The 121,905-nt window shown below is 41.2% G+C and overlaps 3 protein-coding genes across 4 annotated transcripts; 1 reads left to right on the top strand and 2 right to left on the bottom strand.

Moving 5' to 3' along the window:
- Nucleotides 1–44,068: 44,068 nt before the first annotated feature.
- aar2 (AAR2 splicing factor) lies at nt 44,069–46,409 on the bottom strand. The gene is made up of 4 exons (XM_029506868.1): nt 46,364–46,409; nt 45,358–46,264; nt 45,043–45,272; nt 44,069–44,842 (listed from the first exon to the last, which is right to left on the bottom strand). Exons 2-4 carry the CDS (start codon nt 46,121–46,123, stop codon nt 44,675–44,677), a joined length of 1,164 nt encoding a protein of 387 aa, XP_029362728.1. The 5' UTR covers nt 46,124–46,264; nt 46,364–46,409; the 3' UTR covers nt 44,069–44,674.
- A 4,442-nt stretch (nt 46,410–50,851) lies between these two features.
- On the bottom strand, nt 50,852–60,733 carry prpf6 (PRP6 pre-mRNA processing factor 6 homolog (S. cerevisiae)). 2 transcript variants are annotated; one of them, XM_029506089.1, is made up of 21 exons: nt 60,526–60,733; nt 59,848–60,010; nt 59,607–59,725; nt 59,387–59,465; nt 59,079–59,267; nt 58,649–58,777; nt 58,434–58,528; nt 58,190–58,346; nt 57,708–57,870; nt 56,764–56,882; nt 56,385–56,603; nt 55,074–55,196; nt 54,866–54,987; nt 54,128–54,266; nt 53,911–54,030; nt 52,883–53,059; nt 52,590–52,723; nt 52,235–52,326; nt 51,953–52,067; nt 51,704–51,830; nt 50,852–51,287 (listed from the first exon to the last, which is right to left on the bottom strand). In XM_029506089.1, exons 1-21 carry the CDS (start codon nt 60,711–60,713, stop codon nt 51,135–51,137), a joined length of 2,922 nt encoding a protein of 973 aa, XP_029361949.1. In that variant the 5' UTR covers nt 60,714–60,733; the 3' UTR covers nt 50,852–51,134. The 2 variants fall into 2 exon arrangements, with proteins under 2 accessions (XP_029361949.1, XP_029361947.1); XM_029506087.1 differs by having other exon boundaries at nt 59,091–59,267.
- A 7,904-nt stretch (nt 60,734–68,637) lies between these two features.
- LOC115045680 (sterile alpha motif domain-containing protein 10-like) lies at nt 68,638–118,405 on the top strand. Its single transcript, XM_029505467.1, has 6 exons — nt 68,638–68,644; nt 69,022–69,189; nt 87,744–87,928; nt 97,837–98,005; nt 111,123–111,263; nt 118,307–118,405. The coding sequence occupies exons 1-6, from the start codon at nt 68,638–68,640 to the stop codon at nt 118,327–118,329; spliced, it is 693 nt and encodes a 230-aa protein (XP_029361327.1). The 3' UTR covers nt 118,330–118,405.
- Nucleotides 118,406–121,905: the final 3,500 nt, after the last annotated feature.

The following is a 121,905-nucleotide window of genomic DNA, read 5'->3' as shown; positions in this document are numbered from 1 at the left end:
TTTACATCTAGTGTTGTTTAGGAGTCCCTGTTGAATTCATTATATTTGACTGATGGCCTGTTCTTAAAGATATGATTATGTCTACATTTCCCATGTTGCCGCTCCATAGATTGCGTCCCTAGTTTAACCCACGCTCATTTCCAGCCTGAATTCTACATATAATGGTTATATGCTGACATGAATATGCACAAGACAAGATTATTTGCCTACAAATGCAGCCGAATAAGTCAATAATGAGCTGCTGTAGAGCTGCTATGACTTATTCAGTTTTAGCGTGCTATCTGATTGTTGCTCACAGTTACAGTCTCCTAGTTCATCCACAGCATCCTAAGTCTTGTTTTCTCCTAAGCTGAAAGCATTTGACCGCTTGAATGAGTTCTTTCTCTTCCAATAGTTGAAGGGATTGGTGACAGCAGTTGTGCTCGTGAACACATGTGGCTTTGTGCTACTGCTAGTGGAGTAGTTCAACAGCTGAACACAGTGCAGTCTGTGAAGGGTTAGATATTGATTCGATTTTCCTGATTCAGAAGTCTGGCGAAGCTTTTTCGTTTCGTTTCGTTTCAGCCTTGTTCTGAAATTTTATTTAGCGTGGCCTTTCTGAGAAAAGCAGCTTCAAAATAGATCTCATGATCATTCCTCTATCGCCTGAATTGTATTACATGAAGGTTGGAAGTCTATTGGTTAAATATTGATATCAGCTGTACTGAGTCTGAATTGAACAAGGCCTTTAAATGGCCGTAATAATCTCAGTACACCCTGAGCGACTGAGCTGTGTGATGGCAGTGGCTGCTTGTAGTATGTATGATTTATGGGTCAGTCACATGAAGCATGAGCTCATTCCAGCGAATACCGAATCCATGCTCTGCCAAATGTGGTTGGTGCAACTTAAAATTACATTGGATTTGTAATCAATGCTGGCGCTCTGCATGCATCCACACACACACACACACACACACACACGGGCCTCATACTCCCTGCAGTGGGTACGATAGTCTGCATCCAGTCCACATCTGGTTTACATCACAGAGCAAACCACCACCACCACCCCACGTAGATCCATCATGAGACGCACAAACATATACACACACTTTTCAATTGCGCCCATTTTTAAGACCTCATTGTGCAGAGCTATTAAAGAGTGAAAGACAGAAGCTCAAGGTTGTGCTTCATCGTCCAGCCGCCGCACTGACTTCACATCAGAGTATTGCAGACACACATGTTAAGAATATCTGCATGTGAGCGTGCATGCAAACACTTTACTTTAATTGCTGGCTTGGTGTTTTATTGTAAATGCTGCAGAGCTGGTGGGGGTCAGTGGTCTGCAGAAAATATGAGGTGTGTTGAGATGAACACGCACTCACAATGAGCCCCTTGTTTCCTCGGCAATGCGTTCTCAGTTGCAAAGCAATTAAAGACTAGTTTACTGGCCTGGGCTGCTTTTTTCTGCGACTGTGATGCAATCCCCCAGGTTTACCCAGCTGAAGGCTGAATGATGGGCAAGCACACACACCAGGAAACACAAACACAGGCACATGTGCACATGCATGCCCAGGGAGACATAAACAGGGGCATGTGAACTCGTGCGTGTGTGCACACATGCACGAACATATACACATCAGCCAGAGCTGGCAGAAGGAAAACACACTACGTTATTGCAGCACAACGAATGTCCTGTATCTAGCTATTACTTTACCAACCTTACAATAACTATATATTTAGATGAGTGACAGATGCTTTACAGTGTAGTCACAGTCATTAACAGTAGACTCCATATTGATTCAATGAACACAGGGCCCTGTGTTAACCTTATATTTATGCAGCAAAATATAGAAATTGAGCAGTAGTTCACATTGGTGGTGTCAGCTTCCACCTGTTGAACTTTGTATGTATGTAGATAAAGAAAAAAGAAGAGGTCTGTTCTTCCCAAGTCAAAAAAATCTCCTTCACTTCCCTTACAACATTTCCTGAATGAATTCACTGTTCATGTTTTCTTCACTTTCCCTGGTGAGAAACTTTTCCTCATCTTCCCTTCCTTTAATTGGTTAATATGGAACTCAGTTCCAGCAAAATCAGTTAAATTATCCCAAACCTTACACTCATTCACTACCACTTATCCGTTCCTGGATCGCGGGGGTTGCTGGAGCCAATCCCAGCTCACACTGGGTGAGGGCGGGGTACACCCTGGACAGGTCACCAGTCCATCACAGGGCCAACACACAGAGACAGACAGAGACCAACAACCACTCACAGTTGCACTCTGACCTACGGACAATTTAGAGTTACCAGTTAACCCAAACATGATGTCTTTGGACGGTGGTAGGAAACTGGAGTACCTGGAGGAAACCCACACAGACACGGGCAGAACAGGAAAATTCAGAAAGATCCAAGGCTCTGGGAATCGAACCTGCAATTTTCTTGTATGTCGCTGTGCAGCCCCGAAACCTTAAAAAACTAAAGTTGAAATAGCCCTCTCTAATACGACAAAAGCAAATCTTTGAGTGTGAGTATATTGTGTGGCTAGATATTATTGGATCTCAGTCAGATGGTTTCTGGAACTCGGAGTGGTGTGTGGGGTACAGGTTGTATGTTTTCACAGATACACTGCCACTCTGGGCTGATTTGTCTTATGATAGCACTGCAGAGTATGTGAAAGGGCATAATTTTCTCCATGTGTGTGAGACGTGGTCTTTACCATTTTTTCGCTCTCTCTGAAACCTCTCCAATAACAAAATAGACACACATGATGTGGAAGGATTATTGTTATTTGGAAAGACTTGAAACAGGGTTCTACAGTATTTTGCTTTCTCAGGGTCACAGGGTTCAGGATTTTTGCTGTGGCTTAAGTGGGTGATGGGGTGGAAGAACTGTTAGCCATAATGTTTTTTTTTTTTTCTTCTATCCATTTTCACAGTGCAGTATGAAAAAACCTCACAACTACTGTTGAAGCCCCTCATATCACTTTGAATGAGGCTACCCCCCCAGAAAGGAAATAAACCAATCAAATAAATGGGTTTAAGTTGTGCTCCACTGATAAGTGCTTATGTTATCTTTTCCTTATCTGTAGTAAAAGCTGGACCACACAATAACCGCCTTGTTTTCTTCTTTTTGTTCTCTTTCCTGTGGCTCGTGGTGAAAATAACAGGAATGAGCCAATCACTCTCGCAACTGTGTCCAGTGGGCGAAGATATATGTGTTTGTGTTTGCCCTCATTTAAACAAGTTGATGTGTGTGTCCACATGTGTGTGTTTTTCCCACACACACTGGGGGGTTGTTAACAGTTCACGTGAGATCAACACTTAAAAGGGTCATAAACTCGCATAACTAAACCCACCGTTGCCTTTCCCTTCCCATATCCATGAATATAACTCAGCTGTCTGAAGGACTTTTCGGCTCTCATTCTTCGTCTTCTTCATCATCATTCATCTGCCGCTCAGACTCCGTACGTGGTGCACATTGATGGTAAACGTTTTTATTCCTCTCTTCAAATACCCACCTACTTTCCCAACCCCTTCCCCTTTTCATCCCACCATTATAACGAAGGAATTTAATGCTTGAGGCTGACAAGTGTAACCCTCTTCTCACAGCTTGGCTCCTTTTCTCAGCTGATTTTGCTAAGTGTTAACTGTGATCAGTGCCACTCTTTACAACGACAGCAGTCACAATAAGCTTTCACTCTTCCACAGCATCAGTGACTGGTGCCAGCTGGTTTCTCCTGACCCGCCTTTAAATGAAGGAGCCCTTTGGAGTGTCAGTCCAAAACAATAAAACTCCCCAACAGTCAATCACTAAAATAGACCGCGAATTTCAGTCCAAAGTTTCATAGTTAATCCAACAGCTATTAGTTCTTATAGTTTCAATATTACAGTCTGGTTTCTGACCAAGGGCTTGAAAGCCTACAAATCCCTTGAACCACATCAATAAATTACCAAAAAACAAACAAACAAACAAAAAATGTTTCCTATCAAATATATACCACGTCAAACTCTCACAAGACATCACCTGATGTAAAAGGAATTTTTTTTTTCTTAAAGCAAAGTCCTTGACCAATGATTTAAGCCATGTCATTTTAAATTTATTTTGTCAGCAACTTATCAAAGTTGCGCTCAAAGAGCTTCAAAACAGCCATATTATGAAGCAATAAATAAAACCCAAATCCCCATAAATTCTGAGCTAAAATGAGAACAGAAGAAGAAAAGCTTGAGGAATCCTGCTGAAGAAAAAAGGAATCATCTCCTGAGATTAAATCTGTTATATTACTGTCTGGTCTAACTCCAGCTAGGAAAATCTAATGTGGGAGTTTAATGCTGGTTTAAGTTTTTGCCACTAAATATCATTGGCATTAAAACTCAGAACAGGGTTTGATTAACAATAAAGAGAAACACGTTTGATTGAAAACAAAAACTCTCCATTGTTTGAGTGAAAACTGGTTGTTGTTCGTAGGTAAAAAAAAACAAAAAAACAAAACATGCCATTCTCACTACCCTGGTTCATACTCCAGGCAAAAAAAAGGATTCATTCTGCTTCACTTGGGGACTTTTCGGGAGATTAGATGAAGGCACACAGGGAACCCAAAGGGTATGTGTCCAGAGAGCGTTGTGTGTTGACTTTATGATTTATAAACACCACTAACACAGTAGGGGAAAAGAAGAGTGTTTGGCAGCAGCTGCCGGCCAAGAAGGATGAGAGCTTTTATCACTCTGATGGAATTAACATCGCTGCTTGTAATCGGTTTCTCTTTCTGACCCTCCCCACCCACAAATAACTCCAAGAAAACACACATAGAAACCCTTGCTTGAATTGTTTAACTGAAAATACGGCAGCTGTCAGCAACATTTATGAGTTTCATAAATGATTGTCTGAGTCTGCGAGGGGTTGCTGAGTATGTTTATTTTACTGTTCTGCCAGTCATCATATCAGTAGACCTCTCATGCGTGCAGCCCATGCATGTAACTGCAACACCTCAAGAGCTTTTTCTTATTCTGACTAAGAACTCTGTCAATCATAGACAGTAAACCTAAAATTAAAGTGGTCAAATTGCATTTTGGGTTTAATCCCTCTGTTGCCCTCCCAAATTTCCTGTGAGCAGAGAAGAGCAGACATGTAGCAAGGCCAGACTCATCTGGGCTGCAGTCTCACAACGCAGATGGCAAGAACCCCCGGCCTGCATACCTGAGGAGGCCGAGACAGGACAGAGGAGGAGGAGGAGGCGGAGGAGAGGCATCAAAACGCACAGCCACTGTGATGTGTCACTTTTAAATCTTTCTGTATAATAACAAATATTTCTTTAGGTGATACTTACAGTACACAAATATATCACAAATATCAGGAACACAAAGGGAATAATAATAAACACATGGCGCAATAAAGCTGCCCACTTGTTGGCCCTGATAGTCAAACCTCTGCAGTACATTTCATAAGATTTGGGAGCACATGCTGTATAAGCATATGTGGGTTATGTGTGGGCTTGTTTTGCTTTGCTTGTGAAGCCAGATTTTGGATTTAAACTGTTAAATCGTTGTGAGAGCATTATTGCAACATTTTGGCCTGCCCCCATTATGTCTGAGGACCTAAGGTTAAGACTTAGCTTTAAGGTTCCATGTAACTTATCAGTCCATAAACATTAATTATGTATATGAATGCACAAGGGGTGTGCCAAAAGAACTGATTCATATCAGAATTGCAATTCTCATTTACTACGATTCAGAATCGATTTAAAGTGTCCCAAAATCGATTAAAAAAAATTATAAAACAAATCCACAGGCTGTCCACCTCCATTTTGTATGTGGGACGTCCTGACGTTCCCAGAGCCGGCATGCGCAGTAAGCACTAAAACAAAAAGGAAACTACAATAACGGAGGAAAGAGAGATTCAACCGGGCCCGTCCTTGCTGAAGGCAAAGATTTGGACTAATTTTGGTTTTTATCTAGGGCCCTATAAAATCAGTTTTATTTCTTCCCATAGTCGTTTTTTGTTTTTTTTTGTTTTTTTCCAGTTTTTAATTTTTGAGAATTCAGTCTCTGGCCTGGTCTATTTCTGGGGAGGTCCCGTCTCTGATCTAGTCTCTGGTCTAGTCTCTGGAGGGGTCCATCCTTGTCTGTAGGGGGGCTCCAGTGTCTCGTCTTGTCTGGTCTGATCTGGTCTAGTCTCTACTCTCTGCAGGGGTCCGGTCTCTGGAGGGGTGCCATCACCAATTAGCTTGTTCAGGTGCCCCTACCAGGAGCCAAGCCACACCCTTCTTGTTACGGGGCAGCAGCACAAACCACTACGCCACCATGCTGCTCCCAGATACATTTCCATCAATTAAGACAAGTTCAAGTGCCCCCATTGGGAATTGAACCGCACCCACTACGCTCAAGTCACCACACTCATTCATTCTTTCATTCATTCATTCATTGATTTATTTATTTATTCATTCATTCATGGGTAGGGGGGCATGCATTTAGCCTTTTATGTGTCAAAATGTAATGCCTTTTCTGCCTGGAAAAGCAGATCTGTATGAATGTCTGATGGTAAAATTCTTATAGCAGGCCATCAGGCCAGCACTTGAAAATGGGGTTATAAATCGTAATGTCTTAAAGAGGTGCAGAACCAAATAGCTGTTTAAGCTTAGCGTAAGTGAGTAGACTTTCAGACAGCCTTTCCTTGAAACACTGCCTGAAGACAAATGAGCTTGCAAGAGAAGTTCAAATCATTATTTCTCACCTCTGCACAACCAACCAATTATTGCAGGAAATGTATGTAAAAGTCTGAAAGTTACTGAAGCAACTAATAGGTTTGTTTATCCTTTCTTTTTCCACCCCAATCCACTGTGACTCGCAAATCCAAAGCCGCGTACTGCAGGACAAACCTGCTGCTCCACGCACCTGACTGAGTTATCGTGCTATATTTAATGGATCACACGTGCCATGGTCTGTATTGGCACTTGGTCCACTCGCTCTCTTCCCGGGCGCCAGGTCTAGTAAAAAAGTTTCTATAAATAAGGCAGAGTGTTTCACTGGAGCTCATAAATCTCAGGGCTACATTTCTCTCCATTGTGGCATCTGGCGTCATTCGTCACATATGTGGTTAGCAATTAGGTATAAAAGAAAACCAGGAAACCCAGAAGAGGCCACACTAGGGTGTGCCAACAGCCATTGCTATGTTAAACTTCACCGCTAAGAGACCACGATCCACAGACTCCAGTAGGGTGTGAGAGAAAGTGAAAAATTACTAAAAAATCAACATATTGGGTCTGGGAAATGAGATCATTGTTTTGTAGCGATTGATGTGGCTGAAGTTACTTAAGCGTTGTTTATGTCCACCACAGCCTAACAACCAATTCAGGATGCGCAGAGATTGCAATCAAAGGCCTTAGTGCGCTTGATCTGGGCATGTAAACCAGTGAGCTGCGCCCTCAAACAAACACAGTGATATGTTGTAATTACAGGCAGATAAACACAAGTATGAAGCCATGTTAACAAAACGGGCAAAACATGCCACTGCTTCCATACAGACACAAACTTTTTTCAGCTTCTTTTCATACAATAAACACGGCTGGTTTAGGGTAGAAATGGCCAATCTCCAGTGTCATCATAAAAGATTTCCTGATTCTGGTCCTTGAAAGTTCATTTATTTGCATCCTTTTATTCAAAAGGACCATTAACTAAAATAGGGTTTCCTGTGTCACACCCAGTTACTTCCTGGTGCCAGTCACCGCTCTGCAACAGACCTTCCCAAGTTGAGAGGTTTCAGGCGGCATTTCAAGATTTGTGAAGAACGGCGTCTGTGCCCTATAAATACTGACCGACTGGAAGGAAAACTCAACCATAAAGCGTGTTATGCTATTTTGATTACAGCCCTGCTAACTTGCAACATATTTTGATGGGACTCTGCCCGAGCTACTGTCAGCTCCTAAACCTCTCCTATACCTAAACCAGATAGAAGTCTAATTACAGCACATTTCCCTTCACAATTTAAGCAAAATTAGGATGTTTCGCAGTGTGAGGGGGTTAAACAGGTAGAACAAAACACAAGTTTGGCCTGTTCAGCAGACATCTATAAAGGAATGTTCAGAGAAATATCCAGTTTTTCTGTTTTTAAAATGATTACTCTTCAGGCTAATGTAAGACTCCTAATTGGTCCAACCATCTGGTGTAACTCAAACATTCACCTCATTTCTGTGCTCTTCAGCTTGCCTTTGATTAGAACCCCTCCTTTCTCTCCCGATTTCCTGATCTGGTATCTTCAAAGTCGTGGGCTGTGCAGCAGCAGCCACCTGTGCCAATAAACATGAAAGCACAACATCAGGATGTATGTGTGGGCACCCCAGCACATATCCAAGCACACTCATACACAAATACACAGGCAAGGTTTGTGACTGGCACCTGTCACCTGTCAGTAGGTGGAATATGTTGTCAAAAAGTGAAGTTGATGTGAGAAAGTGTAATGATGCTAATGACTTTGACAACGGACAGATTTTGATGGCTGGACGACAGAGTCAGAGAAGCTCTAAAACTGCGGCTCTTTTTGGATGTTCCCGGTCTGCAGTGGTCAGTATCTACCAAAAGGGGACCATGGAAGGAGAACTGGTGAGCCAGAAACAGGGTTACTGATCTATGTGGGGACCAGAGGCTGGCACCTGCACCACCTCTTTGCCACCAAAAGTACATGTGCATGTGATGATAAGAACTGGCCCACAGAGCAACGGAAGAAGGTGGTCGGGTCTAATGAATAATGCTTTCTTTTACATTATTGGGATGGCTGAGGGAATGTGTTTTGCAGACTTGGGGAAGACATTTCTTGGGTCTCTTTAACAACTCCATAAACAGTTTGGTCTAGACCTGCTCTATATGTAAAGTGCCTTGATGTAACTCTTACGATTTGGAGCTATATAAATAAATTTGATTTGATTTGACATGGCAGCAGGTTGTACTACAGCAAAAAAACCAAGCTGGTGGTAGCAAGATGATGCTTTGAGCAATGCTCTGCTGAAAGTTTGGGGTCTTGCCATTCATGTGGATGCGAGATGAATGGCTCGGCAGAGGCCTCTTTGAGATCTAATTAGCTCTATCACACAATGGTTCAGGGAACAGCCACCAATTCACTGCACTGACTTGGTAACTGATTACATCAGAGCTCAAACAATCAAACATCTGGGACAAAGATGTCCAATCTTATAGGACTTTAAATCTCAGCTGCTCATGTCTTGGTGCCATATACCATCACACAACTCGGTTTGGTTTGGTGGAGTCCATTGGCATGTGGTCATAATATTCCAATTGATCAGTGAATATGCTTACACTCTGACGTGAAGAATTGTACCAAAAAAAAAAAAAAAAAAATCCTTTCACATTTTTAATCAAATATTATCATGTGATACAAAAATAACATCAACTTTTTTATTTTTTGATCTTAAAGTTTTTTTTTTTTTAATGGATACTCAGACTGCCTCTGTGGAAACACGTAGCAAAGCCTGAATGTGTGGGAGCAGTGACTAACTAATTGGGAATTATTGGAGTCTGAATTGGTAGAGAGAGGGGCTGCAGAAGTAAATTCCTTGTATTAGCAGGCTGCCCTTTCCACTGGCTAGCCCCACAACAAACACAAAATAGTCACAAAATGCTGTGTTAATGGGGCTTTGACCTTCCCAGTGGGAAAGTGCTTCTGAATGCCAAAGTTAGAATAGGGGAATGAGTGTGTATGGACTGTGAGAGGACTGGGGTCAGTGATGCAGATCAAGCTAACAGACCCAAACCCGTCAACCCGTCAACTGTTCAGTCCCATCGGTCGCCAAAGTCTCCCATCCCCTCCCGCCTCTCTCCCTTGTCTGTGACATTCTTTCATTTACTAGCCTCACTCTCATTCTATACTTCTTTCATTCATGCTCTCTCCTCCTCTCAGGGACATGCAGTAAAGAGAGAGAGAGAGAGAGGTAGATTTCAGTTCATTGATGATGGAATGCCATTCACAACCTCCTCGTCTAGTTTCAGGCTTGAATATGGTGTCTTTGTCATTCTAAAGCCCAGCCTGTATGCAGCTTTTACTCAGATCTATGCAGATCCTTCTGCAGGGGTCAAACCTCTTTACAAGTCAAAAATGTTCCATGCCTGCTGCAGACTGCGGTTAATCCTAACTAAACGCTAAAGTTCAAATGTCATAACTCGGTATCAAGGGACTTCACCAATGCCCTTTGACTCTTTCCTTTTGGACAGAAGATGTGACAGCAAGTTCAGAGTGTCACAGGACATACCTGAGACATTTCTGGCATTACTGTTATATGAGGGATTTCTTTGTGTGTGTGTTTGTCTGCGTGTATGAAAGCACATTTATGCACCCATGCTCCCTACCTTGCATAACAATACCAGTTTACCAGCATTTTGTTGTGAGCGATAGTAACCATTCGATATGTTCCAGGAGCCAACACATTGAGCTCCTGGGTTACAAAAAAGAACATAATGCACCTAAATTAGACAAAGCACAATGCTGCTTCTGTTGTTACAGTGAAACTCGCCCCACTCTGTCCCCAACACACATCTGCAAAATCATTAACAGATGTCTAAAGAGCCTCCTTCAGCCAGCGTATCACAAGCACACACTTTCTACCTTGCTTTATTATTCCATTTTCTCAGCCACCACGTCTGGCTCAGTTTCCTCGATTTCATCGCCACTGCTTACACGCTGATGCACTCGGGCCGTAAACACATGCAGAGGCTCACAGAGAAACAGAAGTATGTGTGAAAACTTGCTAATTCAGAAATGCCTTTGTGGTCAGAGTTATCCTGATGTCCCGAGGCAAACAATACCTGCTTTCTTTCTGTTTTGGAAGCAGCAAACGTTTAAATCTGAATGATAGAAGGGGTAATCTGAGGACATCTCTGTAAAAGCAGGATGATTTTGTCAGCTCTTTCTATTTACTGAATGAAATTGGAGGGAGTGAAAACGTGTAATCAGGCAATGCAAACTTGTCTGTCCAATGGGTCTGTGGAGCACATTTAGGTTCATAGCTCATTAAATCAAATGACCTCTGAGGGAAATGAACAGCAAGGGAGTCCTGCTTCCTCCACCATGGCCTTCATCATCCATGCTTGATAATTAGTGGCGAACAACAAGTGTGAAAGGTGTGCCTTGGTATGTACTGCTCTCTAGTCATTTAGGTTGGGGGGGGGGCGGGTGGGCAGGATACAGCAGAGTTAAAGAAAAACTAGATAGAGTCCACTGTGAGACACAACACACGCAGGAATTTACAGTTGGTCTCATAAAGCCAATGAAAAACAGAGCTCTAAAACAGCAGGCCTAGTCCTCCAAAGAAAAACACTGGAACGAAGAAGCAGCAGCCAGTCAGTTCTGAATGGACATCAGGCAGGGAAAGGCAGAACATTTTAGGATCTTACTGAATCAGTCACTAGTAACGGAGTACTACTCAGAAGATTTGTCACAATAATGAGCTACGCCATGAAAAAGAAAATACGTTCATAATGATTGGTGTTCCTCTCAAACACAGCGCTACTTGGAAGCAGGAGGGTTTGATTAAACAGCGAGTGTGTGTTTGAGTAAATTGATTATGACAGGACGGGATTAGTCTTGGTTACAGGCAAACATGAATGTGTAGAGGGTGTAGTTACCCCCGTTGATCAGCGCAAATCCACAAGGCATTAGTCTACTAACAGATGATGAGGTTAGTGAACCAGTGTTGCTGGTCAACGGTGGAACATTCAACATTGTTTGGGCCAAGACTCATGGAGTCCTGCCACATACTACCTCATAACCAGGATTTGGCTCGGTTACCCTGGCACTGGATTAGTTGTGTGTGTGAGAAAGAAAGATACAAGGCTAAGCCACAGACTATCAACCATCATAGCAGCTGTGCTGGTGCTCTTGGAACTGCGCATTAATCATCATGTGACTGCGTTAAAATTTTTCCTCCATACATTTGTGCATGACTACGTACATGGGAGTGTTTAGGGGGCACGTCCAAATTGCTCGCAAAGCTTTTAGAACCAGGGGTGAGGAAAGGGACAAAAAACAAACAAACAAAAGAAAAAAAACAACCCACACACACGCACATATGCACAAAAAAGCTACATGGACAAGAAAATCAAATGGTTTGGAGCCACATGATCCTGAATGAATCGCTCAGTTGAGCTGGATTTCCATCAGACATCTGAATGAACTCCAGGTTGCTGCTTCTGCTGGCCTCTCGCTCCATGTTCCGAAGTTAAATTAGCACAGTAACTGCCGAGGCTTTCCAGAGGACACGGGGAGGAGTGAAGGCGAAAGATAGAGAGAAACAGAGGCTCATTACAGAGATAGTGTAGGAGCTTGTTGCTTTTGTTTGTTTGGCATTTGGCCGTTGTTTACCATTAGCACATAGGGTCAACATTCAGACTGCGGCCATCAGGCTTTCTCAAAGAGCGATACACAACAAAGGCAGGAGTCTGCTAGTCTGCACACTGAGGCCTTTAGCCATGCCAAACAGGGGCCCAAGGTAAATTCATCTATGCCCGCTCCTCATGTGTGGCCGCAGAGGACAAGCCAGGGCAAATATGTAAACCTTATGACTCTGTGTACACATGACTGGATATTTGTTGGAGATGATTGTGTCTTCCAGTGGGAAGATAATTAAAAACTTTCTGTAGCGACAAAATACATTAACTTCCTGCATCTGAAGCGTCATTCTGACGTTGGTACTCATTCAGCTAATGCATGGAAACACAAAAGAAGAAAGAGAAAAGGAGGAAAGGAGTCACTTTTCTGTTAAACTGCCAATGGCAACAAAATTGGACGTGTACATTTTTTTTTTCAACACTTCAAACTTTTCGTCATAGGACGCGCTCCTTAGCAGATGGAATTGCAGATGTGGAAATGATACTTGAGAAAACAATTTTTGTCCACACTGGCTTAAAAGTTGAGTCTGGAGGTTCATCTGTTACTATGGTTAAAGTCTACAGCAAAACAATCACACCACAATGTCCATTTTGTAGCAGAACACATGATATCAGGAAAAACACAACTGAACAAGAATGCAGAAGATTTATTTGTGAAAGACTTCGGTGTTGGTGCCATTGATTAGCCCTAACAATGGAAACATATTAGGGACTATATTTAAAATGTATTGTGATTCCCCAGTAGCATTTTCATTTTCGTAAAATGTATGTTATATTTGGGACAAAATGGGGCCATCATGACCATAATAAAAAGAAAGCAGACAAGCCTTTGACCATTGATTCTCAATGGTCTTAACCCGCTCTACAGTGGGCAATGTTAAAATGTAATGTAATGTGTAATGTCACATTGCATTCCCTGGCCTTTTGTCGACAAAATGAAAATACCGTATTCCTTGTTTTTAAGTCTGAACTTGTCCTCTGTTTACAATATTAAAGTGAGAATATAAATTGAATCATCACATTTTCATTTTCTTCTAAAAAAAAAAAAACAAACATATTTTGAAATTGAAAACGTTACAGTGGAATTACATTTTCATCTGAATATTGTTCCTCAATGCTTTCATCCAGTATGCCATTGATGTTGGCCAATCAAAACCTTTAACAACAATCACACCAGCGGCTCTGGGGTCATGGCTCTGCCAAAGACCATCAGCTCCAGTAGTTAGAGATGTGCTAGTCATAAAAGTAAGAGTAAATTTTTTTTTGTCCCCAAAGGGGGATTTTTCTTGGGCACAGTATTACATTTCCTTGCTTCATTGCTTTTCTGAAAAGCCTTCAAACAAACCCCGATGAGCTCGCTAGATGTTGGATAATAATTGAGAGTTAGAGTCTCAGTGTGATAAGAGAGAGTGATAATTGTCTTTCTGCTTGAACTTGCATGAAAGGTTCACTGTATATTTAATAGTAAAAAAAAAAAAAAAAAACTCATCTTGAGAGATTCTGGTAAAAAAGGAAAGCTGTTCTTTTTGTGACTTTTACTTTCAGTTTGGAGGACAGAAAATTTAAACACCTTGATGAAGTCTCCCTTAGTAAATTATCAATGGTCATCCATGCCTAGTGCTCATTTTATGAATACTAAGTGAAAACTTCACACGCGGCATGACTACAGGTACCATAAATAATGAAAATGGGAACGAACCAAGATCTGTGACACATGACAAGCAGGTGTGAATATTTTTCACACTCATTATTGTCGTGAATCAAACTTTCAACTGCAAAATCCTTTTTAAAATCCATCATGTGTGAACTTTCCTTCCCTTTTGAGGCGACTGTTTTTCTCCTCTATCAGATGACAGATATTGCGTGAGTGAGACAGCTCCATCTGTAATGTTTACAGAGCTACACACTTAATCTGTTCCACTGTCTGACTCAACACTTTATACTGGCACAGCTCATACACAGAGGCTTAACTGGGGAGGGCGATGTCGCAGTTAACTTTTTGGAGACATCAGAGTAAAAAAAAGAAAAAAATCGTTTTGGTTTCTTTTCGTGCTTTGGAGTGCCTTGTTCCTACTGAAAGCCTTTTCCTGTTTTCGACTCTCAGATCTTCCGTCATGCTGTGATATAACTGCACGTTGAGAACACCATATCCACTGAGGATACATAGTCTGTATGTAAAAAACATGCCCACAATCTAAACAGTCTAAACGTACTGGACATCAAGGGGACCCTTCCCTCAACTCTTAATGGCCAGAAGTATAACAGAAAATCAGCGGCATATCCAAACCTATCTCTTACTGAAGGAAGCGGTTAGAGAAAGTCAAGGATTTGAGAAAAGCTCTGCTTTATTTTCAATTGTGTGATGGCTGGAAACTTGGAGATATTGTTGTGGGGTTTGAAGTGGAGAACTCCTTGTCTTGATTGGCTGTTGATGATGGTGAGTAGGTTGTTGTAATCTGGGTGGTCAAGCATCCCAGCTGTCCCAGTTCCCTCAGCCATGCCAGCTGGACGCAGCGAGGCCCTGGGAGCCACCGGGGCCACCGGGACATGAGCCAGAGAGACGCAGAACAGATTTCCTGGTAAAATTGGTAGATTTATCAGCAGAGGAAGCCTTGTCCAAAATATCCATGGGATTAATAACATTTTTGATGGTAGCAACTGAAGACAAAACCCGTGGTAACCGGAGACTTTGGCCCCATTTCCAAGTGTGGAACAAAAACAAGGGAGATAATGCAGTGCGAGATGAATGAGAAAAGATATGAAGCTCAGTAGAATCCACAGAGATTCACACTAAATTGGCTGAAGAGTCAAAGCTTTTATAATACTTTGTTTCACCAGTATTTGAAAGCCTCTACAGAATACCTCATTTACAGCAGCCTTTCCCATCTGGCGCATCCAAAGGTCCCCAAAACCTGATGCACATTGTCTCTCACCAAGTACTTGCTTTATGTGTGTACAAGAAGAGTGTGTGCATGAATGCTTGTGTGCGTCATGCTTATGCATGCTCTTGTGTGCTTGTTAGCTTTTACACATACAATGGGAGCTGATCTAGCTGTTTTTCATTTTTCTCAGTATGTGTGTCTAACAGTATAAATGTAGAGTCATCTATCTAAACACTGAAGGGTCCATGTCATGTAAGGACAGCAGCTTACATCATCAGGCATCATGCTGACCCAGAGAGGACAGAGCTGATCAGGAGATGCCAGATGCCATTTATCTTAATTTTCATGTAGTTTGTTCGTCATTATTTAGAGGGGGTGATACACATTTACCAAATTAGAGGATCTCAGATAAAATATTCACTCATTGCTTCCTTATTCATGTAAGCATATTTAATATTCTATACCCTTTAATTTTTTACATAATCCACTGCAGTATTTTTTCAGATAGGCCATTGCTGCCAAACAAGGACACTACGCCAAGACAGTCTGCTGGCTCTGGATACTGTAAAGGTTGACAGGCATCAGAAAGCTGCGTAGATAAATGTGACACAATGAATGTTCACATCTGCAGACCAGAGACTCATGAATAAACAGAGAAAATATCAGGAAGAAGCACAGGGTGACACGTTTACATTTCCTAATGCAATACTGAGGAAAGGGAGAGAGAAAGTGAAAGTGAGAACATGTGAAAGCTGTATCTTGTGGTGCCTGCCTGCACGGTTCCATTATGACAATCTGCATCATATACTGGAAATAAACAAGGCAAAAATGCACTAAATTGCAATCAACCATAAATCATCCCATTGTGCAATGCTCAGAGCATCAACATTATGGTTGATTAGACACAGACACAGTAGTCAGTTGCTGTCTCAAATGGAAACAAAACAAAAAAAACAAAACAAAACTGAATGTTGTGAATTTTGCGATTCAAAAAAGTGAATGTCATTTTCAGCTCATCACACCGACAAACAAATGCTCAGCTTTTTGCATTGCTCTTTATCTTATCCAGTTTGTAGCCTGTGAGTGCTGTGTTAGACTGACTGCACCAATGGGAGGTGATCAGTAAGGCTTTGTTTACTATGTGTGAGATCTCTGCTTAGGCCTTGATGGCATTGTATTGTATCACTCCATCTCTTGGACGAAAAGGCACATTTTTGCTCTTCTCTTTGTCTTAAGGGGATTCCCAACTTTATCACTTCCAGGCAGCTACCAGCAACCAGGGAGCACAGACTTTGAGCTTTGTGTGTTTAAGAGTTTGACGGGTCTGAGTGCATTTGAATGGTTGCACATTTCTGTGAGTGTCCAGCATATAACAACATAACAGAGTTGGAAAAAGAGGCAAAGACGTCTGCAATACCCAGAAACCAGAGTAAATTGAGTCCTGCAAAATTCAACTTTTTCTTCTCTTAAGCAAACACTCAGTGGAAACTCCTCAACACAGTGGAAAGAAAATACAAACACACATATATGCACATGGAGTAGTTTGGGTGGAAAGTCCTAGTGTTTCTCAGTTTGGGAGAGTTGAGTAATCAGCCCTCAGGATCAGGAGCCGTGTTACTTACAGTCTGCATCCTCACTGATAAGCCACAGCCCTTCTGTTGTCATACTGTCAGAAATCTTCAGGGATTTTGGGAAGGTTTTGTGCAGCTTTTCCAAAAGAGGTGTCCTAAAACAACACAGCCTAAAACAATACTTGTGAGATTGAACTTGTACTGAAAACTGATCTGTTTAAATCTCGGTTCATTTGGAAAACTGACCAAAAGCCCCAAGTGTTTTCGTTCTAATACGGATTAATCAATGTAAAGCATACGTTTTTCCTAAAACATCCTGAAATACTTCAATCTACATCATCTAGCTGTGCATTATATACACTGATTAGGTTTGACATCACAACACAAACAGATGCTGCAGTTGAAAGCATCGCTACAGACGGAGAATAATGAGATCTGGGCCTTATTAAAATGCCAGAAACCGATACAGATAGTACTTTGGACTGTGGCACGGATGTGTCAGGTCAGAAAAGGAACAGTACAGCATGGCTATCAGTCAGCTCTGTCTCCTTTTTGATACAGCTGCTAATCTGGCATTGGAAGTTTCCTTTATTTGCCATCGTAGGATTGGACGTGTCCACAAATGCGATAACTCACACACACACAGCCCAGAACACAAAGAGTCAAATACAGTCCAGTGCACTGGTATGCAGACACACACATGCACAAACACAAATAGGCACCTTAGTGAGAGCGGACAGCCGGCTGCAGCCACTACAGTGTGTTTGTTTTTGTGTGGATGACCAATTCCGATGGGCAAACTTTCAAAGCCGTCTCTAATCCATTTGATTAGCTGAACCCAAGAACCTGGAGCCCAGACAAAGAGCTCTTTCACACATGCAGCCGCTGCTTACAGCTACATGTGATCCCAGGAATCTGTACATCACAAAACATTCTTCTGAATCCCACTTCCCTTCTGTCCTCCTTGCGATTTGTGCTTCCTTATGTTGCCTCAGCTGATGAGGTAGCTGATTTAATGTGATGTATTAATTTCAATCATTCTCTTTTTCTTTCCCAGTACTTAGAAGGCTTCAATTTCAATTTTTTTTTTTTTTTTTTTTTTTTTTTTAACCTTTTTCTTGAATCCCTACCCATTCCTCCACAGAAACAGCACACTTAAGGAATAGCATAGACAATGGCTGCTAATATATGTCAGCATCTTCCAATTTATAACTTTCGGCCACACCATAAACTACAACCTTAGATCTGACTATTAAGGTCAATGCACAACTGTTAAGACTCCCCAAAGATGGATTTGTTTAAAGAAAAAATATTCAAATAGATGGTCCAGCAGTTCAGCATTAAACTCCAATCAATTTTGGTGACTGATGAGACAGAGATTAAAAAAATAAATAATGGTCAACATCAATGCAGCAAAGAGTGAGATATCCTGATTGGATCAAGCTCCAAAATGACTTCCCTCTTTCACTCCCAGTGATGCATCTTGGTAGCAACCCTGTTTGATCCTTACTTCCTGAGGACAGATATCAAGCTTTATGTCTTCAATTTGTCAAGCAGGCTTTAGCCCTTAAGCAATATGCATGGCTGTACATCTTGGTAGCAACAGAGATGTATTGGCTCCACGATTTGACTTAGAAAGAATTCGGTCTTGGGCCTAGGCCCCCGAGCCGAAGGGCACTTGAATGACGGTCACTGAGTCAGTAAAAATGGTTGTTAGATGTTTTGACTGTCCACCTGCTGATCAGGATTTTAGCTGGTATTCTCGCAGGCCAGTCGGCCTGCACTCACGTCAAAGGACTCAGGGTTAACTGTGTCAGCTTGCACGCGGGCAGTGCCAGTGTGTTTAAAAAACGAAAGAAGGACCTATGATTCAAGAGGAGGCAGTGACAGTGCACTACTAGGCAAAGCAAAACAAAATGCAGAGAAACTCAGATTCCAACAAACCCAGATTGGGGTGATTTCATTCTCTTGCTGATACACCACTATATTTCCGGCGGTATGGTCAAGCTCACATAAATACCACCATCTAGTCAAAGCCCAAACACAAGATTTAATGAGCAAGTACTGTAGCACTGTAAAATGGTGGTGATCAGAAAACCTCAGAGGAGCCTTAAAACCTTTAGTGTGAATATCTGTGTGCTTTTCCTTTCTCTTTAGGTTTGTTTTGCCAACACTGGATCAAAGTTTTAACAAGTCCCCTAAGTTCACTTCTCATCCCTGTTTGGTTCCGTCAAATACTCCAGCTTTTTGATTACACACAGGGAAACATGTCAAGAAGGAGGGAACATCTTGTATTTTGTTTTCATGGGTTCCTTCTGGAGCTTAAAGGCACATTTTCTGAACACTAGTGCACAATGTACTGAGTTGAACAATCACAGATGCTTAACAGGACCAGTTCCTTAGTTTAAACACCTTGAACCTTTTGCCTTTGCACACACAGTGTTGATGAATGCACACACGTGGGCATGCATGTGCACATGCACAAAACTGCTTTCTCTAATGGAACGAGTTGTCCAAATGAACACTTTCATACGACTACTGTAGCAAACAAATCAACTGCATGTAAAAGCGTTTAATAAAATGTGCATTAGGTATCATCTCCAAAAGACCAGTTTAAAGGCATATTCCGCAGTTTAATAGATTGTTCCAGACAGAAGCACTTGGGAGGGAGCCTGACTGAAGATCTGCCTGCTTTTACGTGTGTGTGTGTGTATGCGTGTGTCCATACTGTATGTGTGAGCTTGCAGGTTGTGCAGTTTATGTGAGAGTTTTATGCTATACAGAGGAGAGGCAGATCTGGGTTAAGGAGTGAGTGTGTGATTGAACTATGGAAACAGGCAGGCTTCTGCCTCCTGAGTGAATCCCTGCTCTGCTTGCTGGAGACACTGGGGAGACAACAGCTAATGAAATGTGTCCTGAGGGACAATGATAGCAGGTCCTAAAACATCATTACCTTCCCTCTCTGTGTAGGCAGAGCCAGGATCAAAAGCAAAAGAAATATAGAGTTAATTAAACAACATTGAACAGCATTCGTAAAAGGCAACCGAGAACAAAAGCTGCTTTATGTTTTTCTCTCAATGTGTATTCCTATGTGTGACATCTGTTGTGTTAGAAAGCTAAAGAAGAAGGAAAAAAGCCTTCAATTTTGGAATGAAGCACAGTTAAATTAAACAATGTAGTTGTCAATAAAAGGCATTGTGCATTGGAAGACAACAACAACAACAACAACTTCTGCTAATAGGTAGGATATCACCTGTCCTGAACCCTCAAGCGACTGTCAGGAATGATGAGAAAGCAGTGTTAAATAAAATAAAATCAGGTTAGGGTTTAGCCATAGAATTAGAAATGTAAAATTTAATACATTCAACAACAAAATATTTTCCTAGAACTGATCATTTCTATCCAACCATAAACTGTAGTTCAAGCAAATGTACTCTGAATTGCAGATTTGTCATCATGAAATGAGATCAGTCTTGTGGAGACAGCTGCGCAATATTAAAAATGAATTGTTTCGTAATGTAGTTGACTAACTTAAAACAGGAAATACAGGTTTAATTTATCTTACAAATAAGATGTTTGGATTTCGGCAGAAGCTTTAGCAATGCTGAAAGAAAAAGAAGAGGAGCATTTCTAAGGCTAAGATAAATAAAATTTGTTGGTTTGAACAGCAGTGTAAATAGCAACCACTGAACACTTTAACTCTCCCAGATGGTAGTTTGAGGATATTAAATTAGGTATCTGGGACTTCGCCAATCAGTTCAATCCCACTTTTCAGCAGCTCTGTCCTTCTCCCTGGCCTAAACAGAGTCAACCTTTGTAGACAGGTTAAACCAGGTGTGGCCTGTGTGGGGCTTGGGAACCCTGAGGTTAGATCTGGAGCTTAATGCAGGGGGACAGATGTGTTTGGTCTGGGGGCGCTGATACTAACACAGCCTGACACCTGGAGCCTACGGTGATGATGAGGTTATTTGGACATGTCTGTACCCCATAATCCCTTAATGCTTGCCCTTTTCAGATGGGAAGTGAAATGAGTGAAAAAATGTGTCAAAAATCACCTGACAGGCATCTGAAAATCTCTGCTCTTTGGCAGCTTTTCGCTGTGAAACTCTTGAGACTCCCGCGTCATAGCACCTGACACCTGCTTCGGCTGAGACCATGGACTGAAACCAAATGTCAAAATGGATGGGGCCATTGTTAAAACATGTCACTGAACATTAAAGTGATTTTAAATGACTGGGGTGGGGAGACAGAGATATAGCATGTTGCTCTGGTATCTGAAAGAAATTCCAAGCCAGCACGTCCCACTGTGAAAAGTAAAGGACAACAGGAGCAGAAATTCATGCGGGCAGTCAGAAGTTTTGGTATTGGCCCTCAGTGTTTTTAAGAGACCAATATTCATCATCGCTGCCAGAAATCAGGATCCACCCCAGGATAATGGAGCAATTCATAATTATTCCTAAATGGTCAGTCTCCCGCACACATACTTTCACACAATTATTCCCCCTTCTGCAGACACACACACATACACGCAGCATTCAATGCATCTTCGTGGTATTTGATATGTCCGTTTAAATGTTGTATGAAATTATATGATATATAACAAATGTCAACTGTAAATTAGTTACTAGTGCCCGGCTCCAGAGCCACGTGTGGAATGTGACAAGGCATTTCCAGACAAAGGTGTCTAAGCTCAACTTCATGATCTTTCACGACCACTGATGCACGCACTTTTAATTTACAGCTCGATCACTGTTTCAGATTTCATCCCTCCCATTGCATTTTCTCTCATGTCTGGCCAACACACGAAAAAGCCTTTTATTCACATACTGCTTCCATATGTTTGATATGTGCCCTGATCTCTTGGTAACATGGGCAAAAGTCTGTCTGCTCCGCAAGCAGCTACCCTCTGGTCCTACAGTTTATTGTAACATTAACAAAGAAGTCTATAACTTACAAATTGTTCATGCTAATGTCACTGTTTCCTGATTATTCTTACATAGGCGATGAGAAACACTATGGAGACTCATTTTTTTCCCTGAAAGCTTGGGAAACTGTTGCTTTATTTTTTGTGTGTGTCTGTGGGTGTTGCTGTATAACCCCCCCCTCCCCATACTACTCGGTGCTTTGATCCATCAGGCCAGTCATAGAAAAATTAGCTTGCAATTTTTTGTTTGGACGTGTTCTCCAAATAATCAAAAAAATCACTTAGGCACAATGCTGTCCAATGTCGTCAGGTTTTGTTTTCAGAGTGCAAACAGCACTCAAGGTACACAAATCATAAATAACAATGGAGAAAATGAGGCAATGCAATCCCTTTGAAAGTTTATAGTAGTGCTGCAGCAGGCTTATGAGTGTAAATGTCATGAAAAGACCACCCAAAACAAGGTTAATTTGATCTTTTTTTATTATTTATATGCTTTCCCATGAAAAAAAAAAAACCTCATAGCCTAATATGGCTACAAAGTAACTCTACACCTTTACCTCATTTGACAGTGAGTGAGTATTTGAATATCCAAATAAGCCTTGTCTCTATGTTCAATGTATAAGAATAGAAATGTATTTTATGCATCAGCATCTTCAGTGTTAGAAACATAATGGTTATAGACAGGCTTTCAACTTGACAAATGCATCAAACAGCTAATTATGTGATACTTAAGTAAACAAACCCTGGTCCTGATTACCGGCCAGCTGAATTAGCCAGCTCTGAGAGGTATGCTTGAAATAATATGGAAAGCGATGCAGAATCGGTCCAGCCTATGCTCCTCCTCCGCTCTAGGAGACGGAGATTCAACACTATACCAACACAACACCCCCACCAGTATTACCATGTGCTCTTGCTCAGCCACCCCAATACCCAATGAGCACTGCAAACCTCAACCCCCCCCCTACATTATTCCTGCAGACTCTCTCACAGTTCATTATTCACTATTGAAACTGTTGACCTGTCTCCTGGGTCTGCTTTATAGGCCCAGTACCTTATTCATTAAATTATAATGCTAACTCTATGTGGGCTTGTTCAAAAAGAGAAGAAAACCATATCCCTGTTCAAAGGCCATATTAGTAGGCCTTCAATGTCAATCAACAGCTGCTTAGATGCTCTTTCCACAAATAAAGTCAAGCAGCAGTTTCATTACAGGAAAGAATAACTTACCTGGATGGTGCTAAAAGGGGGATATAAACTGTACTGGAGAGAAAACTGCACAGTCACTGGACTTCCAAGACACAAATCACATTCCCCTCCTTCCTATGGATCCACATCCTGTCAGGAAGCTGACTTTGCACCAGTTTTCACCGTGGGACGGACTGATTTTTCGCAGTTTCTCAGGCACCATGGGAAGCCCGGGAATCCTGGAATTCCACAATTCCGCATGCATTCCCCTTTCCTTCCAGGAAACATCTCCACTTTGGTATCCTACAGATCCCTTCGTGTTTCTCAGGTCAGAGGGGTCATTTTGAAACTGTCCAGTTCAGCACTGCTCTAATATCAAAGTCACAGGTGGAGGCCGTTCCTGCAGAGCTGCTGTTAGACTCAATGTCACACAGCTGACTTGCTCACAAACAACTCGTGACCTACTCTGCCATTTTTTTTTTTCACCTGCCAGACATTATTGTCTTTATTAGTGAAACTAAACACGTGTACATCCAATTTTTCTAATTATTCAGCAATGGAAATTGACAAGTTGGATTCCCAGACAAATTGAGTTGACCCCTTAAGACACCAGAGACCTCCAATTTGTGTTTTGGACCACCAAGATCCTGTTGCCATTTTGACCTGCGACCTAATTGTTGACTGTTAGTTTAGCCACTGCTCTATCTCTCTTTCTCTCTCTCCCGCTGTCCCTTGGGTTTCACCATCTGTCGGTATTATGCCCTTCTCACCCCAACTCACTTCATCTTACGGCCTTTTATCTTTTGATACATTCTTCACAGTGATAAATAGCCTTTCTAATGCATTTCTCTTTTGTTATTCCTGTGACCTCTTCCTTGCAGCTTTCATCTTTTTTTATCTTTTAATTCCTGCATTAATCTCTTTGCTCCATTTGTTGTAATAGCCCTGATGATGAACAACTGAGTGCCACTCCTCTGTTGTGTTCTCCAGTCCCTTTAGTTGCTATGGTGTAACAGTGAACAGTCAACACAGCTCTCTTTTTAAGGCTCAAGGTTAAGCTGATCCATAAAATGACAAAATAATGATCTTGTATTTCTACTTCCATGCGCCCTCTTGTCAAGAGGCATTTCTAATTATTCAGGCAAGGTATTCCCAAAATCTCAGTGTGATTGGGACTAGCTTCAGCACATGTGTGCATGGAGAAGGAGGGTTGTATGTGAGTAGATGGAGAGGCTGCAGAGTCACAGTCACTGGAGTAGCATAGTGTAGGTTTTTAAAAGTGCGCACACACACACCGTAAATCCTCTGTCACAAAAGACGGTGAGAGCAAGTTGGCAAAGTTATATGATAAATTCAGGCCATACATCTGGTTAGTTTCCATATTAAAGTGAGGGTGGTTAATGGCTTCATTGTTTTACTGTATTATGAGGCAACCGTGACTTGGATTCAGATACATGAGCAACAAATAGCAGTTGCTGAAGAGTTCCTGTTCATCATTGGTTCATATGACAGAAATGGCTGACCCCTGTGTAATGAAAGGATTGGTCATAGGACTATGCTCTTTAAGAATGTTAAGGCAATGTAGACATGGAACCTCACCCTGACTGTCTATGTTTCACAATGGGGCTAAGTCTAGACCTAAGGGACATAAGCAAATGCACCAATAGGGAATTCGAAAGAAAAAAAAGAAAAAAGACAAAAGCACATCTGGAGTTTTATGGAAACATGGGGAGAGATGTCATCCTGGTACATTAGAATTATGAAGAGAATCAGACACCTTTGATCAATTTATTTTGTTATGTTTCCTTGATTCTTTCTAAAACACAAATAAAACAAAGGCACTTGAATTTATAAGTTTGTTTGTGACATTAGTTGACAGTATATTTACTGTAAATAAATTGATTCTGCATTGAGTCCACATGATTTGATTCAAGATACTGAAATCAAGCAGTCAAGGCAGTTTGGTCTGAGAGACACATTGTAAGCGATGGCCAAACAAAAAAAAAAAAAACCTTGCATGTTTTAACACAGCTGGTTGTTTATGGGGGCAAAATTGAGGACAGAGAGAACAGATAAACAGAGATACTCAGATCTGTAGCCTGCTGGTCAAACAAAAGCCAGATGCTAGCCTGGCTTCCTGCATTATTCCCCATATTATTTATTAACCACACTCAGGGTCCAAACCAAGGATTTAAAGGAGTTGGTCTTTCCACTCGTGTATTGCATTCAGTTCATCACTTGCCAGATGCCACACTTGCCAACATATAATTTCAGGCTTTAAGTTCTTGGTCCTATCTGATGGACCTGGAAGACTGGGAAGAAATCTCACCTATCAAGTATGAGTCCATATGATCTCAGAAAACAGCCAAGAACGATTTAACCTCTGTAATGCCCAGACTTATGCTGTTCAGTGTGACTTCAGTCGTGCTTGCAACTCAAAGGACAGCACTGTCCTGTTATTGCTGATCTACAGCAGCTGCTGGCCAGACTGTTACATAACCTCTGGAGCCACATGAAAAATAGAAAAAAATAAATAAATAAATAAATAAATAAAATAAATTGAAAATCAAAATCTCTCCGGCCATTTCTACAGAGCCATACAGCTCCTCCTAAAACAGGCCACTGGCCAAGCACATCACTACAGCTCTGCACCATTCCTCTCTCCCTCTGACTCAATATGACTGCCATATGGAGAAACTGCAAATCAACAGCTGAGGGGATGGGTGTGTGTGCTCAGATTGTTAACATATTAATGTGTGATGGCTGCAGAGTAGATGTCACTGTCACCACAAGTAGTTGTGTAGGTTTAGAATTTTTCAAATCGGCCCTGAAGTGACCGCATTTGTTTTTGTTTTTATATCACCTTGACCAGAAATCATTAACAGAACATGACATAAAAACAAGACTACAAAACCTGTATTGTTGAAATTCCCCCCTCGGTAATTGAATCCTCGACAATGCAAACAACAATTAACTCCCAACCTCAAAGTCTGCGTCCCTGTGCAACCAAGTTGATGACACATAACAATAACTTATATGATCGCAATCATAAAAATAAAAGCCAACTCTGCTGAAGACGGGCCAAGAATTCCAAACACGCTGAATCGAGTGAGTGAGAGCGTGCAGCCTCGTGCACTCATTCAACCTCCTTTCCCTCCATATTGTGGGACCTACAGGAACTTCGCTCGGAAACTAGTAGAGCCATCCATGATATGATGACCTGGTGCAATATCTCTTTGGGAAGGCAGCAGATATAGCGTTATATTTCCCAAATTACATACCACTGCTCCTTTAGCAGTGATTTTGCTGTGGGTTTGACTCCTTATTCAGCTATAAGGTGTCTATTGGACCAAAACAAACATCAGCAGGCCATGTGTACGTGAAGCGGCAACAGCGAAAATGTGGACTGGAGCTTCACTGACTTCACTGTGCGTTTTCTCTTTTTTTTCCGCTGTCAGAAGTTGGTAATGGTACCAAAAGAAGACAAACCTATAACGGACCATTTGGACACCTAGCACCAAGGTACGGTACGATAGGGGTGGAGCTAGAACCCCTGCAGCCCGCTGATTGGCCGACAGAGAATCGTCACTACCGTGCGGCAACGCGCCATTTTTAAAATAGAGAAAGTGGGGAGAAAAAAAAAAACATACATACAAACAAACAAAAAAAAAAAGCGCTTCAAAAGAGCAGGGCTTTTTTTAATACACTAGAAAAACAATGAAAAGAGAACTCGTGTCAGGGAGCAGAAGCCTACCTTGGTCGGCCCTGGAGGAGCTGCCGTCACACCGGCCGTCTCTCCCGTGTCATGTCCGGCTGGAGTGATGTGCGACTCCTGCACGAATCGTTTAAAATCCAAAAGTCGCCTTACTGATTCATTAATTATGATTCCCCATTTCTGTACACGTGTTCACTGGTTCATCCCTGCTATAGTTAGCTAGCTGCAAAGTAGAGACCAGACAACGAGTCACTATGGCGGACTGTGTTTTCGAACTTCAGGGACTGAAGTTCATCACTGTGTTGACTCTGGTGTGTTGTGTCCTTTGCCTCTACCAGGAGCTGTCAGTCACACACAGCACAACTTGTTCACCGTATATAGATCTGGACTCCTCTCGTCCTCTCGCGAGAACTCATTCGGAGTCTCGTGATTCACGGGGGAAACCCGTTCAGACTCAGGTGGGGGACCTGAGCTGAAAGTCTGCTGCCTATTTTCTAGAAATTATTCACTATATCAATCCACCAATAATCCCGCCAATCAAACTTTATTCATACAGCACTTTTCAAAGAAAGAACATTGCTGCACAAATGGCTTTACATATTAAAAAGAAATAAGCAAACAAAACGAAAGCAAAAACAAATAAACGAGCAAATATCCTCCACCCATGCCACATCCACGCGCACATCCCCTCACATTAAAACAGGACATACTGTTTGTCTCACAAAGGTAATTGGTACGGTAAATAAAAAATGTCCTTGAAGTGGATAACTTTCAAATCTGTGGTTTTAGCAGTATGAAATCAGGCAGGACTGTAATGGCAGCTTCGCTTATGCATGAAAGACAGACAACTAATGTTAGTCAAGTCAAGTTACTCTGTTTATATCGCAAGGCATTGTAGGATTCTTGGCTACATGGGATTAAACATTTGGAAGGAAATTGGGCGGTGATTGTCTTTAATAAAGATAGAAATTGCAACAAAAACGTGAGACACCTGCACTGGATACAGCTTTTGAGGTCAGTGTTTGTGTCACACCTTTAGAAACTATTTCTGTCCAACTTAACAATTTGCTGAGTACGTCCTTTCGTTGCTCTTTCATCCCCTAAGAACATGCAAATTAGCAACGACATAATTTCATAACAACCTTTCTCACCATTATAAATGTATATTTCATGAACCTGTACAGTAAATGCCATCCAACTGACAAGACCCAAGCTGTTAAAAGTCAAGCATGGTAAACAATGCAATCACTAATAAAAATCTCCTGCAGTGCTGCTAAATAGGTTTTCTTTCTCTCAGCCAAATAGATGGGGGGGCCCACCTTCAGTTATGATCACACATGCACATACTGATATGTTTTATAACTAAAATCACGTTCCAAAAAATTCTTGGATCATAACAAAGTTCATTCAGCATTAAAATAAAGGAATGGCAGAGGGCAGAATATATTTGCAAGCAAGGCATTATAACCACAAGCAGATGGTTCCTCTACAACTGAATGTTAATGGACGGAGGAAGGGGAATAATTTCAGCTCACCAATCAGAGGTAATAGAGGCTAGTTCTCCCCTGACACTGCTGTTCTAATTAAATCGCAAGGGGGGGTACACTATAAATCCTTGGTTGGTTAATTTTGAGGTGACTTGAGACTTTTTGACTCTCACTTGCCTCTGAATTGAACCATATGACCTGACCCTGTAATTGTCATGAGTGGGCTGTAATTGCATATTAAATTATTGTATGCTCACTCCACTGGGGCAAACTAATTAAGATAAGTAGCTACTTTCTGCATATCAGCAAGCTCTCTCTCCCACTTTTTATTTCTCTGACTTTGATGTGACTAAAACTCACAATAAAGGCTCTCAATCTAGTTTTTATTCACTTTTTAAACTGTACATTGATATACAGGAACAAAAACAGGAGCCTGGGGCAGAATGAAAGAATGAGGACAGCATGTGTTAATGGTGATATGCTCCTGATCCACAGACAGAATGCCAGAAGGGTTGGCTGGAGTCATTTCCCCAGGAAACAGTCTGCGTGGACCAAGTTGGCATGCTTTGCCCCTTGGAATTCCCTTACTGCAAGAGATTCAGTCTCTTCACTTTTAATAGCAAGGCCTCTATTTCTTGCATCTGTCTTGCTGAGAATTTTTTTTACTAAGACTGCTGATAATTAAATGAAGCCTATTCAAGGCTTTCAAGAGAAGGCTTGTTCAGTGTTTACTACTGTACACAATGCAATGAAGGAAGTTGGAAAATGCAAGGATTTATTCATTTATCATCTACCATTATCTGTTTCAGGGCCGCGGTGCCAATACCAGCTCACGTTGGGTGAGGGCGGGGTGCATCCTGGACAGGTCACCAGTCACAGACAAACCCCCCCTCTCACACTCACACTCAGGCCTACAGACAATTTAGAGTCACCAATGAAGCCGAGCATGATGTCGTTGGACGGTGGGAGGAAACCGGAGTAACCGGAGGAAACCCACGCAGACACAGGGAGAACGCTGCACAGAAAGGCCCCAGGCCTGGGAACCGGAGCTGCAACCGTTTTGTTGTGGGGAAGCAGGGCTAACCACTACGCTGCCGTTCTGCCCAAAATACAAGTAAAAAAAAAAAAAATGATGAAATCAACCAAAGACGTTATTTTTGCCAGGAGACGGGGAGAGACCAAAAGGAAGCTTCAGCATTGTTGGATGTTGGTCAGGAGCTGAATTCAGCAAACGAACTAGACGGCTCACCGAATAACCCTGGAAACTGCTCCATAACAGTACACAGCAAAAGAGTTGTAATCAATCAGGACTCCATGCCACTGCAGCATTGTGGAAGTGATTGTGAGTGAGTGTACATACGCCTCATCATCTATGATTTGGCCACAATAAACTTGGTGATGAATACTAGGTACAGGAAATTATTCAACATTGTGTAACAAATGCAAAATAAAATATAGCACAGTTTATTGTAAAAGAATTCCCAAATGAGGATCCTGAGGTTTTTGTAGGGAGTTAAGGTGGCCTAGGCTGTTGGAATATTTCAATAATATTCCGTTAGTTTACAGTCTGGCATAAATCCTCTCTCTGTTAAAAAGCAGAAATGTTGTTGGCGCCAAGTGGGAGCTGGGAAACAGTTCTGCTGACTGCAGAGACCTGGGTTCAGCATTGCCTTTGTGGAGATGGAATTAGGATTTGGGCGCTACGGTCAACGTCCTTCTGTAGTATACAACTTTGTACTTAAGTTTAATGCTCACTAGCCGGTGGGTAGATGGCAGTGGTGCTACCATTGGGGGAGATATGAACAAAGGAACACTGAAAAAAAAAAAGCAGTAACAATTTTAATTCAAACCATCATTTTAGACCCATAGCATAAATCTGATGCTTTCCCATTTTGGCCTTTTGCTGTGAAATTATTTTCCTGACATGCAGTTTGTTCATTCAATCCAATAGAAGTTAATCAATGATAGAAGAGAAGGATACGGCAATTTTGCTTTCTCATTTAGTCATTTAATCCTGATGAAATAGTCAACAATCGTTAGCAGTAACCCTAAAAATTTGGGATATTGTTGACTTTTCAGAGTTATCCTTGGCTTTTTTTTTTTTTTTTTTTTTGCACTGTTGGGTCAACAGATTAATCCCATTTGAATAGAGATGTGTCAATTTGGGGATTAGATCATTGTGCATTTGGGCTAATTAGAGCAATTACTGCCAGAATCAAACTGTGCTCCAAAGTCCTTTTACTGACATAAAGTAAATGACTAGATTTATACCGTGCATTATCTTCTACTCTTCTACACCACACTGTTTTGAAAATGTAATATAAGGATTGAACTACTGAAATAAAATGAGACATGAAACTCTTCTCTGGTGGGGGTCTCAGGGATTACATTTCACTATATGAAAGCCTGTGGAATAATTGGTTTTCTTTCGAGGACTGTTGCCATTAAGACTTTAAAAGTGTTGAAAAGAGCATCACAAGCAAATGACCTGAAGTCTGCTAGACACCATCGGGTGTGTTGCGTCATCTAAAGAAATGACCAACCTCATTAAAACTGAAAATAAAGCCCATACAGATGGATAGGATTGTGTTAACATACCATGTCCTCCAGAGAATGCAGGAGACATTTTTTAAGACTCTTCAACTAGACTAAATGACTAGAATTAAGTGGGTGGGGGGGGGGGGGGGGGTATCTATGAAATTTGGTAATTCGTTGTTGCTCTATTGATTTAGAAACTTCATGCCTCTATCATTATCTATAGTGCACATGGCAATCCAGCAGCCAGTGAGCTGAGAAGAGAAAGATGCCTTTCATTAAAACATCAAAGAGTGTATATCACTTCCCAACTTGAGCGCTTCAGTGAGCCACTTGATGCATTGCATGCCTTGTTAGATGGTTTCAAGCTAATCCAACTGTAACCAATTGTCTGTTATTGTTCACGCTAATTACTCCATCAGATGAGGTCGGTCTCTATGGACTTTGCTTCAGGTACGCGTCAGGAAGTCAGAGGTCACAGTCGACCTTGGTTGAAACTTCTCGCTCATAAAACCCCACCTCCACCTCACCCGTCACCCTCCCGTCACTCAGCAGCTTGACCCATTTTCTTTACACCGGTATCTTCACGGCCTGGGAAAGATTACTCTGCAATAATGGGAAAATGGAGTTGTCATTGGAGATTTGCGTTAACACTCCTACATCCGCTTTCCATTTTGGCCCTGTGACCTGTGCATGTGGCCCTAATAGTTGAGAGCGCAGGTATGCAGAGAATGTCACAGCGGCAGAGTCAGACAGATGCTGCGAGCAGGAGGAATCAGAGGTGAGAGCAGCACTTCATGCCTGGGTGAATGTTTGTTCAACCTGGGATCATTTATGAAAGCAGCCCGAGCTGGTGGAGATGGTTATACCTCAAGCAGCTCTATCTCTGACTTGATAAACTTTTTTCCTTCAGGCTGCTGCATTCAAAGATTATATGTAATGGTGTGGAAGCATCTAGTCCAGTATAGAGACCCCCTGGTGTTATAGCATTTGCGTGGAGCTGTCTATGTATATTGTCTGTCATTACCCAGGATTTGTTTGCTGCCTGGATCATAAAGGAATGTGAGAGAGCTCCCGATTTCACATATAATAATCTCATTTCACAGCCTCTGAGTCAGGGTCACAACAGAGGTGAAGCACAGAGAGTTCTGAAAGCTGGAGGTCCAGTCACATGGCGCTCTATGTGTGTGTGTGGGTCTCCTCCTCCTCTGTGGAAGCAATGAGATACATGATTCTCACTGTAACAAAATGTATAGTAGCATGCAAAATCGGTGTGCAGCCCGTGCTAATAAATTACAGCCACATTAGCACTGCATCTGGTGATTTAGGTACTCTGCCAGTGTACAGTGATGGTGCTTCCTTCAGGATGACATTGAGGATGTCATTTAGTTGGTTGACCATGACAAATGAGGAGTTCCCCGGGTCAACTGTAGCATGTGAGGATCAGAGGAGGGATTTTAGAGGCAAGTGTGCACCAATAAATTCTTGAAAATGTCTTATTTTTTATCCCTCCCACATACATGCAGACACATCTGCAGCATAAAACCAAACACAAATACAATACTTCGACTGGAGTTATGGATTCTTTTCAGTTTTACCCAGATAACCATGGACAGGAAATTAGCAGGAAAGCGTCACTGAGGTTAGGACAGGGAAATCACCAGGCTACCCAAACTGAGTTCAATCTAATGAGGCTTTTTCTATTTTAGCGTTAAAAGGGTTAGGGGGTAGTAATGAGGTCTCACACATAGCCAGGGCAGCTGCACTGTAGTGCACCCTCAGCTCCTCATAAATGTAACTACACAGCAGGGCCATGTTGACTGAGGAAATACCATGTGGGAACTGCAAGAAATAGGATTGCTTGAGTTTACTCATGTGAATTTCTGTTGCCAGAGGAGATTGTTGGTATTGAAGAAAACAGACAGCATGTTTTTTGCAAGACTCTGTATTTTTTCTCTTTTTTAAGAACACGCATCTATTCACCACCTCTCACCGTCGAAGCTTTTGATAGCCTGATAATGCAAACGACATCTGGGCAATGTTGTGGTGCTAATACCGGTGGGAGAAATGCACCACTGAGCAATAAATCAGATCCCGAGCCAAAGGGCGCCACAATACACAAACGACCACACACTACGTCCTCTTTTACCCCGTTTCATATGATCATTTTGAGTTTTCTAGGGCGAACAAACCATGAAGGGCAATTGCCACATATGCTGGCCAGTAAAACCCGACTAACATTAGTTTTACAGTGTGACAAAATAAGCTTACAGTTGTATTCCCATACATCTAAATAGTGATCTCTGGTGCCAGATATGTGCCCTGGAGTCCCTGCTATGCTTCATGAAGAATGCCTTTAATGACACAGCTGTACATGCCTTTATAATGCATAGAAAGCATTGGAAGCACATAACAGCTGCTGCCAGTGCCTCTATCATAGAAATCCTACTGTATGAGCACTTCAGAGAAACCTTTGAAAATAATAAATATTCGCATGTAAACATATATTACTTTAAGGAGAGCCTGATGTATACTCATCTCACTTCATTCATCATTCATCTCACAAATTACAAAACGGCTGTTACCATTATTCAGTTTGGAGGGTAATCATGGTAGATGGGCAGATAAGTGACCTGTCGGGTGCATAGGTTTAAGTTAAAGTAGCATGCAGCAGCATGTTGTTATAAAGGTGAGCAAATGTACAAGCCCAGGGAGATTTAAACGCACTCATATATCTGGCAATGAAATCCTTCATATGATACAGTGCTTGTCAAAGAAATCTCACATTTTAATAAGGCAGGAAATCTTCCACGCAGCCATAGGACCAAGGCTGAATTGGATGTGGTGCTGGAAGGAAAGCATATTGTAAATATTTTGCCTTTAGTATGTAGGAAAGACTAATGAGGGGGTTTGGCATGGATCATCGGTGGGGCGAAGGGGGGGGGGGGTTGGTGGATCGTACCCACTTCTCCCCACTTGTGCCCTTATTTTCTGTCCATGCAGTTACATCATGTACAACTGACAGACAGTGGGGGTGTCTGGCCTTGTTTCATGTCTTTCAAAATTTGTTGTTTTTTTATTATTAAATAGTCCTTTGTCGTAAAAATTAATCTTTTAAATGCCATTTGTAGAGCATCCATAGTGTTTCTTTATGTTTATCTTCTGTCCAACAATCTCTCATGGGACAAAATTTATTGCATAATACTAATAATTTTAAAAGAAGAATAAGAATACATTTAATTCTCTATCTTTGTTCTTGGCTATTAAAACTGACATAAAATGAAACTCTCCTGTTCTCACTTTCCTTAGTGCAGTGTTATGTTCCTCTGCCCTAACAGAGACTGAGGAGTTCATTCTGCTTTCTCACTCACAAACAGTGTCATCGTGTTGTTGTTAAGCAGGTTTTCGACACAAAGCCTAAACAGAGAGAGCAAAAAAAAAAAAAACCCCCAAAAAAACCAGGTACAGGGCCAAAGCAAACCTTATAAAACTGGCAACTAGTTTAAGGCACACTAAAAGCAGCAGAGCAACACAGAAGATATATATATATATATTTATACAGTACAGGCCAAAGGCTTGAACACACCTTCTCATTCAAATGAATAGGAAAGTTTGTCCACACTTTTGGCCTGTACTGTGTGTGTGTATATATATATATATATGGCATTGTTAGCTCAACTGGTTTCACTTCAGGAGAATAATAGCTGTCATCGTCAAAACACAAGAACTGGGACAACAGCGTGTTCCCATCACAGCAACTATCAAACACCTGAGAGAGCTTTATCCTGGCAACACTAACAAATCATCTAAAAAGTGGCTTTCACTGTGTGCCAGTCAGCACAGAACAAGAAGCCATTGGGAAAAGCCAAAAACTCTTTTGTAGGCTCATACAGTATGAAAGATTCCCTAATTAATCTTTCAAAGCCCTGCATGGACTTGCTCCACCCTATATAACCGAGCTTATCACACCATGCACACCAGCACCCCCCTGATGTTTTTACTGTTTGCTGTATATGTGTCTCATACAGGCCTAATGTAGACAGTTTTGATCTAATACATTAACATCCCTTTTATTTGATGTGAGAATTATGGTTGTTTTAATGTGTGTTGCTATTGTATTTTTTACTCTCTGTATGTTTGTGCTTTCAAACCATCCTGCAAGGTGATACTACACTTTAAACAAAGTTTGATTGATGGCACCTGATCAAACAATCACTTGCATTCATCGGAGCTCCGTGACCTGAAGTCCTTTCATAACGCAGTCGGTGCCAATACAACTAAACAAAACAATGCGTTGAAGAGACATTACAACAAACCAACTTCAGAGGATTTGCTGATAAAATTGTGATATCCAGCAGGTTTAAGGAAGATAACAGAACGGTGGATTCTTGGAAAGTGAGGATTGCGTTGCCAGCTGGCTGCTAACATTGTCCTATCAAGATGTTGATGTGGTGAAGAATGAAAGATTTCTGGCTGGCCAAGGAACATTTGGATGGCGTTTTATTTGTGGATTTAGTGGCTTTGAAGAATGTCAGCTCATCCAAAGGCAAATGTCAGTCAGCTTTAATTTAAGGGGGGATATTTTCTGCCAGGTCTTAGTAATGGGAATTGAGTAATTGCGTAAAATACTGGCCTTTGTCCAGTGGTCATATAGTTTAGTTCAAATGAGTGTAATTGCATTTATGAATAATATAAAAGCCTGAAATATTTTCTAGCTCATAGCTTAGCCACAAATTCCACAATGCTGTGTCACCAACAATTCATCTAAACAAAGCAACCATCAACAAACTTTGTATGAACCCCACGACCTTGTCCTTGACCCTGAGCTAGATCCCATGACCCAGTACACCCCCCCCATCCACTGAGTCCATTAATCATACAAAATACCTTCATGCCTATTATGTGGGATCTCAAGTTTTCACTAGAGGAATGCAGTACTAATGAACTTCCTTTTCAGTTAATTCCAATTCACTGTTTTTCGTTCTCAGCAATCTTTCATTTTAAATACAAGTCCTGGCAGGTACCAGGAGTAAATTCGTGATTATTTGTGTGCATGAATGAGTAGCTCAAACATTTAATTAAAGAAAATCCCTCTTTGCTCTAAATTCTCTTCATCCCTGACATACGGATGTTTGGGATGGCCTTACAGAGGAGTGTTTTACTTCTGGGCCAGTCCCATGCGGTTTTTAGGATGGTTATAATAAGATAATTTTGTTTAATGAAAAAAATCATCATCTCTTCATACCAATGACCCTATAGATCTAGCTCCTCATCCAGGAATCTCAGAGAATAACACGGGCCCAATATTTACTAGACAGGATATGAGGGATATCTGCCACAGCAGTCACCGAACATGTGCCAGTCAAACACGTGTGTGTGTGTGAGTGGGAAACAGAGAGGGAGTGCATGCATGCACATGTAAGTGCATTTGTGTGGTTTGGATTAAGAAACCCTGGCGCGCTGATCTACAGGCTGCCCAGTGTTTTCTCAGGCTATCAGTTCTTAAGGTAAGAATTTGTGCATTGGTGACCCTCTATATCTATGCTCAGACAGGCTATATCCACAAGAACACTACTGCTGAAACTGAGGCGCGGCTACAACTGAAGCAATTCCCAAATGGACCGGTCAGGAATTCTGTTAGATTAGCCCCCAGTCCCCCTAAAGCATGTAGGCGTCAGCAGTACATCCCAAAAGGAAAGGAGGTTTCACTGCCTTCTGTGGTATGTATAGATTTGATATATGGCTCATGTCCCAGTCACCAACTCCTTTGACTTACAAAAAGCCTGGATCTTTTCTTCTTAACATTAAAACCCAAATGAGCACATTTACAATACGCTCCCACCAAGGTCTCCCCCGGGCGTGTGAAATGATTCTGTGAAAAGCTGGACTCCAAATTGGTTGGGTGTGACTGCTACTGATTTGCCAGTTATTCCATTGCTTTTATGAGACTGACAGGCCCACCAAAAGAAAAGGAGCATGAAAAACAGCATTTCAATTTAAACTAGACAGAATTTCACAGCTACATGCACACAAAGATAAAGCAGGGCACCAACTGCTTCAAAACTAAAACCCCTTTTAAGAGAAAACAGTTAAAACCGTGAATTGACCATATTTTATTAATGAGCACATTCTTCCAAGTTCTTCAAGTGTGATACTGCCAACACCTGTGAGAAAATGTGTTTTTATTTTATTCATTCATGAGCAAGAGGGGAAAAATTGGATCAGAGGCATCTGTAAATGAGTTTCCAGTACTTATTATTTGGCTCATATGTTTTTTGCTAATTTTTTTGTTTAGGCCTATAAGTCTTAGCTGTTACTGTCGGTGAATGTGAGAGGCAAACATTGAAAGATATGTTTGTTCTCCTGGCCGTAAACAGCTTTTGACTGCATACACACGGCTGCAAACATTTTAAAGTACCGCACTGAGAAGTAATGATCTGTAAGGACCGTAAACTATTCTGAATATATATTTATATTATTTATTGGATGACTAACACCCCCACCCCCCTTTTTTCTTTTACTTTTTTGTCCAACTTTTCTAACTATTGCGGTTCGTAACAGTTTTGATTATAGCATAAAGGTAATTGCTAAGATCTAATGGAACAACAGCCACAGAGAAGTCAGCAATCTGATTCAGTGGTTTCCATGACACAGTAATGTGAAACATTTTAAATAAAGACTTTGCAAACATTAATCACCAGAAACAAATCATCCAATCGGACCAAGTGAGACTGTAGCTCTTAAATCCTTGAGTACGAGCAAAAGCGTGTTTTATTGCTGATGAATTAAACTTTCCACTTGTAGGAGGAAGACTGTCATTTTTCCTTCCAAAATGTATCTAATTTTATTTTGACTTGAATAAAATCGCGAGCCTTGTAACAACTCAGGCATGCCAATGTAAGACTAGTATCACCTTTAGAAAGAGGAAAGAACAACACAGGTTGGGTGTCTGCGTGCACCCCTCAAACAGGAGAGTGACGACCAGCACCAATCTTTTGTATAAGAACACTCCTTTCTTTCCCCTCTCTGGACATTAAATGTGACCAAATCACAGCACGTGTTTCCCCCTCTTTGCGGGGTCTTTATTTGTCTACCCATGAATCTTGGCTGCTCAGTGTTGGGGGTGCAGGAAGGGATATAGACTGGAAACTGTGAGAGCAGAATATTATTAGCCGTAAAGCAGATCTTCACTTTGCATCCCTGCATATAACTCAACATAAGGCCACTGGAGTCTTTTCTTTAAAGCCAGCTGCGTGTGAGCGAGTGAGCTCTCAGGTCATGTGTTTTGTTTGGACTAGGTGTCCTCCCCCCCCCCCAAAAAATGACATGAACACCACACCCTGAATCTGAACAGAGGCAGTGGATAACCTCAACAAACTCATAAGACATGAAAACATACACATTAATACAAAAGTAATGAAAGTAATACACTTTGAGTTGAGTGGTTTAAAAGAGCAGCAGAGTTGCCTGAAGAGCAGTAAAGCATCACTGAATCCTAATGTATTAAGATTTTTTCTTTTTTCCTGAAGAGATTCAGTATGTTTGCAGACGGGTTGACCAATATACACTATAAATCACATCTTTGACATTCTTGCATATTCAGCCTGCGATGTTTACATGTAACTGTGTGATTTGGTTACTTGCATGATTATTCAGATGTCTTATTTCATTTGATTTATTTTTATTTATTGCGTATTATTTTGTGCTGTACATGACAACAAAATGACTGGCATCTCCACAGCAGTAGATGCTACTCCTCTCAGGTCACTCCAGTAGCTTGTGTGCAGGCATCCTGCAGGCAGTCGGGGGTCTGACTTTCATTAGCCAGCTGTGGTTAAGTGGTTATGGGGATATGGAGAGGGCCCAAGAGAGAATGTGGAGCCAGTCCACACCAGGACTGAGGCCAGTGTTTGTTTACTGTCCAGACACCATGGGTGAGCGAGGTAAACATCCCCAGCAGCACCAAACAGAGCCACAAACCAGAAAAAAAGGTGACATGGAGTGGAGGGAGGATCACAGGGAAAGAATGAAGAGTGTTTGTGGAACAAATGAATGATACTCCCCCAGGGTTTGATGTAAAAGGAACAAAGGACTCTGTTCACCCAAGAGTTTGTGGAGGAGGAATGCTCTGTTGCAGCGTTAAAGTGATATCATGGCAGATGAGCAGCTTCTGCAAGCTGTTAGTGAGTTCAGTTGAGTGATTTAAGCCCCTTAATTATCTGTACGCCGACATACCGTAATTATACCATCCCTAACAAGCTGCTGGAGTGTTGCTGAAACCAGAAGAACTTTTGGTTTCAGTGATTTATTACGTACGGTTGTCTTTGTTTTGTTTGCAGTAACATGCTCTCTGACCTCCTCAAACCTCTCACATCATCATCAGCCACAATCCTCAAATCTGAAATTATCTTTTCTTCACGGTTTGATTAATATTTTGGAATAGTCTCAAACCGCTTTGGTCATGTCTGCGAATGAGCTTTAGCCAGATTTCAAACTTAATGGCAAATGCCCCGTTCTCAGTCACATCTGATCCTGTGCATCTTCCCGTGCATCTGTTGCCAAGACTTTGGCGGTGTTTCAGACTTTGCACTATGCGCATCACATGGCTGTGTTTATGCCTGTGGTTTGACATGGATAGAAAAACGGCCTCCTGCGAGCCAAACACGTGGCCACCTGGCTCCAGTGAGCCTGGCCACAACATGGACGCCGACACAAATGCATGCATGCACACTGACAGAAGCTTGTCCAATTAGACAGACTTAATAGCGGTGGTGACAGCAGCAGGATAGTACAGAAGACACTGAGGACTCAGATCAAAGATGATCCATGGAGATGTGTCTGGGACTCTGGCCAGCAACAAAGAAGGAGAGTTAGAGCTGGGGAGAAGGTGGGAAAGACTTAAGAGGAAATGGTGATTAAGACGTTTTTAGTTCATATCCTTTAAAAAAAAAAAAAAAAAAACTCATACTGATGAGAATTGATTTTTCTTTTGGGTCTGCTAACGATTAAGAGGAAATTTAAGGGGACTAAGAGTTTCTAGAGCAGACAGAAAAATACTGATAACAGATCAGACTTGACTATGATGGCGCCATAACTCAAGTGTTGGATGGGGAGAATCAGAGGGATGGGGAAAGTGGAATACGGTAGGTAAGGCTGGGATTGGGAAAACATACACAGAGGAAAGAGGAACCTGGAGATTTACTGTTGTGTTAAAGAGTCGTGGGAATAAAACAGAGGAGGTGGGGATTTTTCAGTGGTTTTCTAAAAGCTCTCTAGGTCTTGAAACAAATCCTGCGCTTTTCAGAGTGAGCTACAGCATGATTAGTGAAGGAGAACCGTACACACCTGCAGTGCCCACAAAGGGAGCTGAAGGAGTTAGAAGAAAATCAGCAAAATTAGGAAAAATATAATTATTACTCAAATGGCTGAATAAAGGCTGTATCCCTTGCAAACAGAGGGAGAGATCGGGTTGTTATGCTCAATACTACACAAAAACTCAATCTTATCATTTAGATATAAATTTAGTTGAAATATAAATCTTCGTAAAAATGTCCTTTTTATTTTAGAGTTAGATGTATCGGCATACACAAACAAAACAAATAAAAGTCACCAAAATAAATCAGTCGTTGCATTACTCTTCCCACATAGGGACTTCAACATTTAACACAAAATGGGATCAACATCACTGAGTATGAGATTACATTCATTATACCGGCGTTGACCCCTTTTCCTTATATGTCCACGTCAGGGGCAATTAGTGGTTCAGCATCTTGTTAAAGGGCACGTGGACAGGAGACGTGCATGTGGAGATCACACCAACACCCTTAATCATGGTCAACTCTCACCGCCGGCTGAGCCGCAGCAGATCCACATTCAGCTGTAACTTTAACAAAACAGAGACTCCTCGTCCTCATTTGTGTCCTCTGCACTACGTGCATTCACTCTAGGAAAAGCTTCTAAAACTCTATAGGACAATAACACTTTTTATGAAATATTTGATTCATTCATTCATTGTGGGGAATATACCCACAACACCTGCTGTATTGCATTTCTCACCTGACACGTTGGGATAAAATGAGGGAGAATATCACAGAGGCCATAAACAAGTGGGATGTTTCCGTATTTAAACATTAAAGGGGGGGAGGGAAAAAAAAAAAAAAAAACAAAGCCAGCAAAGGCAGTGTGGGCGTGAGAGAGAAAAGTCTGAATAATACATCAGAAATCCCTGAATTATTTACAAGGTAGAGGGTGTTGGCACAGGTGGCAGAGGGTGAAGAGAAACGAAGCAAAGAGAAAGGGGGCGTAAAACAGAGAGGTAAAGCAAAAAAAAAAAAAGATGGAAGAAAAAGGAAATGGCTTTAATACACAGTAGAAAACAGTGAGGGACGAATGTTTTCATGCTCTTCTGTGCCCCATCTGAATGGGCGGCTCTACTCAGGGTTTCCCTCCTACCCTTCCTTTCTGCCCTATAACCATTCAGCAGGTTCTCCCCTGGGTTTGGGGCAAACAGGAGGGGGCCGATTTCCCCTCAGTACCCACACACACACACACACACAGCTGCTAAAAAAACAGGGAAGACAAAGCCAGCAATAGAGACTGTGTGTGTGTGTGTGTGTGTGTATTTGCCATGTGAGGGTATTCAAATCCTTTCTGCTGTGACAAGGTCTGCTAGAGTTCATGCTCTGAGCGCCACCGCCAAAGACAACACACACACTATAAATGGAAGTCAGAGATCAGTCATCTGATGGGCAGGTGGAGGACAGTGAAAGATATCAGATGGAGTGTAGGCTGGGAACAAGGACCAGGAAAGGATCTTTGTTGTGGTTCGTCTCAACTGCAGTTCAAAAGGACTCTTCTGATTTGTAGGTTAAACGCTCAAAAATGATATAGAGCTCAGGCGCAGACACTTTTATGAGCTCTGTGACAACAGTGAGACATGATGTTGGACATTATATCTATTTCTCACTCTGCTGCTGGGTCTGCGAGCGTTCTCTACAATTTTAATTAGTTGGCCTGGGAATTTTATAGGTCTGCTGTCATGTCCCAACGCTGTACGCGATCAGACACTGACAGACACGTCAAGCCAAGCAGACCTCAAAGAGGTGCCGCCTTGTTTTTAGCTCCTGCCTTTAATTACTTCAGCAGATTACTATAACAGAACATATTCTTCACTCTCACACACACACACACACACACACACACACACACACACACACACACACACACACACACTCTCTCTCTCTCTCTCTTTGTCCCCCCCAACGCTGTGTATGAAATTTCCAGGAGGAATTTTTAACCTCGACCACTTATAGCACCTGCCCTCGTCCATATGTCTGGGCACCACAGCTCACAACGTTCACGCGCCCCCGCGGTGCACACTCATACATGTCCTGGGAAAATGTACACGTGCCTGCCTTGCATTTGGGTCATGCGAGTCACACATGTGAAGGCCCACAGGTACTGCAGCAGAAGAACCCCAGCCTGGTCATCCACACACACACACACACACACACAGAGAGAGAACTCCAAGACAAAAGGAGCGAGAAAGCAGCAGCTAGACGTGTGTGTGGACAGATGCATAAGAAGAGACTTCTCGTGACAGTTAGTTTACCAGAGCTAGTCTTTGCGCTGCTGCCCACGAGTATTTGCTTTCAGGATTATTGTTTTTTATTATTAATTTTTTTTTTGAATTATGATTATTGTTTTCCGGTTCGGTAAAGACTCTTTCCTCACATGTAATCTTACCACTAAGAAAAATTAAAACACAGAAACTTTTTGTCAAGTTATTCATTATAATAGGCATTTTCGCCGCACATCAAAGAGGTTATAGAACTAAAGGGACTTCACATCAGTGAGACAGGTAGCAGGTGGAGAGATGACAGCCAGTAGCCTGAAAAACAGTGGAAAAAAAGCACTGAATGTCTGTGTTGACCAAATTGACCCTATCTATCGCAGATGCTTGGCTCATCAGAAAGCACTGGGGAAATCGATAATTAACATCACGAGACTTGGTCAAGAGGTTGCAAATACACATGAACACACCAATATCCATCCTCCCTGCTGCCGTAACAGGGGGGAGGAGAGTAGGTGAGAAACTGAGACAAAAAGGGGCCGATGTTTACACTGGCGGCGTGAGCAGCTTGTATGAGCTCCATGGAAATGACCAGCTCTAATCTAATGAAGAGAAAGCTCCACTATGACTGACAGGCTCTGCCAGGCTTTGAGGTTCGGCACAATCAACACAGCCCGTTTCCCAGCGTGCCTCACTTCTCAAGGCTGCTGCACCAAAACAAACAGATGAGGGCGATCGAAAGGAAAACGGTTGCCATAACAGCAACGAGGCTGGATGTTGTTCACTGTGGGTGAGGAGGATGTGTGCGGCACAAAGAATCTGGACTTCTGGTTGGTTTGCTCACCTGCTGTACACTATGATTCCAACTCTAGTGGAGTGGCTGGAATAGTGGAGGTCCCATTAGGGTCTTTTCAGAGACTGTCTTCATTGACAATGTGCCGTATTTCTTCCCCGGAGGAAAACGAACGGACAAATAATCTGACTACATTTCCTTCCATGTTGTGCAGATATATTTCCACCATGTGCTCCAAGCCATTTTCTCCATCTAATCACATTTAAAAGGAAAATAGCGACCAACATAACACAGGGCCCCCGTGGTCTCAGAGTGGACCACAAATACAGCACTGATCTTCTTTTAAGATGTGCATGCATTTTGGGTTTAGTCTTAAACCCTAGCACTACCATACATTTCACAATCCCCTCTGTCTTCAGGGCAGATTTCTTGTATTAGTATCTGGCTCTCCATCAACACGGTCAGACTCGAGTGACTGAGATAATTGCATTACAGTGCTTTAGTCCCTTTCACAGCAACTTTATGGCATGGCAGGGCAAAGACGTCCAGCTGGAGAAAGGGAAGGTGTGGGAGGGGCAGCTGATAAATAAATGAGTGGATGGAGCGACCCAGGCTTGACCCATCCATCAATGCCCAATTTTACAATGTACACGCACAGCCAATGAACTGCATTTAAATATGCTATCCAATTGATTTAGTTGTTATCTGCGCAGCACATACTTACCACCTGTTATTCTTCACAAATCATCTGCAGTGATGTCAGAGAGGGATTAGCGATGATTTCCAACCCTTGTTTAACCTGGACAGATTGTGCAAAGAGCCTCATTTCCACAGCACCAAATCTAGAAGCTTTGTATTGCAGGTGAATGTGTGTTATACAATAATGTACAGAAAAAGCACAAAGTTGTAAATAATCCCCCAAAAAGCTTTTGACTGCCATCTAGTGGAAGAGAAAGGGAGGAGTCCAGAAAGATTAATGGTCAAGAACAGCACCACCAAAAAGTTAAAATCACTGCTCACTTATTTAGCATCAAACGTTTTGTTTTTATTTGTAGATATTTTGATCAAATAAAATCATACAATAGTAAGTTGGCTGGGAAAATGTTTGAGCTGTGATGTGATCTTGCTAAGTAAAAACCAAAGGATTCATCAACATGAAACAAGTTATTTTTAATGAAAGCGGCACAAAATCACAAGGGTAACTAACTCTTTTCTTTTTGTCTAACAAGACTCTTTAGAAATAGCTTTACAAATGAAGATGAGAAGTTTAAGTGTATTTTATTTTAACCTTACCAGTCATTAAGTTGACAACTATTAAACACCATGAGTTAAAAAGAAAAATACAATGGGACTGGTCCTGGTGATAAATATGATGCAACAGTGGCTGTAAGACCAGGAAGCAGCACAACATGCTTTATGACCTTAGAAAAAACACCACCAGGGGGCACCACTAATATTTAGTACACAGCAGTTCTGTATAAAGTACGATTTTGGTTGTTTTCTTTATAATAGGGTACAACCTGAGCGCAGAGTTGAACTTTTTTGTGGGTCTGCTGTTAGACAACAGGACTCACCTTCCTCCCTCAGGTACAGATAGTTTCAGTCCTGTCTCCTGCTTCCAGTAATGGATATTAAGTCCATTGCAGTCTCAGTCGACTGTAACACCTTCTGGCAGCTCCACCACCACGGGGGCACAGTCGTCAAGGTCGGCATCGAAGTCCCAACAAAACTTCTTGGTCAGGTGGGCTTTGAACTTCTCCGCCCTCTTACGGAGCGCGCCGTCTACACCGGGCCCACTGATGAACTGGAAAAAGTCCTGTGGAAAAAAGATAAACGAAACAGTGTTAATGGATCTGAATTTTGAACATGAACAACTTATGACAACAATTATCAGTTATAAAGCCTTCCATGATCACGGATGCATCTGGATATACTGAATACTTTACTATTTATTTACGTGAAATAAGTAATATTAGTCCTTCAATAATAAGTTATAGGAGCATTTTGGGCACGTACCTGCAAGGTGGATGTGAGGAAGTTGTCCTGTGACACAATGTCAACAAAGAAATCAGGCGGGATTTCTCCAAGCTGGTGGTAGAGCACAGTGATGAGCCCCAAATAGAGTTCCTTATGCTTCCTCATGGCTCCTTCAGAGCGGCACAACAGAGCTAGGAGACGCTTCCAGTGCTCAAAGCCCTCATACACATTTCCAATGAGGAAACACACGAAGGCAAACTGCAGCTCACCTGAGACAAGAAATTGAGTTTAAACATATCAAATTACACTGTGTGCGACTCTGATAAACATGAAGTTTGCGTGCTTAGCACATACCGAGCAGGTTGAGAGGCTGCAGCTTGTGGTTCTTCTCCAACAGAGTCTCCAGGGCATAGCTCAGGTCTAGACTCCACTGAGTGATCTCTGCTGGTGTTGCCCCCGGGGGGTAGGTTTTCTTGGGGATATCAGAGAAGCGCAGCTCCGTCCCTTCCCTCTGCTTCATCCTGGGGAGCCTGTCGAGTCCCTCTTTCATGCTCTGACAGGCGGTGTCATTCCTCGGCTGCTCCGCCCGGTCCTTGGTGTGTCTGAACTCCACCTCAGGAATGACGTCGCTGAAGGCACATATCCTGCCGGACAGAGGCTGCAGGTTGTTGGCCACCTCCTCGCTCAGGTGGTCAGTGAAGGACACCCACTTCCTCATCACCTCATACGGATAGGGACCCAGGTAAGGATCCAGCTCCTGCAAGGATGCCCGGATGCGGCTCACCTCCTCTTCATTTTTGGAGTCAGAGAAGTCCAGATCTTCCGTTTTGGGATCCCAGTTGGCCACCAGAATCTCTCTGGGTTTGAGAGAAAGAAAGAGACCCGTCTTTGGGCCGATTTCACTCCCACAGCTCGGCAGGTTAACGGAGCTGAAGTGGAGGAAGTGCAGGCCCGGGGGGATCATCTTCACCCCACGAAAACGAGGACCTACCTGCCAGCTCTTACAGTCGATCCCGAGCTCTGTACCCCGGGGAACCCCCAACAGGACCAGGGTGGCCCCCTCCTCAAAGAGCCTGAGGGCAACATCTGGATCCAGGTCTGCACAGCTGCTGCTGGCCATGTCTGCTCAGACGGAGACCACTTGACTAAAACTTCCTAAGACCAGAAAGCGCAAAAACTAAACTCTGTTGTTTAATGTTGTGCGGCAGTCGGTCATGTTCAGTCAGATTTCCTCTGAATTTGTCCGAGCAGAGTTCTTCCTCTGAAAAATACAACGATAATAAAACATTTAACCGAGCCCGTTTAAAACATAGGACTGTACTACAGCACGACAAACAGTGTGTTTTTACAGCAACGATACCTTGTTGATGTAACGCGCCGTTGAGAAATCGTTTGGTCGAGGCTGTGCAACATTTAATCTGCTCCGGGTGGAAACTGCGTATCAGAAAGGGTCTGCTTCTCTGTGGTCTCCGTTCCGAGGCACCCAGGTTGCTTCAATTACAATCTCAACCCGAAAGATATAATGAAATAGTTTAGACTGTTGATTCACTTTTTTAATCCACCTGGGTCTCTAAATAATAATGATAAGATAAGGACAAGAATAAAAGAAAGAATCATACATTTTATTTATAGACCGCTTTTAACAATGGCCAAAGACTCCTAAGATACGAAGGAAATATAATGTACATTAAGTAATGCTCTTCTACTATATATAAATGTGTTTTTTTTTTTCTTGACATTCATTAATTTATTGCCATATATAAGATGTTAACAGAGAAAAACGTATTGTAAACATTAGAAATCTGCTGTTGGCTTTGTGCAAGATACGCCAATGAAACCAAATATATTAGACCAATAAAAATTGATAACAATAACAATATTAATGAAAAGGCATTAAACTTTTTATTACATGGCATATAAAAAATAAGTGGGAGAGAAACATTTCAAGGGTACATGGCTTGCCATACAAAAATAAAGGTTGTTACAAAAAAGAGACCTTGGAAAATGTCTTCTAAAAGTACTTGAATGCATTGTAAGTAGTTTTAGCTTATCCATGGTTACTCTAAAACTCTTTCATAAAACAGGGAGCATGCAAAGTTGGATTTAGTTTAAACACTGAGAACTTAACAACTGTAAACATTCATGACATCGCATTTGAAAGTCCAGCGGGTCATTCATAGTATCATCTGCTTGATGCGATGGATTTGCTGGAAAACAAGTAATCTCTTCGTGAGAAAGTAGCAGGCGAGCGGGGCTCTGAAGACAGAACATTTCCTACTTTGAGAGCATATATACACTCTGAAGTTTCTGCCAACAAGTTATCAGTGCCCTGATAACTTTGATTAACCTGATCCTCTTCCTCTTCTTTCCTCGTATTTTCTGCACACCTGAACAAGAGATTGTCTTCCCCTGAAAAGAAAAACACTATGCAGTTACCACTCAGTTCGTTACCTTGAAAGGGTTTTATCAGATTAGCATTATTAAGGATAACTTTGAATCCATACATTGGCCATCTGCAAACCATTTCCCCAACCCCAAGATTCAAAATAGGCTCAAAAATGAAAGATTTATTTAGTTATTTCTCTCTATCTCTCCTCACCAGGTAATCAGGACTGCAGTTGTGAATTATAAGCTGCTCCATGCTTTGCAGTGGCCTTTCCAGGTCAGAGGGCTGCTTGCTACCCCTCTGACACAGAATCTGCTGTGTCATACCATAAATTGAAACCAGGATGCGACGTACCTGTCATGGAACAAGAGATGGCAATGATATGGAAAAAAACTGCATATGCTCATATTTTACGATAAACAGAAATCAAACTTCATATTGCCCTCAGTTATGTGATGGCTTATTGTCAAACACAGAACGTTAGGATCAGTATCAGGACTGAAATTAATTACTAGTCTGTCCATAAAAGTGTACTATATATACACTGCAGAGCCATTTACCTTTCCTGGGGGACATGGTTCTCTTTCTTTGGTGGTATCATATGAACCTGTCAAATTCTGCAAAAGAATAAGCAAATATGGATTAACTGTCAGAAATGGAAATGGCCTGTCCTTCATAAAAGAAAACAAGATGGGACTCTATCAGCTACAATGATCAGAGAACAAACACTGGAGGGCAGCCTCTCATCAGACATGTAAACATTGCAGCCCACATCAATGCCATCTGCCTTCAATAAACATCTAGACCATATTTAAATAAAGACAAAAAAAAAAAAAAAAAAAAACAACTTTAACCTTAAAAATGTTTGCATCAAAGTCACAAAGGAAATGCATATAGTCCGTAGCAATAATTGCAACATACCAGATTCTGCAGCTCAACGAAGATGACTTCTCTGTAGGAGCCCAATATTTCTTTATAATTACATCTACGTTTACCACAAGTGTCTGCCAACAAGAGAACCACCAGCACACTGCGGAGTAGAGTTCCGGTCAGACACTACAAAAAAGACAAGTGTGTGTCCTTACTAGTTTTATATGAAGAACAGGTCCACACTGACTTAAAGACTAAAAGAAGACCCAGAATCCTCTGCTGGGATGCACAAGACTTATTTGGTGTTATTTGTAATGAGGACAATCTGTAAATGAAAACATCATATGACGCACACATATTTTCTGAAATCTATTCATTTCGGGGTCTCGCGAGGACAAGTTCAAAGAAAAAGTGCAGCTTTCATTGAAAATGTTCAAACGTCGTTTGGCCAACACGCTGACGACCTGCCATCACAAAGTGTGCAATCTCCTTCCACTTTTATAAATGAACCCATTTTGATTCGGAAATATTACTTGTATTAGATGAAAATGAATTGAATATGCAACTGAATAAGTTTGCATTTTTGCAAATACTCAACTACAAATTAAAAGCAAACTTTGTGTATAGTAACATTTGTGAATCGTGATGTAGATTTATTTGATTTTTTTTTTTTTTTTCCCTAACAGATCCAGTGGGTATTCAACAAAAATCGGAACCAAAGTCTAAAATGTCAGGTCATGTGGAGAAACATGTTTATATGTTCAAGTAGATCCATGGAAATGTTATTAACAGCAGTTAGAAATAATGAAATAAATATAAAACCCAAAGTGCCTTAGCAGCCGTCACTTTCCAGCCGTTCAGATCACTCGCCAGGCTGACCAACGTCAGCAGAGTCAGTGCAGAATTGACAGTATTGACGGACGCAGACATGAAACCTCACCAGTGTAAATTTCATGTTGCGTCGTTGCGTAAATACGCACCAGATGTGAAAACCACTCTTACCATTTATCATGTTCTTCTTCAGGCTCCTCAGACGAGTAAACCCCTCTCTGCCAGCACCTGCAGGATCCAGTGAATTACTCCTGATCCGGTGGCGCTCATTGTATGAAAAGCACCTTTTTTCCCCCAGTAATTTTTCGCACTTGAGGCGGATCAGTTAACACACCGGCGGACAGACTTCCGATAAGGGCTTACGTGATTTCCAGCATCAACAAAGTCACCGCTGCTCCTCTTTCCTTCCCTGTCATGGATTGCTGACGCCGGGCTTAGGATTTCACCAAACTCCACTCCGATCAAGTCAAGGCAAACTTCTGTAATCAATCATATGCCTGTGATGTCGAGGAGGAGCGCTGTGGAGAGCCGGTGTGATTTAATGGGCATACATTTCCAGAGGACGGGACCTCTTACTGCTGAGTGAGCTGCTGGGGATCAAAGCACTCTCAAGTATGAAACGATGCGTGATAAGTTATTATTTTAACCTGAAGTTACAGTGACATCCCATCCAGGACCACCAAAGGGGTGAGCATGATGGGAACTGCATGGGAGGACGAGTGCGGGCTGAGCCCCTGGACTAAAACAATACATAAAAAAAAAAAAAATACACTGAAACCAAGAACTGATCTGACATCCAAATAACAAACCTCCATATAATTTCACTTTTTCGGGAGAAAGTGGAAGTGGTGCAATAAACTATGTTTATTGGATTCCTTCAAAATATTTGAAAACACATTTCAAGTGAGCTGTGCAATAAAAAAAAAACCTGATCATTACAACCACCCTGAAAAAAAAAAACAACAAAAAAACAAAATCACACAGTCACATACATAATACCTGACAAACAGTTTATAATCACTCATGTATTGTTGAAGAGACAAAGCAAGATCTACACCACTGACATATCCACTTGGACAAAATGTTTACATAAAATTCCCCTAAAATAAGATGTTTGGATGTTTTGTTACCAAAGCAAAATTTTGGACAATAACAGCTGATCACTTCAAGAGCTCTGTCCAAACAGAAAAGGGTTTTGCTGTAGTTCTCATACAGCCACCACAAAAAAAAAATAAAGACAGAAAAAAACGAAGAAATGTCAGAGTGAAAACAGATGAACAGATGAATGAATCCACATTTGATAAAAACATTGAAGAGTCTAGCTGTAACCTGTGACCTACTTTACCATTCTGTTAGCCTTTTGAACTACAAATAGTACAAAAACCTGACAGCATGGCATTTTTATTGGTGGGAAGTGGTTTTCTGCCTTTGAATTACACAACTGGCACATGCTGCTTTTGCCTACCACATAAAACTATTTGTTCAGCAAATAAACAACATAGTATGTGTGGGAAAACCTCAACTAACTGATAGTTTGCCTAAAGGCAGGCGGGAAACCAAAACAAGGGAGATACCATAATAAAAACCTATGTTTCGTCCTGAAAAGCTACTATAGCTGGAGGGTACGATGGCGGTGGTCAAATACTGAGAAATGCAAAAAGGTAATCTGCAGCATTCTGCTATAAAATCCAGAAAAGTATTAATTGCAAACAAGACAAAGATCTCAATAACGAAGCAAAGAATTTCCTCAATAGTTCAAACCTCTGCTCATCTGTTTTTATTGCTCCTGCTACATATTCACAAAGAAGGGTTTGAATTTCATACTACTTTCACTTTACATATTTTCTTATTGGTAAATGGAACAGACATTTCAGCTTGTAAAACAATAAAACATGAAAAACGTAAAGGGGTACGTGTGGATGTGTGTTCCAGAGATGTCCATATCCAGGTAGAAAACAACAGTTGCACTTGTCCATAGCTGTTCCCTGTAAGACTTGTGACTGCCAGAGACCTCCAGGTGTTTTCAGTCCAAATTTTCCCACTCTCAGAAGGTGTTCTTGATCTTGCTGGCTACCAGCGCTAAGATCTCTCCTGTCTTCTTTTGCCAGTTCAGGACGTGTTTGGACTCGGCGCACCACAGTTCACCGTGGCGTGGCTCCGCATTCTCACAGCGCTTTCGCACTTCTTCCTGCTGCTCCTGGTGGATGTACAACAATGAGTTAAGACACACACACACACACACACAATTTTTGGTTCTGTCTATGAATAAGAGAAAGTATGGTGTGTATTATACATCTACATATGTATGGTGCAAATTATGTTAGAGTCACAAAAATCATATATTCCGCTATGCACTCCTCCACCCAAAGTTTCAAAAATATTCAAAAAATATTGTCACTCATTTACCACAGAGAAATTTACATCCTTATGATACAATATAAGCTGCCCAACATAGTAACAGCAGTTGAGTTAATAGATGCCTCATGGCTGAAAATTGTGCCAACTAAATCATGGAATTCATCTTTTTTACGTTGCTTGTTATTAATCTGCAGTGTCCAGTATTGACACACACAACGCTCATACCCAGATAAGGACAGATACTAAGATTCTTACCTCTGTTCCATGTTGCAACTCAAACTTGTAGAACAGAGCCCAAGCATCTCCAAGGTCAGGCTCAATCTTAACTGTCTTGAGGAACCACTCTCTGGCTTTGGTGATCTTACGCTCACTCCAAAACAACCTGAAATGTGCACATGAAGATTATTGGAAAATAAATAAAAACAAAAGTCACTCCAAATGTAGAAAATGCAGAGATAAATATTGAAATATTGGGTGGCAAACGGTCAAAAGCTATGGTCATACTTGGCAACAGCGAGCAGGACATGGGGATCATGTTCACACTTCTTCAAAGCATCCACGCTCTTCGTCTTTCTCTGGGGCCTTGCCTCCAAAAACACAGCCTCAGCCCACAGGATTCCTTTGGAGGAAGAATCGGGGAGTGGAGTGAAATTGAGAATTAGACAGAAAGAAAGTAACTGAAAATGACCTTTTTGTGTGTACATGTCTGTACCCTGATGTGTTTTGGAAATAGATTTTTTGAAGTAAATTTGCAAACATCCTAAGATACCAATACTGTATTCTCACCTGAACTGGGGCATTCCTGAAGAGCTTTGGCCATCAGTGTGTTGGCGATGTTCTTCAGACCGGCCCTGAACTCCAGCCTTACTGACTCCAACCTAGTTAGAAAAGGATCACACACACATTATTTTAGATGTGCCGTTTTGAGTTTTGTCAGTTTTTATTGGGAGGTGGAGTCATTCTGTTTTTTAAGTTGACATCCATCCTTTTTGGGTGTCTGAGCTGTATTTTATTTTTGTATTATTTTGTATTTTAACCTCAAATTTACATGTAGCAATGAAAATATTGTTTTCCTTTTCTACCAAAAAATTTAAATAAATAAAACAATCTGCACAGGATGCCTCGAAAGTGTGTTTCTTACCATAGCTCAGGGCTCTGGGGATTCTTAAGTCGTGCTTTCTCCAGGATTGCTCTGGCTCTGGTCAGCTGTCCCACTCTTTCTTCAAGATGAGACAGCAGTAACCACAGGGCCACAGAGTGGGGGCACTTTTTCAACTACAAAAAAACAAGCGAGAAATTATGTTTTACATTCATCAGGGAAACACAATTTTTCATCAAACACACATACCATAAAATTCCAAGAAACGTCCTAAGACCTTGCATTATTACACCACCTATACAAAACCCCCCTCTCTGACACTTCCCCCACCTCACCCCTTGGTTGTAGGCCTCTCTGGCCTTGTCCATGTTTTCACACTGCTCCTCTATTTGGCCTCTCATCATCCAAAGTTTTGGGAAGTCCTCGTAGTGTTTCAGGGCTTCAGTGCACAGTTCCTGGGCAGCCTCTATATTTCCCAACACCCACTCCAGCTTTACTGATTTCATAAATACCTGTAGTGATGACAAACAAACACACAAGCTGTTCAACCAGGTAACATGTATAAACAGGGCTCTTGATCTTACCTTCTAATTGCCTTGGGGTTTTAATAAACTTAACATAGGATAATGATAATAATAAAAAAAATAATTTAAAATGTCTGTAGTGCAACACATAATATTAAACGTATCACCTTTCAAATGTATTGAATGCCAACTTTTAAGGGCATAGCCCAAATGCTTCAATAAAACCATGAAGCTGTCTTATCTATCAGGACAATCAGTACAACCATCTTAAAGCTTAGTCATAGCTGTCAGATGATACAAGATCAGATAGCCCTGATAGAGCATTACTGACAGCATCTGTCAAACTGAGTGTTTTGAAATGTAGAAACCTGGCAAGCCTGAGCCTGACAAAAACAACATGTTTGTAGGAACTTCCTCAAGTATAATTCACTATTAATTTCTAATTAAACATGGGGCTAAAAGAAAAGAAAAGAAAAAAAAAAAACAGATTATCAAGGCATTAAAAAAAACGTGCGTCAGAGCTCAATTTATTCCATTAACAAATGCAAAACAAACTGTTTCAGTACATAGGGTCATGCAAGGACAGCTGGAGCATACAAGGACAGAAGAAACACTTCTGCTGGAATTGACAGCCAAAATAGTTAACATTTTTAGAGCATCCGTCTTTAAAGAGGGGAACCTACTCTTCTTTAGTTAATCAACCAAATACCACTTGAGTGCACTGAAGGATTCCAGTATATATGGATGCATTAACACCTCATGGGGAGGCCAGATTAGTAGGTTTGTGCAGATCATATAATCCTTTATTTGTTTTCAATCTCACACATACACACACTCACCCTGGCTGTCGGGGCACTGCTGCGAGCTTTAGCCAGCAGTCGACGGGCTCTTTCATACTCATTATTTTCAGATTCCAATTTGACGGCAGCAAGCCAGATCTCTTCACTGTTAGGGTTAGCCTTTAAAAAGTAAAGAAGTTGGGACAGAGAGAACACATGGGTAAGACAGGGAGAAACAAAGGAAAAGGAAACAAAGTTTGCATGACTGCATAAATACCTGGAAGGCCAGAGCCAGGATACTTCTGGCTGCTGGCACATCTTCAGCCAGCCACTTGGACTTGGCACCCATCAGCCACAGGACCTCTGCCTTGGGGCAGTGAGCCACAGCCCTCTGCAGCAGGGCTTCCAAAGACTCCCTGAGAGAGGCAATGAGCCATGAAAGAATAATGGATGGGAGTTAAAGGAGAGAAAAGCAGAATCCGAAAAAACTGTTTTCAAAATGGTCATTGCATCAATGCCATTTAAAGTCTATTTGCAGTTATGCCAGAAGAAATTGGTGGTTTATTATTCAAATGTTATTTTTAAAAAGTAGCAGCTCTAGGTACTTATCACTGCCCAAAAGGTTCAGTTTTTGGACTTATTGTATTTTCCCTGCAGATGCTTCTAGTCTGGCATATAATCCCAAAATATCAGATTAACTAATAGTCAACTAAAATTGACTATTAGTTAATTTAAATAACCAGCATGGTTTATTCTGCAAGTTAGTGTGAAGCACTTAGCATTATGAATTGAGAAAAAATACTTGATAAATACACACAGCCTTGAAGCAGGGAATTATTCTGTGGGTTTGAGCACATATTGTGAATTCATATTACTGGAATATGAGGGCAGTTGCTACAATAGTAAAATGTAACCACCTCTAATCACTGCAATTAGCTACAAAGTACACAGTGATTGTCACAATATACAACTGTCAGATCATCCAAATCAACATTTAAAAAACAAATCTGGTCACCTGGTGCCATTGTTTTTCTCAAAGTAGGCAGCCCTGAGCCAAACACTTTTTTTACTGGGGAACACTTGCAGGGCATGAGCATAGATGGCCCTGGCACATTCCAGCGCTCCATGAGCCACACACTGAAACACGAGAGAAAAGCATCTTAGTGACATAAAGTTTGACAGCAAATGACTTCACGAGGGGCCCTATACTTTTCACTACTCACACTTTCTGCATCCTCCATCCAGGTGTGTTTCCGATCTTCCTCCTCTATACCAATCCCTATGACAGCCCGTATCACAGCCTGACAGGTAGCCACGCTCCCCGCTTTGTCACACTCTTCTGCATCCTACAAAACAAGCAGAAACTTCAGAGAAGAAAATCTGAAGAAGCTGCGGGTGGAACACTGACAGAATTTAAAGCATTCAGGTATAAACTACTTACCAATGTTGATCAGCATTTTACTTTTTGACATCCATGTTGACAATTTACTGAGAACTTAATGAGTCTTTTATAAGGAATCCACACAAAATTAATCTCTAAAGAAATGCCAAATCCTATGAAGTTCATCTGTCACTGGTGTTGGAATGATTGCCTTGGATAATAGACTTAATAAACCTATCACAGTAACCACCAATTTTGCCAGCGGTAGAAAGGCCAAGTTGTCAAGGAGAAACATGGGAGAAAGGATTGATATGAAGGCTTATGATTGCAAAACTGAACAGCACTAAACAAAGTATTGGCTTCTGCTCCATTTCTGCTCCTAGATAAAATTGCAAGCAACTTTGCCAAAGTGAGCTGGCATGCTACCAGAGCTGACAAACCTATGAGTCAGTCTCCCTCAACAAGTAGTCTCCCTCAACTTTGGAGTTTTAGAGATCCAATCATTCATTTCTTCACCTCATAATTCACAGGTTTATTCAACTATATAATCAAAAAGTAAAAAATCTATGTCAATCATTCTAGTCAGCTGATCATAATTAGAAGACAGACAGGATTTACAAACAATGCTGATGTATTGCTACAGTGTAACGTCAGCACTGTAGAGTTAGTTTGTGTTCAGCTTTTCACTGCAATTCAGGACAACTGGACTAAGAAATTAATTTTCTAGACTCTTGACTCATGACTCATAAAGACAAACTAACCAAGTTACCATTTTATTACTCACATGTAGATAATCTACTCCAGACCAATAGCTCAGCAACATATCCTGTATTCAGTTTCGTTTTTCCTGAAGTGTCTCAGACATGTTGACTCAAGATTACAAAAATTCCCCAAAGTCTTTGGCACTGTACTTAACGATTCAATGCAACATTTAAGTGTCTATTAACATATGATTTTAGTGGCAGTTTCAGAAACACGTCAATATAATCTGCCCACTCATAAAAGTTTGTCTGTTTTGAAAGTATATACATTATATCGTCTTAATTACGTATTCAATGCAGCAGTTTATTCTTCTACAAGCTGCTTTCCTGCAAATCCTACCCCCCCCCCTTTCTCTATGATGTCAACAAAATGACATGGCCCAGGAACACACCTGTATCCATTGCTCTCGGTTGATCTCCACACCGTTGGCATGCAGAGAGGTGATGGCTCTGTCAATGATCTTGTCCACCATTTGAGTGTTGCCGTTGGCCTCCTCCAACTTGGCAGCAGTGATCCAGATGTGACGATCAGTGGGAATGTTTTCTCGAGCTTTGTTCAGGACACGACGGGCATTCTCATACGTCTCTAGCCGGGCCAGTGCCAGCCAGAGCTAGAGAGGACAGACAGAACCTGTTAGCCATTGAAGTTGATGCAAGGGTTAATTTTGTTACATTAGAGCGTGGAGCATGCAGTTAATGGCAAATGTTTGAAGTTAGAAGGAAAAAAAAAAAAATTATATATATATATATTTATAGCGCCAATATGTGTACCTCCACACTAGTAGGACAACACTCCACTGCTCGACTAAGCATGATTCTGGCATCCTCTGGCTCCTCCAGCTCAACAGCTGTCTTCCACAGTCGCACTGACTTGGACACATTCTCGAGGGCTACATGGTTAACAATGATATATTTGTGAACTCATTTCATTTTAACTTTTACTCTTAGTGAATAACACTGTATGAGCAGGACTTTGTGCTGCTCAAGGCAATAAACTATTTACACATTTTAATAAATGCACAGACATAGATTTAAAGTAGTTGCACAATGAGTCCCAGTAAACACAAAAGCAGCAAATACAAACACAATGGTATTCTGCAGTAGGAAATAGATAGTAGTTCAATCGAGTCTGGGTGAAAGGAAAGAGCCTTGTTTGTGTAATGGAGATAACCATGACACTGGCAACTAAACATGTAGAGAGCTTTTACAGAGGAAGCTTCACATCCATCTTTGTTATTGGGGTATGCTTCTGGGAAACACAAAATGCGTGTGTGTGTGTTAGGGCATTGACACCATAGCTCAATTAGAGTGTCTGGCCTTGACAAAAGACCAGAACCACAGCTGTCAAATGTAATCGTTATAAAATCCTTTATGTAATACTTGGAATACATGCAAATTTCCCCATTTGAGGGACTAATACAGGATTATTATCTTATCTTGTGCAGGGAATGAGTATTTCTGTGTGGGTGCTTTTAATGACATAAAGGACAGATTGAGACTGGTTGAAAATTTTTGCTGTCAGAAATTAGTCTTCATTTTGGCAGGCAACTCCAGTATTCATTTATAGAGGAACTGTTGGGAAACATCTCTTCAAAACAACAAAACAGAAATGTGGCTTTCAAAAAGTTTTACCTGCAGTTTTCTCAAAATAACAATGGATAGACACAAAGCAGCAGCTAAAAGTATCACTTACAGGTGATATTACACAGCCTTACCCTTCCTAAGGACTCGTTTCTTAGCCCTGACGTCTGTCTCCAGCTCTGCAGCTCTGATGTAAATGCGAACCGATTGTGGCAGGTGGCGGACAGCCTGTGCAACCACAGCTTTAGCTGTGTCACCAGGCTGAAGCCGGGCTGCCTCCAGCCACACATCCTCACTCTGGTGAGCAGAGAAAAATACTTAGAAAAGTTAAATACTTAGAAAAATAATAGGAAGGCAAAGGCCTTTTTCCTAACCTATGTGAGCAGCATCTTTGTGTCATCAAATTCCTGTGTGAGTTGAAATACTTATTTTCACGATCAGTAATACTAAGACCCAGTATGGACCTACTATTACATTAGCTGTTAGAAGTTAAGCAAACTAACACAAACTTTTCTACAACTTCTAGTCTGGCCAAGCTAATAATATCACTATATCATCTATTTGCACATGCACAAAGGGCCTCAGCCTGGTTAGTGAACTGTCCATGACCCTTTACCTTCGGACACATCTCTGTGCCTTTCATGATGAGGTTTCTTGCCACCTGCAGTTTACCAGTCACCTCTTCCAATCTGGCAGAGGCGATCCAAGCAGGAGGGTGATGAGGATTGGTCTCCCTGACTGATTTCAGCAACAGCCTCGCCTTCTTGATGTCACTGGACACAAATAGAGAGAAAAGACTGTCAAGCACATACACTACAAGTTATTCCACAGAAATTCTGCCAATCAAGCAGCGTCTCTACCTGATGTCCCCTCCATGTGTGGGAATCATGGAATTAAGATCAGTTAGGTAACCCTTAGGATCCACCACGGTCTGTCCACTCACTGAGTCAGACACCTAAAGACAGAAAAATTTATATATGGAGAGAGACAATAATTAAACCAGACTAACAACAGCACAGAATGAATCATAGAGAAAATTTAAAGTGAAAGGAGTTGAGGAGGATGCATCAGTAACCTGACTGAGCCTCATGTCCATCAGTGTGTTCCTGGCCTGACCGATTTTCCTCATGTCAAGCTCTCCTGTTCCTGGAGTCATAAGACCAGGGGTCATACTTCCTGGATAAGGGGTATTCAGCCCTCCCAGCTAGGAAAGAAAAATAATTATATTTTAGTCTCTGTGAGAATTTTTTCAGAGCATGTTGAAAAGGATTGTAAAAATATAGACCATATGACACTCATAGATAAAATTATATATATACACATATCCATATTTGTTCTCAGAGAAGATGTTCCCTTAGATTCCATTAAAAACCTCACCAAATAGCATGTATAAGTACAGTTGGGATGATATTCTAGTTTGAAGCAGATATTGTGACTCCTGCTGGTGCACACTGATACTACATTATGTCACTCACTGATGTGTTTTAACATTTTTTTTTTTAAACATGCATACTGACCCCTTGCAGTGGGTCAACAGTGGTGTGGTTCTCTCCAGTCTGTAAGTGCTTAGAGAAGAAGCTGTCTGGGACAGGGGTTAGTTTTTCGTAACGGGGATTCCTCTGGCGCTTGTTCCTCGCATCTCCCACCTCTGGGATACTCAGCCACTCCTCTTCTGACACCTCTGCCAACTTCCTCTGTGACAAAATAAAAATGGGGGAATAAACAAGGATGAAATAGATAAACAGCAACACTTTGGAATGTCAGAGATAGGACTTCAAACACAACGTTAAGCATATGATATGCAATTTTGTACCTTTAAATCAGAAAACTGCTGCTGGATTTTTGGTCGCTCCATACGATATTTCTCTATTTCTTCTTTTTCCCTCAGCTCCCTGAAAGTACATGACAACTTTAAAAATTACATTTATGTGCACCATCAATAATAAAGAATTTTTAACATGTACACTCTGTGTAAAATGTAGAAAGATTATGGTTTTGCGTCAAAACTCAGGAGAAAATGATGTCATTACTACCTTCTCTCTTTGCGCCTTTCGTCCATCCTTTTGTCCAATGCTGCGTATATGGCATCTGCTTCTTCATCATCTTTCTCATAGGGTCCACTGGAGAACAAACTACCAGCATACCCATTAAACTACAAAAGAAAAGGCAATATAATGTGATGTACAAAACAGAACACATATAATCAAAGTAACGTTATTGTAAACTTTGGATTTGCTTATAGTCATGAGAATTACAACAGATACATATAGGAACCTCATCATAGTTGGTATCATTCAGATCTTCATCATCATCATCTTGGTTCTTTTTCATTTGGTCCCCAACCGTCCTCTTTCCTGGTGGTGCATGTCGGTCATCCACTGGATCATTGGCATCACGAGCAGGACCAATATCAGATCGGGTGGTGAAACCAGTTGCACTGAAGAGAAGATTTAAGATTTTATATATATATATATATATATATATACATACACACACAGTGGCTAGGACTCATAAAGCGCGTGCAGATAGAAGATCCGTAATAAACAATTTGGCATTTTTATGCAAGCTTTAACAGCATTGCAATAAATGTTTGCATTTCGATAAATTAACTTAAGTTGACTCATTAAAAGCTTGTGCTGGGACCGCTAACAAGTCATTAGGTTTGTGTGACAAAGATTTTTATCTCTATGACACATGGAAGGCATCATAGTCTAACAATATGGTCACTATACTTTGATGGCTCAAAGCAATTCAACCATTTGTGAAACTGAAAAAAAATATCTTTATTCATTTAACGTGCTACTGTAACCAAATTACTAATTAAGTACAAATAAATTTTTTTTAACTTCTGCTTAATTACGAGGAGACACACGTGTTTGTTAAACCACCGTCTTTCATCCATCAGCCAGGAGTTAGCTTGTTAGCTAAGGAGCTGTTAGCATCTTAGCTCACCCTCTGCCCAGACCGGGGACGTAGCCGAGCGGAGCGGGCATCCCCAGAAACGGCTTCTTCTTCTTCCCCATCAGCGGGGAGGCCAGGGGCATTATCGGGGGGCCGCCGTTTACCCCCGCCGCCCCGGCGCCTGCCGCAGACGTTTTAGGGGCAGTTTTTGACGCCTGTTTAGCAGTAGCGCTGGCCATGGTTGCGCCGATGACACGGAGACTCAAGGCCGGATAAACAACAGTCGCACTTCCGGTATTGACGAGCGGCAGCGCCGTCTTTCCTTCGCAGCAGCGCCCCCACAGGACAGAGCGGTTACTGCTGATTTCCGCTTATCTTAAACTTGTGTTTTCACTCCAAAGCGTCCATCCTTCAGTGCGGTCATTTTCCACCTCCAGTCGCTCCATTCGCGGTGTGACTGAGACTGAAAGCATGACCTCCGAACATTTTCACGTTTCCTGCAAATCCCAGTCCTTCACAGGAGCCACGGGAGGGCGCCACATCCTGACGAATGCTAGGCTCATTGAAATTCATTCATTCATTCATTCGTTTTCCGCCATTTATCCGTTTCCCGGGGCGCTGGAGCCAATCTCAGCTCACACTGGGCGAGGGGGGTGCATCCTGGACAGGTCACCAGTCCATCACAGAGACAGACACCCACTCACACTTACGTTTGGAGTCACCAGTTAACCCAAACATGATGTCTTTGGAGGGTGGGAGGAAACCCACCGGGGTAACATGTAAACTCCAGGCCCAGGAACCGAACTCTCCACCGTCTTGATGTGAGGCAACAGCTCCAACCACTAGTGCCGTTCATATCTGCGCATAATTAAATTTCAAGTGTGCCTTATAGGCTGGTTTTCCTAATGGGACCGATTGAGTTAATACATGTCTTCACATTTGTGTGTCCTGCATGAGTTAACATAATAATACAAGTTGAATTATACTCCCACAGAGGAAATTTGTGTGAGACATGGCAAGTCAAGGCTAATGCATTTGTAGAGACAACACACCCTGGGGGTTAGATTTTGCCCAACTTCATTGGTCTTCCTATTCTTCATTTTCAATGCTTTACTACAGCTCTCCCATTTGAAATGATCACTCTATTGTAAAACTTCTGACGGATACTAGTGTGTCTGCACTCGCTTATCTCACATTATGAGTGAAAAATATTCATGCTGAAGAGTCTTTATTCGGACACGAGACTGGAAATGGTAATATAAGTAATTACCTTCTAACACTGACAGTTCTGGGTTTCATCCCATGAGATGAAGTGAAGCCATATATCAATTAGCTTCAATCACTCTGAACCTCATCCATCCATAGTCTGAGCTTTTGTCCAGCTCCTTACATTTTTCTTCATTTACATTGCCTGGAGGGCAGACATTATTTCACTGCTAGGAGAAGATGTTGGGATGAGTCAGGCACATTAGAAGACATTAGAATTGGAATTTAGACTAGCTTTTTTTTTTTTCTTTAAATATATATAGATATATATATGGTAAAAGCAGTCAAAGCAGGTTACATGTCTGCCTGCTCATTATAGTGCTGACGCACAGATAAGTGATTCAGCTCAGTCTCTTTAGTGATAAATAAATCACTAATTATGCTGGCCAATATTAACAACATGGCAATCCTTCAAAGCCTGGTCCAAGCACAAATGCAACCAACCTATTTTGCACAAGAATGGATTTATTTTTCTCTGCAGTGTAATTAATACATGAATCGCTGCACCAATGTTACATCCAAATGCTTGCATTAAGTATTCCATAAAAGGTGACAGACTGAATTTTATTTGATTGAATTGTGTCTCTATAATCATAACTACAAATCCACCACACACCTAAGGGCAAGAGTATGTAAGAATCTGAATCTGCGGAGGCAGTTGCAGTAGAGGATAGCTGATGACTGTTTGGGGGGGTGGCAAAGACTGACTTAGTAACTGTGGTCTCACCGAAGCTTGTACCATAATCATTCCCTTTGATGTGCTGCCGTAAAACATTTGGCAGTACTTCCTGAAAATGCAGCTGTGAGGAGGAAACAGTGTCTAGAATGATGAATTAGTTTATCTCCATATATTATAGACAAATTGGTACCCTGATACAGAGGACCAAATGGGACCGCTTTCATTGCTGATACTGATATTGAGTTATTTATAGAATGTGTGACATTTCATTTTGCATTGAAATAATTAGTGTGTATTTGCCTCTGTGAGCAAAACTGAAAGACAATAATTATGTATTGCAGTCTATTGTTTTAAACAAAGACTAATCACTTCATTTGCATCAAATTGCATTTTGGGAGGTTCAAAAAGTAATAGCCCTCATGTTGCTTTAATTTGTGATATGGTGACACAGTGATGTGTAAAGAATATATGAATGGTGTTTTATGCAAGCCAAATTATACAGTGAGACAGTGTCTATTCCTGTGCCATCATACAACAATCTGCATGTTAATCTATTCATGTGTGTGCTAGTTTGCATGAATGCATGACTCCATTTAATCTGTTTGTTCAGGAAGACCACTACCAAACAGATGTCCATAAAGTGATGCAGTAGCAGCGTTCTATAGGAGGCTACCAAGACTTAAAAGGGCAAATATATGCCAAATGCTTCGTTCTCTAGCTGAGAATTGCAGTTTACAATAAAGAGGCGCAGGAACATAATATGTCGAGATAACAGATTTATTGCTGTATTGTCATGCATCACCTACACACAAAAAGAAACACAGACACATCACTCACACTGCCTGTGCTGAACTGTGAGTTAATTTCAGCTCATTACTTTCAACAATTCAATGCGGGCAAAGAAGAAAAAGAATCTGAAAAAAATAATAATAAATAAATAAAAAAATACAAAATAGGACACAGTCATTATCATTTTTTATTATTACACACACATGCTAAACTCAATTTGTGTTTCTTAGCTGAAAGCAGTCAATGATCAAACAGCCCGGCTTAATACATATTAGAAACTTATGGAAAGACTAATGATTTGATTAGATCACTCTAAAACAAAGAAAAAGTGTCCTTGTCAAAGGACAACAGGAAATTGCTATTGGGGCCTTCTTTTAAGAGTGAGTAGTGGGTAACCAGAGTCGTTTTAGGCAACAGATGTTCAAATGGAATTTCATTGATCCACTGAGCTTAGTGTGACAACAAAGCTTTGAATAAGGACAGTCGGGTAATTAGTTGAGGGCAGGATCTGAGACATTGTACAAAGCAGAAAAAGATGGTGGATTTTGTGTTGGGAATACAAATGCTTTTACAAACGTGACATACATTCATTGTGGCTCAATCACATTGGCACAGGTTCATTAGATGAAATGCCATGTAAAGAAAACTAACCCACTTCTGCTGGGGTCACCTTGGATCTGTGAGAGAGGACTTCAGTGGCAGTTTACAGAAGCACTAAAAACTAAATTTCGAACAATATTAAATGGTTGATTTAATCTCTTGCAATAGCATGCACTTTAATTTTCCCTTTTTTGTTACATTACTCGTAAAGATTCACCCGGGATGAAAAAAGAAAAGGGAGCAAAAATTTATATTAAGTGAGAGGTTTTTGTATTTTTCGCACTGTCCGACAGCTAACATGAACCAGAGTGGAGTGGGTTTGCTTTCCTGACAGCTGAGTTGATAAATCGGATTATTGACTGAAGTTATCCCGACCTGTTGTTTCACTGAACTACTGTATGGCTGCATTGTTTTAACACAATGGATGACACTCCGATGCACGAGAGGAGAGGAAAGGAGAGGAAAGGAGAGAAGACTGCTAGACTCCCAGGGTTTTGACAGGTATGGATGGCAAAACACAGACAGATGAAGTAGAAGAGACAGCACAAGAGAGAAGTGATGAGTAGGTTTCGAATAGAGGTAGGGAGTGATGGAGATAGAGAAAAATACTGAGCACCCTGTTTCACTCAGAAGTATGAAGCTTGATTCTTTCCAATCAGTATCATCCCTGTGTACCAACACAAACAGGTCTTTGTATACATAAACATGGCTTAAATATCCTCCGTTTCTCCAACTTTGCATGTCTAAACTCATCCAAGGTACAATATATTGTTTATATTACTCAACATTTTAGTCCCATAAATTCAGACAATCGTTCCAATTATATTTTCTTCAAACTTACTAAATTGAGAAGCATGCTGGCGAATTCAAGGGAATTATTTTCCTACACAAAACTGAGCTGTTCATTCAGCCCAGCTGAAGACTAGAGGACATTCAAAGTGGTATAAATGAGTTAAAATATATCAAGCTACAATAAAGAAATAGCCACCATCATTGTGATGTAAGGATACTAAATGTGCTTGATATACCTTTGAAAAGTGTCTCCAACGCTGTACTGAAGGATATATTTCTTTATTTTGTGATGGTGATAGTCTCAAATCTCTCACAGCTGGATGACTTAAAAAGCCAGAGCCCATGAGCCCTTACACATAAAACCATCGTGAAAGGACTCACCATACATTTATGGTGATTTGAAATGACTCTGCTCTTTGAGAAGCCAAGTGGACCATCTCTCTTGTTCTGTGACACACATGCAGATATAAACAGACATGTAGAGCATACAGACACATTGGCTGATAGATAAATAGGTGTCTTTTGATCATGGATTATTTTTGCAGAAAAATGTCAGCACCAGTTGACTGGGAACAGCTTGTTGAGGTCAGTGGTAAGGTGAAATAAAGGTTAAGGTTGAGGATAAATAAAGGCAGGTAGTTTAGGGTTAGCGTAAAACTTAAGGAAATAAATCCAAGTCTATCTAATTTTCCCGAAAGTGACAAACTTTTGTGTGTGTGTGAAAAAGGGATAAAGGTTTGTGTTTGCACAGGTCGGCCTCAGATGCTGACTGACACACAGCGGCCATTTGCATAAGAGTGAGGTCACTGTCAGAGAATGAGCGGAATATGAATTGCGCCTTGCTCCTCTCAACATGTGCACATACATGCCTGAAAACAAGTATATCACACACACACACACACACACACACACACACATGCATATAAATGGTGCTGAGCAGGAGGGAAACGGTGATGATCAGGGAGTGGCAAAGAGAATATATCTCTCAAATAGATTCTGTCATCTTTTGCTCCACATGCTCAATACACCCAGAGAGGGGATAGAGCTTTTAAAGGAGGGCTCTCAACAATATGCACTTGGAATTACAAAAAACTCCCCCAGGTCTCTGATTAGGAAAACAGCTCAGGGCCAGAACTTCACACTATAAAGTGGATTCCTCTCTATCATCTGCGCTCATCTCAGCGCAGTAAATAGCTTCCTGTGGGAATTCATTAGATTGCTTTCACTTTCACCTGAAAGAGCCTTCCCTTTCAGATCAGCTTAAGTACAGGCAGAGGACAACTCTCATGTTCTATTGAAATTTTCTGGTTTTAAGCATTTAGATGCACCAAGGGTGGTTTGGTGTTCTCTTCCTATTTTTCTGTTCTGTTTGGCATTAATTCTTCCTGCCAACTCTGGGAAATCCATTCAGCATGACACCAGCTTTGGCAAGGTTGATGCCACACTCCAGTATCAATAGCCTCTCTATGTCTCTTGAGAAAATGCCCCCCCACCGCCTCTCTCTCTCTCGTTCTGAGGAGCTCTACCATAAGCCCAAGATGTGGTATCAGTCGCAATCTGGCTGTTTGCAGTACAAACACATAGCTTTTCATTACAGGTGTTTTTCTAAATGGTCTACAGGTGTAATGCACAGTCACAGCAAAAAGACTAAGGTCCCTTGGCATGAGCAGAACAGACTGTGTGTGATGGTACAACACAGCCAGTAAAAGTTTAATAGCATCATCTGGTAGTGACATGATGTAATGCACAGGCTGTATGGAGGGGCCAACATTGGAAAACCCCAGCCTGGGGTGATGAATAGAAGCCCACAGAGCAAAGAGTGAATACGAGAAAAGTCTCCCACTCACCTGAGCTCCTGTTCATCTCCAGGGCGTCACAAAACCCCATATAAACATTTATTTCTACCATTATTTCTTATTTTGTATCGGCTGCATTTCTGTCACCCGTTACCCTAAAGACCAGTCTAATCCCTCATCGCTGCATGTTTCAGTCCATTCATTATTCACTGCACTGACCAGCCTCTGAATTAAAAATATTACATGCTTGGGTTGCTTTGCTTTTTCCAGGGACACACAGTAGCTCACTTCTGAATTAAGGCTTGCCTGAGATTATGAGTAACTGCATACAAGTTAGTGTCTCTTCATTTCTCTTTCTCTCTCTCTCTCTCTCTGTGTAGTGCTTTCAGTGAAGCCCTGACGGACTAGTGACTTTTTTGTTTCTTGTTGTTCACACTTTGATACAGCGCCTGGGCTTTGGGGATTGCCTCCATCTTCCAGCGGAGGCTGATGGACTGGCTTGAAGTCTTTCAGGGATATATCCCTACGTTGTTGTACAAAAAAAAACCCCCAAAAACAACAACAACAACAAAAAAAAACCAACGGCAACAGCAAAAAAAAAAAAAGCAATTGCCCTGAGCAGTCTGTATCTGAATGCAAGCAGAACCAATTAGCTGGGTATGTTGTGTGAATACACTGACAAAGATGTGTTCATAACCTGATCCAAAATTTTCTGCTTTGAAGCAAAAGCTTGACTGCTTGATGGGCAAATAGTGGCTGGCGTGGGTGTCTTACTGGGGAGGAAACTGTTTTTAGGCTTGTCTGCAAGTATCCACTGGATCTCCTCCTCGTGTCTGTTTCTGTGTGTTTGCGGAGATGGTAGCCCACACATGCTCTCAGCCTTTCTAGTGTTTCAATGAAGCCATCCATCTTAAAGGGGCAATCCACAGCTTTTAGGCAAAATAGGTAGGTGTATTCTTCTTGAAGAGAACTATTCAGTTGGTATTCATAGTTTTCACGTGACGTCATGGCATATATCCATATTGTGGATATGTGCCTTAAGAAGTGCTTCCGTCCCTGGGGAGGGAAAAAAATGGCAACCATCGAAGTACACAAGTCTTTGTAGCTGTCAACGGTGGGCCATTCAAATTTTAGGAATGGTTTACCTGAGATTTGGTCAGACTGAGTCATGTGACTGAATACTATGAATTAACAAATGTATGATGTCTTCTGTGGTGCTGAGGGGAATTTTCAAGTGTGATTAACTGTGATGATGTTTTCAGCATTAACTCAAGGTGGGCTTGAGTCTTCAGCCTGACACAAAGCCTTTCTTACAAACAGAGGGTGTTGTTTGAAAAATAATAAAAGAATAATTAAGCACCATTTATTTATGTCTGTGCATATGCTCATTCATCCAGCTCATAGTCAAATGATTACCATTGACCATTTATTTAGTTACGTTATAGGAAGTAAAATCAAGCAATTTCAAGATACTAGAGACAAAGTCAGGGTATCTCCACTTCTGCTGCTTTGATTTGCTGTGATTTGACAATTCTTTTTTTTTTTTTTTAATTATCTTATTTGTATTTTTTTCCTCCTCTGGGCTCACCACCCATCACAGGACCCAGTGCAGAGTGGATTGGGGGTCAGGTGAAGGAGGGGTCCTTGGCAGACTGATCCCCAGCTGACAAAGCTCTTGGGACATGGGATGTCAACTCTCTGGTGGAGAAGAAGGAGGAGTAAGAGGTTGAGAGGTGTTTAGCTAGATACAGGCTCACCTCAAGACCTCTAGCTCTGGAACCAAGTCTCTCAAAAGGGGCTGTATTCCTTTCTTTGCAAAACCATGTGAGAGGCGGAGTATAGGATTGAACTTATTAGCTCCCCGGCTCTCTGACAGTCTAACCTGGTGACAAGAGGGTTATGCCCCTGCGCGTTCAGTTGGGTGGATGGAGAGCTGCTGACCCTGACTGAGAAAGTAGTCAGGAGGTGGTGAGAACACCTTGAGGACGCAGAGCTGGGTGCCTCAGAGATGGGACCACTCATCACCGGGGCTGAGATGGTTTATCATCATCAGTCATAGTCATAAATGCAAAGATACACCAACTCCAATGTTAAAAGTTCATGAAATATTCACTGATAAATTTCCTGATATCCATTTATGAATTTCTCGTCAGCCCAGTTCAAAATCTTTGGTCTAAGATAATAGCAGTTTTAAATTGAAATGGCACTTTTTTTTTTAGTACATTGATGAAATGAATCGCAATGGGAGGTAACATCAAAATTGTATTCCTCATTACTTAAAAAAAGTTCCAAAGTAAGAGTCTATAGTAGCCTGTTGTTTCCATTACAATAAAATGGGGCGTGTGAGTGTGTTTTTTGTGTGTGTATGTGTGTGTGTGAGAGAGAGAGAGAGAGAGAGAGAGAGAGATGGAGGAAGGGAGAGAGAGCAGCATCCAATCTGGCTCCAGTAACAGCTGGTGAAGGGGCGGAATGACCTTTTGTCTCCCCGCGGTCAGGTACACAGAGCGGGGCGGGGATTCAAACCGTGCCGCTTCACATCGGACTGATCCCGGCTTCCCGGACAACAAATGGCCGTGAGCCGGCAGAGGGGGAGACAGTGATCCGGGCTTTTCCTTCTCCTCTCAGCGCGTCTTCAGAGCCGGGGCTGCCTCCATGCTCACATAGGAGGTCCGGGAGGGCAGGGAGCGCTCTTCATCCCCACACTCGGTCCATTTCCCCGGCTGTCAGGAGGATGGGAGAGTCCTGCTGACACCACGGAGAGATCCACGCTGAGACCGACCATGGCTGTGGACGGTAAGAGCGCTCACTGTCACATCCAGGGAGGTCTCATGTTCATTCTGTGAGTCTCATATTAGTACTTGTAAATAGTTCCGTACCGTATTTCCAGATTTTATTGTTAATTGCCTAACAGTTACATTGTTGGCGTTCGCCAAAAGTGTATCCGCTGTACGTTGCAATCGCATCTATTTGGTTTATAATTGTTGGAAAAACCTGTATCTTTACTTCAAAATGAAGTATCGGTTTCTCACGTGATTTGATGGTCAAAATGTATTTCTTTTATTTCACTTGAATTTTTAGATAATCCCCTCTAAAATGTATTATTAGTTGCCAGATTCGTGCAGAACTGACTTGTTCTGAAGTTCTGCATTTCTAACTGCAAATCTGAAGTTGGGATGTTTTTGGAGACCTTGTTATTCTCTCAGTAGCCTGTACATTTTGTGGTGTAGTTTCAAGAGAACTATATTGCAAGTTCAGTAAATCTGGTGCTCTATCAGGACTTTATGGTTTAGGTGTGTGGGCCGAGTCCTGGCTCACCTAGACAAATATCAGGCAGTCATTTTGTCATTTTGGGAATTAAACAGTGCAGCTGAATTCTTTTTTAATCTGTCCTTAATACCAAGTAAACGGAAGTGCTTCTTTATATAAAATAACTACTCTGTTATTTCACGTATGGATAAAAGACTACAGCCCAGGAATAGACCTGGTTTATTGTTTTTTTGCAGCCATGAGTGAATTGAGCAAAACTATAACCACAAAGGTGATTGAATCCTGGATAAATACACATTTTTAGACAAAATTATTTTTCATATTGCAGAGAAGGAAAATGTAATTTATCTGTGATGTTTAGTTAAGTTTGTTCTATTTCAACGGAAGTTGTCAGATTTGAGACATTTCTCTTGAAAAGATCACTGAAACAAACCTGATTATCAACGTGGATTGTGGCTGAGTGATCTGCTCCTGACTGACTGATTTATTCTAAAATCCAAGCCAGCGTCACAGAGAACCCTGTGCATCAGACTTGACGAAACATCATTCCAAGATGAAGACATGCTTTATGAATTCTTGGCTTTTAGCTTGAATGTCAGATTTTTTTGGGGAGGCTTCTTTAATGCCTTCCCTTCTTCCCGAGCTTTAGGGGACGAAACCGATTAGACATTAATATACTGTGCATGAAAAGCTTTTCAGTGGGTTTGGATTGTTTGTACTGCTCTCCTGCCCTTTTCTCTTTTCCTCCGCTTGGCTGGTTGGTGTTTGCTCCCGGCTAACTAACTTAAGTGAAGCCTAATCAGAGCCTCTCTCTGCTCAAGGGCAATAATGTGTGTGAGGGTGTCGGTGTGCCGCCAAGTCTGTTTCCCATCTGTCCTCTGTCTGCAGAAGCAGGTTAGCTCTTCATTAGCATGGCTGCAGGTAGTTACACTCAGTCAGATATGCATATATGCCCAGTGACACATGGGGCTATCTATAATTAATCCATAGTTTACTTAAGCATCATTAATTTACTCAGTGCTCTGGGCTTTGACACTAGCCTGACAGCGCACAGTGCCACTTAAAGTGTAATGAGTGTTGGTCCAAAAAGACTGTAGCATGGTTTAATGAAACACAAAAGTCTCGATTCAAAACCTTTGACAGTGAACAGGAATCCCAACTCTTTCATTTTCCATGCTTTGTTATATCTTTGATATGATTTTGAAACATTTTATGCAATTCAGTACAGAGTTGGATGAATGTTAACCACCAACCACCATAAAAGTGAAATCTGCGATGCAAAATAAACACAAAGCATTAATGGTATACTCAAAAGTGAAAGGCAGCTAAATCAAAATACTCCATGGTTAACTGCATCACATCTCAAATCTCAGGCTGTCAACAAAGAATGTTTTAGATTTGGGGCTTTGTATGGTATAACAGCCAAGTTGATCGTTAAAGTTTGCATTGATTTGTCAGGAAGTTACAATTTAATAGTTGATGTGTGTCATTTAAAGGCCCAAATACTATCAATTCCAAGATGTGATCTGCAATTTAAATGGTATAATAGAATTTTTTTTTCTTTTCTTCATGTGAACTGCTGAGAGAATTACATTATCCTTCTTTCTCTGTGCTGTACACCAACTCAAACTACATAATTATGTTGTCCTCCATGTTTGGCTGTTCAAAGTGGGTGGAATTCATCAGATTTTTTGCTTACATTTTCCAGGACATCTGGCAGTTTTTTTTTTTTTTTTTTTTTTTTTGGTAATATTCGAGATAAGCATACAAATCATACAAATGATGCTACTTGTCTGCTGTGCTATCCAGCACACAACACCCAAATGCAGGGATTTTTTTCAAAGGAGGGTGCTAAAGAGGCAAGAATCGTTCAACCCCTATTTAAACGAGGAATAAGTATGTTGGTTTGTGTGCATGTGCATCCTCTCGTAGAGGATGCCATGTTGCCCTTCAGCCCTAATATGCTGCTTGACATATTTACACTTAAAGCAGAATGGACGCTGCTGTGCTCACTATCAACTTGACAGGCCCACATAGAGAGGAGTGCACCACTGGATCTCCATTCAAAAGAAACAGTCCATTTATTTATCTGAAGCCCTCCGTCTCTCTGAGCATGGGGCTAAGGAGATTTGATGCCTTTGTGGTGAACATGCTAGTCTGAAGCCAGCCAACAGATGTGGAGAAATAGTCGACATCTTGCAATAAAAGAGGATTTAACAGAACATTTCCTTTAAGGACATTAAAAAGACGAATGCCTGTTCTTATCTAAGACTAACACTAACATAAGAGGAGAATGATGGATTTGTTGTTTTAATGAAATCCATGAATTCCCAGATGAAATTTACATCTGTGTATCTTGTCTTCTATGTGTGATCTATGCTGTTGTGTTAACTCTGACAAATGTTATGTTAACTTTCCTCCACCACACACGATCACACCATTTCTTCTGATAAGGCCAATTGTGTACTCATCAGCCTGTGAAATAATTGCTCCCTTCCAGCGGGGCACTCCAGCTCAAACGCAGAAATCCAAACTGTGCCGTTTGCATGTGAGCCTGTGCGTTTTGTTTTTTTTTGTTGTTTTTTTTCTGTGTGTGTTTATGTTTGTGTGTGTGTGTGAATGTGCAGATGAAGCAGAAGGGGAGCCAGCATCCCAGTGGGTGGGTTGATTGGGGAGTGTTAGCTTTACACAGACAAATGCACCCTTTGTTGTTTTTCTGGCGTTGCCTGCTGGAGTCAGCGGCCATTTGGCACATTTGGTGTTGGAGCCAAATGTGATTCTGGCCTCTGTTGTCAAGTAATATGGTAACAGTGTTAACCCTCCCAGTTATAGTGGCGTGATGGTGGTGGTGGTGGTGGTGGGGGGGGGTTATAGAGCAATGTGTTTGAAAGAGCATGCAAGCTGTTAACCTCTTTTCCCTGTTCATCATCATCCCCTGCCTCCTCACAGCAGGGGGTGTGTCACTCAATATGATGCACAGACAATCTTCTCCAACACACACATACACACACACACACACACACACACACACGCACACGCCTGTCCTCCATTATCAATTTTCTGATCCACCCCTACTCCGTAGCTGTACAGGGCCTGAACCTGAGACTATGGAACTTGTGGAGGGTCCACTTTGAATAGAGAGAGAGACATCATCTTTTCAACCAGGTTTAGTTTTGGCCAGCAATTTCAATTCTGATAACTTAGTACTATGGGAAACTTTTATTTGTTAATCAAGTCTGAACCAATGTACTAAGAGCAAAAAACCCAAGAGGTTATTAGTAATAGTACAGGATAAATGACAACAAAAAAAAAGAAAAAAGAAAAAAAGAACAAAAGAACAATGGAAAATAAAGTTTGCATTACATATGAATTATCCTCAAAGGATCTGGGATAGAAAGTGCAGTGTATCTCAGAACGAGACACTGCTCCCTATAACACTTATGCAATAATCAATTTAACCCAAAGTCAGATATACATTAGAGCTGGTGTTGATAGCGGAGAACATTATTGATCTAATGGATTTTTCAAGTAGTCCTCTCAGACTGCTTTGGCCCATGACCCATTGTAATGCATTAAGACGGACAGAGGTTAGCTCAGTAGATAAACATTTACACTCTGGTTCTCCAGGCCCTATCCATGAATGATGAAGTGGTAAAAGGGAAAAGCCAACCGCGGTATAAATCAGCAGCGGATTAAATTGAGCTGAGTGTTGTGGATTTTGGACTCTGACGCGTCACATAAGTATGTCATCTGGTCCGCTCTACCTGCTAACCTTCCCATGCCGATAATACTTCCAGAAATGAGAAGATTTGGTCCAGTTTTGAATGCAGTGCCCTTGTCCCTGGTCCGACTTCTCCCTCCCCTGCCCTTTCCCTTCCTCCTTCCTCGTTCCTCTCTCCGAATTAAAGTGTGCATAGGCCCATATCCAATTTCAATTCTTTAATTAGCCCTCTGCACAAGGGGAGAGATCAAGGGAGACAGGGCTGAAAGGGTGGCGGGACAGATGAAAAAAAGAGATGTAATTTTTCTGAAGGATTGCACTAATTAGCTATAATTTCATTCAGGGGTTGTATCCCACATGTACAACTCTGTTGTTACTTACTGATTTCATTCTCATAAACTCAATCACTGTCCCTCTCTCGCTCTCTTCCTCACTGCATTTTCCTTCCCACATGCACTTAATCGACATAATCAATTAGTTTTGGCCTTTCACATGAAGTGTTTGTATTCTTTTATTCCAGACTATAATTATGTTAGTCAAACTGTAATGACTCATTCACCATTTATGAGTATTGTCCGCTGTTGCACCCCATCATTACCATCTGTCTCGAGGAAATGGGATAGCTGAAAATGTGACAAGGCCACGTTCTACTAATGTCTTGCATCCTCTGTCTCATCCTTGGCCGGATGTCTTTCAGCCTGCAGTTTCAAGGAGAGAATTCAGCACCCACCCCCCAACCCCCCACTCTCTATCCTTCCCATTAGAGTCTGCTAAACAAACAGTCTAATTAAGTGTGGCCTTGAGCAATAGGGTAAGCTCGGCTCTGAGCTTTTCACTCTTTGTTAATAAGCTGGTCTGCTCCTCCTTCCAAGTGCAAGGGGTCAGCGGAGTCTGTGGCGCAGATTACCCATTAAAACCAAATGGCTAATGGGTGCAGCTACGCCCTAACGAGGCATTCATCCTTGCACATTCACGACCACAAGTCACGTTCATCCACTCAAAAAGCAGTTACATCGCAACCTGCGACCTAGTAGCATGATCTGTGGCAGGTTTGATCTGTATGTGTCTGTATAACTTATATGCATAATACCAAATCAATCCTGATGTGTGTGCACGTGACTTTGACAGCGAATATGTTTTACACTTGTTCCGCCAATCGACCATGCATTCTCCAAAAATAGAAATCAATTTTTGCTTTTTGGCCTTCCTTCTTATCAGCCTTTTAGCTGTTTCTGTTCTCTCCGCTCCTCCTCCTCCTCCTCTTCCTCTTGCCGCTCCAGTGTATCACACTTTTTCAAATTGTCCTATGCAGCCAAACCACTCACCTACTTTCGTGTTCCTACTTGCACAGCCATATTCCTACATATGTATTCATTCCTCTCTGGCCTCTTGCTCTTTCCCGTGATGTGTCTTATAATTGTTAGCCGTGAATATACAACAACTATGGCCTCCTCTGGCTGTCACAGTGCTGCCTGAATGGGCCCTCAATTTACCATGTCAATAGGCAGCCAAGTGTCAGCGTGTCCAGCTCCACAGCTGCTGTGGGAAGTAAAGAGTTGTTTCAATGCAGCTAAACTCTCTGTGACTTTCTCTAACCCCTGGAACTAATATTGTACCTGCTTTCTCATATTTTCTCACCCATCTAGTGCATTTGTGCAGCAGATATGTTTTCCATGTTTACTCGCTTCAGCTCTTTATTCCCTCCCCACTCGTCATCTGCTTTTAAAAACATTCCCCCCTCTCTTTCCATCTCCCCATGGTATCTCTCTGGAGTTACATTAAAAAAAAACACCTCCCCACTCATCTCAATCCCACAGTCCTTAGCATGCTCATGGAACATAGAAGATTTTCGCAGACGTTTCCCTTTTTCCCCTCACACACTCACTGAACCCAGGGGAAGCTCTGGCTTAGAAATAAGAAGCCATATGGTATTATAAACAAATGCCTCACGCCACGGAAAATACATAGTGCTGATATCTATAACATACTCAGACTATTTCTGACTACTTAAACGTGATCTACTTGTCTGGGTTTGTATTTTCTCCCTTCTGCCATAAATAATAGATGACTCTGAATTTGACTCAGATTTTCTTAATGTCACAGCCCAGAAAATGTCCTGCAGGCTGAGCAGAAGAGATCCCTTTTAGGCTAAATGTGATCCAGTACCTCACTGACTTCCTGCTGAATGAATAATTCGCTCACATAGTGACTATGATGCCTTAGTTACTACCCCGTGTAGCATGAACAGATCATATATTTCATTATGCCTGAAATCGTTCATGATACCTCATCACTCTAATTCTCTTTTCTTCAAATGGTAGGAAAACTGGCTTTGTGCAGTCATTGTGTACAATAATGCGCTTTTAGTGCCTTTACCCTTTTGACCTGATTTTGCTGAAATCCACTGAGACATGTGGCTATTGCACCTTATCCGTAGTTAGGAGGGTTTCATCCCATAACAGCCACCAACAGACACAGTGGCATGTGGTTGCCTCAGTATTACAATGGCCACAGAGGCTGTGAGACTGAGAAAGACCTGCAGTGAGACATGTAGTTTGTGACTCTGTACAAGCACCTGGAGCATTTTACGACTTCTGCTGATGTTGACAGTTGCTTGAAGAAATAAACTGCCATAATTTTTTCAGAGTCCCCGTGTATCGCCCTAAAAGCTGTTACTCCCGGTTCCATTGCATCCGGTTTTGTCTTGTTCTGCCATCCTGTTGAGATGCCATTATGGAATTTTGGGTTCAGAAACACTAGTTATGTTGAGCTAGGGATGACAGATGTTAAAGTGGAAGCAAGACCAAACTATTGTCGTGGGGAGGCAGCCAAGGTTACAGGGCTTTCAGTCAGAGTTAGTGGGTGTGGGCTCGAAGCTGTCATCCCAGTATTGTCATATCTCCCTACATATCAGTTCTCTGGTGCTCTGCAGGCTCTGGATCTTGGCAGGAGCTAACACATACTTCTGCACATAGAGCCCATGCGCAGGTCAGCTAAGGCACCGAGCGTGGCACAGAGAAAGATTTTGAGTTGCTTTAAGAAAAATACTAAACTTGCAACTCACATATAAAGTTTGCAGAAAGAAGGAATTAAAGATATTTGAAATGCATCAGCAGGGGCAAGATAGAATTTAAGACACTTTTCAAACTAGTTTAAAACGTCTACAGTGAACGACAGCAGAGAAGCAGGGAAATTGAGAGGGCTATTGGGTGAGGTGCACCCAATTTGGTCTAAAATCAAATAATTAAGCATTAAATCATAAAACTCCTCTCTTGTCCACTCTAATCTAAAGTTAAAATGGCTCACAATCAGCCAGCACATTAATATGAGTAGATGGGATGTGATAGCGCAGACATGGGTGTGTGTGTGAGAGAGAGGGACAAAGAGAAAAACACAATAAGTGGGGTTACTCATGCATGTGCAATTAATGCTCCATTGTTAATACGATGTGTCTGTGGGATAATTGGAGTGTGTATAAATTTGTGCGGATGTATGTGTCTCTGATTGTCTGTGACATCTGAGTTGCTGGGTGATAATAAGGAAATGGTTCAGTGGAGTGGAAGAAAGAGTGGGAACGAGAGCTGGTTTGGCAGTGCTATGTTGGAACAGAATTGCCAAAATCGCTGTGACACACACCATGAGAAGTGGCAGTGTCAATGTTAACAAGTCAGTACACACACACACACAAACACACGCGCGCGCACTCGCACTCGCACTCACTCGCTCACGCTCAATGACACATGCTCAGACGCGCTGAGTTTGATTAATTGTTGGGTCTCCACGAGAGGCCCAGAGCGGTCTCTGCTACACTATGCTATCTATGAAACATCTGGCATCATTAGAAGTCAACATAAAGGGAGGAGATCAATACAGCATTATCACTGTCAGGGTGCTGTGATGTTTTCACCACACTAAATGGGTAAAGGAAGTTAGTTACAAATCACCTGATTACACTATATTACTTCAGTAATAGTAGTTATCACCAGCTTTTTTTGTTGTTTTTTTTTTTTATCCCAATCATTGATGGTCACGCAAAGGTAAAGCACGACAGTGACTCAACATTGCACCAGAAAGAAAGGGCAGGTCGTCCTGAATCATATAATGCAAAACACTTGATGCTGCCTAATGGAATAAACTCAGAATTGTCAAAAATATAAAACTATGTCAAGAAATTTCTTTGTCAAAGCTTCCATATTATGATTTGGTGTATTATTGTAGCTGTGGATGGCAGCCTGGTCAATGAAGTATAATTGTCGTGTGATGTGATTTGCAGAGAAAAGCAGTCACAAAAACAGGACTTTTCGCTCGTGTGATGAGAGGTATATCTTGCCGTGTGCTTGTGATGCAATGTCTAAAGCTTGACCAGCAGGACATTATATCTGGTTTGTTTAATCGTACAACACATGAGATGAGCGCAAGCACTTGGTGACAGGGGCAAGCAAAAAAAAAAAAAGTTCCTTTAAGAGGCAGAAACCTCAAGCAGAACCAGGCTGAGGGAGGGCGGCCATCTGCCTCGGGCAGATTATACCAACAAAATATACTGCGTTATTTTGGGGTACTGGTAGGGAGATTGGACAAAGCCAGACCCCTGTTTCCAGTCCATGTCCTAAGCTAAGTCAAACCCGAACTGCCTCTAGATCCATATTTCATGCACAGGCATGACATTGGTTAAACTTCCTCACAACTCTTAATCTGAAATGCCTTCAAGGCAAAGCTGTAAGGCAAAGCCACGAAGAAGTGATTAATGAGTGCAGGAAGGGAAGCAAAATGATTCCCTTGAAATTTTCTGGCCCAGACAAGAAGCTCCTGCTGGGATTTTTTTATGTATTGATGTATGTGTCTTTTTTTTTTTTTTTTTTTTCTGTTTTGTTTTGCATGTGTGCGCAAGGGTTACAAAGAGCTTTGATTCTCTTGTCCGTTTGATCCCAAACGCCTTGCTTTGTACTAACTGCTTTTTGCTGTGTTACCTGACGGTCCAGCCTTAGGAAGCTTGAACAAGTGTGTGTGTTTGTGTGGGGAGAGGTAATTGGCATGTCCACCTGACTGAAAGTCTACGGCAGTTCAGGAGTGGAGCTGATAACATGGCAATTACACTGAGAGAGACAGACCCCCCCCCCCCCCCCCCCAATCAGCACAGCACACTCTGAGACCGGCAGAAACAGGTAGGACTGGGGGGGGGGGGGGGGGGGAGTGCCTCCAGGTGTGAGTTAATTTGTCTCGCTGTTCGACTGAAAACAAAGAGCCTCCTGAAGGGTTTGTCCCAAACATGGCTGATGGAAATCCTGCACACAATAGGAACCATTCACTCTCACTAGAAGACACCTGCTGCTGCTGCTGCAGCGGCTGAAAAAGCCTTCACATTTTAAGATGAATCGGGATGCTGACAAAGAGTTCACATCTTGAAAGAATCTTTGTTATGGTTCGGAGGAAATGGAGCATGGTTAGTTTAAGTCTCTGTCTGATAGTTGAGTTATTTTTCTCAGCTGTTTCAGAAGCCACAGACATCGCACCTTTAGATCCTTCCTGTTTTACTTCTTAAAAATGTGTCACATTTCACTTGGCTGACACAAGTCGTACTACCGCCACCATCACTGCTGCTGACTCGCTGTTTCTAATCATTCATGCTTCTTACGAATCGACAAACAAACTCCCTGTCTGCAGTTTTCATTCCCTCCGTGTCTATCTCAGCTTAAAATTCATTGGCACATTTCCCTCTTTTCTTGCTCTCTGTTTACCTCTCAGCTTCTGTCGAGCATTAACTTTTATCCCCCCCACCCTCCCCTCCTCCACCACCAGCTCTCCGCCTGTTCTATAAGCCTATTTCCTCATCTTTTCATTCCTCTTTATCTCTGTTTATCCCTTCATCCTGGTCTCTTTGTGTTGATGCAGGGATGGTGTCGACCAGATTATCAACTCACCCTCATAATGGTCATTTATTCACTCCATTGTTTGCAAACCCTACATTTTTTGCCATCGACCGGTTGACATTTTCGACACGCCACGTTGCTCAGACATTTCATCTCTAATGTATCACAGAGGTTTAAGAGCGCTGACATACATGCAAATACAAAGTAGGGTACTTGTGTGAGATTCATGTCCCGAGGAGATTCAATAAAGTATTGAAAAACTCCACATCCCATTCTCTCGACAGGCCACAGCGTGAGTGCACTGCATCGATTTACAGACCACATGTGACAGTCACAATGAACAGTAGTCCACTTTCATCACCATAGGCCTGTGTGCACAGGCCTGACCGACTGCCAATTTGTACAAAGACTCCATATGGTTCACTCTGGGAAGTTTAGCCTGCGCAGACACCAGCCATCTGCTTGTAGGCAATTGCAAGGAATTCTAATGCTGAGAATATAAGGTCGGGTGCAGCACGGTGGCATAGTGGTTAGTGCTGCTCACCCACTATAAGAAGATTGCGGGTTCAGTTCCCAGCCGGGGGCCTTTCTGTGGGGAGTCTAAATTGTCTAAACTGCCCTCACCCAATGTGAGCTGGGATTGGATCCAGCACCCTTACCTGGTAAGTGGTAGAAGGTGGATGAATGAATGAATGAATGGATATAAGGTCAGCTTCTTGGTGATCAGCAGACATAGTGTGGTGGATCTGTGCTGGATGGGCTATATGGCCAAAGATATTACCATGCCACATTTTGTTTGTGTAAATTGCTTCTTTGATTTCAGTTTAGAGAGAGAGAGAGAGAAAAAAGTCATTGGCATAAGCTTTTCTCTCACGGGTTCATTGGTGGGCCATTTTTTTATGGCTTGCAGTTCATAATCTTAAATGTCACTTGCATTACAAAGATTGTAGTTTGATATTGAAATACATCCCGAGATTTCTGCGTTCACCCTCTAAATCACTAACTTCCTGCTGTTAATTTGCTGTCTGCTTTTATTAAAGCCTGTGTGCTAAGATGGAAATGGAGTATTTCAAATCTTGAATATTTACTATCCAAATGTCAGTTAATCCACGCTGACAGAACATTTTGCAAGTCAGGGGAGCAGCTGTAAACAAACACTAAATATTTAAAAAGCCAATCTTGCCTAAACTCAGAAGTTGTGTGCGCTTGTTCATCTCATTCTCCGCATCATTTTGGATTTTAATATAGAGTAATATAGAGGAGGACGGTCTGCTTGACAAACAAACTGTGGAGACATTTCAGATCACAGCATGCACTGAAATTTGAAAGCTGAAGAATTGCATTATTTTCATGGGACAGAGAAAACGATCATTTTACAAACACAGACGAGAAGTGCAGCAACCTCTCACTACTCTGAAATTTTAGAAATCCTAAAATGACAGTGTAAAGGGCACAACATTTCAGGTGGGTCTAAAGTTGTTGTTTTTTTTTTTATCTGAAACATGTTCAATCAATAATAGAGACAATGAAATAGGAAACTATCTTGAGTTAACTACTTGCTTTTGACCTATCACAGGTATTCAACCCATCTGATCCATCACAGCTTATCCTCACCTTTATGCTGCCGGCCTTTGGAGGCCCATGCCATATGTATTCCAAACTATTTAAACATGCATAAAGCCACGTTCTCTCAGTGTGAACATTTAATTATCCTCCTTTCATTCTCTGTCCCATCTAATGCCTCAACCCATCTGGATCCCCTAACTACAAATATGGATGGATTCATCCAAAATTCTTATAACAGTGATGGCAATGTAGCTGTTGTGTGGGGAAAGATTGATCGTCTGATTACTTGACCACTTAGGCTGGCTTGTTGAATAATAATTCAATATCTCGCAAACAAGATCATGCAAATAAACACAGATAGTGTGTGTCCTTGAAGTGCTCAAGCACTTAAAGCATCATAAGAGAAACACTGATGCTTTTGTTTTTGTCCACCCTATATGGTGATTATACTGTATATCAATCATGCAAATGCAGATTAATGCATCTTACGGTTGTGAATGTGGACAGCAGCACAATTTTCAGGGTCAAAGTAACTGAGGACAATGTGTGCAGTAGTTTCCAAATACGTAACAAGAGGCATAGCCCAAAGGCCACAGTTCATACCCACACACACTGCAAACACGCATCAGGTTAAATTATCCTGCTGTCAGACAGGCTAGTTAGCGAAATGCCTCAGTTGTCAATACCTTGACTGGCAGTATCCATTTTTGTTTTTCAACCTCCAGCCTCAGGTCTTGGGAGAAGGATAGTCCATCTAAACATTCTGACATCAGTCAGCTAGTATTTGACCCCTTGAAACATTCAATGACAGCACCCTTGCTTGTGTAATAAAGGAGTAATACATGAATAAATGTAAAAAAAAATAAATAAATAATAAAGAACAAATACACAAGATAGAGGGCAATAAAGCAATAAAATGGACATTTCAATAAGAAATAGATGGGGACAATAAAGGAACGGCAACTTATAACAGAAATATCAGTGTGCGATTTGTTACTCTGTGTTATTATTGATTGGGGAGGACGGGGAGACAAGTGATCCCACATATTTACGTGCATTGTTAAACATTATTTAAAAATTTTGAATAGTTGCGTGGTTGTTTTCCTCGTGTTGCCAGTGTGGCAATAACATGTTGCATCCGGTAGTGAATGACTACAGGTCAGCATGCATCGTATTTTCTCACGCATCACTTCATTTATTAACGATAAGTTCTGCGAATAGCCTCACTGTCAGTGGTTGATATCTACCGGTAAAGATAGCTGAGTGGGGTCCCAGTGACAGGTTTGATTTTAGTTCAGCCCTGTGGCCTTTTGCCACACTTCATCCCCTCTCTCTCTTTCTCGAATTTCTTTAGTCTGACTCGCAGTGGCTGAAAATATAGCAAAGGGGGTGTTTATATATATATATATTAGGTTGTGTGGAAGACAGGATATTGGTGACTCAGCTCTCTCTCTGGTGGCTTATTCAGTCACCCATATCAGGGATGTCTATGTTTTAAACGATGTGCTATAAACTACACAGAGTAAGCAGAATTTCCTTATATCCTATTGTGTGATTAATTGTCTACTAATTGTAGCCTGTACAATGACAAATAAGCCTTGGTGCCTGCAGGTACCAAGGCAATAATTACCAAATAATGATGTGATAATATTTCATTCATTGATTTATATGATTTTTTAATATAATTGATAACCTTACATTGTATATGAGATGTCTGAGCGTAATTTTGGGCTAGACTGTCAAACACGTTGTGTACTATACTATACATACTATACAACTATACAAAAGCTGCTGTTTGTCTGGCTCACTTGTTCCCTTGCTTTTGAGTCTTTGACAACTGAGAGCTGCTCTACAACTGCAGCACGCGGTCACCTGAAAAGTTGAAGATGAACGCATGTTGGTGTTTGGGTGCCTAATCGACTGGTGGATTTATCTTCTAATCTGCACTAGATTATCAAAGGGACGGCAAAGTAAGATTTCCATTTTGTGTCACTGCTGGAATGATTCTTGAAACAAGAATACTTATGATTGGGATAATAGTGCACATACATACACACTTACTGATTTTGTCTCCTCCCTAGTTTGATCAAGACATATCCAAACCTCACATCCCATTACTCAACCTGGTCGCTCTCCTTCCTCCTCCACTGACATTTGCTCTGAATAACCAAATGTCACTGAGATGTAATCTCTCCAAAATCATAGTGACAGATGTGGCTGTGAAGGGCAGAAAATAACAGAAACACGTGATTTCCATAAGCGCTCCCTCTCCCCCCTTCTCCATTACCTGATGCAATTAATATCAAACACTCGGAAGCATAATTTTTCAACTTCCATTGCTTTTGTTAACATCATCTGATTTTTTTTTTTCTCCATCGCTCTGTGTCTACATTCATCCTCAGCTAATTTCTTCATCCTCTTAAGAGGCCATGACCATGTCAGACCTCCGTATCCCATCCCCTCTTCTGTGTCATTCTTCCTCTTGCTCCTTTTATGCGAGTTCCTTTGAGCATGAGTGGGTATGACAGCCAGTGGCCTCGGTTGGAAGAGTTAGGTGGACTGTGGCTGTCTGTGATTGTGTGTGTGTGTGTTTGTTTGCTTTATCTTAAGTGATCTGTAATTGTATGTTCTCTGGCAGGGTGATGGATAATCAATAGTTCTGTCTGTCTCTGTGGGAACACGGGTGGATAGTGGCAGAATTAAAGTCATCCTGTCCTGGATGCTGCACCTTCCAGATTTTTTTTTTTTTTTTTTTCCTCACACTGCGCTGTCCAAAGACAAGAAGCCAGTGTCCGTTTGGCTTTTTTCGAACCAGCCTTTGTTTTTCTCTGCTTTATGCTCTCATGGCGCGGTTGAATTTGATGATCAGAATCATAAAGGAAATGTCAACGCCACCTGTGTGTTCTTGGCCACACTGGGCGTTGTCTGTCTGGATCCAGGGTTCAGATTTCATATTCGTCACACATTCAAACACTCACAGCTTTATTCAGATCCACTAACCTCAATAACAATCAGACACGGAATGTGTAGATACACATGAGTCCTCATGCTGGCATTGTGAGTCATATTCACGTATGCACGAGCGTGGAGGTGTTCACTAACACACACAGTTGTATACGCACAGTTTTCATTTGTCATTTCCCTCGTCTGTGTCCTAATGAGAGTTGGTGTGCTGTTATCCTCAATCAGGCTGCATTGTGAACGTCCCATTGTTTACTCCCATTCCCTATCGCCACATTCCCAATGACACTGATAGCTTGTGAGAGGTAAACCTCAGCCCCAGCCTCGGCAACAATGTCTCATGTCACAGTCTATAATAGACTGCAATGAATCATGGGAAAAACCCCTGGGGTCCACAGTTTTATATTTATTTTTAAAAGTGCAACCAAATTCTTCTTCTTTTTTTTTCTCCCCCCTGCTCTTTCAAAATGGAGTAATTTCATGGCTCATTCCTGAGGTTAAAACCGGGTCTGCTCAAGTGGAAGAGTTGTAAATAGCCTTTTGCTTTACCCCCAACGTATTGCAGCACCTACAAATCCGGATCACTGGTAGATGTGTTGGTGGGGCTGGCAGCAATGGTCTTTTTGATGCTATATTTGGACTTCAGGTTTAAGGTACATTACTGAGGCATGAAATCGGCATGATGAAGTTTCACCTTCTTGCAGATTACAGAGGAATGAGGATAACTCTCCCCTTTCGTACAGAACTTGCACTGCAAATAGAAATTTTATCTGTGAGTTGAATAAGAGGTGGTCGGCGTAGGGAGGGATGTTGATGCCAATATCATGCCACAGAAATCCACCACCGTACCATCTCTGTGATCCTTGAAGAGGGATTAGACCAGACCGCTTTCCCCACGAGAAGATGAGGCGAACGCTCTCGGGCTGGTCCGAAGTTGATGCCAAGGTTATACAAAGATCAAACTTCTGCGAAAAAGCCTACACAGCAAAATAGTCCATGTAGGCTAATTTGGATGCTCACTAAATTAATAATATCCAGTGATGCCACGTTAATCTACTGTGGGATTTGGCTTGGAACGACCTTTCAGGCTACCACACCTAACCATTTAATTACCTTCTCAGAAGGGAATACCACTGAGGTTTAGCAGCCACTCTGAGGAGCAGATATGCTAGTCAGTCAAGAGGAGGCGATATAAGGTTACACTTCACTGGGCTGTGTCATATTGACCTAACATCCTCCGGAACGCGCAACTACGCACACACACATACACACAGTGACTGACACAAACACCTGTCTAATACTTTGACCTTGGTGTTTGTCACCTGCACCAACAACATTTTGCTCTTTCCTTTTGCCTTTTTTTATTTTCACATCCATCTGAAGTTGGATTCTTGAGCTATTTAAAAATGCACTCCATCGCTTCTTCATTCAGTGACTGTAACTCAGGTGATACATAACGGGCTTTTTTGCTTTCCGTCCATCCTCCATCATTCCTTGTCTTTCCTCCACTCTCACAAATGGAGGTGATAAAAGTCAACCACAAGGGCAGCAAGAGATAATACACCAGCAGTTAGTGATAAATAGGACGGAGGAGATTTGGCACTTGTCCAGGTTGATCAAAAGCATGTTCAGAAAGACAAGGGCAGGTGATAGATAACCCCTCTCTGCTGAGTGGTATATGATTAAAAGATCCATTTATAGATGGTCAGCTTTAGCACAGCTAAATCCTTTTCATTCAGTCTTATTACATTATACTCCCTTTGCATTTCCTCTCAGCTTTGTGTTTCTTAAATCCTCCAGCTGAGGTTTACATTACAATGTCATCTCAAAAAAGACGTCAGTAGGAAGGTGAGGTTACTTAATCTCTATTGGCCTATTTGAAATTCTGAGCCGTGCCCTTTGCCAAGAGGTTAAGCTGACAAAGTCCATTAAAGCTTGCAGAATGAGTGCTTTGTCCTGATTTTATGACTGCTGGAGGTGGCAAGGCCTGCAACATGGCAGAAATTGAGATTTCAGTGGAGATGGAAAGGCATGCCGCTACACACCTTCAGTACTGGGCGGTGTCTGTGTGAGACTTGGAGAGCTCTGTCGTTAATACATGTAGCTTGTGAAATGTAGTTGTTTTCATGGTCTATTAATGTGTCTCCTCGCCTCATCCTTGAGCTCTTTTACCTCACTATAGTTTGATCAGTTTTCTGTCAGTTTGCATGAATCAAAAGCTAATTTACAGCACCCCCCCCCCCCACTCCTCACTTGCTTTCTTGTCTGACTTGTTCTTGGTTTTGGGCTTTCTCTTGTCTCTCTCAGTGAGATTGGCAGGTCTTTAGGGCTGCAAGGCGCTAAGCTTCCCACGTTTCTTCCTCCTGTCTCCTCCTCCTCAGTCTGACTGGCAGTAATTACATTAGGGTTGGGTTTAGTTTATTTCGATGAACCCAAAGACCTGACTACTTGGAAGCGGCAGAGAAATACAGGCAGGGAGGAAACAAGAAGGATGCTGCTGTTCGAGATGCAGCAACATACAGACGTGAGGGAAGCAGGAGTGAAGCACGAGAAATAACAGCAAAGAGAAAGAGATGTATATGAGAGACAGAGGAAGAACAGGCTACACATCAATGATTTCTGACAGGCCCTTCTTCTCTTTCATCTCCACTCTCTTTTTCATTGCTCCATTATGGCTGTGTGAATTCAACAGTGCTCATATGACCAGGATTCTTTGTTTGGTTGAGGGATTTTTTTTTTTTTTTTTTTTTTTTTTTTCCTGCTCTTCTCACCTGCATCCAGAACCTGATGTTTCCCGGAAGCCTTTACTGCCATTCAACCAGTCTCAGTGGTCTGTCAGGCATTTTAAGAAGTGAAGCCTTGTTCTCTCTTGTTGCTGGAAGGAGTGCAAGGTTGTACTTACGCCTTCATGCCTGAAGTGTTATGGCCAGAGCTTTTATGCTTTTGCCTTGTCTGTGAGTATGTGGGTATGAATGCCCATGTTATCCTCATGAACATGATAGTTTCAAAGATGAACTGATTTTGATTTTCATAGGCAAAAAGGTCAAAGTTCAAGCTTATGGAAACCTCACGATGATGTGAATGATATAGGTCGGCCTTCACTCATAAATTCATATAGTTATTATTACACAGTTTAGAAAAAATGTCTGATAATGATGATAATGAACAGAGGAAACATATGAGAAATAAATGGATGAATGATACTGGAAAGACGTTTTATAAGGGTTTAGGGTTGGGTTAGGGTTAACCCTTTACAAACTGGGTTCAAATAAATCAAGTCACCTTTTTTATTTCTTGTCCACAAGAAGAAGGGTAGAGAAGAAATGAAGAGTCATTCATCTGAGACAAAATGAGGCACTACTCAAAGAATGCTCTGACAATGTTCCTTTGTAAAAAGCATTTTTTCATATTAATAAGTAATGAATGCGACATTAATCACGCCTCGTTCCACTTTTAGCTGATGTGCAGCTGACTGCATTTACAAATATATTTCTAGATTATATACTGATGTATGAGAGTTAACTATGTAATATGGGAGAATGTAGAATACCTTAAGTCCTGCAATCTAATCTTCGCGATACATAATTCAAACAAATACCAAGAGAGAAAACTAATTTAAATCATGTGCAGTCTCTGTGAATACTCACTCAGAATAACTGCAGATCACAGTCCCACCACTGCTCACCAGCATCACCAAAACAGTCATCTGTTTGTAGTTCAGTCAGGACACAGAGTGTGTAATCTGGAGTGAATGCGGCCTGTTAAGCTCTTTGAGGATTATCAATCATTCATTTTGTTGTGAGTTTTTTTTTGTTTTTTGTTGGTGTTGTTGTGTTTTTTTTCTTACCACTCAGTTCATGGACAATGCGTATGCAAACATCCTGAACAAAGATAATGCAACGTGCTATTGGTGTTTGCTCATCTCCCTCTGCTTCTCTTTTCCTTTCTTCCCTCTCTCCTCTCAGCGGCGTCCAGCTTCAGTTTTTGCCGTGCCTCCCTGGAGCACACAGTGTCTGCTGAGGAGCTGAGCTACCAGCTGCCACGCCGTGCCGGAGGCAGCAACCTGACCTGGCACGATGGCCGCAGCCAAAAGACAGCACACACTCGCACTGTCAAGCTGCTGCAGCAGCCTGGCACAGAGGGCATCCAGGTACTAAGACGTCCACACAAACGGAGTGTTTTTGAGTTTTTTCACCGCATGTGAATGACTTTCATATGTTCTCCCTACTAAAAAATAGATTACAGAGAGCTAAAATAAGTCTTTTCAAGCAATAGCTCAGAACTGAACGGGTTGGACCATAACAGACATGAAAAAGAAGAAAACTTGGTTTAAATGGCGAAGCAATTGGCAGTAAAATGATTTCTGCATAATCTGTGGTCAATTAGCAGTTTTCAAAAAGAATATATTCTTGCCACTGGGCATTCACAGTAATTTAAGAGAAGAAAGCATGTTTGTTTTGCTCATTACCAAAATTAAAAAAATGATATTTTATGAATCTCCATTCTTGTCAGATTTTGCAATGTAGCTCAAAGTCATTTCAGCCTATTTCGCATTTAGGTAGTATTTAAATCTAGTATGTAGGATTTAGTTCATTTTATTTTTTGGATTTTTTTTGACACATTCAAGTCAAAACATTTTCTGTCTCTTTGGGTAAAACGGCGCATGATCATATACGAGATATATAATTATCTTGTATAACAAAAAAGCAGGCAGGCACAAATTGGCATTTACTCCGATCATAGGTATTAGCTTTCCTGTTAAAGGTTAACTATGTATGTTTATACATGTATGATTTGAATGAATGATGAATGCTATGAAAGATATAATTTTTTTACACATTTAGCTTTTTTTTTTGTACTTTCAGCACATTAAGATGGATCCTACTGATGTTGTGATCTATTTGAAAAACTTTGTATTTTTACTGTATGTTATAATTAGTTTAAAAAATATAACAGCTCACTGTTGTGATTTTGTGTTAGATTATTGTGTAAGATTAAATATTTTATTTAGCTAGAGTAAACCTTTAAGAGAGAATATTTCCCTTGTGGGCAATTTTGAAGGAATTTGATATTGTTCAAGAGTAAATTAACTGGTATAGCTCATAAAGGCGTTGGGTTTTCTGAGCAGCATCTCTAAAGCAGGCCGCACACACACAGTGGTAGACAATCTAACATCAGTGCTGCATCTCGATCTGCCAAATCATGGCAGTAACACAGAGGCTAATTGTTTTATCTTGTACTTGATGCTGGCTGGTCTCATCTGACCCTCTGGTAGACAATCCCAAAGGGAAAATGGTTGCATAACAGAGAAGGGGTTGCCTCATATCTTGTGATGTAACAGTTCTTATACGGTCCGAGGTAGCACACGGTGCACAGAAAACAGGCTGAAGAATTTACAGTTAATATCGCCTCTTCTATATATCTAAAATTCTCATTTATTCCACAGATGGATGCTTTTATCCTGAAGCTGTGCAGCATCTTTAACAGAAGTGACAGATATAAATGCCAGATATGAAAGTCACTTAAGTGCTGACTGGGTGGTGAGAAATGGCTGCTTGGTGGCTCAGTCTATCGGCAGTGTAATGTAAGCACCGAGAGCATCGTTTATTTCCACGCATCGCTCTCGTGCAAAATGGATTCCCATCTGTGCAGCACCAGAGAGAAGCAAAACAAAGAGGACAGGGGGGGGAAAAAAAAAAATCTATTTTAAGGTATTCAGCCCATGTTTGACCTAAATTGAACGTATGATAAAAAAGCCACTTTCCTGGTTCTTACTCCTCACCTGAAAGAAAGCAGATAGGCCACAGGAGCTCATTTGTTTTGTCTCCCTACTGCCTTTAATAACGTTTGGACCTGCGAGGCTGTAAAACATATTACACATGCACGGCAAGATTTTTCAATAATCCATAAAAGAGTGCCCCCTCAGCTATAATAGCCATAAAAGGCAAAATAAAAGACAAGTGGGAAGCTGTTTCTATGTGATTACACAAAGACTGAGTAATTAAACATTGTCTATAGCGTGAAAAAGTAAGGCTTATCATTTCAATGTGGCAACAAGCTGCTTTATGCAACAAATGGAAGCGAAGTCCACTGTGTGTGTGTGCGCGTGTGTTTGTGTTCACAACATTTCTCAGTGTCCATTCCTGTATCTGTAATACTTAAACATCTGTGAGTGTGTATGTGTGTGTCGCTTACTTGTTGTCTGTATGAGTTTTGCGTAGCAGTGTTTGTTCACCTCGTTTTCTCAAGAGTGATGATTACATTACTCTTCATTACGCTGGCTTCTCAACCATGAGCTGTGATGAGGGAGTCAATTTAATGAAACACGGCTCAGCTTATATTTATATATAAGGTGAAGCTTGGGGAATTTTCCTCACCTTATCTAACGCAGACATAACATTACGTCCTACTATCCTACACTAAACTACACATCCATATACATATTAGCCCCCTCTGCTTTGGTGAGTGCACAAACCACAATAAAGCAACTTTACAAGCATCATCTGCAGTAACATTTAACACTAGTAATATAAAACAGAGTCATCATTCATACTCATCTCAGAAGCCGTGTTCTTCCCCAGTCTCCAGGTCAAAACAGAGCTGGCTGACTATAGCGGCTACAGCTGTCACTTGCATTTGTGAAGAATTTGGGTTATACCTGATTGACTGTGGGTTAGATTATCTTATTATTAGGTAAATAGGACATTTGACTCAAGGGTGTAGAAGCCACTAATGGTGTATTTTGGTCTAAAGAAGAAACTGCTTGTTTTGTTAGATATGATCTCTAATCAATGTGATCCTCACATGGTCTGGGGGAGGGGCTAAATTCATATAAGCCTCTGGGTTATATTAAGACTGACCTGTGACTCCCCCCTCCGTTATGCTGCTTCTCTTTTCCCCACTTTTGTAAATAAATAGAAAAAATAGAAAAAAAAAATAGAATAGAAAAAAACAGCGATAAACTGGGATGATTTATTTTTTTCCAATATAATAGACCTTTTTTTTTTTTTTTATTATTATTTTCTGAAAATGAAAGGCTATGTGTTGACTGTGTTACTGCAACCAGGTGAAATAGTGTTACTGCTTCTGACTCAGTGACTCATCTAAATAGTTTAAGAGGTTCTATGCTCGTTTGTTTTGTTACATCGCTGCAGGTGGAGCTGTATGCAGAGTTATGTACTCATGGCATTTTTCCAAATATTATCCAAATAGTGTAGGTTGTGCACCTTCTGGGCCATCCTTGGATCGGCTGTTGCTCAGGAAGCCAGATGGGGTGAGGGGACCGGTTTGTGTGCGGATCTCATTTTGCAGCCTTTCACTTAGCTTGTGGGTGAAACTTTACATGAGACTGGGGAGGGAGAAATAACACACCCCAGTTTAAGGACCAACAGCAGGTACTGCACCTAGAGTTTCTGTATCAGAAACAAACCTGTTACGGGAAATAAGTCTGTTTTCCGCTGCATGGGGGAATGAGAACGGACTGAGTGCGTGATCATTCCTCCTCCTTCATTACCGTACACAGCAGCTGACCTTCTCAGTTGACACCAGCACGAAGCTGAAACATACAAAACCCTCTAACTCTGACCACTCAGCGCACAGAAATGAATGCGATACATCCTCCGTTGTTAACATAGCTGTCGCCGGTCGAGCTCATTATTTCACACACAAACTGAATTCATGTTTTGAATCCATCATTAGTTACTGTGGCTGTGACTGTCATGCGAGTTTGCTTTCGAATTACTGGTCAAACTTTATACTGCACCGCGTGCGCGCTACAGCCCTGCTACAGCTTCGCATCACTATGTTGCTCTGTGCCATTCTGTATCGCAGCGTGAATATCATCAAATGATGTGATTTATGAGTGTGGCCTCTATTGTACACAAATGTAGAGCTCTGCCATGGTTTGCACTGACAGATAGGCTACCTTATGTTTGCACTCTTTGTTTGCTTCATTTCTTTTCTCCTTTAAAAAAAAAAAAAAAAAATCTTCCCATCTCTGTCTCAAGTTAATTTACTTCCTGTCCTGCCCTCCCTGTGATTGTCTGCCCCACCTCAGTGTGTTTCACCTGTGAGTAATTACCCTTGTGTATTTTAGTCTCTGCCTTCTACATTGTGTTTGTCAGTTGGTCTGTTTTGCTCTGCTGCCTCCAGGCTCATTCCCTCAAGCATTGCTCTGCAGTCCTAATATTGCCAGTCTTTTGTTTTTTGGATTACCTTTTTTGAATTTTAGTTTGACTTTGTCTCCTTCTTCACTAAATTTTTGCTGTAGGTTTTTTGGATTTGACCTAACTTCAGTCATTCAGTATTTGCATTTAGTTTGCCATCCTTTTCGGATCTTTAAAAAACTTTAAGAAATTAAGTTAGAGCAACGCGATTTTACCATCACCTAATATACTTGGTGTCTTCAGTGCTCATTAGCACACGATAGCATGCCAACACTAAAAAACGTTTAAACTGCTTAAAATCAGCATGTTAGTTTTGTCAATATGACCATGTCGGCATGGTGACCTTAACCTTTGTTGGAAGCACTGTTGTACATCAGCTAGCTGACAGATGCGTATTAGTTCTATGCTTTTAGTCTCGTTAGAAAATATTTGATCTTTTAATCGAGTACACATCTTTTTAACTGGCACTCACAATTACTTTTCATATGAAACTTCTAAGTCATATCAGGAGGGGATTTTTTGTTGTTGTCGTATAATTTCAAGAGGGAGAAATTATCAGTTTTTGGGGGGTTCCTTGAAAACTTCTCTGGCAAGGAACCACCTCTTAGAAATAAATAAATAATAAATAAATAATACAAATTGATTTTCCCCTCTCAGAAGGAAAGACGGAAGTAGTGTGATATTTGCGGTCTGTCACAAAACTGAATTGGGAGGCGTGTGGGTGGTTGTGCGAACAAAGTGTCTGTGTTTTACAACCAAAAAGCTCTTTGCATCACACTTCCTTGCAATAGACAGCCTTAGTTTTAGTTAGTTTTTTCCCCCCAAGGAAAAAACTATGGCCCATAACTGTCATTCTTAAGAGGTGCAGACAAATGTCTCATCTTGTTGTCATTAAAGATGTGTTACCATGTTTAGTAATGGCTGCGCTGGCGTAGAGATGCTACAGTGGATCCTTGTGGTTTCAAACATCCAGCAGAGAAATACTGAGAGCTGCTGAGCAGCGAGGCAGAAGTGTTTAGTCTCTGTTGTCCTTGTCCAGGCGCTCAGTGATGTGTTGTGCTGTCTGAAACACATGTTCGACTCGTGCTAAACGGAGAGCTTTGTGAAAATCCCATCTGGCCATCCACCCACAGAGAGGCCGCTCACATTCAATTGACTGAAAGACGCTTACACACTCAGAGTGCTGAGGAGGACTAAAGGTAGACTAGTACCAAGCAAACTATTACTAACGCACATTCACTAGCACAGCAACAGTCAAAAAAAGTTCACACTTAAACACTTTCAGAATCACAGTGACACACATATGCACAAACCTCGAGTGAGCAACTGGAGACAGTAGATTGTTAAATGATGCATTGCCTACTGCCAGGAACAAGGGGGAGGATTCAGTGTTACTCAGAGGAGAAGAATGAAGGGTAAGGTGAAATTGGAAATGGAGGAGAGGGGTGTGGAAATGATATGAAGGATCATGTGTCATGATGTGTCAGGGCCTTTGGGTGTGAAGAGTCAGATTGAAGATTTGAGCCTCAGCAGAAAGAGATGGACGGGTACAGCATTAGGTGGCAGAGCAGAGCATATAGGGATGACGGAGGAGAGGAACTTTGGATCCTAAGGTAAGATGAAGTTACAGTATGGGAAAGTGAAGTCTAGAACTACATATAACATGCCTTCAACAAAACCTACTATCAGCTGCTTCCAATTTATGGGCACAGCATCATTGGATGATCTGAGGCAGAGTGTGGGTGTGGATGTGCAGGCAGAGAAGAGAAGTAAAAGCGGCCACAAACACTGAATTTTAAGGATTCCCCATGCTCCCTTGACTTTCAGCTAATCCCAGTCTCAGCTACACAGAGCGACAGGACATGCGCATGCATAGGAGCGCAAGCTCTTCAATGGACAAAAAGCGGCTCAGTGCATGGAAGTAGAAAGATCGAGGGAGGAACGACGGAGAGCTAGGAGGGAGGGTGTCAGGCAAGGCGCGCAGGAAGACCTGATAGAACAAAGTAAGGCAAGGACAAATGAGCTTAGGGACAAATTCAAGGAGAGAATAATCAATAAAAAAGTTCAAAGAGGGAGGTCACCATATGTAGACGGAAGGAGGAGGACAGCGCTATGGAAAAACACTAAGTGCAGCATTAGTTATGGTTTCAAAGGCATCGTGGTGTTAATGTTACTCAGATGTGTTCTGTGCTTATGTGAAACTACAGCTAGGCAGTCAGCTATTAGCCCGGTTATAAAGACAGCTCACAGCTACTCGGGTTCTATTTTGATTGTTCTGATTTATATAGAAGCGTAGAAATGGCAAAATGTGTTCAGTAGGGGTTTCAAGCCCGGGTTACTTCTTGGCCCTGACTCTCTGACTTGTCTGCAGGTTGCCTCACAGCGACGTTGGTTGTATGGATGAAACAGGATAAAAGCTACTGCAACATGTTAATGAGTGTACTAATATGTGCTGTTTCTGCTCTCCATGCTGGCTGACTTCATCCTAATTAAAGCAGTTTGTTGAGGAGGTGGGATCAAACACAACTTTCTTGCTGTGGCAGTGGTGCTACCTACTACAACATCATGCTTCCTCCGAACAGACACGAGTGTTATTTTGTTCTTTCCGGTTTTGCAGCATAACTGAACTATTTGGAACTACTGTATTGTTGAAGAGGCCCACTCAAATGTTAATCATCAAATGTCTTTTTTTTTTTTCATATATATTTTTAATCAATTATTATTGAAGTACATTTTGGCTCATTTCCTCTCTATATACAGCTTCAACTTCCCCTGTGTCTCTCCTCCTCCCTTCAGCCCCATCATTCCACATCCTTTCCTGTTTGTAATAAATGAGGGAGCTCCTCCCGCTGGACAGAAGTAGGTCTCTGCGGGGGCGGGGGCAGGTAGTAATGGTAGTAAGGGGTGAGCAGGGAGAACAGAGAATAGGCCAGAGGAGCTGCACAAAGATGGACGACTGAAGAAAGGCCCGAGCAAGGCGATTGGGGAAAAGGAAAGAGGATGTGTTGATGACGAGCTATCACTCCATTTCCCTTTTCTCTGGCTTCTTGATGATGAGGGCTATTACTCACACACAGAGCAGCCCCCTCGCTTGCGTACTCTTCTCTTTCTTTGTCATTTTCTGCCTTTGTTAATCCTCTACCTGTCATCTTTCTTTGTCTCCTGTGTAATGTATTCAGTTTGACATACTGCATATTCCAATAAGCGTCAACAAATGGGGCACATGAAATATTCAATAATTAATCATTCCAACTCTGTACCTAAAGATCTTTATCTGTTTCCAAGAATTGTTATGAGTGCCAAATGATCCCTCTCCAGATCTAAAGTACTTTTTATTTTCGCTCTAATGATGTGAATTCCTCCATAGCTATTAAAGACAAGCTATTGAAGATAAATGATTACAGATTTTTGGTCATCTTTTTGAGAGCATACAATGGATACTGTATTTATTGTACTTTTTTTCTTATACAAAATATGTCCCTAGGTTACTATGAATCTTCCTGTCCTTCCAGTCTTTAGCTGTACTTAAGGTAGCAGCACTGATTTATGCTTCAGTGTTAGAGCCTGTAGAGCCAGCAGGGCAATCAGTTCTTTCTCTCCTCATGTATTCCAGCACACACATTTTCTCATGCAGCGGAAGCACATGGTGAACACCAAACACACGATGTCAACAAAAGGAATAGTGACGTCGGGGGTTGAAGTGGAAATTCAACATTTTAACCATTTTCCCTCCTCCGATCATGTTTAACACCATGTTAAAAAACATTCACAAACCCTGTTTTAGCTATTCCCCGTACAACACACATTACACGTTAAATTACGCAAACAATGAGCCCAGAGAAGTGTAAAAACACCGACCACACCCATATTTGGCCACACAGTTTTGCAGCTCATAGCATCTCTATTCCCTTTAGAAGCACATTTATCAACATTAATGGACTCTCACACACTCAAAAATAAAATAACTCTAATTTCCCCTGAAGCCTCTCAGCAATCCACATTAAAGGTTATGACCTGTATATTTGGTACTAGGGAGAACAAACAGCCGGTTCTGTTTAGACGAAGATCTATTGGTCTCGTCTAACACACGTATTGATTTTCCAGGCATTCACAGCACTCATTCACGGCAACATTTATTCAACTTTTAAAAACGATGATTGTGACGATGACAACATCTGCTGCCTTCACTGCTGCCAGACATGCTGACCATCCGAGGATGAGGGAACATTTTTATCTTCTCCTGTCCTCTCCAACTCATTTATAAGAAGTAAAGCATGTCCATGTCTTATTTAATAATGGGACGAGCAGTAAATTTGGGTTATTAAAATGGCTTCATCGCTCCATTGAGTCGGGGTAGAAGTATGTGTGGAGGAAACTGGGAAATGAGCAAACACTCTGGGGCAGAGAAATGGAGGTGTTTTCAATTAGGACCTACAAAGCAGAACACACTTAGCAAGTAGATAAGCCACAAGTTGAGAAGGCTGATTGTGCTTAAATTGACAAGAGGAGATCTCATTACCGGAGCTTGCAAAGTAAATAGTTATGAACCTTTGTCTATTGCATACAGACATGTGGGGGTCTTCTGGGAGTTAGCATTTGCATCATTAAGAAAAAAGAATCAGGGAGAACATTGAATATGCAGCTGCATGGATGCATACATTTTGCATTTGTGTGTATGACATTTCACCATGCATAATTCCATTAAACGCAGTCAGTTATGAAGGGGAAAGTTTGGCAGCACGACTGAGTTTTTCTGCTGAAAATAAGCCAAGTCTTTTGTTGTTGACTTGGCACAGTCAGAACATGAGTGAGTGATTAGATATAAGGGAGAGAGCTGAAGGGAACAACGACATGGTTGTGTTTTTTAGCCCATATAAACTAGCTGTGACCTCATTAATGTCTGTATTAATGCCCCCCCCCCGCCTCCCCATGGTACACAAAGAGAGGCATCAGAGAAAAGGAGTGTGTGGAGAGAGTAAGGAGAGAGCGAAACAGATAGTGAGAGGAATAAAGGTGTGTAGCCAAATGATGAAGACAACAGAATCAAAATTAATGTTGTGCTGATTGTATAATTACAACAGGGCTGCCAGAGAAAATGACCTCCAGAATGAGGCCATACCAGCTATGACACCACCCATCGTCAGCAGCTATGTGGATAAAATTATATGTGGAATGTAATCACTGCATGAAGATATTTTGTTGACAGAGGGGTGAAGAAGCAAATTAGAATAATCTAATGTCTGAGAAAATATCATGATGCAGCGAAAATTTGCATCTTCCACTCTAAATTAAGGTTGAAAGGTGAAAAAGTGGGAGTGCCACTGAATCAGAAAGGCATCTGTTTGCCTTTTCCTTCCTACAAGCTATTCAACTTTATGTTCACTTTAACAACGGCTTACATTTGGTTTCATTTCAGCTCATTATAGGCATTTCAGTTGTCTCATGCAAGAGTAAAAAAAATAACCTTTTCAAATGATTACATGATAAAATGAACCACACAGGACACATGTGGCTCATATTTCTGTTATAACAAAGGCTACACAATCTTGTACTGACTGACCTTTAATAAGCTGTTTTCCATTTCATGACTTTTTGTGCAATGTACATTTTCTATTTGTGTATTAGTAAACTACCAGAAGGAATTTTGGTGCAAACTGTGGAATTAATTATCCCAACTAATTTCATATTTATGAAAATTGAAAATTCAGTATGCTGCCTATGCAAGAACACCAAAGCAATTACAAGATGATTATGTGAAAACAAAAAGCTAAACATTAACAAAATAAAATAAAAAATCCTAATGTATGACTCACATTAGAATTGCTGCAGCACAGTGGTGATTATAAAGTTTTGTGCTTATTGTGTTTTGCTTTGTTTTGTTTTGTTTTTTAAGTTGCGTCCAGGTGAAGCCTTCACTGTTTATCATACCAGTCCTACGCTGTCCAGTCTGTCCAAACCTGTGGTGCTGTGGACTCAGCAGGATGTCTGCAAGTGGCTTAAGAAACACTGCCCTCACAACTACCTAACCTATGTCGAGGCCTTCTCTCATCATGCTATCACAGGTACAGTTCGCAACACATGAACCTGAATGCATAAAAAGGTGTTTTCTAGAATGATTTCCTCCTTAAAGCACATACTGATATTATTAAATGTTATAAAAGTGTAAAACATATAAAGCTGACCAAGGAGTGGTCTTACAGCATTGCAGCCTGATTTTAAAGGATAGACTCAGTACTTTTTAGGTCTGTAGTGAAACGATATTGCTATGCATACAAATAAGCCACTCAAAAACTACAAGCCTGAAGTGTTTCATTTAGAAGACTCTAATGGATACGAAGTGAGTTTGTCGTGAACTGAACTTTACACCTCATGTGCTCTGAGTTAACTTAGATTGAATAGTGAAGTTGTACTTGCAGATAGATTTCATTTGCTAGCTGGAGTAAAAGTAACAGTAAAAAAAAAAAAATCTTGTAAGACTGTTTGGATTTTATTTGCATATGTGACATCGCGGAGTCAATCCAGCTCCCGTCCTCTGGAACCCTCGGGGCTGTTTAAATGTATCAGTCACAGATATGGCTTGTGCCCATAGTTTTACCGTGACAGAGTCAAAGAGGACCAACTTGAGGCCAGTAGTCCTCAAAATGGAAATAACTGCAAGACTGAGGGAGTGCCATGCATGTGGAGCTGAGGAGAACGTCTGTGCCTCCACCAGTCAGATGATGACGATGTCGGTCCAACCTTTAGGAAGACAGTAGGAACAGTAGGACAATGATATATCACCTACAGTGCAACATTGCCAGTCTTTGCCTCAGCTATGTCAGAATAAATGTGAATGCAAAGATACAGATAAGATTCGTATCTTCCATACATATATGCTTTGCCATCAGTCTGGCATAATTAGAATTTGACTGTGTTACACTCTGTTTCGAACACCACATGAAATTATTAGAAGGCATCTGTCCAACTCTGCTCATTTGGGAACTACTATCCCGGGAAATCTATTCTAGGCAAACTCAACCAATCTTAGAATCAAAGCCGTTAATTTTGTCCTTTTTTTTTAGAGTGTGTTCCCACAAAGATGCTGAATAGTTATAGTGACCAACACTGTTATCAAAATAAAGACAGGCTTGAAGAATTCTGAAACTCTCCTTTATTATCCTAAGAGCTTGTGTGTTCACCTCAGTGACACTCCTTTGGGCTAAGACATTTGCTAACCAATACCTTAAAAAAGGCTTACTAAATTTCACACAAGTATTATTTTTAGGTTTTTGGTTCCACAGCTTAGTGTTTTCAACTGGAAACAGGTTTACACCCAAATCTCTCCAAAGGAGATTTAAAAGTCATTCATGTGATGTAACAAAAGGACTGCAGTCTATTTTTGGAAAAGAAAGGAAAAGCTATGGAAAAAATGATGGGTTGTAGTGTCTCGAGTTCAAACAGCGCACTCTCCCACACACACACACACGCATTTATTTGTCAGTGAACCGATGGCATTGTGCACACATTGATTTGTACATATCCCCACTCCAGCCTTGGCAGACCAGACGGTAGAACGGTTTCTTTTTTCGTGTCTCACAGAGAACAGATTGCTCTTCTGTGCCGTAGGGTTAGCCACCACTCTCTTATATTTGCATGCACACGCATATACACAAACACATAGGCGCACACAGGCACACTGCCACAGTGGATTCAGGGATAGCATGGCTGCCACTGTCACAGTTGCAGCAACTCTGATTTGATATTTTTTTTTATGTATTTGCAGAGAGAGAGAGAGAGAGAGAGAGAGAGAGAGAGAGGGAGGCTGAGATCTTTTTATTCGTATGAATTCACTTACTGAGGTCCAGCCGGATTTTATTTTTGCTCTTGAGCAATATCAAGCAATCATTTGATCTGCATACACGCAGAGGTGCATTTCTACATTCATTCACACATAGAAAGAAGTTGGATCTTGCCAGCAGATGATACAGATTCTGTGTCTGTATCATCTTAGTTCAGTGACCCAAAAGTAATCGATTTTTCTTCAAGTCTCTCAGTAAGGGCACCATTAACGTGAAACTGCCTGAGGTCAATGTAGCTTCTTCAGTGTCTCCTGCTCCTACATTTAATTGGTCCATAAAGATTCATGCTCTCATCCTTTATCATGCTTTTATTCGTTTTGTCATGTCTGCTTTTATCGCTCTGTCTGCTATTTTTCCCCAAATATTGACAGTAATAGGAGAGAGTACTGGTCAAATGCAGAAATGTCAGTCAATGTGTGCAATGTGATTACAGTTCACTCTGGTCTTCTTATTACTCCTTATTCATAAGCAAAGCTTAGCAAAGCAAAGTTGTTCTTTAATGCACCACATGAACATATATCAAAGGTATCATTTGTGTATTAAAAACGCTATTTAGCAAAATAAGGTTCACTATACATTTTAGAAGCAGACGTATGGAGGCATACTTTCATAGTGTGGCTTTTTTCATAAAGAATATCTATAAAGTTGCACTAAACATGAACGATTTCACTACAACTACTGTCAAAAGATTGCTAAAATTAGCTGCTATAGACTGATGGTCATCTTCATCTTTGTCCGCTTATCCGGGGCCGGGTTGCGGAGGTAGCAGCTGCAGCAGACAACCCCATGCTTCCTTTTCCCCGGCCACATTGGCCAGCTCTGACTGGGGGATCCCAAGGCGCTCCCAGGCCAGTGTAGAGATATAATCTCCCCACCTGGTCCTTGGCCTGCCCCGTGGCCTCCTCCCTGCTGGACATGCCAGGAACACCTCCGTTGGGAGACGTCTTGGTGGCATCCTTATCAGATGCCCGAACCACCTGAACTGGCTCCATGGAAGTCTGGAACAGTACCAAAGGAGTGGCAGACTGGGGTGGTGGTTCTCGTTTTTAAAAAAGGGGACCAGAGGATGTGTGCCAATTACTGGGGATCACACTCCTCAGCCTCCCTAGAAAAGTCTACTCCAAGGTGCTGGAAAGGAGGGTCCGGCTGATTGTTGAACCTCAGATTGAAAAGGAGCAATGCGGATTCCGTCCTGGCCATGGAACAACGGACCAGATCTTTACTCTTGCACGTATCCTGGAGGGGGCCTGGGAGTATGCCTATCCAGTCTACATGTGTTTTGTAGACTTGGAGAAGGCGTATGACCGGGTTCCCCGGTATATGTTGTGGGAGGTGCTGCGGGAGTATGGGGTGAGGGGATCTCTGTTGAGGGCCATCCAATCTCTGTATTCCCAAAGTGAGAGCTGTGTCCGAGTGCTCGGCAATAAGTCAGACTTGTTTCAGGTGGGGGTTTGCCTCCGCCAGTGTTGAGCTTTGTCACCAATCCTGTTTGTGATTTTCATGGACAGGATATCGAGGCGTAGTCGTGGGGGAGGCGGGCTGCAGTTCGGGGAGCTGGGGGGTACATCTCTGCTTGTTGCGGATGATGTGGTCCTATTGGCTCCATTGGCCTGTGACCTCACTGGACAGGTTCGCAGCCGAGTGTGAAGCAGCTGGGATGAGGATCAGCACCTCTAAATCTGAGGCCATGGTTCTCAGCAGGAAACCGGTGGCATGCATACTCCGGGTATGAAATGAGTCCTTACCCCAAGTGAAGGAGTTTAAGCATCTCGGGGTCTTGTTCAAGAGTGAGGGTAACGTGGAGCATGAGATTGGCCGGAGAATCGGAGCAACAGGGGCGGTGTTGCGTTCGCTCTACCGCACTGTTGTGACGAAGAGAGAGCTGAGCCAGAAGGCAAAGCTCTCTATCTACTGGTCGTTCTTTGTTCCTACCCTCACCTATGGTCATGAGCGATGGGTCATGACTGAAAGAACGAGATCGCGGGTACAAGCGGCCGAATTGGGTTTCCTCAGGTCACTGCTGGCCATCTCACACCAAATAAAGCTGTAGCAGAAAAACCCAGAGGACACTGAATAGTTTGCTTATCTATTAGTTAAACTTATCATAAAAAATGTGTTTAAATTTCCTATTTCATCTTTCAAAAGGTAGACAGAGAATTGTTGGGTCTCTTTAAAAACTCCACAGACAGTTTGTTAAAGACCTGCTCTATATGTAAAGTGCCTTAATGTGCTATGACCTGGCACTATATGAATACATTTGTTTTGACATAGTGTCACTTTAAGTCAAATACATGTAGTATAATATAGTATCCCTATTGCTTTAGCAGAATGTTGTTATTTCAACTATACTTTCAGGCCAAGTAATGGTTTGGATTGCACTCAGTGTGGACAGACTATGCGAAAGCCTTTGAGTAGATGGGATGCCGTGGTGCTAATGTTCTTTTGTGGCACAGGCCCTGTGTGCAGTTATTGGGGTGCCGTGATATGTTTCTAGATTAGTAATCTGAATAATGGTGCATTTGCATCCTCAGTTACTATTTTTATTTATAGTTATCTACATTCTGTCCACATTCTGACGAGAAATTGCAAACATATTGTAGGTCAGAAGGTTGGATGACTTCACCTGTCAGACCTTCATTAATATGTCATCTGCAGTCCTCAGCTCATGTGCAGCTACTCACTCGGGACTGCATACTGCACTGATTGCATTTACAGGTCAAGAGCTGATCATAAAGAACGTTAGACCATCTCCACATGTCGTCCAGCTGCTGCTGCATGAATTTACACCTTGCATTAATATTCTGTTTAACTAATCAAGGTAATATATTCTGATGCAGGTCACAATTTTACACCAGGTGTGTGCCAGGTGAGGCAGACAGGATAAAGATACAATAGATGGAATAATCCTGAAACTGAAATAAAGAGAGTCAAATACTAAATGTGCCCGGAGGGTTACACACTCAACCTTCATGTCGCTGTATATCCAAGCTCACAGAAATGTAATACAGAATGGAGGCCTTCAGGGAAAGAAGAGGCTGAACTAGTTCATTATCAAAGTTTTAATCTGAAGCTTGTTCTTTTATGTGGAAGGATTCACCTTCCTCTCTTTTGGATTGTTTTTTAGGGTGGTTTAGGAGTCATTATTGCTTTAGCCAAAGCAAAGCTGCTTCGCATTTGCCCACAGACATTGTTAATAAGCAGTTTATTTTGAAGCCAAATTGAGAGAAGAGATCTCTATTGAAACAGCTTTGTTTTTATGTCTCCTTTCTCCTTTTGACGGCACTGCTTTCCCTATCTGCAGGCAATTATTAGGAGCTGTATTAACACTGTCTGAGGGGAATTGATTTCAGCTCCAGTCATCTCCTTTTCTCTTTTGTACACACACACAGAGCAAGGATGGTGATTTTTGTAGGACAAACTGGCATATATGGGAGATGGGGTGAATAGGTTGAGGACGAGTGTGTATACACTGTCAAAGGCGTGCTAGCGTGTGTGTGTGTGTGTGTGTGTGTGTGTGTGTGAAAATAATTCAGGTACGTGCAAAGAATAAAAAATAATGGATTGTTATGTCATGTAGCTCTCACAGACAATCAGTTTCATTCTGTAGGCTAGAAACAGAGCGCACCTTTGGAAGTAAATAATCAGTCTAAAGTACCATATTTATACACACACACACACACACACAATCATACACACCAGTGGTTGTCAATACCACACTTTTATGAATAAATATAAAACTTTTTTAGCATATTGAATCGATTTTTTCCCCACAGGTGAAAGGTCCGCCCAAACCACACTCCTTTTTCTCCCAGCCTTTGCTCCACTTGCTCCATTTGCTCCATTCATGTTCGCAAGTAAGACTCGTGCTAAGTTGTTGCCAGCAGGCTACAAACAAACACAGGCAACATGTAACTCGGAAATTTCCGAGTCACGACCTCAAACCGTTCCAGGCAAAAGTTGGACTTCCGTTTGCGCGCAAGGAATCCTGGTATGTTAACAAACCAACATGACGGACCTAATTGGATGTGCGCGTCATCATTTCCATCGCCAAAGGTGCCTGCAAATTGCTATTTTCAGTGAAATGGAGGAGGGGAAACTGCGCAAAAGGTAACAGAAGCTTCTACTTCATATTTCACGTTATATGTCGTTATTAACGTATGTTGTATTGATTAATGCGCTGAAAACTAGCTAACGTCAGGGCAGGTGCCAGTGGTGGTGCGGTAACATTAGTTGATGAATGAGCAAAACGTTGCTATGATAAACTTTTTCTAACGCTGGAGACCAGCCACCTGAAGGCATCTGACCACTAGCTCATGAGCAAGACCCCAATCCACCAATGTGCAATGTGAGCAGTAGACTAGAAATTTACACTTGCAGCCTAGTGATGGTCTGCTTCCGCTGTTGATAGTGCCATCTCTCTCTCTCACTGACGCACACACACGCACAGTTGAATAGCAAACACTGGAGACCAATAATTCAATATCCTGCAGTAAAGAGAATGGCCTAGCTCCTAAACGATGAATGACATTATCACGATTTTGCTATTTCCCCATTAAGCCTGTCTCATCTTAATTTCCAGCAATGCATTTGCTCAATTGGTCCCGCAAAAGACAACAATATTGAAAACTGGCGTGGAATGGGAGCTTCTGTTCCAAATGGATGAGCGGACATTTCACCGCCATCCTCAGGTCACCCACTTCCAATTTGACTACCTCATTGAGGTGCTCACACAGCAAGGTATGACTGAGGACCAGCATGACGAAGGAAGTCAGATTCCTCTCAAACAAAAGGTAGGCCGGTGCCCTGGTATTTTAGTCCAATAACCATAACATGAAATACATTTCTCCTGATAATTTGTTGAATGTTTGGGATCAATTATGCATTCACGGGTTGCACTCTTCCTCTGGTGCATGGCAAACCAGAATAGCTTCAGGGAAATCTCAGACAAGTTCAGTTTGTCCCAATCATCGGCACACAGGTTGATCATAAAAATGATTAATAGACTGGAAATAATGTCATGAATAAAACTTTTGAAATAACCTGATTGAGAGTTACATGTGTTATTCTGTGCTATCCTACAGGTGTGCGAAGTGTTGAAGTGTTGAGACCCTTTAGCGCTCAAACTCAGAACCTCCCAATCTCAGGGTGGATTCTTAAACCTGTTCTGGTTCATCTCTGAAATGTCATCTTTTGGCAGACTCAAATGCAAGTGGAGGAGAATGAGGGATCTCCAAAACGCCAGGCTGGATGTGGTGATCATGCTGATCACGTCAACCTGCATGCTCCACAACCTCTGCTCCGGACCTGCAGCCATCCTGCTGGTTGCCCTCGTCATGAGGATGAGAACGTTTGAATAGTACATCTTCAACAACAGATCTGTTATTTTTTTATTTCTTATTTGCACAGTGTTCCTTTTTGCTGCACATTCAAGGCAGTTGTCATCATAATAAAATATGTATAATATAATAAATTATTGCGCAAGGTTAATGACCTAACTTCTTCTACTTTACTATTTTGTTCTTCTGTTTCACATTATGTACTTAACATTTCTCATATTTTACCCATTGAATAGAGTTTATATAGTCTTGCAGTAGTGCCGAGGATTAGGATCAACAGCAATGATTCAAATGTAATCACTGCATAAGAAGCAATGTTGTAATGACTACTTGGCCATCACATGGATGATGCTTGGGGCTGTTCAGGCACATGGATATGCAGGCCTTATTATATGGCATTGTGCTTACTCGTCCACAAAAACTGACAATAACTACAAAATTACGAGGGTTTTTTTTTTTTTTTTTATTGTGAACGATTTCAAACAACAAATTCAACAGGGTGTGTGTGAACAGAACAGACAGGACTGAACTGAACAATGACCAAGGGTCTATTTTTTGTTAAGATGCATGATTTTTTTCAAAGGAGATCCGCTGAGCTCTTAATTCCTCAAGGAGTTCATGATGTCTCCTTTCACTTGCATTTTCTGCCTCCTGGATTATTTCTATGAGCAAGTTTGCTTCTCCCCTCAGCCCCCTCAGCCTACGTGCGCTTGGTTTAGGAGTAGTCCCTGCACTATCCCCTGTGCTTGGTGGCTGTTCCCGCCCTGCCTCTGCACCCAGCACCTTCGGCCTATGGATATTTAGGCCCCCCTTGTTGTCTCCCAAAACTGGGAACTGAATGTCATGCTGCCCTCCTAATAGTGAATCCATCACATCATAAAATTGAAACCTAATCACCCCTTTATACCCATCGACAAGGGTCTGCCATTTTCGAGACACTTTTGCTGGATCAAAGACCAGGCTAAATTGGCCTGTCCTCCCACAACTTTTTTGCCCCCCTTTCCCCTCTTGATCCTGCTGTTGAGCTCCTGCAGGTTCAGGGGGAGCTCATTTCCATCCGACTCCAGGTGCTCCCTGTGAGAGGAAAATCACTGAAACAATTACAATGTCTGACTCAAATAAATACTCTGTTTATAATTTATTTGATAAGCTAAAAAAACAAAACAAAACAATACAGATGGAAACTTCACTAAACATGGATGTGTGCTTTTTCTATAGTCTGTCATACCGCATCATATGTTTAAAAACAACCTATTCAACAATGCTTTTTGATTGTTTGGGCTGAAGTAGATTAATCTGTCCCGTGCCAGAGTCAGTGTCTTTCCAGAAAAGTAAATACGTGTTGTTGTCAAAACTGAATAGCAGGTCAAGATATATATAGATAGATTATGATGTTATGGTGAACACATCCTTACAGGTCAAATTGATCTCTATAAATGGTTCCACTGATTGAACTTCTCTTATCTATTACATGCCTCATCAGCTCGATTAGAAACTGTATGTCTCCTGCCCTGAATCAGATGGACTGCTGGGGCCTCACTGGGATCTAGTGCTGCTTGGGGATGGGATTGTTACAGTACTGGGGCCTGACACTTGTGTGGTGCTACAGCTCGACCCTTCCTCTCCCTCCACACACATGCTTTGGGCCTCCAGCTGACTGTCATTCTTCGCTCCTTAATCAAGAACAAAAAGCAACTGTCTGTCAGGAATAGCATGAATTTAGATATAAATGCGTAGCTTCTAACTATAATAATTGGCAACAATATGATGGCAATACTGTGGGACCCTCTCATAGAGATAAATACATGATTCGGTCCCTTTTTGATCATAAATGTGTGACTACTGCAGCCATTTCAAGCATTACATGAATGATACTGTGCCAAGGTTTGAGATCAATATGAACAGAGGCTCACTTTAACAGTGACCACTTTAGGTAGGTTCCACTGTAATTTCAATACAAGTCCTTCACAAAACTTACCAGGTGGAAGATGAAGAATAACCCTTACAGTCTGGGCTTCATCCAAGAAATATAACCCTTTGAATAGAAAGCTGATTTCAATACAGCTAATAAGTGCATGGATTATGTTTTTGCTGATAAAAGCATGAGATTAGGCACGCTGCCAGATCCGGCTGGCTAAACATTGTATGCGTAATTTCACCATGGTAATTGTACATTAAATTTTTTTTAATGAGCACGATTGACTTTTTAATGTTAGTTAGCTATTGCCAGCTAGCACTAGCTTGTTATTGTCGGCAACATATATGGGCACCGTTTCGCACACACAACAGATTGTAGTATATAATCATGTCAAATCAAATCAAATCAAATCAGATTTGATTGTATGGCGCCAAATCATAACAAAGTTGCATCAAGGCACTTTACATATAGAGCAGGTCTAGACCAAACTCTTTATAAAATTATTTAAAGAGACCCAACAAATCCCCCGATGAGCAAGCACTTGGCAACAGTGGCAAGAAAAAACTTCCTTTAAGAGGCAGAAACCTCGGGCAGAACCAGGCTCAGGGGGGGGCGGCCATCTGCCTCGACCGATTGGGTTGAGAATGGGAGAGAGAGAGAGAGAGAGCGAGAGAGTGAGATAGGCATGGAGGGGGGGTATAGGCAGGAACATGTTGCTGCATGAAGTGTGTATTGTGTGTACATATGTGTGTACATTATGATTGCAACATGCAAATTCAAATTTAAATTGTTCTAAAATCTATTTCTCACCGTACAACTGCATCCATAGAAGCTGAAAACCAAAGTGTGTGTGATTTCCTACCTATTTGGGCCTAAAACACCTTACAATTAAAATTTTTTGGAAAATATTTTTTTATTTTAATTTCACAGTGTGTCCACTGTGGAGGACAATGGCACAATTTCCTTTTGAAAATAGAGCTGACTTTAGTAAATACAAAAAATGAGTAGATTATGTCTTTAGAGCGATGTTAACCCAAGAACACATTTAATTTGATCAAAAATTTTAATTCTGTATCTCTCTTGTTGCTTGAAATGTGTGTTAGGTTCTACAGACCTAGAATATAAACAGTTCTGAATTTCTTCTTCCTCTGGATATTTCAGCAGTGATAATCCTGTAAGCATGTTTTCCTACTAATAACTGGCACTTTGGTTTTTTTTTTTTTTTAGCCCAAAACACTTTGGCTCTGGGATAACCAAGGCAGGCCATGTGTACTGCAATGTCAAAGAAAATCTTGATTTCTCGGGCAGTAGTATCCACTGACACTCCTGTAGTTTGCAGCCGTCTCAGATTTGTAAAAGATGCCAGATCTTCAAAGATTTTGTCATCGATGTACTGGATTGGACTCAGATCTTAGTGTCATCTTGATAGGCAGGTAGCCCAGGTAGCACAGGTGTGAAGCTATTATGATGGATGGAAAAATATAAAAATGAATCCAAGTTAATAAAAGAAGAAACAGCTAAAATTTTCCACATCAATTTAGATTATTGCATGAAGGGATGTGATGACTCACTGTAGACCAACCTTATAATCTTATTTTTAGGAAACAACATAACGCATTGTCCTACTACAATATTAACAATATTTATTTAATATTACATGATAATGGGATTGAATACATTAGCCTGAAACAAAATATAACAATTTAGTCCTGGCGCAGAGAGCACGACGACGCTCCTGCTCCCTCTCTGGCTCAGACTCATTCTGTCTCATCACATTCTCCTGCATTTTCTTCCTCTATTTCTTCATCACTATCTTCCCCTATCACAGGCTGATACTCATCCTCATCCTTTTCCTCATCTGACAGCTCCAAACCTGAATATCCTTCTACTATCCGGTATAGAATCCTCTCTGCTTCACTTCTTTCTCCTACAACAATGCACAGTTATTGGATACATTCAAATTTTCCTGGTGTCCACTGCAGTTGGCATCCATTATATATTATTTCAAAACAGAAATAATGAAATTGTTTTCATATTTAAAATATCGTTCTTGACATGTTAATAAACAAGAATGTATATAATTACGTTACGTTCCCTCTTTCCAGTGTGTCAGTCAGCCAGTCAGTCACAGCACGAATATGAAAGTTAGCTTGTGCCTGGGAAAACCTGATAGGTCACATGCCCTTCAAAATAAGAGCTACTTCTTCATGCGACTCTTGCCTTTCCGACCATTGCATCTGGACAAAAAATAAGAAATTGTAATGGTGAAAGAAAAGATGCAAAGCAAACAAGCGAGTTCATAGATTGGATTAGAGTTGCAGTATGAATTTTGAGAGTGCATCGGTCAGAAGATGAGTCAAGAAATTAGACATTTGGAAGACTTCAAATATTTCAGTCACATACACCACTCATGGAGTTCAAAAAGTCCTGGTGGCTGATATAGTCCCACAGGTTTTTCAAAAACTCAATTAGTTTTTTCAAAATTGTTGTATTAATATGTAAATGGATGTTACCATTATTTTTTCTCGATATATTTATCAGAGACGCAGCCTAGGCCTGAGTTCTCTCAGGGTTACAACCAGTCCCGCCTCAGTCCATCATGATTACACGGACACATCTGTTCTTCAGCCTAAAGCCTGTCTTATAAAATATGACTGTCTACTCCCTATTAAAGGATATTTATATTTCATGAGCTGAGAAAAGGGACACAGAGTATAAAAGACTGAAGTTCTTTTTTCATTTACATTTCTCTAGTCCACTTCTCTTTTGTTCTCCTCTGTTCTTTCATCTCCTCCCCTGTGCTCTTTGCACTCTTCTCACATGCGTGCTTATCGGCAGCACTTGATAAATATGTGACAAGTGTATGTGCATATGTGTGTGTGAGAGAGCGAGACAGAACAAGGCTTTTTGCTATGCATATGAGGCATATACAAAACATAATTTAGAAGCTTGGTCTGCAGTGCAAACATAATGCGCAGGTGGAAAATTAAAGAGAAGAAGGAAAGGGAGTGCCGATGAGCAAAGCTAGGAAATAGGAATGAATGGACGGATACAGAGAGTGAGCTGCCTGAGTAATGACCCTAATTATGATTTGGGCACCTTAAGGAGCTGTAGCAAGTATGATAGATTCCTCTTCTGTCTGCGTCAGTGAAGGACATAGCTTCCTTACTCATGGCAACCTGTGCTTTGTTTTGCGATTTGTTGTGTTGTATGTTTAGGTTTGTATTTTTACCTTTTTGCCAATTATTAAGTATTTCGTAATTCCTTAGTATTTGTGTTGGTTACAGCTTTGTTGTAAAAACTGGACTGTGGGTAATGGCACGTTAAATGTATTTGTCCCCAGGGTTGACGACCAAACTCAACCACAGAAAAAGTCCAGACTCAGTAATCCTCCCAATGTGAGCTTCTCTACTGCGAAGCTGTAGTGCTTACTCGAAAACACGCACCATTCTCCTTGGATCTAAAGTAGGGTAGTGTGTTGTGAGCATAAAGCATAAAGATGACTATACATTGAAGAAAACAACAAATATACAGTTCCAGACACTTTCTCATCACATATAATAAGTAAGCCAAATGGAAATTAAAAGTTTAATTTCCATGTCAAATACATGTGTGTAAAGACTGCGGGGAAACCTGCATCAACACAGGGAGACAGTGAAGTACATTTTGTTTGTTATTTTTGGATAATTTATTTTGCAACATGTAACTTTAGTCTCTTTGAGTCCCTCTATTTAACCATTCCTTGGAGAACATTTAATAAATGCTTTCTATCACACTATAATTCATTTGCATGAAACATACACATTTACATAATATTTCGTATAAAGCACAGTTAAAATATGCTATGAATCACCTATCAGATGCCAAAATAGTGCTTATAGATAGAAAATCTGGAGACTTAATTAGAAATGTTCACTTTTTTTTTTTTTTTATGTCTGACTTACTTAAATCCTTTATTTTTTCCAGACAAATGAAGTTACTAATTACCTTAAGTCCTATGGACATACTTATGCTCTGCAAAGGAGGGATTGTGGAAATCAATGGAGCAATTCATTTTTTTAATTTAATTTATGTGTCCTCTTGGCAGGAAGGGCATTGCTGCGTTTGAATGGGGAGAAGCTAGAGAGGATGGGAATCGTGCAGGAGACGCTGAGACAGGAGGTCCTCCAACAAGTCCTCCAGTTGCAGGTCAGAGAAGAGGTCCGCAATCTGCAGCTCCTGAGTAGAAGTAAGTGAAAAGAGGGCAAAGATGTGAATAACCACTTAACTTTACATTTCTGTTTGCACTCTTTTCCTTGTGTGTGTGTGTGTGTGTGTGTGTGTGTGAGCGAGGGTAAGAGAAAGGAAAGAGATTGACAAACAGAGGGTTGTGCATTGGTTTTTGGCTAAATTGGAAGGCGTTAGACTAGGGACATGCATGCCTGCTGTGACATATGTGGAACTGGGCATCCAAGTGCAATTGTTTGTGGCTGTGTGTGGTTTTATTGATGGGAGCTCTTGATTTGCCGCTGTGCCTCTGAATGATGGCTTTGGTAAACACTTTTATTATCCAGTCATCAATGAACCGGCTCGGTAAATCTCTGCTGACCTGGATTCAGCAGTGTAGGTGATTTGCTCCTTGCCAATATGTTTTGGCTGTTTTGTTGCAGCTGATTGTTTTCTGGGTTCATGTAATGCCCACATAATTTCGTTTTTCTGTATAGGACTGGATTTCAAATGTTCCAAGTTTAGCGACAAAATGTTTCCTGTAAACATGACAACACACACATTTATATATATATATGCGCGTATAATTCTTCAGTGAAGGTAATAAAGGCACATTTAATGTTGCCTTACTTTTTGTATTCTTAGCAAGATGCACAATGCACCTTCTGGCTATTTCACTCTGTGTTTCTTTTGTATACCATAATCATCGAGAACATGACATATATTCAGCTGCAGCATCATGACTGAGCTCATTCCCAGAATTAAAAGGAGATCAGCAGCATTTAAGGGGGATTGCAGCTTGTTGTCATTGTAGTTTCCAGTATTCTTCTTAGTAATTTACCTCTGGAGCAAGAGGCAAGTTAAGTGTGCGGATGTTTTACTGAGCTCCTTTTATTCACAGAGTATCCCGTAGAGCCGAGCCGAGCCGAGCCACGAAAATAATAAATAACTGCAGAACAATCTGCTCTAAATGGTCAAATTTTCTTTATGACCAAAATAGAATAATGTGTTAGTTCAGCCAAAGCAGTCGAGCAGTTTTTGCCATTAAGCTGATCATTATAAACCCACAGCGCAGGGGCTATAACAACCACCATATACATTCAAGCAAATTAAAGAGCAAAGTTAGCCAGCTCAAACTGTCACTTCCTGATCATTTGTGTTCCGGCTGCTCTACCCTAAATCTTTGCAAAGATGATTAAATAAATTAAATTTAAATGCTTCCACAAACCACCTTTGGAATCTCACAGTGTTTTTCATTGTTGCATGTACAGATGGCTTTGTGCAATAACAAACAAAATGTGTGTGAGAGAAAGAGAGATAGAATGACACCAACGGAAAGAGGTCAATCTCTACAGATTTAAACTGCAAATAAAAATGCCATGTAAAATTATTTGGCTTTTGCCACAAACCAAAGGCTCACCATGATACCAAAACTCCCCATATTTTGTCCCATTTACCATTTCCTCTCTTATGATTTTAGTTAATTCCTCTTACACACATGGTGGGAAAAGGTGTTTGATTAAATTCATGCCAGCCAAGCATTCTGAATGGTATGAAACTGAATTAAACTGAGAGGAGGAAAGAAATTGACTTGTAAAGAAACTGAGTGAAATTGCTGGTGGACACCGCTATTGATAAAGCAATGCAAATGTAATTTACCAGTTCAGCAGGCTATGACTCTAAGCTATAAGGGCAAGCTGATTTGGTGGCTTCATAGTAAAACATCTGAGATTCACAGGGTTGGGGGGGGTACTCATGTGACATACAGGCACCTGAAGGAGTGATAATGCGGTGTTCCAGTGCTGAGAGGAGAAGCACGATGAGGTGGTGATAAGGGCGGAGATGAGGGCAGGGATGATGAAGGTTTACATGTGCTATATAATGACAATCCTGTCACAGCAATATCGCCAAGAAATTCTGTTTATTCACAGCTAAACCGTAACAGAAAATACATTTTGCGGTCAACATAACACTACATTTTCATTTTCTGTTCATGTAATGAGGAAATATTGACTGTCCTGCATTTGAATACTTGGCAAATTATAAATAAGTTGAATATATCATGATAATGTTCAATGCCATCTTTTCTGAGTTTAAAACTTTTCAATCATTAAGTCGCAATGGCTGTGAAAATAATCCAGCCAGAAGTTATGTTTTACTGTAGTTTCATGTTAAAGTATTTTCATGGAGACAGTGATGTCCCTCATTATCTACAATGGCAACTGACAATTCAGTCAAGAAGCCACGTCTGTGCATCCCAGCTGTCTTTCCAAATGCTGAACTGAATGAACCCTATGCGGGGAAAAAAAAAAAACCTGCAAAGGCCATCAGCATCAAATTTCTCTGAATGAGTCACACAGCATGTACATAATTTCAGTGATGCTGGCTCCTGACTCCTAGGATGGTAACGTCAACCAGTCTGTCGATCCACCACTTTGGTCCAGAATGAAATATGTCAGAAAAAAATTTGATAGGTTGCCATGAAATGTTGTGTCTACAGCCTGATCCTCTGCTTTGCAACAAATGTTGAAATATCTTATTAACTGTTTATAAATTTATCATCATGCTATGCACCACTGATTATAATTTGAAAAAAAAAAAAAAAAAAAAAAATATATATATATATATATATATATATATATATCAGCAACTATTGGACCGGTAGCTATCCAGAAGATGTAATTGATGTTTAGCACAAATTAGTAAATGTGTGAGCAGACCAATCTAAAATAGTCAGCACAAAAAACATTGGACACGCAAAACATTAACACATAAACATTGTCCTCGTCTCTCATTTTGAGTGCAGAGCTGCTAGCTTGGATGCAAATTCTCTTTTGGTCCTTGTTGGGGAAAAAATTATGCTGATGTTTTGAGTGGCAAATAAGAGGTGATGTTTCCGGAGAGGCATGGTGATGGTTAGATGGAAAGATGTGGGCTGGAGGTGAGAAAGAAAGAGCCAGACATCACATACAAGCTAATGCACATTCTGAATTTCCTGTCATGCTTGTTGTTGCTCGCAGATCTCAAACACACAAGCACACACACGCACGCACGCAATCTCTCTCACGCACACACCCTCTCCCTTCCATCTTCTCTCACTGAACAATTCTCCAGATACATTTACAATTATGGTGTGATTTAGTACAGCCTTATGTCACACTGCCCGACAGGTCTGATTCATCCCCATTGGATTTACCAAAAATTAAATATTGATCTCACAGTAACGTTTGAAAAGAGGATGAAAATACAAATAAGCTGGATTCTGATGTGAGACTGTCTCTGAACTGAGCCATGATAGCAGAATTTAACACAACTCTTACGAGGCTTTCACATTTTTCTCATCAGCATTGTAAAAATATTTCCTTGGTGATTTCTTACACTTTAACAAGCATTAGTTCTCCTTCGATTTCCAACTCTTTTTGACAAATGACATGAAATGCAGAGGCGTGATATAGAATTTAAGGAACGAATGATCAGAAAAAGCATAGAATCAGCTGGGAGGTTACATTTAACTACGGAGAGGGGAGAAAAGAAGGAAATACAGAGAACTAACTTTGACTGGGGGTGAAATGATGAACAGATGCAGAAAAATAAAGGGGCTGAATTTAAAAATTACTGAAATTTAGAAATGAGACGAACAAAGAGGTTAATTGGGGACATGGACATGGTCTGATAGAGCTATGATTCCCTGGCTGCGGGGCACTGCTTACTACACCAAGCTAATCTGTCTCTGCCAGGCCCATTTGCTCAAAGCAGCATAATAACATTTCACACTCAACATGGAATCACATTACTTTTGTTGCAGATTATCTTTGAAAATGTTGTTCTCTGCACAAAATGAAGAGGAAAAAATTCTTTCACTGAAAGAGATTTTTTATGATTTTTTTTATGTGGTCCATAAAAAAATTATTTGAAGATGATCTCCATGTTAATTTGATATTTTAGTAATACAAGTACTTGTTTGTGTGAGTGGTCTCACTTATACTGAGAAACCCATACAGAATTATCACCTAATTTAGAGTTGAACAGCTCTCAAGCTTCCCCTCAATTCATTATTTTGTTTTCAAGCTGTAACTTTAATGTTTGCTTTGGGGTCATTCTTGCTGCTCCCATCCGGAGAATTCTCAGATAAAGCAGGCAGCTTATTTAAGAGAATAAGCTGGTCAATTTTAGGCAGAACTTAGTGGCTCAAAGCCAGGTATTTTCCTCAGAGGTTGGAGAAGCTGAGATTAAAAAAGGGAGTCATCATTTACATTTGTACATTTACCAAAAGCCATCATCCATTTATGATCTACCAGAATATGTCGATTTAGAAATACATTCAACTTTTCCCCGAAAAATAACTTTAAAAAATCCAAGACCTTTTAGTGTTTTTGAGTTTTTCTAAATATCTTGAGCAATTTGGTTGTCTCACAAGGGCATAACTCTTGCCTGCTTTAACCATCAAGACATCTGTTGATGACTTGGCTCCAGGTAAATACCAAAACGATCCTTCCTGGGAGAAGCTGATGGAAAAGATGGTGAATACAAGTTACGTGTTAGGTGGAGCATGATCACAGTTTGCTGTTTTCTTTGCCTCCTGAGTGAAGACAAGCATCAGATCACTTCTGAGCACGCTACCTGCTGGGTGTTTCTCACTGCCTTATTTACCTCCTCAACTACTAAGACAGAAAACCTGAATGGACTATTGAATTTCATGTTTCTGTTAAATACATAACACTGCATCTGATGCTTTTGGAGTTAAAAAAAAAATTGCATCAAGATGAAGCTCAAGACTGTAGACAGCAGGGGGAATTATAAAGTACAAACATTTTAGAAAATGAGCACAAGCTTTAAATCTCCGGTTATTTGTTGTTGGCAGAGAATGATCATAAACATGACATTTTCATGTTTTTATGCAAAACAGTGAACAAAGACAATTTCAGTATGTAAAACGCATACTCCTAAAATATCATACCTATATTATATATCCAATATCGTATTCTTTTTCATCCTTCATTGAGCAGAGGGACCATGGACAAGTTCAGCTGATGTCAGATAAAGTGGGTTTCAACCATTACAATTAGTTTCACAGTGGGGAAGAAAAGGGTAAAAATCATTCCACTGCAGAATAATCCCACTTGCTGTCTGCTATGTGCCGCTCCGTGTGTTCAGATTTCTCACATGATTGGCAATGGCTAAACACCCGCAGTACAGAACTTCATTGCCATGAAGAAACTTTTCACTGCTACCTTTCACATGTTGTGAATTCAAAACTTTGTTGCTCTAGCATTTGTTTAAACTTGGGGCAAAGTTTCAGGTCGTGGATCTGTTGCAGTTAAAATTCATGCAGTGTGGAAATTTAAATCAGTCAAATGCAAATATGCAGTAGATACAGGCTGATGCACTCCTTCAACCTTCAACGCTATACCTTGCATTGCATAATTTCACAGTCTGTTGTCTCTTCTACATACCTTTCATGGTTTGGAAAACTCCTGCTTCTTGACGTTTCTTTATTAATTTATTTTTTACAGTGACGCTTGTATTTATTCACTTCTTTTTTTTTTTAACACTACAGCTACATTATTTAATATATTGCCAGCAGACTAGGTTGTGTTATACCATATGAATTGTTAAAAGCTTTGGAAGACAGGATTTAGAGCCGGGGTAATTTGCCCTTCTTCCTCTCAGCCTCTGGCTGTTGGTATATCTTCGTGATAAACAGTCAGCACCTCCTCCCTTCTTAACGCATCAAAGTTTCATCAAAGGCAGCCTATGCTATGTTGTGGAGCCGTCTGCCATGTTTCAAACTCTCAGAGGTGATCCGTTCAAAACAACCTGTTGACCCCTGACCCTCAGCAGCAAGAAGTTTCTTCAGCAACACTTTGGTTGCTGTAGGGGAATATCTTGGTAACCCTCCAGCTCTAAAATCCTCCTGTGCTGTTGACCATCCTGGATAAGCTTCACTCAGGGCTTCGTGTGGTGCCTGCCAGTTGAGCTGTGGCTCTGAATACACATTTCTAGTAATATATCTATTTCTATTCAGCAGCACCTGTAACAAACTAAATTTCCCCTGGGGATTAATAAAGTATTTGTGATTCTGATTCAGATTCTCAATTAGAATATGAATGAAACTGTGCTTGACAGGGCAGAGCAAAAGTGGGAAACGTGTCATTTCTTTTCAATACAAATTTTGTTTGGTTGCTGTTCATCCATTTCTTTACATCCTCTGCTGCGCCTCAGCTCTGATGACTCCATCAGGAGCTCATTTAAGAGGATTTCTATTGGAGAGGTGGTTCGCTCTGTTTCTCTTGAAGCCTCCAGTCATATTGATGCCTCTCTATCCTTCTTTCTCTCTCAATCGTTTCCTGGTTTTAGGTTCACTCCAGTGCCACAATACATCTGTCTGTGCCTTCAGACAGGTGGCATGTCTTCCTTGGCAACCAGAAGGGGAGGGGGGTGGGGGGGGGCTTAGAGCTGAAATGCCTGAGAGGGGATAGGCTGCTTCATAGGAAGAAATGAACTGCTGAGGTGTCACAGAAACCACCTGGTCACATCTGTTGTTTCGAGAGAGAGAAATAGATAATGCCACTGATATTAAAGAGAGACTCGCTCTATTAATCAGAGCTTCTAGGCAATATCATCCGTTTTTTGTCTTTTTCACTTCCGACATTAGTGACACTGCAGTAATTTTCATGTGCTGCTGTTCCTCTTGAACTTTTTCAGTCAGCTAGAGTTTCATGTTGCCATATTATGTTTTCTCTGTGGTTACTTGATAACTCATTGGTGTTTGTGGGGGAGTAAGACATCTCATACTGATTCAGTGGGGCTCAGAGCCTAATACTTGAAATTTGGAAAGGCTCTTAAAAGAGCTTTTCGAAACTGGTATGTCTTCTATGTAGCAGAGGCTCTACAAAGAGGACAAACAGCTTCATAAGTGAGAGGAACACATTTTTGGTGTGGTGAGGAAATACAGGATCTAGATGTGAGAACAAACCATTGCTGCTCGTTTAACTCTCCTTTTACTGTCTATGTGAATCCTAACTATGTACCCCGTCTCCCCCCTTCTGCCCCCTCTGTCTGCAGCCTCCTTTGGAAACTTCTCTTAGCTCATTCCTGGATCCGTTTGGCAGCCGTTTCCCCTCATCCCCTGTCACAATACGTCTCTAGGAGCCATGGAAGAGCTGCTGTCTTCAGATATGTGAGCGGAGAATCAATGAGTGAAAGGGGAGAGGACAAGCCTATGGACGACATGCCAACCATTCTGGAGGATTCTCATTCAACACAGTCAATCTGGTTTGCAGACACTGACACAGAGACAAAACCCCACTTCAGGCAGGGATACCCACTGTAACATAATGATAAGATGGAAGGTTCACAGCCCTAGTGATGATGTAGATCTGTCACTGGTAGATGCTTGATCAAGACAAATGTGCTTTTTGTTTTCCTGTCTCACTCAGGCTGGACTGATGGGGCGGTTTCATCAGAAGCCTGAGGAACACACACAAACAAGCTTCACATGTGCACAAATAAGATTCAAAGTTTTCCTCTGCACTTTTGGTTTAGGTTATTATATTAATCGTTCTTTGCTATGGTTTTAAATAACTTCAATGTATAAACCCAGTGATGCTGAAACATGTTGGTCATTGCTTGAATTACAGTGTAAACAAACACAGACTTACATGAAGCACTACCTAGTGACCACTGGACCTTAAGTCAATCTCCACTTACCTTCAGTGAGCCTGTTCAGAGGGAGCTGCTCTTAAATACGTTGGAGTGATGCCAACTTATTCGACTCCACAACCATTTTTCACAGTGCATTTTCTTCTCAGGTCTTTTGAGTTTCGGAGGATCAACAATAACACTTAAAGTTGAATGTCATTCCCATAATCAAATCTTTTTTTTTCTTTGGTATTACAACTGATCTGCAGTATGTCCGTGAGAAATTTAGAACTACATATGCAGTATGATCATTGTAGAATAATTCAATTTAATCTGTGTATATTGTAACTGTTCTTAGTCTTTTATTAAATAAATGGAACCACTGGACACAGAAGTTAACGTGATAATCACTGTCTCTGCTTGAAGCAATAATTTTTAGCCAATTAAGGGAACAAAATTGGCAATGCCTTGGATAAATAATAAGGATTTTTTTTTTTTTTTCACAGAGTTGAAATGCATTGTCGATGTGTGCTGAGGGAAAAGTATATGGTTTTCCTGCCTAACCCCTTCCATCTGTCCTTTGAGTGTCTGCGATACTGTATACTGTACGTCATCTCATGCACAGATACGAGCAACGAGCTTCTGCTGTTGTGTTCTTGCTGGTTTCCATTCCCTGACATGACACTGTGATTTCAAATGCTCAGCAACCGAGACACTCTCAAAGCAACCCAGAGGCAAGATTCCCAGCGCGACTGACTTAAGCACCTTTGATGTTGCTCTAGACAGCTTTCTATGATGATGGTGTTTAAGTCACATAAATATATAAATACATACATACATGCATTATCTCCCAGCGAGCAAATGTTCCCCTTTCAACATCCTTATATCTGTCCTTTGACAAAGAATCTTTGGGTAATGTAAGTAACTGACTGTTAAAACTGGTAGAACGCATATTTTGGATGAACCTGATGTTCTGCGAATACAGACACATTTGGTTTACTTTATCAGATGATGGATGAACTTCTTAAAATGCAAACAGAGGAAAAGTGAAGAATATTTATTTGCTTTACAGATATGAATAAATATGGTGTGGAATATGATGAAAAAGTGTTTTTAGAATAAACTAATAGAGATGAAGCGTCCCTCTTGATTTCTGTAAGGTGTCTGTTGTTATTGCATGGAAATTTTATTACATGGACCGATTGTCCTCCTATGAAGCTGGTGCCCAACAGATGTAAAGGACATATCAGAACAACAGAATAGACTTAGAAGAAATTTCCCCTTTTCTCAGCTCAGATTCTGCAAACACCAAAAGTCTTCCCTCGTTCATCCTGCGTTAGCTTATCGTAAGAGCTTCTCAGGGCTATGTGCAGTTATTCCAGCTGTCACGTGTTCTACTAAAAAAAACTAAAAATTGAAACAGTTGTTTTCCTGTCTAAGAATTTGGTGTCCCCAGAGCTGATTTCATATGAGGGTAATTGATAAGAGTCTTCCATGTAGCCAAAAATAGTGAAAACTCTGTGGGAAAGGAGCATTTGCACATTGGCTATCAGAAAGTATACATGACCAAAATAAATCAAGCAGTGGGCAATGTCAAAATCAGTGAGGGCAATTTCTTTAGTTTTTACAGTTATTGCTAAATTTAGACACAGAAGGATAAAAATGTATGAGACTTTTGAATCAATGTATGATTTGAAACTGTATTACCCGGTGCAAATGGACTGCGCAAAGTGGTTTTCTAATCTTATCAACCATTCAGGCACTTTCTGAAGGGAGCCACATTGATCCATTCACACACATTCCTACAGAACCTATTCGCTAACATACACACATACACACACATTAAAGGCAAGGGGGTTTAGCAACTGTCCCAAGGACAATTCAAAATGCAAACTGGAAAATCCGGGATTCAAACCCTCCCCTCTCTGATTAGTGGGTGAACCATGCAACAATTATCATGCATATGCATAAACGAAACTAAACACCTTGTTATTTGCTCTTCTTGTGTAACCAGGAACTGCTGCAAAGCCCGTGTGGATGCTTTTTCCATTTCTCTCACTTTTTTTCCTCTGCTGTTTTGTACTTGTTGTATTTACCATCTTTCGATTCCTCCATTGATTCATTCATTTATTCATCAATTATGAGTTAGTTATGAGAATTATGATTGTGTACAGGCTCATCTCAGACTTGCACTTGCCCTCTGACCTGTCAGATAGGGTTAGTGAGTCACTAACTTGGTGAAAGCAAAAGAGTGCAGTGCCTGCCTCGAGGCACACATACTCTTTGCCACTTGTGCACAATCATGCATTGGGATCCAATTACTGAGAGACATGAAGCATCTCACCTGTTAGTAAACAGGCACATGTATGATAAACAGGTTCACTAAACGGTGGCCTTCTCTACCTTGACCGAGGCCTAAATCGACCTAAATCTGTGGAGTAGATGGCTGGATTGTGCAGTTAATTGGGCACTGTTTATTAAGTTCCTTTTCTTCCTCTCATTTAGAAATGTGAAATATGTTTTTGAAAGGTTGTCTTTTGTCATTATTCTCTTAAGCACCCAAACACTGAGCCTCTCCATCCCCGCTGTTTATCATTATCTGCTTGTGGCTTTGATCATCTGTATCTCAAGCCTCTGACAGCACTGGAACTGAATGAGAAACATTCTGTCCTCTCTCGTCAGCTACTGTTGAGAAGCCCTGGTTTATGCCTCGGAGAATTGCTCAGCGGTATAAACCACTGAAGACCAATTTTTCTGGCCGGCACCCAAGTATTAGCATTCAGTGTAGCACTACAAGGCATGTCGGCATGAAAGAAAAATTATGTGTGTGCTCTCTCAATTTTCACTGGATAGATCAAAAATAAATAAATAAATTAATTAATTAAATAAAACAATCAGCGGCTTGAATGGACTCCACCTGGCCAGGTTTAAAAACCATTGGGTAGCCTTTTGTGAAAAAATAAATCACTGCCACAGCAAAATTGTTTATCACAAGTCAGACAAAACTCATTCATGAGCAACCA

The sequence above is a fragment of the Echeneis naucrates genome, chromosome 7, assembly GCF_900963305.1.
Source record: "Echeneis naucrates chromosome 7, fEcheNa1.1, whole genome shotgun sequence".
NCBI lineage: Eukaryota > Metazoa > Chordata > Actinopteri > Carangiformes > Echeneidae > Echeneis > Echeneis naucrates.
The sequence above is the reverse complement of the archived record's forward strand: the minus strand, read 5'-3'. Positions and strand labels throughout refer to the sequence as shown.

What these genes read in the sequence shown, in the direction of transcription:
- aar2 (XM_029506868.1), bottom strand. Translation starts at nt 46,123, where the DNA reads ATGGCCAGCAGCAGCTGTGCAGACCTGGATCCAGATGTTGCCCTCAGG. An exon ending in GCAGCCTCTCAACCTGCTCG is followed by an intron (nt 45,273 to 45,357) that starts GTATGTGCTAAG and finishes TTCTTGTCTCAG; the next exon opens with GTGAGCTGCAGTTTGCCTTC. An exon ending in TCCTCACATCCACCTTGCAG is followed by an intron (nt 44,843 to 45,042) that starts GTACGTGCCCAA and finishes TTTTTTCCACAG; the next exon opens with GACTTTTTCCAGTTCATCAG.
- prpf6 (XM_029506089.1), bottom strand. Translation starts at nt 60,713, where the DNA reads ATGGCCAGCGCTACTGCTAAACAGGCGTCAAAAACTGCCCCTAAAACG. An exon ending in GGATGGAGGATGCAGAAAGT is followed by an intron (nt 54,988 to 55,073) that starts GTGAGTAGTGAA and finishes CTCGTGTTTCAG; the next exon opens with TGTGTGGCTCATGGAGCGCT. An exon ending in TCAGGAATGCCCCAGTTCAG is followed by an intron (nt 52,068 to 52,234) that starts GTGAGAATACAG and finishes CTTCCTCCAAAG; the next exon opens with GAATCCTGTGGGCTGAGGCT.
- LOC115045680 (XM_029505467.1), top strand. An exon ending in CTGGCACAGAGGGCATCCAG is followed by an intron (nt 87,929 to 97,836) that starts GTACTAAGACGT and finishes TTGTTTTTTAAG; the next exon opens with TTGCGTCCAGGTGAAGCCTT. An exon ending in TCTGCAGCTCCTGAGTAGAA is followed by an intron (nt 111,264 to 118,306) that starts GTAAGTGAAAAG and finishes CTCTGTCTGCAG; the next exon opens with CCTCCTTTGGAAACTTCTCT.